The sequence below is a fragment of the Mobula birostris genome, chromosome 5 (assembly GCF_030028105.1).
Source record: "Mobula birostris isolate sMobBir1 chromosome 5, sMobBir1.hap1, whole genome shotgun sequence".
NCBI lineage: Eukaryota > Metazoa > Chordata > Chondrichthyes > Myliobatiformes > Myliobatidae > Mobula > Mobula birostris.
Window position 1 is genome coordinate 89,488,629 of NC_092374.1, and position 144,179 is coordinate 89,632,807.

A 144,179-nucleotide genomic window follows, 5' to 3' on the forward strand; every position below is an offset into this window, starting at 1 on the left:
ATCACTGGGTTCCGGCAAACAAGCAACAGAGGAGCTGAAGGCAGTGTGGACAGGGCCAACGAACTTAACCTGTTCTTTAACAGATTTGACATTGTGGCCCCTGCCCATCCCCCACATGATTCATCTGTTGTCAGTCCCCAACCAACACATATTCCACTCTCCCCTCCTACCCCTCCTCACAGTCCCCCACCCTGCTCTTATGACTATACCCCTTCCCCACATGAAACCACCACGGTGGGCTTTCACAGCTGAACGGGTGAGAAGACAGCTGAAACGTCTCAACTCAAGCAAGGCTGCAGGCCTGGATGGTGTCAGTACCAGGATGCTCAAAGCCTGTGCCCCTCAGCTATGTGGAGTACTTTGCTGTGTCTTCAACCTGAGCCTGAGTCTCCAGAGGGTTCCTGTGCTGTGAAAGACGTCCTGCCTCGTCCCTGTGCCGAAGATGCCGCGCCCCAGGCTCAATGACTGCAGACCGGTGGCATTGACCTCCCACATCATGAAGACCCTGAAGATACTTGCTCTGGAGCAGCTCTGGGCTATGGTTAGGCCACACTTAGATCCCCTCCAGTTCGCCTACCAGCCCCGACTAGGAGTTGAGGATGCCATCATCTACCTGCTGAACTGTGTCTACGCCCACCCTAGACAAGCCAGCGAGCACTGTGAGGGTCATGTTTTTTGACTTCTCCAGTGCGTTTCACACCATCCGCCCTGCTCTGCTGGGGGAGAAGCTGACAGCAATGCAGGTGGATGCTTTCCTGGTGTCATGGATTATTAATTGCCTGACTGGCAGACCACAGTACGTGTGCTTGCAACACTGTGTGTCCGACAGAGTGATCAGCAGCACTGGGGCCCCACAGGGGCCTGTATTGTCTCCCTTTCTCTTCACCATTTACACCTCGGACTTCAACTACTGCCAGAGTCTTGTCATCTTCAGAAGTTTTCGGATGACTCTGCCATAGTTGGATGCATCAGCAAGGGAGATGAGGCTGAGTACAGGGCTACGGTAGGAAACTTTGTCACATGGTGTGAGCAGAATTATCTGCAGCTTAATGTGAAAAAGACTAAGGAGCTGGTGGTAGACCTGAGGAGAGCTAAGGCACTGGTGACCCGTTTCCATCCAGGGGGTCAGTGTGGACATGGTGGAGGATTACAAATACCTGTGGATACAAATTGACAATAAACTGGACTGGTCAAAGAACACTGGCTGTCTACAAGAAGGGTCGGAGCCGTCTCTATTTCCTGAGGAGACTGAGGTCCTTTAACATCTGTCGGACGATGCTGAGGATGTTCTACGAGTCTGTGGTGGCCAGTGCTATCATGTTTGCTGTTGTGTGCAGGGGCAGCAGGCTGAGAATAGCAGACACCAACAGAATCAACAATCTCATTTGTAAGGCCAGTGATGTTGTGGGGATGGAACTGGACTCTCTCACGGTGGTGTCTGAAAAGAGGATGCTGTTCAAGTTGCATGCCATCTTGGACAATGTCTCCCATCCACTACATAATGGACTGGTTGGGCACAGGAGTACATTCAGCCAGAGACTCATTCCACCGAGATGCAACACAGAGCGTCATAAGAAGTCATTCCTGCCTGTGGCCATCAAACTTTACAACTCCTCCCTTGGAGGGTCAGACACCCTGAGCCAATAGTCTGGTCCTGGACTTATTTCATAATTTACTGGCATAATTTACATATTATTATTTAATTATTTATGGTTTTATTACTATTTATTTATGGTGCAACTGTAACGAAAACCAACATTCTGAGCCATATAACAAAACTGGATAAACGTAATATTTCAGTACTCTAAGGCAGGTTGTCATGCCTAATTTAGTATCTGTCAGTTATACTCTTCATTCTCATAAGGGTGTCTTTTGCCATCCCGATTCTTCTTTTAATGTCCAAGTTGCACCTGCCATCTGATGTCATCCAGCTTCCTAAGTAGCAGAAGTTCTGCACTTGTTTTATGTCTTCCCTGTTTATTCTCAGCCTGCAGATAGGATTCTCCTTTTTTTTAGATATCACCATACATTGTCTTTTTGCAATTGATAGATAGACCCATTTTTGCACTTTCTTCAACAATTATATCAATTAAGTTTTGTAGTTCTTCCTCCATACTTGCAATTAACAGTGTCATCTGCATATCTGAAATTATTGATGTTTTCACCACCAACTTTGATTCCCAAGATGTCTCTTATTTTTTGTAATATTGTTTCACTGTACACATTAAGTAAATCAGGGGAGAAAACACACCCTTGTCTAACGCCTCTTGATTTTCGTAAACTGACTCACTTCTCCATCTATTCTTACAGCGGCAGTTTGTTCCCAGAACAGATTTCTGATTAGGCGGAGGTCTTTCGAATCTAGATCTAGAGTTTCCTGTAATGTTTCAAATAACTTATTGTGTTTCACTTTATCAAATGCTTTTGTGTAGTTGATAAAACAAACAAATCTTTTTGCACTTGAATAGCTCGTTCTGATAGTATTCTTAACAGCAACATTGCGTTTCTTGTACCTTTGTCTTTCACAAAGGTACATACACATTGTTACATACTTTGATAATAAATGTACTTTGAACTTTGACATGAAGGTAGGGTAAGGAGAAGGGAGATATTCTCATTTTTCTGTCCATTCTTCTCCCCATCTTCACAGCAACTTGAAACTAACTCCTTTTGGAAATGGAATATTAACTGTCTTATGCATCTAGATAGAGTTTTAGAAAAAACTTCTTGTATGCCATCCCTACAGATCATTTCATTACAACTGTGTATTGAAGAAGCTCAAGGGCAAAGAATAACAATGCAGAATAAAGTGTTATAGAGAATGTGCAGTGAGGGCAGATAATAAGGTGCAGGATCATAACAAGGTAGATTGTGAGGTCAAGAATCCACCTTATCGTCCTACATAATCATCTTATGGGGTGGTGGGGGAGGGGTTGAAATAAGAAGTGTCTTTGAGCCTTGTGATACACATTTTCAGGTTTGTTTCTTCTACCTGATGAGAGAAGCATGTGGAAAGAGGGCAGGCCTTTGGGATGTAGTCCAATGTCCTTGTAGGACCAAAAATGATTAGATGGACCCTGTTTCAGAGCCATAATTATAATGGAGGGAGTGCTATGAGTTATCCACAGAGACCTCAAAGCCACTGAAACTTGGCACTGTAATAGAAGCGTGTGATCACTCGAGCTGGATATGATGTTCTCCTGAGGGGTTGTTTATTGGTGGGTTTTCTGGTGGCTGTAAAGGCCGATTATGGCTCCACATGACCCATGTCAAGGGCAGAGGAAGCCTTTGAATATGCAGGCTGTTTTACTAAGGCGGCGAGAAGTGTAGATAGAGTCATGGAGGGGAGCCTGGTTTCTGTGATGCACTGCGCTGAATCCCACAACTCTCTGGTTCCTTGCTGTGTTGGGTAGAGCAGATGCCGCAACAAGCTGCTTCTTCAGTTTTCCAGTTCTGACAAAAGGTCTTCGACCCAAATCATTGAAGGCTTCTATCTCCAGCGTTGCTGTCTCATCTGCTGTGTTTCCAACACTTTTTTTAAATCTCTGGATTTGGACTTCTAGTTAATCTTGGAGATAATGTAGTACCTACAGAGCCTGATTTGAGATCCAAGTCACTTATCGTCATCTGCACAAGTCCATCGGAATCAGAATCAGGGGTAATATCATTGGCACAGGTTGTGAAAATTTGTTAACTTTACAGCAGCAGTACAATGTAATACATGATAATATAAGAAAAAACTGAATTACAGTAAGTATATATACATACATATATTAAATAGTTAAAACAGGTAGTGCAAAACCAGAAATTTAAAAAAAAGTGGTGAGGTAGTGTTCATGGGGTCAATGTCCATTCAGGAATCTGATGACAGAAGGGAAGAAGCTGTTTCTGAATCACTGGGTGTGTGCCTTTAGGCTTCTGTACCTCCTCCATGATGATAACAATGAGAAGAGGGCATGTCCTGGCTGGTGGGGATCCTTATTGATGGACGTCAGTTTTCTGAAGCACCACTCCTTGAAGGTGTCTTGGATACTATGGAGACTAGTACCTGGCTGATTTTACAACTCTCTGCGGCTTATTGTGATGCTGTGCAGTAGCTCCGCCACCTCCATGCCCCCCCCCATATCAGATGATGATGCAGCCAGTGAGAATGCTCCCCAGGGTATATCTGTGGAAGTTTGAGTGTTTTAGGTGACAAACCACATCTTCTCAAACTCCTAATGAAATATAGCTGTTGTCTTGCCTTCTTCATATCTGCATCAATATATTGGGACCAGCTTAGATCCTCAGAGACATGTCCATGTATGCACAGGTGCAATGAAAAACTTACTTGCAGCAGCACCACAGGCAGATAGCAGCATTCACGAGAAAACAATTATTTTTTACAGGAAAGAACACAACTAGAACAAAATAAAGATTACCACATGTACATCAAAACATATAGTGAAATGCATTACTTGCATCAGCAACCAACATAGTGTGACAATATGCTGGGGGAAGCCTGGATGTTCTACCATGCTTAAGACACCAATATAGCATGCCTAAAACTCACAAACCCTTACTAACCTATATGTGTTTGGCATGTGGGAGGAGACCGGGGCACTAGGAGGAAACCCATGCAGTCACGAGGAGAACGTACAAACTCCTTACAGACAGTGGCGGGAATTGAACCCAAATTGCTGGTGCTGTAAAGTGTAACATTAACCACTGCGCTACCATGTCGTAAAAAAAGTGGTCATTGTTGCTAAACAGCAGTGATTGTCATTTGTCAGTTGGTTCAAGAACCAATTAGTTGAAGGGAAGTAGTTACCCTTCAGCCTGGTGTGGAACGTCAGACTTTTGTACCTCCCGCTCAACGTTACTGAAGATGGCATAGCCTGGATGGTATCATCCTCACACCTGAACCTGCCCTGCAATAGTCTGAGGGAATTTGATGGGGCAGTATTGGAGGAGCTTTACTTTCTTTGTCTAACCTGTTTGTGAAGTGTGTTTGGTGGGGCAATGGAGAGCCTAAGGCAATGTTGAGGATCCTTACCGCTCATCCCCCAACCTCATTGACACACTACCGTCAGGAAGGAGGTGCAGGAGCATCAGGACTAGGACTAGGTCTGCCAGACTAGTTTCTTCCTGCAGGCTCTGAGACTAGTGCATACTCGCCACCACCAAGGTCTCAACAGGACAGTGAGCTGTTTGCTGTTTACCTGTGCAGCACACTACATGCATTTTGGATATACATATATTATTTTGTTTTAAATTCTGTGTGAGATATATAACTGTGTGCTCACTGTGCTCTGCAGTATATTGTTGTGCTTCGTTGCATATACTGTACATACAGTCAGACGACTAGAAACTTGAACAAGTGGAAATACCATTAAGTTAGTTCAAGTTAAGTCAAGTTAACTAAGTTGTGAACTTAGCTCTATCATGGGCACTTACCTCTAAAGTATCCAGGATCTCTTCAAGGAGCGATGCCTCAAGAGGGTAGCATCCATCATGAAGGATTCCCCCCCCCCCCCATCAAGAGGACATGCCCTCTTCTCATTGTTACAATCAGGGAAGAAATACAGGAGCCTGAAGGCACACACTCATGATTGAAGGAGAGCTTCTTCCCCTCTACCGTCAGATTTCTGAATGGATATTGAAACCATGAACACTACCTCACTACTTTCTTATTTTCATTTTCGATGGCTCAACGGTTCTATTTAATTATCCGAGAATGTCTACAGCATTCAACCTAAAATTCTTACTCTTCGCAGACATCCACAAAACAGAAGAAAACCCCAAAAGAATGAACGACAGCAAACATTAGAACCCGAAAGCCCCCTTCCCTGCACAAGCAGCAGCAAAGCAACAACCCTTTCCCGGCCCCCTCCTCCTCATTCCAGCAGGAAGCATCAGTGCCCACCATCCTTCAAGCAAGCAACAGCAAAGCCCCAAAGAGAGACCATAATCTGCAGTCGAACTGTACACCCAACAGTTCAACATGCCACAGGCTCACTCTCTTCCACTTTTGCACTACCTACTTAATATGTATATATTTACTTACTGTAATTCAGTTTTTTCTCTCTTTTATTATGTATTGCATTGTACCTCTGCTGCAAAGACAAATTCATAACATATGCTGATGATATTAAACCCGATACTGAAGATGGCACCCAGCTGTGGTATCTGTCAAAGTGGTTTATTTATTTATTTTTAAAGGCTTTTTAGATTCATTGGGATAGTTATGGGGTCAGAGAGGGTGTTAGGTGTCTGATTCTGGTTTAGCGACAGTGATTTGGGGGAATCAGAGAATGGGCTGGAATCTAAGAGTCCATTCCGTGTTCGTAGATGTGGGACGCTGGGCTGACAGAACAGCGAGTTTAATGCTTGGTGCTCCCACCATCCCCACCCCACACAGGTGAGCGAGTTGTCAGCGTGTTCTGGGATGGGAACTCCTTCTGGATAGGGCTGGTGACCTCCTAGGTATGCGAGTTGGAGAGACAGGAGCTGAGGCCTAGTATCTTGGGTCCCATCATCGGGGAGTCGAGAGTTCAGGTCCTCATTCATCATCGTCGATGAGTCCTACAATGATACTGAAGCCTGAAGTTTGACTAGAAGGCAAAAAGTTGTGGCCTGATTGGCAGAGCCCTGATTCTGCAAATCTCTGCTGGGGAAGCCAATGGTGTAATGTCTGCATATCCACGAGTCAGTTGGAGCCTAAAGGCTGAACATGGCCTGTCCTGGGCTTAGAGACTGTGTACGATGGTGGGTGGGAGGCAGGAACAGGGCTTGTTTTGTTGGTTGAGATCTGTGTTATTCTGCTGAGTACCGTGGACATGGTATGTTGACGGCTCCTCCAAGAGGACCACAGCCTTGACTTGGTTTGGAGGTTTGTGTGCCTCAAATGGCCCAGAGAGCTAGCTTGGCTGGAGTCACGGCTTTACGTTTTGTCTCTTGGTAGGGTCACCCATGCCAAACAGATCAAAGGATTGAGGTCAGACTAAGAGTGGTCCACCGGTCCTCCAGGTTTGGGGGTTCAGCAGAGGGCTAACGACTCTGACTGGACAAACAGAATTGTTATGGAAACAGCAATGAAGAATCCTTATACATCTGAGTGCAATGGTATTCCTGAGTCTCCATGACTGACAGTAGTGAAAACCAAGAGGAAGCTACTGCCACGATGAAGAAAGCCCTGAACATCGCTAGAGATGGAGGACCTTCACTGCTGCCCTCAACACCAGTGGTGTAACGGGCAGTAAGGAGTAAGAGGATGTTGACGTCAGAATGTGGCAACACTTGTGGCCCGCCTCCAGCACATCCGTCGGTGTGCTGGTTGTTAACGCAAACAACGCATTTCACTGTATGTTTCGATGTACATGTGATAAATTTGCCAAACACATTTCATTAAAATAAGAAGACACGATGGTTAAATAGGAATAAGAACACTGATGCATGAGCTGTACCTGTTTAATGTTTAATAAATAAAACATCAAATTTCACAGATATACTGTACATGAATATTTTCACTCCACAATAGTCCAAAAATAAACATTCAAAATTCCAGATAGAAGAGAGGTATGGATTGATTAATCTGAAATCTGACATCAATCTGGATGCAAAGTCAGTGGTAGTTAAGTGTGCAACATGCAGTTGCCTGCACTGAGCTTTCATTAAGTCACTTCCAAGATCTGGCTACACTGGCTTCAGTGAAATTAACTGTCAGAAAGAGTGTACAAAATCATGACAAATTTCAAATCTAGTTACTCTCCTCTGCCTCAATTTCTTATTTAAGGCAGTCCACAGAACCTTTCCAGCACAGGAGGCATTCCTGTTAAGTTCTGTCCCCTCAGCATCCTCCCACCACCTCTGAAGTCTCACGATCCAGGGTAGCTAGTTCAAAGCCCACCACGGCATCTGGGTAGCTTAAACTTAGTTAATTAAACTACCAATCATTAAAACCTACATGATTTACCAATGTTGCTTAGGGAAGGGAATTTGCTCCCCTTACCTGATACAGGCTCTGAACCCACAGACGTATGGACACTGTTCCATCAGTCAATGAGATCATGGTTGTTTTGGCCTTTGTCCCAACTGCACTGTGCAGTTTGATCCTGACCAGCCCTGCAGCCCAAAAGCCCTTCTCTCCCTTGAATTAACCTGCTGCTGCTTGGGTGGAGAAAGTCCACAGGCTTTACAGTCCCTTGAAGAAATTCCCCACCCCTGTCTAAAATAGGCAACTCATCATCCTCAAATTACCTCCTCCCAAGGGGAATCAATCCTCTGGGATTTATCCTCCCATGCCTTTCATTCCCCTTAAAGTCCAATGAATGGGCTCTGCTAAGTAATGAACAAGCTCAGTCTTCTAGTTAATTTTGTTCACAAGTCAGACTCGACACAAAAATCTCTCAACATGGTAACTGGAACTCCCCTTGTATTGAACGGTACCAAAGCACACAAGACTGATAAGAAAGACCTAACAATGAAGACAGGCAAGAAACTAATTCAGCCATCGGGCTTTTGAATTTAATATAATGGGAGTTCATTTGGATGTCCATATTCATAGCCTGAAGATGGCCTATAATCAAGTTATTTCCTCCTCAGGCAACCCCTTTATTTCAACAATGCCCCTGATTCTTAGATGTCCCTTAAACAGAGCAGTAAGCTCAAAAGTCCTATGCCATTTAGGAAGGCACCCATCTCTCTCAAATGAATAAAAGGAGATGCAGTCACCAGAATGAGACACCAAACCAGCATAAGGTGGTCAACACAAAGGGATTTCGTCATATCCTAGACCGGAGGTTCCCAACATTTTTATGCCATCGACCCCTACTGTGAACTGAGGCATCTGTGGACCCCGGGTTGGAAACCCCCGTCCTGGACCTCAGTGATGTGGAATTTCAGGTAAAACAAAAAAAAAACAAAAACAAAAAAAAAAAATGCAAGCTCTCTTCTTAAATGGATGTGGCATCCGGTTTAGTATTTTTTCACAAAAACAGGAAACGTGAGTTGTACAAGATGTCAGTTTTCTTTAAAATGAAGGGACACCAGTTTTGAAAGGTCACATAGTGCTAGTCATGTGATTTCATAACTTCTTTTGCTGTTATTGTTGACTGGCTAATGTCAGGTTGGATGAAGAGAGGACAGGACAACCTTGTGGCGTGGGAAGGGACAATTCCTAAGTGTGTGCCTCTGGAGATATCCGAGAGGTCACGGAGGAAGTGGATTTTGCCTCTCTCGAATCCAAAGGGTGACTTGCAAAACATGCAAGATGGTTTGTCCTAAAGTGAGTTATGGGAAGTTTGAAAGGAGCAGATGCTCTCCGATGGGTGGGCAGGACTTAACCTTCTGATAGCTACACCCATGTGCTCTGTCCACTGATCTGTCTGTGGCTGAAGGTCAAAGGATGTACTCTGTGGTGTAACTGCAAGGACACTGTAAAAATGCTGGTAGGCTGTGCAAGCACACAGCTGGGAGAGCATACCTGCTGAGTTGGAGGCCTTTACCGATGTGTGATTACAAGCAAAACTAACAGAAAAAAATGCACTCTCTCATCTTAAGTGGACATGCCATCAGAAGTGTAGAATTTTTACAAAAAAGGAGCATCAGGTAATCTGGATCAAATTACTTTATACGCTGAGCAGCCAAGATGGTCCCAGCAAAGGACAAGATGTGGCTTCAATGGGTGGCAAATGCATGAGTTTGCAACAGTGTAGGGGAGACCCTGACTCAGTTTTAGACAAAAGATACAAGGTGAAAGCAGAGCTTGTGAAAGGAAACTTGATTGACACTGGCTAATGTAGGGCTTCAATAAAAGAACTGAGGAGATTGCTGAGGTATTCAATGGGCCAAGTGGTCTCTTCCTGTGTTTTTACCATTCTCAGACCATTCTATCCCTGCCAAATGTAGTGTTGTTGTAACCTACAAAACATGGTAGCCAGGTAGTGCTGGAACAGACAAATGTAACAATGAATGATCTAATGATAATGGTTCAAGCAGCTCCGCCCATGCAGTGGGAACAAAACCCCATCCAGCTCACTCAAAGTATTTAAGCAATCTTCAGATGATGTTACACTGTAGTCCCTCTCGCCCTCTCATACACACAAAGATAGACACAGACAGACACAGAGACACACAGGGAGAGGGAGAATGACACCCTCATCATTAAAAAACAGCAAAACCAAATCCCACATAAATCAACTGGAAGATCCCCAATTGAGCATCTCACCAACTGTTCAAACTACAGTAATTATTTGATCCTCGATTTTCTGTCTCCGTGAGCTTAAAGAGTAAATATTATGTCTCCCTTCCCCTTTCTGGTGATATAGATCCCAGCAAAAAGTTCTACCTAAAGGCTTGTCAAAAATATTTCGCATAGATATACAGTCCTGATTGGCACAGTGTTTGGCCAGACTCTTGTGAATTATTTTGCCATTAACATGCCGGTATACTGGTCAGTTCTGCTCAACAACAGGACTCCCCTCCCCATCCCATACAGCAACTCCATCATCTTCACCCCACCCACCCCGGATCAGTTCTCTCCATTAATACTAGTCAGAGAGAAACACAAGAAAATGGGCCCTTCAGCCCATCCAGTTTACACACTCAACCAATTCTACATTAATTTTAATATTTATTCTCCCCACATTCCAATCAATGCCCCCCACCCCAGACTCTACACCTCGTCTACACACTGTGGGAAATTTACCAAGGTGAATTAACCTTTCGACCTGCACGTCTCTGCGATGGGGGAAGCCCACATGCTTATGGGGAGAACGTGCAAACTCCACACAGACAGCAACAGAGGTCAGGATTGAACCCAAGGTCTCTGGCGCTGTGAGACATCATTCTATCTGCCACTGTGGAATGTAGCGGGTGGCTCCTGTATTACTGACAGACGGAGAAAGGGAATGGGAACGTCACTCCTCACACCTCCTGATTCCCATGCCCACAGGCAAACACTTCAGAAACACTGTTGAGGCTAGTCAGTGGAAGTGAAATCAAGGAAGTGTGAAAACCCCTTCCATTGTTTTTTTTTGTCACACTCTGGAAAATGTATACAAGAAAATAAATTGACTTTAGCATTAGCCTCTTCACTTATGGAGTACTTGAGCAAGGGTTGAAAATCCTGTGTATGGATCTGTAATAAAACCTTCCAGTCCTGGTTTTACATTCCCCAAATCATCTCTCCCACTGATCCAGTTCAGGATTTGCATCATTCCCCAATTAACTTCTCCCAGTGATGCATTTCTGGTTTTACATTATTCCCCAATTGACCTCTCCAACTGATTCAATTCAGATTGCACATCATTCCGCAATAAATCTCTCCCACTGATCCAGTTCTGGTTTTGCATCATTCCCCAAATCACCTCTCCCACTAAGGATCCAGTTCTCCTTTTGTGTCAGACTTGAAACAGCTTGACCTACTAGAGAATCCAGCTAGGTTTCAACACCTTCCCAAATGAAGGGCCTCGACCTGAAACACTGATTGTCCATTTCTCCCCATTGATGTTGCCTGACCTGCTGAGTTCCTCCAGCGTTTTACGTTTTGCTCCAGATTTCAGCATCTGTAGTCTCTAGTAACTCCAACACTTTCCCCACCTTCTTAATCCCACTACAGATCCGATCCTGGTTATGTGGCATCCCCCAAATACACCTCGTTAATAGCACCAACACCTTCTCCAACGTCCTCTGCTCCGGTCCTGGTTTTGTACTATCCCTTCCCACTAATGACAGTAACCCCAGTTTGCCCCCACCCCAGTCTTGGCTGCCCCATTTTCTCCAGCTGTGGATGCAGAGCAGATCGCTGGCTCCAGGTTCTCACCATCTGGAGAGCTGGATGAAACCAGAGGTTGGGCGAGAGGGTATTTGGGGGTGCAGATTTCGATCATTTATTTCAGACAGACAGCGACGCCAGACAGCCCAGATTACACAGCGTTTAGTGTTTTTTTCCCCTTTGCTTCCCCCCACCCTAACTGAGCAAGATGTCCCTTTTGAAGTCCGCAGCGAGCTAAGCCAAGCCCATCTCCTCCAGAACACTGCGAGGCGACTCATCGTCCTACAGACAGAAATAGAGATCAGATTAAAATCCAATTTAACACAACCAGTAAAGTGCCATTTGTAATTCAGATTCATTTATATACTATATCATGTATACACTGAAACATATAATGAAATGCATCATTTGCATTAACAGCCAGCACAATGTAAGGATATGCTGGCAGCAGCCCACATGTATCACAACCAATATAATAATTAGTATCATTATGTGATGTACTGTATGACGAGGGTGATCATGGTCTCATGACCATGATTGCTCTTGGCAAAGTTTTCTACAGGAGTGGTTTGCCATTGCCTTCTTCTGGTCTGTGCCTTTAAAAGCCAGGTGACTCCAGCCGTTATTAAAATCAGAACCTACTGAAGGGTCTTGGCCCAAAACATTCCTCCAGTATTTTGTGTGTGTTGCCACAACTTATGGTCCCACTTTCCAGAACTCTACAACACACACTAAGTGCGAGAGGAACTCAGCAGGTCAGGCAGCATCTATGGAGAGGAATAACACGTCGATGTTTCAGGCTGAGACCCTTCTTCAGGCTGAAATGTTGACTCTTTATTCCCTGGATCTCCAGCACCTGCAGAATCCCTTTTCTTTATCTCCTCAACTCTTGTTCTCAGTATGTTTTTTCACACAGTTTGTCAACTTTTACAGATTGATTGTCTGTCAGTCTTTGTTTATGTATAGTTTTTCATAAATTCTATTGTATTTCTTTATTTCCCTCTAAATGCCCGCAAGAAAATGAATCTCAGGCTAGTATATGGTGACTTACGTGTACTTGGGTAATAAATTTACCTTTGACTTTTGAAAACTTGTTTAATACTGAAACTACCTTGTTTTGATCTTGTACTTTATTGTTTACCTGCACTGCACTTTCTCTGTAGCTGTTACACTTTATTCTGCAATTGTTTAACCTTGTTCTATCTCAATGCACTGTCTATGAAGCAAATGCGATGTTAGCATCCATTTTGAGAGAACTAGAATATAAACGCAGGGATGTAACGCTGAGACTTTATAAGGCACTGGTGAGGCCTCACCTGGTATATTGTGCGTTCCTTATCTAAGAAAGGGTGTGCTGTCATTGGAGAGGGTTCAAAGGAGGCTCATGAAAATGATTCCAGGATTGAAAGGCTTATTATATGAGGAACATTTAATGGCTCTGGGTCTGTAGTCACTGGAATTCAGAAGAACGATGGGTGACCTCACTGAAACCTTTTGAATGTTGAGGTTAGCATTCATTTCGATATAGTGGATGTGGAAACGATGTTTCCTGAGGTGGGGGAGTCTAAGACTAGAGGACTCAGCCCCAGAATAGAAGGGCGTCCTTTTAGAATGGAGATGAGGAGGAATTTGATTATCCAGAGAGTGGTGAATCTGTAGAAATCGTTGCAACCAGCAGCTGTAGAGGCCAAGTCATTGGGTAAATTTAAGGTTGAGGTTGATTGATTCTTGATTGGTCAGGGCATGAAGGGATATGGGGAGAAGGCAGAAGATTGGGGATGAGAAGGAAAATGGATCAGCCATGAAGAATATGGCAGAGTCAATGGTCTAATTCTGCTCCTACTGTACATCTTATGGTCTCATAGTCTAATGACTTGATCTGTATGAACAGTATGCAAGACAATCTTTTTATTTCAGTACATGTGACAATTGTATAGGAAAATAAGCTATCTGTGATCTTATTGGTGTTCTGGATAAGAATGTATAAGGCAATGATAGCAAGTTTGCAGATAACACTAATTTAAGTGGTGTCAATGACAGTGAAGTTGGTTATCAGGATTCATGGAGGGATCTTGACTTGCTGGTTAAGTGGGCCAAGAAATGACAAATGGAGTTTAATTTGACCAAGTGTGAGGTGCTGCTTTTTGCCAAAGACAAATGACTGGAGAGCGTTCACAGTTAACGGTGGGGTTCTGCGATCTGTTTCTACAACAGAGGAACCTAGGACTACAGGTATATGGTTCCCTGAAGCTGCGTCATAGGTGGACAGGGTGGTGAAGAAGACCACTGGCACAATGGTCCTCAACACTGAGTATAAAAGTTGGGAGGTTATATTGAAGCAAGACGCTGGAGGAATACACCAGGTCAGGCAGCATCTATAGAAATTAATAAACAGTCAACGTTTCAGCACGAGACCCTTCTCTAGGACTGAGCAGGAAGGGGAAGGATGCCAGAGTAAAAAGGTTGGGGGGGGGGGGAAGGAGGATAGCTATAAGGTGATAGGTCAGGTGGGTGGGGAAGGTCAATGGCTGGAGAAGAAATCTGATAAGACAGGAGAGTGAAGGGAAGGAGGGGACTCAGGGAGAAGTAGTAGGTAGGAGAGAAGTAGTAGGTCAGAGTGGCGAATAGAGGAAGGGGTGGGGGGGGGGAGAGGTGATTTTTTTTTACCAGAAGGAGAAATCAATATTCATGCCATCAAGTTGGAGGCTACCCAGACAGAATATAAAGTGTTGCTCCTTTACCCTGAGGGTGGCCTCATCTTGGCACAAGAGGTGGCCATAGAGCAACATGTCAGAACTGGAATGGGAATGGGAATTAAAATGTTTGGCCACAGGGAAATTCCGCTTGTGACAGATAGAATGGAGGTGCTCGATGAAGTGGTCCCCCAATTTACGACAGGTCTCACCAACGTAGAAGAGTCTGCATCAGGAGCACCAGGCACGATAGATGACCCCAGCAGATTCGCAGGTGAAGTGTTGAATGGAAGTTGTACAAGATGGTAGTGAGGCCGCATTTGAAATGTTGCATTCAGTTTTGATCACCCTGCTGTTGGAAGAATGCCATTAAACTGGAAAGAGTTCAGAGAACATTTACAAGGATGTTGCTGGGACTTAATGGAGAGAGGTTAAGCTTCAGTAAACTTAGTTGGTAATTTAGTCAAAGAATTCCTATATAGATCTGCAAACCATACAAGACAGTGAGTGATCCTTCATTAAAACCCAAGGCAGGTATCTTCTCTATGGTGCTAACACACTGCTACATATCCCCACCATTCTGTTTACCATCACAATTATGATCAAGGTAAATGAACCATGAAAGAGCTGGTTTTGTAGAAAGGCATCATCCACATTCTCATTAAGACGAAGACTGTGTAGGCACTATAATTTAATTGGTGGTGATTGAATGTCTTGAACCCAATTTGTACTGTAATTCTATTGTAATAATATTTAACTTTTAACTGTCTCCTTGCCTTTAAAGAAAAAAGAAAAATAGTTTTTGTGTGTGAGAGAGAGAGAATAAGGGAGAGTGTGAGGATGAGAGTGTGGAAGGAGGGTGGGGGTTGGAGGGGTGGCGCAAGGGGTTTGAGAGACTTTTTTTTTCCAGTTGTTGTTGCCGTTAATTGTGTGGTGACACTTGCAGGCTGCCTCAGCACATCCTTGGGCTTGTTGATTACAACAATGAACAGCATAGCATAGTATAGGTCCTTTGGTCCACGATGTTATGCTGACCTTTTAACCTACTCTAAGATCAACCTAAACCTTTTCTCCCACACAGCCTTCCATTTTTCTTTCATCCATGTGCCTACCTAAGAGTTTCTTAAATGCTCCCAATCTATTTGCCTCTGCCAATAACCTTGGCAGAGCTGGTGGTGGTAGCCCTGTTTGTTGAAGCAAACAATGCAATTTACTATATGTTTCAATGTACAGGTAATAAATAAATCTGAATCTGAATCTGCTCTGAGGTGGACCACATGCCCAGAAGCAATGCCTCAGCAGTGCAAAATGGGCTTCACATCGTTCTGACAGTCTCCAACCTCTGGCAGCAGCCGGACTGACCAGCATTTCCAGTATCCCTGTTCCTTCACTTCCCCACTGGCACCACGACCACACTTACCTCCTGCATGAGATCAGCCTGCTCGATGGCCTTCAAGACATTCTTCTTCGAAGTATCCTGAATCTCTCCACCCATGATAAATTCATCCAGAATGAAGTAGGCCTTCTCAAAGTTGAAGATTATATCCAGTTCACACACCTGGAAAGTGACAAGTGTATGGCAGCAAGGTGAGACTAGTAATCCAGGTGAGGGGCATTACCCCTGCCATCAGGAGTTCAAATCCCACCACGACATCTAGGGCAACTAAGTAATTAAAAAAAAGCTTTATTTGTTCAATGGTTCATGGGTTCAATTCTTCAATTTATTATCAAAGTATGTCTGCAGAATACAACTCTGAGATTTCTCTTCTCCAGGTAGCCATAAAATATGGAAAACCATAGAAGTAGTTGAAAGAAAGACATCAAACCCGCCTGTATGAAAAGAAAAAGAAACAAAAACTTGCAAACTCCAACCCCGCCCCCCCCCACAACACTTCCCTCGCACAAAAACTAACAGATCACCCATATGGAGAAACAAGATCAAACCCCTAACCCCCCAGCCCGCTAATTGGCAGCACGAAAAAGAGCATTGAACTGAAAGAGGTCAATATGAACTACAGTCCAATCTACAAATCTCAGAATTTTGATAACATCTCCGAGAGCATCATGACATGGCGGCCTCTCCGAGGGCAGTGACTCGAATTAGTACCTCTCCAAGTGAAGCGACTAGAACCAGCAGCCCTTCATGTCACATGTACTTTGAAATATACAGTGAAATGTATTATTTGTGCCAATGACCACCAGATACTGAGGACGTGCTGTGGGCAGCCTGCATGTGTCACCTTGCTTCTGGCACCATTGTAGCACGCCCACAACATATTAATGCTAACCCAAACGTTTTTGGAATGTGGGAGGTAAATGAAGCACCTGGAGCCCATGCGGTCGCAGGGAGAATATACAAACTCCTTACAGACATCAGCAGGAATTGAACAAAATCACTGTCCTTTAAAGCATTACACTAAGCACTATGCTGATGTGCCACGCTTTCTGGGAAGGACCAATGACTCCAGACTCACAGCTGTGAAGTTTGGAGACCACCATAATCACCTTCTCCAAGTCACCATGGGAAGGGACAACACATACTGGCTTCACACAGGTCAGATACATTCAGTAAGTGAATACAGAAAACATACAAGTTAGGGGCGGTGAAATACTGGGGACCTCAGTTTCTCCACGCAACTAACCCCTGACAGCTACCAGACACAGCATGAGAAAGTACATGGAACTATGATGCTGTGGCTATTACTGAGGCTTAGCTGTTACACGGCCAAGTATGGCTTCTAGATGTTCTGGGGTTTAGATGTTTCAAAAAGGGACAGGGAGGGAGGTGAAAGATAAGGGGAGTAGGGTTGCTAACTCAGAAAGGAAGGATATTGTGGAGGGATTGCCTACTGAGTCAGTGTGGGTAAAAGTCAGAAATAGGAAGGGAGAAGTCACTCTATTGGGAGTGTTCTATAGACCCCACAACAGCAACAGAGGCACCTGAGAGCAGATCGAGAGGCAGATTTTGGAGAGGTGCTTAAATAATAGGGTTGTTGATATGGGGGGCTTCAACTTCCCTAATATTGATTTGCACCTCCTTTGTGCAAAGGTTTGGATGGGCAGAATTTGTTACGTGTGTCCAGGAAGGATTGCTATCACAATATGTAGACAGGCTGACAAAAGGAGAGGCCATTCTGGATCTGGTGCTAGGTATTGAACTAGGTTAGATGTCAGATCCCTTGGTGAGTGAGCATCTTGGAGACTGTAACCACAATTCTCTGACCCTTACTATAACCATGGAGAGGGATAGGAGCGGATGGTATGGGGAAGTTTTTAAATTGGAGGGAGGAGATTTATGATGTTGTTAGGTGTGAACTTGAGAGCATGAAATGGAAATTGATGCACTCAGGGAAGTTCACAACAGAAAACGTGGAGGTTGTTTAGGGAGCATTTGTATGGGTGCATTCAGATGTCCCACTGAGGCAGGGAAAAGATGGCAGGGTGGAGGAACCATGGTTGATAAGAGATGTGGGACCTCTAGTCAAGAGGAATAAAGAAGCTTACTTAAGGTTTAGAAAGCAAGGATTAGATGGGGTAGACTCTTGAGAGTTAAAAGGTAGCCAGGAGGGAGCTTAAGAATGGACTTAGGAGAGCTAGAAGGGAGCATGAAATGGCCTTGATGAGTTAGATTAGGGAAGAACAGGAGGATGACTACAGTGAGGGTAGGACTGATCAGGGATAGTAAAGGGACCATGTGCCTGGTGTTAGATGAGGTAGAAGAGGCCCTTAATGAAAACTTTGCTTCAGTATTCATCAGTGAGAAGGACCTTAACATTTGAGAGGACAGCATAAAGCAGTCTGATATGTTGGAACATACCGACATTAAGCAAGAGGATGTGCGAGAACTTTTAAAAAATATTAGGATAGACAAGTTCCCGGGGCTGGACAGGGTATACCCCAGGTTACTATGGGAAGCAAGGGAAAAGATTGCTGAGCTTTGGCAATGACCTTTGCATCCTCACTGGCCAAAGGAGCAGATTGGAGAGAGGCAAACGGTATTCCTTTCTTCAAGAAAAGAAGGATAACCCTGGGAATTATAGACCACCAAGTCAAACTTGAGTTGTGGGCAAACTATTGGAGAAGATTCAGAGATAGGATTATGAGAGGCAGGTCATGCCTAATGAGCTTGATTTAATTCTTTGAGGATGTGACAAAGCACATTGATGAAGGCAGAGCAATAGATGTGATGCATAAGGTGTTTGATAAGGTTCCCCATAGTAAGCTCATTCAGAAAGTTGTGAGGCATGGGATCTAGGTAAAGTTGGCAGTGTGGATACAGAACTGGCTTGTTCATAGAAGACAGAGTGTGGTAGTAGATGGAATGTATTCTGCCTGGATGTTGGTGACCAGTGGTGTCCTGCAGGGACCCCTGCTCTTTGTGACTTTTGCGAATGACTCAGATTACGAAGTGGAAGGGCGGGTTAATAAGTTTGCAGTTGACACGAAGGTTGTGGCATTGTGGATAATGTAGGAGTTTGTCGTTGGTTACAATAGGACATTGACAAGATGCAGAGCTGAGCTGAGAAGTGATAGGTGGAGTTCAAGCTGGAAAAGTGTGAAGTAATTCATTTTAGAAAGTCAAATTAGAAGGCAGAATACAGGGTTAATGGCAAGAGTCTTAGTGGTTTTGAGGAACAAAGGGATCCCTTAAAGTTTCTGTGCAAGTTGATAGGGTTGTGAAGAAGGCATATGGTGTATTGGCCTGCATTAGCCGAGGGATCAGGTCCAAGAGCTGCGAATAATCTGGCAGTTCAATCAACCCTGGTTAGACCACACTTGGAATTTTGTGTTCAGTTTTGGTCACCTTATTATAGGAAGGATGTGGAAGCTTCAGAGATGGTGAAGAGGATATTTACCAGGATGCTGCCCAGATGACAGAACATGGCTAATGAGGAAAAAATGAGTGTATTAGGGCTTTTCTCTTTGGAGTGAAGGAGGATGAGAGGTGACTTGATAGAGGTGTACAGGATGATAAGAGGCATAGACTGAGCGGATAGCCAGATATTTTCCTCAGGGTGGGAACAGCTAATACCAGAGGGCATAATTTTAAAGTGATTGGAGGAAAGTTCAGGGGAAGGAGTTCGTCAGAGGTAAGATTTTTTTACACTAGAAGTGGTAGGTACACCCGACAGTGTTCAAGATAGAGTCAGATATGTTAGAGCTGTTTAAGAAACTTTTAGATAGGCACAGGGGTGATACAAAAATAAAAGGGAGGGGTGGCTATGCAGGAAGGAACAGGTTAGATTGAGCTTAGAGTAGGTTAAAAGATTGGCATCATGTGCCGAAGGGCCTGTACTGTGCTGTAATGTTCTATATTCTATAAACCAGTACGTTGAAGCAGAGTACGTTACAGTATCGAGTTTTGTTGACTTTGAAGTCTCTCAGGACACCCCAATTCAGTCCCTCCATTATAATTATGGCTCTGAAACAGGTGATTTTGGTCCTACATAGTCACTGGACTACAACCCAATCACCTGCACTCTTTCTACATGATCGTCCCTCCCATCAGGCTGTTGCTGTTGTTCCTTTCCACACCTTGGGTGGCAGCCTTGCAGTTTCTTTAGCATTTTTATCTGTTTTTTATGAGGCCGAGTTGCCAGCTCAATGCTCAACCCAGTAGGGATGGAAAGTGTGCAAGAAGCCGGCTGGGTGCAAACCTGGGACCAATCGCCTAGAAGTCTGGTGGAGATGTCACTACACCACTGGCCATCAGGTAGAATGTATAAAAGCCTGAAAGCACGTACTGTCAGGCTCCAGACAGCTTCTGTCCTGCTGTTATAAGACTATTGAATAGTTCCCTAGTATGATAAAATGGACTCTTGATCTCAATCTATCTCATTATGGCCTTGTGCCTTATTGTCTGCTTGAATTGCATATTCTCTGTAACTAACACTTTATTCTGCATTCTGCTATTGTTTTTTCCCTTGTACTACTCAATGCATTGTTGTAATGAAATCATCATGTGCAAAACGTGGTGAACTGGTTTATTATTGCCACGTACCAACTTAGGGTGGCAAGGTGGAGATACATCTCTAACAAAGAAGGTGTAAGGCACCTTGTCAATGTCCCGTTGTAACCAACGACAAACTTCTACACTATCCACAATGCCACATACAATTCCACTGTATGTGTGTGTGTGTGTTTAGGAACGGGGCTTTTCTTGCTGGTGTAGTTTTGTGGCTTGTTGTATTCTGTGTTGTTCTGCTGAGCATTGTAGGTATACTATGCTGGCACTGGAATGTGTGGCAACACTTGCAGGCTGCCTCCATCACACCCTGGGGTGTGTTGGTTGTTAACGTAAACAACACATTTAATTGTATATTTCAATGTAAAGGTGAAACATAAAAATGAATCTGAAATAAGTACTCTACTTTCCTATGTTCTCTACTGAGTAACTGTGTTCCTTTGTACCGGCTCCTGTAGTACAGCTAACTGAGTCAGCAGCACCCACTCCAAGCGGTAGAACAACAGACACAGAACTACTTACACTGCCGAAATATTTGTCTAGAAGCTCCACGTAACGGTGGATGAGCTCCAAGGTCAGGAGTTCATTGTCTTGATCTTCAATTGCACAACAGAAGTACAGACTAGCATACCTGGACAAAAAATGTCAATATTTAGTCATAGTCATACTTTATTGATCCCGGGGGAAATTGTTTTTTGTTACAGTTGCACCATAAATAATAAATAATAATAAAACCATAAATAGTTAAATAGTAATATGTAAATTATGCCAGTAAATTATGAAATAAGTCCAGGACCAGACTATTGGCTCAGGGTGTCTGACCCTCCAAGGGAGGAGTTGTAAAGTTTGATGGCCACAGGCAGGAGTGACTTCCTATGACGCTCTGTGTTGCATCTCGGTGGAATGAGTCTCTGGCTGAATGTACTCCTGTGCCCAACCAGTACATTATGTAGTGGATGGGAGACATTGACCAAGATGGCATGCAACTTAGACAGCATCCTCTTTTCAGACACCACCGTCAGAGAGTCCAGTTCCATCCCCACAACATCACTGTCTTTACGAATGAGTTTGTTGATTCTGTTGGTGTCTGCTACCCCCAGCACACAACAGCAAACATGATCGCACTGGCCACCACAGACTCGTAGAACATCCTCAGCATCGTCCGGCAGATGTTAAAGGACCTCAGTCTCCTCAGGAAATAGAGACGGCTCTGACCCTTCTTGTAGACAGCCTCAGTGTTCTTTGACCAGTCATTTAATCATTTATGAAGCATTTCTAAAGAGAAATATCTTTATTGTCATTGTTGTGGAGCAATGAAACACAGTTTAGCGGCTCAACGTTTGCAGCATGACAAAGAATATATACATAAAATAAACTCTAAAACCTCAGGAGTGCAGTCCAAAATTAATAATATATGGATGGGGGGGGGGGGGGTAGGACTATTGCACACCTGTCATTCCTGGAAGTGTGATGCATTTAGCTGCCGCCGTCTTAGGAGGGGGGCAGGAGAAGGGAAGGGGGTGTTATACATTTCACTGCTTGTGGGTAGAAGCTGTTAAGGAGTCTCTTTGTTTTCATCCTTAATGCTCTGTATCTCTTCCCAGAAGGTAGAGGGGAAAATAGGTGATGTCCAGGATGAGTGGGATCCTTTGAAATACAAGAGGCCTTCTTTTGAAGTCTGCCAGTATAAATGTCTCTGAGGGAGGGTAATGTGCCAATAACCCGCTCTACTACCTTCACCACCCGCTGCAAGTCCTTCCTGTTCTGTTCTGTGCAGCTGGCAAACCACACTGCACAGCGATACGTCAGGAGGCTCTCTATAGTTGTCCGATAGAAGTTGATCAGCAGGTGATGAGAGAGGAGAGCGTGCTTTAGCTTCCTTAGGAAGTAGAGCCTCTGTTGGGCCTTCCTCACCTGATAAGAGACATGGGCAGTCCAGGTGAGGTCAGCCGAGATGTGGACGCCGAGGAACTTGAAACTCTCTACTCTCTCCACCTCTTTCCCGTATATGTGCAGAGCAGAGTGCTCGACGCGCTTTGATTTCCTGAAGTCTACTATCAGCTCCTTGGTTTTTGTGATGTTCAAGTCCAGGTTATTATGACAACACCATTCTGTCAAATGCTGTACGTCCTCCCTATAGGCTGTCTCATCACAGTCTGATATGATACCTATTAGGGTGGTATCGTCAGCAAATTTGACAATGGTGTTGGTGGAGTGAATGGTAGAGCAGTTATGGGTGAAAAGAGAATAGAGGATGGGGCTGAGAACACACCCCTGCTGTGTACCGGCGTTCCATCTCTTTTTTCCCCCACTTTCTTACATACAATCATTACAAATCTATGTGCCTATTTGTACGGACATATATATAAATGCATACACATACATTTTTTGGTTTTTGAGGAGGATGAAAAGAATATCATGGACATCTAACAAGGATGTCATAAACAGAACAAACACAAAAAGAGAAATAATGTATGAGATCATGAAAAGGCAACGTAACTTCATTGGACATGTGATTAGGAAAGAGGAGTTAGAATGCACGGTAATTATGGGAAAGATTGAAGGGAAGAAAGCATAAGGAAGACAAAGACAGATGATGATGGAGGCAGCAGCCAGAGAATTGAAAATGAATACCAATGAATTGATCCACTCGACCCGAAACAGGAGTGTGTGGGCCATGGCAGTCAAAGCTCAAACTGGGCATGGCACCTGATGATGATGATGATGATATACATGAAACTAGGTGTGCATAGATAGTCATACCTGCACATAACATACAGGAAAATATACACTTGCACATACATGTGCATTCTTATACTTTTGCCTCTGCATACACTTGTATTCCTCCAAGAGGACCACAACCTGTTGTTGGGTTTGAAGGCTTGCATGCCTCAATGATATGGAGAACTAAGCCGGCTGGAGTCAGGGCTTTATGCTTTGGCTCTTGGTAGCGTCACCACTGCCAAACAGGCCAGACTAAGAGTCGTCCTTTGGTCCGCCAGGTTCAGGGATTCAGCTCAGGGCTAAGAACCCCGAATAGCCAAAAAAAACTGTTATGGAACCAGCAGTAAAGAATCCTTCTATATTGATAGTGTAGACAGACAGAGAAGGAGGACCTTCACTGCTGCCCTAAACACCAGCGGTGTAACAGGCAGCAAGTTAGTTAAGTAAATACACTTGTGTTGTGGATTGTGGACTCTCACATTTCTGATGAGTTCTAGTTTTCTGGTCGCTCCTATTTTTGATGCTAGTTTGAGTGATTCTGAATCAGGGTGACTTGCTGAGCTGAACTCAAATATGCCTTTTGACTATGTCTTTCCTATTCTGTGTTTCCACTCATTTGTTTTGTTGCCATTTGCACAATTTGTGTTTCTTTTAGTGTGTGGGAGGTGGGGTTGATGCTTTTCTTTAAACTGGTTCCCTGTTTGTCCATGGGGAAGATGGGTCTCGGTTGTACACTGCATACACACTTTGATAATAAACGTACATTGAACTTGAATTGGACACTTTCTCCCCTTGGTTAGATTTCATATATATTTTTTTTGAACTTTGGAGATCAGTATAAACTGTGTAGTCTGAGTTGTGAGGTAGGAAACATCAATTAAAAAGGAGGAAGGGTACTTGCAAATGGCCGGCATGAAATGGTAACAATTGTAGATGGCCAGAATAAGACAAAAAGAAAACTCAAACCAATCCTCCTGAATTATACAGCAACAAATTGTCCTTGCAATTTATTCTTCAATAACTGGAATTACTCAGTGTTCAGAATAAGCCTTGCACAAAATAAAATTACTCAAAACATTGTAAACACAAGAAAATCTGCAGATGCTGGAAACCAAAGCAACTCACACAAAATGCTGGAAGAACTCAGCAGGTCAGGCTGCATCTATAGAAAGAGTAAAAAGTCAACATTTCAGGCTGAGACCTTTCTTCTCATCATGGATTGATGATTGGTTATCCATCGTATCTGATGACGACAGGAAACCCGTGTAGCAGTGTTTTGTTTAAAGTGGAAAAGCCATTGCACTGGGGCAGTTCCACTCTCTCGGCCATGGAAGTCTGGGTCCAATGCTACAAGTAGTCATCACATCTGGGGGCTTCAGTGGTTGACCATGACGTCTTCTGTGCCTTGCCATGCTCTTCACTTTCCATGATCCTTTGCAGAACTGCCTTCCTGGCCATTGAATCTCACTGTTAATAGCACTGGATGCCTAATGCCCTTGCTAACAAGAAATGTAACCAGACTTCCTAAGTAGGCAGAGACAGGAGTGCTGCAACTTAGAGCAACAAACAAAACGCTAAAGGAACTCAGTCAGGTCAGGTATTACCTATGGGCAGCAGGGAAAAAATGTGCCAATAAAGGGTCTCAACCTACATGTTGATTGCCCCCTTCCCTCCATAATAGTCCTGCTGAGTTCCTCCAGTGCTTTGTGCATTGGACCAGAATCTGACCTACTGAGCTCCTCCAGCATTTTGTGTGTGTTGCTCAAAAGTTTCTACTAACTTTATTGTGATCATTCAATTGCTCTACACTGCTGCACCAAGCTACTTGATCCCTGGCAGAGAAACCGATAGATTTCAGTGTTCCGGAGTTAAGCCTGGTTTATACTTCTGCGTTAACTGGACGCCATAACCTACGCAAGTGGCCTACGCACGTTGTGAGCATTTATACTTGTGCGTTGGTGTGTCTGCGTCGCTCTGCAATTCGTGCACGTCACGCATGCGGACACACCTGCCCGTGCAAGGCTTCATGGTCATGGTAGTCTTTCTCGGGGTAAACAAGAAGCGAGCATCTTTTTTCGTAAAAACGAAATGTGTCCTCCATAATTTCAGAGGTCTGTAAAGCTTTATGGAAAGCATCGCAGCCAGAGTTCCTTCCCTGCCCTTCAGTCGCCCAATGGGAAGCTATTGCAGTGTAGGAGGAAATGCGATGCTATCAAGTGGACCAATTACAGTTCTTATGGTCTGTGTTGCCACGACATGCGGTTACATTTTGGGAGGGGTGCGCGTTGCAGCAATGCAGGCTCTCCCATTGAGATATGCGTCGGCTTTGCGTAAGGTTTGCGGCAACGCAGTACCTACGGCGATGCGTTGATGCAGAAGTAAAAATCAGGCCTTAGTGAGGAAGAAAGTTAAAATCAGTCAGTATAATGGTTTTTCACTTTTTTGAGGCCCAACATGAAAATGAGTCAGTGCTGAATAGCTTTGGCAGTCAAGGTTACAGTGTTATAAGTTAAGATTAGCTTTATTTGTCACATGTACAGTACTTGTACAAAAGTCTTTAGCACATACATATACTATATAGCTAGGGCGCCTAAGACTTTTGCACAGTATCATACATGGAGCAGAGAGTGAATTTGTAAATCTGGTGGGAGCAAAGGATGTTGCGAATGGCAAGGGTGGAGCACTGTGGGACAGGTGTGGAACAGGTGCCAGGGGCAGGGAGGTGGTGGCACAGGTACAGGCACACCCAGCCCTAAGACACCAGGGAAGGTCATTTGAATCCAAAAATGGTTTATTGATCATTACAGAATGTCCCTCTGGTTCTTCCCATTCCCTCCCCCTTTTCCCAACTATGATTCTCCTCTCCCTGCTGCCTTCCCTCTCTCAGTCCACAACAGAGACCCATATCAGAATCAGATTTTTCATCACTCACATATGTCATGAAATTTGTTTGGCTTTTGGCAGCAGTACAGTGCAAAACATAAAATTATCACAGTAATAGCTAAATATATGTGCCTAAGACTTTTGCACAGCACATGTACATCAAAACATACAGCGAAATATGTTGTTTGCATCAAATCAAATCAGCTAGGATTGTGCTGGGCAGCTGCCAAGTGTTGCCATGCTTCCAGTACCAACACAGCATGCCCAGAAATTATTAACTCTAGCCGTCTTTTGGATATAGGAGAAAACTGAAGCACCCAGAGGAAGCCCACATGGTCACAGGGTAAACATACAAACTGGTACTGTAATAGCGTTACGCTAGCTGTTACTACCATGTTGCCTCACAATGTTGAGAGTGGATATCTGGTTTGTGCAGTATTGAGAGGGCATTCCATGGAGTTACAGAGGAAGAGATGAAGTCCTGGGATCAGAGGAAGAGAGATTAAAGATTTATTTATCACAGATATTGCAAAACTCTTCACAGCATTTAAATTGTTGTAGAACTTGCCATAGCCAAATAACTACCTGCCCTTCTTTGGTCTATCACTTGTCACCACTCCCTAGTGCACCAATCACCTCAGACCCCCAACTCACTACTACCCAATCTCCTCATTGTACTGGCCATTGCCCCTCTCCAGTCTTAGTCCTGATGCAGCGATCTGGAAAGAAAATACGCCAGCAAACAACATGACCAAGGGCGACATCCTCAAGACAGTTCACAGAACGCCTTCTTTCACTTCTTGTATGTCATGGTTCTGCTGCTGTTGGAATCTGTGATATCCATTTTCGTGGTGCGTTTTTGGGCTGATTGAGCGATCTGGCACTTTGCTGTCTCTGAGAGGGCTTTGAGCGGCCTGAAGCCAAGAAGCCTGGAAATGGGGCATGAGGCTTTGAGCAACTCCATTTTTTGCCAATCTTGCCCATTAGAGTGTCAAGGAACATTGAAATTACTGAGGTGAGTGCAGAAGGTGAGCAGGTGTTCAGCGCCATCTACCAGCCTCTCGCTTGCTGCTGCCCAAGGAAGGTGTCTGCGTATGATGTTCTCTCTCTCTTTCTCACTCACTGCTCCTGAAGGAAGGTCCCTGCGTTCAAGTGGTCTCTCTCCCTCAATGCAGTTGAAGGATGTGCCGGACCTCTGGGTCTTGGCTAAGGTTTAATTCACATGGTGTGTGGATTGGACTCTGTAGTTCACATTATGATGTGCCTCTGGTTGCCCCTTTTTTGTTGCTATTTTGGGGGGGATTTTGTTCATGGCAGCCTGCAGATAATGAACTGAGCTGAACTGAATATGCACTCTTTTGATTTTGTGTTTTATATTCTGTGTTCTTTGCTAATATTTTTTGTTGCCATTTTGTGCAATTTTTTGCGCATGGGGGGATCTGATACTTTTCTTTGAGCGGGTTTCATGGTTTTTCTTTGTTTCATTGCTGTCTGTGGGAAGGTGAATCTCGGGGTTGTATACTGCATACATACTTTGTATACTGCATACACTCCTGTCAACCAGGAGCAGTAGCAATTCCTTTTCTCCCATAGGTAATGCTTGACCCTTAGTCGATGCTTAGTAAGGGTGACAAAGGTTACGGGGAGAAGGCAGAAGAATGGAGTTGAGAGGGATAATAAATCAGCCATAATCGAATCGGTTGAATGGCCTAATTTTGCTCCTCTGTCTCCTGGTCTTATCAGATTGTGTCGATTCAGAATGCCGTTTGCTTGGATGAATCTCTCCAATATTCCTGCTGGAATCAGCCACCTTCTACCCAAGGGAAGGGGCAGAGCAGGGCTTCAGATTCCTGTTGCCCTAGAAAGACAGCACCTTGGACAGCGCAGTGCTTGCTCGATGCTGTTCTGAGAGCTCAGATTGGGCTGTGCAGTGGAGTGTTTGTACAGGGGCACAAACCCATGAACCTGAGGAGGAACAAGACCACAAAGGGGTGCAAAAGAAGACGAGGAGTGGTGGGTGGAGCACAGGGGTTCTGTGCTACAAGTTGAGCACACTGAATGCTCAGCCTGTGAAAGCTCTGCCAAAACACAACTTAAAATGAAATGCAGAAATCAATGCTAGTGGATCAATTAGGACGTACTTCCCATCTCTGTCAAGCTTTGCTGCTTCCCTTCAAATCCCCTGCTGGGACAGAAAAGCGCCACAGTCAGAGATAGATATCACTGTCTGATCAATAATTGCTGGAAAGATGTGGTTAGAATTTCCTAACTGCTGCACAGCAAAGCCAAACCTCCCATCTCGCTCTGACATAGATCCAGACCAAGGCTGTTGTCTCCTGGAGATGGGTACACAACCAGGCTGGGGCCGAACAGCCCCTCGAGGACCTGGCTGAATTGCATCTTAACTTCAGCTACCTACCTGCCAGTTTAATACCCCCCACTCCCCAGGTCTATTTGCTTGATTTCAGATTGTCACAACCCACTGGATGAAGAGCAGCTTCCTGACATCTGGTGTGACACAGTGGCAGTGTGGCTAAAACTACTGCCTCATAGCTCCAGTAATCTGGATTCAATCCAGACTTCTGAAGCTTTGTGTGGATGTGTGAGTGCATGGACCAACAGGTTCAAGAAGAGAGAGAGTGAGAGAGGATGAGTCAGTGAGAGAGTATTTTAGAGCGAGAGAGACGGGGGGGCGCAGAGAGCACATCCTCAAGAGAGAGACGGGGGGACGGACAGCAGTTTCAGAGTGTAAGAGAGAGAATTTGTTGAATGACTACGAGATGGCTTTTTATAGCAGCTTGTGCTCGAGCCTACTTGGGGAAAAGGCCATCTTAGATTGGGGGTTGTGTAATAACTCAGATCTTATTAGGGAGCTTAATGTAAAGGAACCCCTAGGAGGCAGTGATCATAATATGATTGAATTCATACTGCAATTTGAGAGGGAGAAGCGTAAGTCATATGTATCAGTTTTGCAATGGAATATAAGGAATTACAGAGGCATGAAAGAGGAGCTTGCCCAGGTGGATTGGAGGGGGATACTGGCAGGGATGAAGTTTCTGGGAATATTTCACAAAGTGCAGGATAGATATGTCCCATAGAAGTAGTTCTCAAATGGCATGGCTAAGCAACCGTGGCTGACACGGGAAGCTAAGAACTGCATAAAAGCCAAGGAAACAGCACATAATGTGGCAAAAGTGAGTGGGAAGTTCGATGACTGGGAAGTTTTTAAAATCCAACAAAAGGCAACTAAAAAAGCTATGAGAAGGGAAAAGATGAAATATGAGGGCAAACTAGCCGATAATATAAAGCAGGATACTAAAAATGTTCTAAAGTTATATAGAGAATAAAAGGGAGGCAAGAGCTGAAATTGGACCACTGGAAAATTATGTTGGCGAAGTAGTACTGGGGGACAAAGAAAATGCAGATGAACTTAGTAAGTACTTTGCTTCAGTCTTTACTGTAGAATACACTAGCTGCAAGCCAGAGGCCCGTGAGTGCCAGGGAGCAGGAGTGAGTGCCATTGTATTACAAAGGAAAACGTGCCAGGCAAACTGAAAGGTCTTAAGGTGGATAAGTCATCTGGACCAGGTGGACTGCATCCCAGAATCCTGCAAGAAGTTGCTGAAGAGATAACAGATGCATTGGTCATGATCTTTCAAGAATTTCTTAATCCTGGCATGGTCCCAGAGATATGGAAAATTGCAAATGTCACTCCACTCTTTAAGAAGGGAGGAAGACAAAAGAGAGGAAATTATAGGCCAGTTAGCCTAACCTCAGTAGTTGGGAAATTGTTGAAGTCCATTATTAAGGGGAATCTTGCCTGACAATCCATTGGAATTCTTCGAAGAAGTAACAAGCAGGGTGGACAAAGGAGAGGCAGTGGATATCATTTACTTAGATTGTCAGAAGGCATTTGATAAGGTGCCTCACATGAGGCTACTTAACAAGATAAAACCCTACAGTGTTACAGGCAATGGCTGATGCAGGACACAGAGAATGGAAATAAAGGGGGCCTTTTCTGGTTGGCTGCCAGTGACTAGTGGTGTTCCTTAGGGTTCAGTATTGGGACTGCTACTCTTCACATTTCTTGTCAATGAGTTAGATAATGAAATTGATGGCTTTGTGGCAATGTTTGCAGATGATACAAAGATAGGTGGAGGGGTAGGTTGTGCTGAGGAAACGATGTGATTGCAGCAGGACTTAAGACAAATTAGAAGACTGGGCAAAAAAGTACCAGATGGAATACAGTGTTGGGAAATGTATGATAATACATTTTGGTAAAAGGAAAAGTGTAGACTATTATCTAAATGGGGAGAAAATTCAAACATCAGAGGTGCAAAGGGACTTAGGGGTCCTTGTGCAAGACTTCCAGAAGGTTAATTTACTAGTTGAGTCTGTGGTAACAAAGGCAAATGCAATGTTGGCATTTATTTCAAGGGGAATAGAATATAAATGCAAGGACATAATGCTGAGTCCTTATAACACACTAGTCAGGCAGCAGTTGGAGTATCATCAACAGTTTTGGAATGTTTCCCCTGGGGGGGGGGCATGAAGAACTAGAGAGCACAGCCTCAAAATTGAGGGATGACCTTTTAGAACAGAATAAGGAGGAATTTTTTTTAGCCAAAGAGAGCTGACTCTGTGGAATGCTCTGCCACAGACTGTGGGTATATTTAAAGAAGGAGTTGATAGATTCCTGATTGGTTGGAGCATCAAGCGATATGGTGAGAGGGCAGGTGTATGGGGTTGAATGGAATGTGTGATCAGTCATGATGAAATGGCGGAGAGACTTGATGGACTGAATAGCTAATTCTGCTCCTATGCCTTATGGTCTATTACTCTGTTAAAGAAAACATACCTTTAACATCTCTCCTTCTGCCATTCACTTTTAAAAGCATGTCCTCTGGTATTAACCACTGCTGTCCTAGGAAAAAGGTGCTAGCTATCCATTCCACCTAAGTATGCTTCTTATAATCCAAGGCACCTCTATTCAGTCACTTCCCATGCTCCTTTGCTCCAAAGAGCAAAGCCTAAGCTTGTTCAACTTTTTCCTCATAAGATGTGCTCTCTAATCCAAGCAGCATCCCGAAGGAGGATCTTGGCCTGAAACGTCAACTGTTTACTCTTTTCCATATATGCTACCTGACCTGCAGATTGCCTCCAAAATTTTGTGTGTGCTGCTTTGGATTTCCAGCATCTACAGAATTCCTGTTTTTAAGCATCCTGGTAAATCTCCTCTGCACCCTCTCCAAAACTTCCACATCCTTCCTATAACACGGCAACCAGAACAGAACATAATATTCCAAGTGTGGCATAACAAGAATTTTAAAGACCTGCAACTTTCTTGTAAAGATTGTGTTTAATTTAAACATTATTAGATACACCTGTACACTCACTCACAATACAAATATCTAATCAGCCAATCATGTGGCAGCAACTCAATGCATAAAAGCATGCAGACATGGTCAAGAGGTTCAGTTGTTGTTCAGACCAAACATCAGAATGGGGAAAGAAAGTGATCTAAGTGACTTTGACTGTGGAACAATTTTGGTGCCAGAAAGGGTGGTTTGAGTATCTCAGAAATTGCTGATCATCTGGGATTTTCATGCTCAACCGTATCTGGAGTTTACAGCAACTGGTGCAAGAAACAAACAAAAAAAAAAAAAATTCCAATGAGCGGCAGTTCTGTGAGCAAAAATGCATTGTTAATGAAAGAGGTTAGAGGAGAACGGCCAAACTGGTTCAAGCTGACGGGAAGGCGACAGTAATTCAAATAACCCGCACGTTACAACAGCAGTATGCAGAAGAGCATCTCTGAATGCACAACACGTCAAATCTTGAAATGGATAGGCTACAGCAGGAGAAGACCATGAACATATACTCAGAGGCCACTGGATTTGGGGGGGGGGGGGGGAAGGGAGAGAAACCTCATCTAGTATTCATCTGTGCCTCCTTGTGGAACCTTCATACCTCTGACTGCTACACCGTCTTACTCATAAATTGGATGCTCCAAAAATGATCTCCGGGACTTGATGTTGGCCTCCCTTCACTGAAGCCTCTTCTGCCAAAACCTCCATTTCCCACTCCAATTCTGTCCAGTCACACAATGGCTGCTCTGCTTATACCTGACTTTACTGGCCTTTGCCAATTGACGAATCATTCAATCTGATCTCAAACTGAGCAGAAAGTTCTGACAGGCCCCATTTGCTTTTTAATTCTAGGGCTACTCATACAGGTAATGACACCTGTGATCTCAAACTGAGGAGGAAAGTCTGATCTCAAACTGAGTGAAAAATCTCTTTGTGAAATACAGTTGCTGCCTCTCCTCAGAGCCTGACGCTTCTCAACCAGTACAAGGAGTCTCTCGGCAGTTTCCTTTAATAATGGTACAAGTTTCAAATAAATCTGCTGTGTACATGTAACTCGGTTGAAAGCAGTACAGTTGTCCCTCGGTATCTGCGGGGGATTGGTTCCAGGACCTCCCGCGGATACCAAAACCTGCGGATGTTAAGTCCCTTATATAAAATGGCGCGTAGTATTTGCATATAACCTACACACATCCTCCCGTATACTTTAAATCATCTCTAGATGACTTATAATACCTAATACAATGTAAATGCTATGTAAATAGTTGTTATAATGTATTGTTTAGGGAATAATGACAAGAAAAAAAAGTCTGTACATGTTCAGTACAGACGCAACCATCGTAGCTCTTCTAGGAATCCTGATACTGCCTCAGCATCAGCCGATGCCAATTCTCCTGTGATCTTTAAGTTCTTTAGGCTGTAGCGCTTTACATAGCTAGCCAGCCATCCCTTACTAGCCCTAAACTCCTTCCTCTCGCTCACAACACAAGTAGCGAACGAACGAGTCGCGAGGCGAACAATGCTCAAACAATGAGTGCTGGAGAGAGACTGAGCATCTGTGAAATGGCGGGAGGCTACAGCAGGGTATGCCTACACATCACTTCATTTGTGTGGATTCAGCATAGTGCTCGGCACGCGGCAAATTCAAGTTTTGCTTTTTGGAACTTTCTGGAACTTCTTTTTTCCGAATATTTTCAACTTACCATTGGTTGAATCCGTGGATGTGGAACCCGCAGATACGCAGGGCTTACTGTACTGAAGTCACAGTCTTTAAGAGGAACATTAGGTGAGCTATTGGTTGTGTAAATATTGACTAATCATGCAGAGAAAGAAGTTGAAACCTAACATTGGGTGACGAGAAATTTCAATTTGGTTCATTAGTGCCTTTCAGGGTCTGAAATCCACCATCCCTATTTCGTCCAATCAATACAGGACTCCAGATCTATCAACTTGTTAACCCCACATTTGCAATGGACCATAATTGCTGTTACTGCCACTAAAATAGATCTGCTGAAAATAGGTTCCTTAAGGTTCTTATTGCCAAGGGTGATAATGGGGATAAGCTCCCACCACCTATTAAATGCTCCCAACAGCATGCACCTCAAATAGCCTCTGACAACCAAGTCCAGCTCCTGACCTTCATGTGTGGCTTAGCTGCTAAGCCCAGTGGAACTGTTTCTACTGACAGGAGAAGGGGCAAAGGTGGGTTACTGGCATCTTAAAACCAGTCGCTCCAGGCAGATGGGACTCATCAGCTGTGGTTGGCAGCTCACCTAGAAGGAAAACATTCAAAGAGAAAGCTTTGGGAGTAAAACCCAAGGGAAAAAGATCCAGAGCTGGAGTCCCTAAGGCTGAGTTCAACACCGAGTGGCAACTCCTGCGATGCTGTTGATGTCAAACCGTGTTGGTCTCTGCCATATCTTTGGGTTCACCATATGCAAGGAGAGCAGAAGCTTGCTACATGGGCAACAGTTTGCTCTCCATGTTGTACTACCCTGGCTTATGTACCTAGACAGCTAGGTCAGAACATCCAAGGTCGACATTGACCAACAGAGGCCTCTAAAATCAACATCCAACCCATGAATAAACTAGGAACTTTACAATACAGGAACAGGACTTTTGCCAATAACATCTGTGCCAAGCATGACACCAAATTGAACTAATCCCTTCTGCTTGCATACCCCTCCATTCCACTATATTAACATGCCCATTTAAAAATTCCTTGAACGCCACTGTTACAGCTGCTTCCACCGTCATGTCGATGGCCAATTCCAATGTAGTGCAACACTTATAGCTCCAGCGATAACTGATCTGAGCCCCGGGTGAGGTTCCTCCGGGTGCTCCAGTTTTCTTGCACATTCCAAATGACGTATGGTGAGGGTTCATAAACACGAGAAACTCTGAAGATGCTGGAAATCCAAAGCAACACACACAAAATGCTGAAAATCAGCAGGTCAGGTGGCATCTATGGAAATGAATGAACAGTCAATGTTTCGGACAATTTAAATCCCCGACCAGTTAGATTGAAAAGGCATGACCAGAGATGCGGGTCAGACCAATTCTGCTCGCTACTCCGCAACATTTACTGGGCCCTGTGCTGAACTGAGGCTGAGGCTGAGACCTGCTCCGGGCTCCACTATCTAAGCACTCCAGGCAGTTTACCGGGCTCTGTGCTGAACTGAGGTTGACACCGCTGTCTGCTCCGGATGCTCTGGGCTTCATGTCTGGAGACTCACTTTCACTGTGAATGCCATTTGCTTACTTTTATTGGATTTCTTCGTCTGCACATTGGGTGCTTGACGGTTTTTTAAAATGGGTTATTTTGGGTTTCTTTGCTTTGTAAGGAGATGAATATCAAGGCTGTATACTTTATACATTCTTTGATAGCAAATGCACTTCGAACTTTGAAATGACTGAACAGTTATCCAAGTGGTTCATTCACTAATATTCATTGGGGAGTACTGATGAAGGGTCTCAGCCTAAAACATTGACTGTTTTTTTCCCTTCCATAGATGCTACCTAACCCCGAGTTTCAAAAGCAGTTTTTCTGTGCGTTACTCTGGATTTCCAGTATCTGCAGAATCTTTGTACTTATACCTTGCTCTGATATTCTAGCTCCGTCAAAAAGAATGGGGATTAGGAGGTTAAAGTCGGGCGAGGGTCAGTGTTCCCTCTAAATTTTAGTAGTCAGTGTGCGCAAAAATCTTATGTTGTGCAAATTTTTTTCCTGTGACAGAAGTATGTGCACACTGAATGCACACGAGACAATTTATGTAGGTTTACAAAATATTTGACATAAAACTGCACAGAATAACAACAAAATAACATACATATTTAAGTCACACACACAAAATGTGCTGGTGAACACAGCAGGCCAGGCAGCATCTGTAGGAGGAGGTACAGTCGACGTTTCCGGCCGAGACCCTTCGTCAGGACTAACTGAAAGAAGAGATAGTAAGAGATTTGGGAGGGGGAGATCCGAAATGATAGGAGAAGACAGGAGGGGGAGGGATGGAGCTAAGAGCTGGAAAGTTGATTTGCAAAAGGAATATGAGGCTGGAGAAGTGAGAGGATCATGGGATGGGAGGCCTAGGGAGAAAGGAGGAGGGGGAAGCCCAGAGGATGGGTAAGGAGTTATAGTGAGAGGGACAGAGGGAGAAAAAAAGGAAAAAAAGGGGAAAGAAAAAAAATCTAAATAAATAAATAAGGGATGGGGTACGAAGGGGAGGAGGGGCATTAACGGAAGTTAGAGAAGTCGATGTTCATGCCATCAGGTTGGAGATAATTAATTTTTATCATATTTAAGTCAGTCCGTTATTTTTTCTCTCTCCTGTCTTTGGCATTTACCCATTCTTTGTAAACTCTATCTTGACTAATAGAACTTCTATCCTATTGATAGCTTTGATTCTCATTAACATATCCAAATGACATTCACCTAAACGGTTTCTCAGCTTGTTTTTGAGTTGATTTATTAGGCTAAAACCTCGTTCACAGTCCGCGCTAGATGCAAGAAAGGTTCCCCCAATGTCCATCAACTGTGCAAGGACGCAAAACTGTTCATTTTGAAGTACAAATGCCACCATTTGAGCAAAGTTTGAAATCGGTTTGGATTTAATTTTTTCTTGCACGGAAAATTTGAAATCATTAAACTGTCTAACTATTACAATATTTTCAGCTAGAAAATATTGATATTTTAGACATAAGGCATTAACTTGTTCATCACCAAATGTGAAGTCACAATCTACAATTGCGGAGAAATCAAAAGCTGGCAATTCTTGTACCTTAACTTTGATCTCTTCTGGGTTTGATAGTTTTCGCTCTCGCTCATCTGCACTCAACCGTAACATGTGTAGCACTCCTGTAACGGATAATGACGGGTTCTGTTGCCTGAGCTTTTGTACACCATCCAAATGCGATTTACTTGCCAAATGACGCTTCAAAAAGTCACGTTTCCAAATATCATCCCACTTCTTTCCACTAGCAAATTTTCCAGCAACTTTTGCATCACGACAATTCAAACAGATAACTCCAGTTTCCAAATCATACATAAATATTTCTCGTAGCTGAACGTTCATGACCTCATGAGCTTTTGGTATAACAGTTTCTACTATTTTGTTAAGCCATTCAACTTTAAACAAATTTGCAGTTCTTTTGAATTCGACATAGTGAATCAATATTTTTTCCTATAAAAACTTAGTAAGCTATCTACAGGATTTGAAACAGATCTTTGCAAACTTTATGATATGAACACTGTCCGCCAAACATGGCTGCTGCCGTGATGCAGCTGTACAAACCGGAACAGGATAGGTGAGGTGACGTAAATTAGTGACGTGCATTGTGGTATTTGAAAAACCGACTAACTAGTTAACAGAAACAGTTAGCTAAAAGATATTTTTAATAAGTATAATTATTAACTACTACATTATTTTAGGTAACTAACCTTTTGTGCACACATTAATTTCTTTTGTGCGCTGGTTGAAAAACGTGTGTACGCGCACAGCTTAGAGTGAACTATGGTGGGGGTTCAATCAGTTTTTAGCCTACTATCCAAAAATATGCTGCATGACTTGCTGAGTTCCTCCAGTATTCTTTGGATTTCCAGAGTCACTTGCGTTCATGAACCACTATCCCTAGCTTACCCGAACACAGCTTCTTACGTACAATTCAGGCATTGAACTCAAGATCCTCACCACCCAATCAGTGACTCCAGACCCAACAAGGTGGTCAATTTCCCACCTCCAAAATGCCCTACTAGGTTGCTGAGCACACGGACAAATAAACACTGGCAATAAATGCAACGACGCCCACTGCTCATGAATGAGTTATTGTAGCAATAAAAAAAATTCTGCCTAAATTTATTACCACTGACATACGTTGTGAAATTTGTTTTTTTGTAGCAGCAAATACATAAAACTATAAGCTACAAGAAGAAATAAACAAAAACAGTACAAAATCAGTGCAAAATAATGAGGTAGTGTTACTGGATCATTCAGAAATCTAATGCCGGAGGGGAAGAAGCTATTCCCAATATGCGCCTTCAGGCTCCTGTACCTCTTCCCGAATGGTAGTAATGAGAAGAGGTGGTGGGAGTCCTTAATGATGGATGTCACTCATTGAGGTATTGGCTTTTGAAGATTGTCCTCGATGGTGTAAGTTCAGCCAGCTCCATCATGAGTACTAGCCTTTACAGTGTCGAGGACATTTTCAAAAGGTGATGCCTCTAAAAGGCGGCATCCATCATTAAGGACCCTTACCACCCAGGACATGCCCTCTTCTGATTGGCACTGTCAGAGAGGAAGTACAAGAAACTGAAGACACTCATATAATTCTTTAGGAACATCTTCGTTCCCTCTGATCAGATGAAGAAACAGTCCATGAACACTATCTCACTACTTTTTCTCTCTACTTGCACTAGTTATTTAATATTGTAACATATTTCTTATTGTAATTTATAGATTTTCATGTATTACACTGTACTGCTGCTGCAAAACAACAAATTTCACGAAATATGTAGGTGATATTAAACCTGATTCTGCTGCTAACGGTGGGGAGGCCAGTGCCCATGAGGGAGCTGGATGAGCTTACAACCTTCGGCTTTTTCTGAGTGGCCCTTGCAATGCCCAGTGTTGCTTGGCAACCCAAATTTAACACCGCAAGACACAGGACCAGAATTAGACCATTTGCCCATTGAGTCTGCTCTGCCATTCCACCATGGCTGATCCATTTCCCTCTCAGCCTCAACCTCCTGCCTTCTCTCTGTATCCCTTCATGCTCTGACTAATCAAGAATCTATCAAACTCTGCCTTAAATATACCCAATACCTTGTCCTCCACAGCCACCTGTGGCAACGAATTCCTCAGATTCACCACTCTCAGATTAGAAAGAATTTCTTTAGCCAATGTTCTAAATGGATGTCCCTCTATCTGAGGCTGTGTCCTCTGGTCTTAAGACTCCCCTACTATGGAAAACATCCTCTCCACATCCACTCTATTGAGGCCTTTCAGCATTCGATAGGTTTCAATGAGGTCCCACCCTCTTTCTTTGGAATTCCAGTGAGTAGAGGCCCAGAGCTATCAAATGTTCCTCATATGAAAAGCCTTTCAACCCCGGAATCATTTCTGTGAGCCTCCTTTGAACATTCTCCTGTACTGTATCAGCACACCCTTTCTTAGGCAAGGGGCCCAAAAAGGAAGCGGGAGGAGAAGATGGCGGCGCGACGCAGCTCACAGCAGCCACTCCGGTGGTGATGTCTGTTATTTGTCAAGCAGGGTGCCGTGCACAATCCTGATTTGATGGAGACGGACGTGAGAGCACGGAGGAACATCTGGTGAAACTTCTGAAATGCCTGCTTCACTGCTGCTGCCACTGTGTGGTCCAGAATCTCTGGAGGAGAAGGCCCCAAGTCCTTGGCTTTGCTTGTTGCTCGGTGGCCGGGGCAGGGTCGAAGCGCTCGGCAGAGGATGGTGCTCGGAGAGGCTGTGTCGGAGGGGCTGGTTGGTGGCTCAGAGTTTTCGGACGGACTTAGAGTCCGCTGTGGTGGGTGCTTCCAATGGTGCTACATCGGCAAGTTGGCGGCGCTTGGAGGTTCGTGGCAGGGAGAGTTTCTCCCTTCTGCCGCCTGCGTGAGATGATGAGTCTATCGGGACTTTGAGACTTTTTTTTTTACAGTGCCCATGGTCCGTTCTTTATCAAATTATGGTATTGCTTTGCACTGTTATAACTATATGTTATAATTATGTGGTTTTGTCGGTTTTAGTCTTGGTTTGTCCTGTGTTTTCTTGTGATATCAATCTGGAGGAACGTTGTATGATTTTTTAATGCATGCATTTCTAAATGACAATAAATGAGGACTGAGTGTCCTCATAATCTAAAAAAAACTTCTCACAATACTCCAAGTGAGGCCTCAACAGTGCTTTAAAAAGCCTCAACATTACATCCTTGGTTTTATATTCTAGTCCTCTCAAAATGAATGCCAACATTGCATTTGCTTTCCTCACCACAGATTCAACCTGCAAATTAACCTTAAGGGAAACCTCCACAAGATCTCCCAAGTCCCTTTGCACCTCAGATTTTTGAATTTTCTCTCCATTTAGAAAATAGTCTACGCTTTTATTTCTTCTACCAAATGCACAACTGCCAAAGGCTAAATAAGTAATCTGAAGCTGAGATTGCAAATTAATTTACCGTGTCAGTTTACACTTTACTCCACATTGTGCCCAGGAAGCATTACAGAAAATCAAGAGGATTCACTAACAGAAAGCTTGCACAACTTAATCCATTTACCGAATGCATCCAAGCAAAGCCAAGCTTTCTTTCTGGCCATTAATATACGAGCTTACAAAGCAGTAACCTTACTACCGACATTCATATTGTGCTCAGTGTGAGGCAGGTTTTAATTTCAATTGCAGGAAGGATGCTGTAGGGGTGAGGGGGAAAGAATGGAACGTGAGTGAGAAAGGTAAGGAGTTTTACAGGGATGGTTCAGGGGCAGGTGGAAACAGAGGTCACAAGAGGAGCAGGGGGGTGGTAGATGAGGTAGAAATGTTTTGTGGGAAGGAAGAGAATTTTTTTTGAACTATGAGAAGCATAGATAGGATAGACAGATGGTATCTTTTCTCCCAAATTCGGGCATGCTTTTGAGATGAGACGAGGAAAGTTCAAAGTTGTGGGGCTTCGTGTCTGTGAGCTCCGTGACGTTTACTCCGCTATGCATTGAATTGAGGCCAAGGCTGTGGGCCTGCTCTGGCTGTTCTGGGCTTCGCGTCTGATGTCTCACTTTCGTTCTAAATGTTCTATGTTTACTTTCATTGTTTGCATAATTGCTTTTTTTCCTCTCTCTGCACATTGGGTGTTCATCGGTCCTTTTTTCAATGTTTTGTTTGGGTTTCTTGTTTTGTAGCTGCCTGTAAGGAGATGAATCTCAAGGTTGTATAATGTAAAAATATTTTGATAATAAATGTGCTTTGAACACATTTAAAATGTGTGGCAACTTTTTTTTTAAACAGAAAGTGCTAGGTTCCTCAAATGCAGGGATGGTAATGGAGGCAACCAAGACAGTGTCATGTTAATGGGAATTTTTTTTTCCCCTGGAGTGGTAAAGGCTAAGGGGAGACCAGATAGAGGTAGAAGAGTTATGGGGGAAAGAGGAGAAACATTTATAAAATTATGAAAGGCAAAGTAGAACACTGGCAAAGTGGTTTAGTGTAATGCTGTTACAGCACCAGTGACCCAGGTTCAATTTCACCACTGGCAGTAAGGAGTTTGCATGTTATACTCATGACTGTGTGGGTTTCCTCCAGTTTCTTCCCACATTCCCACAGATGGTTAATTGGGCACACGGGTGTAATTGGGCACTGCAGGCCCATTGGAAGGGACCAAGTGTCTAAATAAATAAAGATAAAGATAGCTCACATCTCTCCCCAACCCCCAGGGTTGAAATGTCTAATATTACATGGTATGCAAATAAGGAGAGGGGGTTAAGTTCAAAGGAGGTGTGTGGGACAAGGTTTGCTTTATGCAGAGAGTGGGGGCTGTATATAGAACGCATTGCCAGGGGTGTTGGTGAAGACAGATTATGATAGAGGTGTGTAAGAGGCTCTTAGATTTGGACAGGAATATGCAGAGCATTGAGGGATAGAGACCATGTGCAGCCAGAAAGGATTAGTGTGACTGCCTAAATACCTCTTAAATGCTGCTATTGTGTCTGCTTCCACTATTTCTCCTGACAGCACGTTCCATTCTCTGTGAAAAGACTTGTTTTGCAAATTTCTGTTAAAAATGTTCCCCCCTCACATTAAACCTCTGCCTTCTAGTATCTGATACTTCCATCCTGGGGTGGGGTGGGGGGGGGTGGGCAAACTCTTGACTACAGTCAGTGGTCACTGTATTAGGTATCTCCTGCACCTCATAGAGTGGCCACTGACTGCATGCTCATGGTCTCCTGCTGCTGTAGCCCATCCACTTCAAGATGCGATGTGCTGTGCATTAAGAGATGCTCTGCTGCACGCCAATTTCATAACCTGTTGTTATTTGAGTTATTGTCACCTTCCTGTCAGCTTGAACCAGTCTGACCTCTCTCATTAATAAGGCATTCTCGCCCACGGAACTGCCACTCACTGGATGCTTTTTTGCTTTCACACTACTCTCTGTAAACTCTAGAGACTGTTGTGTGTGAAAATCCCAGGAGATCAGCAGTTTCCGAGATACTCAAATCTACCCGTCTGGCACCAACAATCACTCCACGGTCAAAGACACTTTGATCACATTTCTTCCCCATTCTGATGTTTGCTCTGAACAACAACTGAACCTATTGACTATGTCCGCATGCTCTTATGCATTGATTTGCTGCCACGATTAGCTGATTAGATATTTGTATTAATGAGCAGGTATACAAGTGCACCTAATAAAGTGGCCGCTGAGTGTATCCACTTTGTCAATGCCTCGCAGAATTTTTAAAGAACTTCTTTCAGATCTCCCCCACCCTCTGATGCTCCAGAGCAAACAATCCAAGTTTGCGCAGCCTTTTAATAGTTAATTCTCTCTCCTCCAGGCATGTCCTGAGGTGAATGAGGCAATGGATACAGAAGCTTTAATCATTTAGCTGCCTACTTCCAGGCAAGCAGGGAGAATTTCATCAGACTTCCAACCTGTGGATGGAGTTAGGAAGTGAGTCACTCACCACAGGGTAACCCAGCCTCTCATTTCCTCTTGTAATCCAAGCAATAATGTACCTTGTATTCAATAGTGACTATCTCCTCCTCCGCAGAACACTAATCGATGTTGGCAGGCTGAGTGATTCAGATGATGCTGAGCTACATCCTAGGATGAGCTTGGACACATGAGCAGTGATACAACCTGGGATCATCAAGTGTTTTGGGTCTTTCAACATCAGACACCCACTCCCAGGTGACTCAGCCAGAGTTGATTAAGGCCTGGCTTGCGTCCCAGCAGCATTGGTTCACGAGTCACACCTCTTGATCCACAGCCATCTGGAGGCTTGTTCATCAGCTTCTGTGCTGGTCCTGATGGCTCTTCTCTTTGCAGCCCCTGTTATGCCAAGGTGAGAGTAGGTTCTGCAGTGCAAGCAACCAGCAAAACCCCTAGACCCCACCTCTATAGGCTCGTATCGTGCCCTCCACCCCTGCCTCTGGCACTGTTCTACAAGCTCCTGGTAAACGGCTTTCCTACACTCAAACACCTCCTCAATCAGACTTCCCAAAGAACTGTCAGTATTACCATGACCACCCGCTTCAAGGTTTCTGACAGAATCACCATGTCAGGCCTCAGGAATGATGATGTGATGAAGTCAGGGAACTTGAATAGAATGAAAGAGAAAGAGGGTCAAGGATGGAAAAGATCATTTTAAAGAAGGGAATTCAGCCTTTTGATCACTTGTATCTACTCCATCATTCAGAATTTGAATCATGTTTATAATCACTGACATACATCATGAAATTTGTTGTTTTGTGGCAGCACTACAGTGCAATACATTTAAAAAATGATGTTACAATAAGAAACACTAAAGAAATAAATAAATAAGTAGTGCGAAAAGAGGGCAAAATAGTGAGGTAGTGTTCATGGACCGTTCTGAACTCTGATGGCAGTGGGAAAAGTGCTGTTCCTAAAATGTGAGTGTGTGTCTTCAGGCTCCTGTACCTCCTCCCTGATTGTAGTAACTAGAAGGCATGTCCTGGGTGGTGCGATTCCTTAATGATGGATGTCGCCTTTTTGTGGCATCGCCTTTCTGAAGACGTCCTCAGTGGTAGGGTAAGCTGGTGCCAAGATGGAGCAGATTGAGCTTACAAACCTCCACAGCCTCTTTTAATCCCGTGCAGTGACCCATCCATAACATACAATGCAATCCGTCAGAACGATCTCCAAGGCACGTCTGAGAAATTTGCTGAAGTCATTGGTGACATACCAAATCTCCTCAAATCCTAACGAAGTATTGTCGCTGGTGTGCATTCTTCATAATTACATCAATGTGCTGGGTTCAGGACAGTGCCCACCATTTAATAGGATTGTGGTTCATTGTTAACTTTCATGTCTCTTCCCTGCACTACCCCTCTATTCCTTAAATATCTGAAAATCTATCAGTCTCTGTCTCGAACAGACTGACCCTGTGTATCCTCTTGGGTGAAGATTTCCAACGGCTCTGAATTGCCAATACTGTTTTTCGATTTGTTTTCAAAAGATCACTATTCGTTCTTGCCAATTCAAAAGTCATGTAGATTTCATTTACTTCATCTTCAGTATTGCCCTCAGCATTATCAAGCAACCTCCCATCCGTCCCACAATCTCTCTGACCTCCTACCATCAGGCAGAAGGTACTGCAGTATAAGATAAGGACTTTTATGCTAGGAAACAGCTTCTTCCCCCAGGCTGTGAGACTTCTGAACATCCAGCTATTGCTCGGTACACATTATTATGATAGCGCCAGTAGCATTATATGATCAGACATAATAAAACCTCCTATAGGAGGTAGAATTAAGCCATTCAGCCCATCGAGTCTGCTCCACCATTTCCTCATGGCTGATCCATAGCCCTCTGAATCCCGTTCTCATGTCTTTCCCCTTTCAAGCCCTGGTTAATCAAGAACCCATCAACCTTTGCCTTAAATGTACCCAGTGACCTGGCCTCCACAGCTGCCTGTGGCAACAAATTGCACGGATTTATCACCATCTGTCTGAGGAAATTCTTCCTCATATCCAAAAATGTGCTATTGTATATGGTATTATACACAAAAGTATATGATAGTAAACACAGTATTGTATATTTAACACGTACATATATACGCACTTTGTCAACTTGTACATCTACAATTTTTTTATTAACTGTTAATTTTATCTTATGTGCTGTATGTGCTATTTGTACTGTGCTTTGCACCTTGGCCCAGAGGAATGTTGTTTTGTTTAGCTATATACAAGTATACAGTTGAATGACAATAAACTTGAACTTGATCTTGCCCTGTACAACAAACCAAGGAATCAATCCAATGAAGATTCACTGTTTTCCCTCTATCCTTCCTTCGGTAGAGAGAACTGATATACAGGACACACCATATGCAGTTGCACCAGGCTTCTACAATAGCTACAGAAACTATTCTTAGAGTCAAACAGCAAAGAAATATGTTCGAAACATAGAAACCCTACAGCACAATACGGGCTCTTCGGCCCACAAAGCTGTGCTGAACATGTCCTTGTCTTAGAACTACCTAGGCTTATCCATAGCCCTCTATTTTTCCCAGCTCCATGTACCTATCCACAGTCTCTTAAAAGACCCTATTGTTTCCACCTCCACTGCCGCCGCCGGTAGCCCATTCCACGCACTCATCACTCTCTGCGTAAAAACTCTTATCCCTAACATCACCTCTGTACCTACTTCCAAGCACCTTAAAACTACACCCTTTCGTGCTAGCCATTTCAGCCCTGGGAAAAAGCCTCTGACTATCCGCACGATCAATGCCTCTCATTATCTTGTACACCTCAATCAGGTCACCTCTCATCCTCCATCACTCCAAGGAGAAAAGGCCGAGTTCACTCAACCCATTCTCATAAGGCATGCTCCCCAATCCAGGTAACATCCTTGTAAATCTCCCCTGCACCCTTTCCACATCCTTCTTGTAGTAAGGCGACCAGAATTGAGCACAATACTCAAGTGTGGTCTGACCGGGGTCCTATATAGCTGCAACATTACCTCTCGGCTCTTAACCTCAATCCCACGGTTGATGAAGGCCAATACACCATATGCCTTCGTAACCACAGAGTCAACCTGCGTAGCAGCTTTGAGTGTCCTATAGACTCAGACCCCAAGATCCCTCTGATCCTCCACACTGCTAAGAGTCTTATCATTAATACTATATTCTGCCATCATATTTAACCTAACTAAAATGAACCACCTCACACTTATCTGGGTTGAACTCCACCCCGTCACTCTCAGCCCAGTTTTGCATCCTATCAATGTCCCGCTGCAACCTCTGACAGCCCTCCACACTATTCACGACACCCCTAACCTTTGTGTCATCAGCAAATTTACTGACCCATCCCTCCTTTTCCTCATCCAGGTCATTTATAAAAATCGCGAAGAGTAGGGGTCCCAGAACAGCTTCCTGAGGCACACCACTGGTCACTGACCTCATGCAGAATATGATCCACCTACAACCACTCTTTGTCTTCTGTAGGCAAGCCAGTTCTGGATCCACAAAGCAATGTCCCCTTGGATCCCATGCCTCCTTACTTTCTCAATAAGCCTTGCATGGGGTACCTTATCAAATGCCTTGCTGAAATCCATATACACTACATCTACAGCTCTACCCTCATCAACGTGTTTAATCACATTCTCAAAAAATTCAGTCAGGCTCGTAAGGCATAACTTGCCTTTGACAAAGTCATACTGTCTATTCCTAATCATATTATGCCTCTCCAATGTTCATAAATCTTGCCTCTCAGAATCTTCTCCATCAACTTACCAACCACTGAAGTAAGACTCACTGGTCTATAATTTCCTGGGCTATCTCTACTCTTTTTCTTGAATAAGGGAACAACATCTGCAACCCTTCAATCCTCTGGAACCTCTCCCGTCTTCATTGATGATGCAAAGATCATCGCCAGAGGCTCAGCAATCTTCTCTCTCGCTTCCCACAATAGCCTGGGGTACATCCCGTCTGGTCCCAGTGACTTATCCAACTTGATGCATTCCAAAAGCTCCAGCACATCCTCTTCCTTAATATCTACATGCTCAAGCTTTTCAGTCCACTGCAAGTCATCCCTATAATCGCCAAGATCCTTTTCTGCAGTGAATACTGAAGCAAAGTATTCATTAAGAACCTCTGTTATCTCCTCCGGTTCCAGACACACTTTTCCACTGTCACACTTGATTGGTCCTATTCTCTCACTTCTTATCCTCTTGCTCTTCACATACTTGTAGATTGCCTTGGGATTTTTCTTAATCCTGTCTGCCAAGGCCTTCTCATGGCCCCTTCTGGCTCTCCCAATTTCATTCTTAAGGTCCTTCCTGCTAGCCTTATAATCTTCTAGATCTCTATCACTACCTAGTTTTTTTTGAACCTTTTGTAAGCTCTTCTTTTCTTCTTGATTAGATTTACAACTGCCTTTGTACACCATGGATCTTGTACCCTACCATCCTTTCCCTGTCTCAATGGAATGTACCTACACAGAACCCCACGCAAATATCCCCTGAACATTTGCCACATTTCTTCCATACGTTTCCCTGAGAACATCTGTTTCCTATTTGTGCTTCCAAGTTCCTACCTGATAGCGTCATATTTCTCCTTACTCCAATTAAACATTTCCCTAACTTGTCTGTTCCTATCCCTCTCCATGCTATGGTAAAGGAGATAGAATTGTGCTCACTGTCTCCAAAATGCTTTCCCACTGAGAGACCTGACACTTGACCAGGTTCATTTCCCAATACCAGCTCAAGCACAGCCTCTTCTCTTGTAGACATCTACATATTGTGTCAGGAAACCTTCCTGAACACACCAAACAAACTCCACCCCATCTAAACCCCTCGCTCTAGGGAGATGCCAATCAATATCTGGGAAATTAAAATCTCCCACCACAACAACCCTGTTATTATTACACCTTTGCAGAATCTGTCTCCTTTTCTGCTCCTCCTGTTACTAGTTACTATTAGGTGGTTTGTGAAAAACACACAGTAGAATTATTGACTGCTTCCTATTCCTAACTTCCACCCACAGAGACTCTGTAGACAACCCCTCCATAACTTTCTCCTTTTCTGCAACCGTGACACTATCCCTGATCAACAGTCCCACTCCTCCACCTGTTTTGCCTCCTTCCCTGTACTTTCTGAAACATCTTAACCCTGGCACTTGAAGTAGCCATTCTTACCCCTGCACCATCCAAGTCTCTGTAATGGCCACAGAGACTTCAGCAGAACTGATCCATGCTAGCCAAGATGCACAAAGCTAGTCCCATTTGCCCATATTTGGCCCTTTGCTATTCATGTACCTGCCCCACTGTCTGTTAAAAGTCATTATTGTACCTTCCTTAGCCACTTCTTCTAGCAGCTCTTTCCACACCCTTTCTCTTAAATGTTTCCCTTTCACCTTAAAGCTCTGCCTTATAGTTCCTGATTTCTTAACGCTGGGAAAATAGTCTGTGTTCCTTCTCCCTTGTTACCTGGGGGGGGGGGGGGGGGCATGGTACCAGAGCAGTTAGTGTAATGCACCGGCTACAAGTTTGTGGTTCGGTTCCCTCTGCTGTCTATAAGGAGTTTGTACTGCTCGTAATCATGAGGATTTCCTCTGGGTTCTCCAGTTTCCTCCCACATTCCCAAGACATATAGGTTTGGGGTAGTGAGTCATGGGCATGCTACGTTGGCGTGGATACCTGGTGACACTTGTGGGCTGCCGAGCACAACCCTCACCGATTTAATCTAATGCATGTACATGTGACAAATACAGCTAATCTCTCCATGCCCCTCATAGTTTCATACAGCTCGATAAAATCACCTCTCAGTTGCCTATGTTCCAAGTCCACACCTGGCCAATCTTTCCCTGGAACTCAGTCTCCCCCTCTCAATGAGACCATAAAATATAGGAGTAGAATGAGGCCATTTGGCTCATCAAGTCTGGTCCGCCATTTCATGATGGCTGATCCATTTTCCCTCGCAGTGTTAATCTCCTGTCTTGTCTTCTCCCCATAATCCCTTATGCGCTGACTAATCAAGAAACTATCAAACCCTGCCTTCAATGTAGCCAAAGACTTGGCCCCCACTGCTGCCTGTGGCAACAAATCGACAGATTTACCACTCTGTGGCTAAAGAAAATCCTTCTCATCTCCATTCTAAAAGGACTCTTCTCTGCTCTGAGGCTATGTCCTCTGGTCTTAGATTCTCTCACCCCAGGAAACATCCTCTCCACATCCACTCCATCGAGGCCTTTCAACATTTGATAGGTTTCCCCTCATTCTTCTGAATTCCAATGGGTGTAGACCCAGAGCCATCAAATGCTCTTCATATGACAAACCTTTCAATCCCTATGATTCAGTCTTGTACATACCCCTCTTGCAATAAAAGCCAGCTTTCAAACTGCGTGTTGAACTGGTGTATGAAATGATTCATGTGAAAGGACGCCCAGAACTCTCTGAACACTACACATCATTTAAAAAAAGAGTCTGTTTCTATTTTTTCATCTATGTTCGATGACCTCACATTTTTCCATATTATTTTTCACTTGTCACGTCCTTGTCTATTGAAGCAGATTTTCCTGGAATCTAAACATCTCTCTACACTTTCCCCATGGATCACACTGCCACCTAGCTTTGTATTTTCAGTAAAAATGAATCTAATACACTCAAATAAATCATCCGAATATTGATATAGATTGAGAAGAACTGGGGTCAATTGCAGTACCCCACTGAGTCTCCCAACAAATAGGACCCAGTAGTTACTATTCTCCATTTTAGTTATAGAGTCATAGAGGTACAGCATAGAAACAGGCCCTTCAGCCCACCTAGTCCATGCTGAAAAACCATTAAAACTGCCTACTCCCAATGAGCTGCACCGGATATAGCCCTCCATATCCCTACTATCCATGTAACTGTCCAAACATCTCTTAAACGTTGATATCGAGTTCACCTGGACCATTTGCGTTAGCAGTCCATTCCACACTCTCAGGACCCTCTAACTGAAGAAGATTCCCCTCATGTTCCCCTTAAAAATTTCACCTTTCACCCTTAAACCATGACCTCTGGTTGTAGTCCCACCCAATCTCAGTGGGAAAAACCTGCTCACACTTACCCTGTCTATACCCCTCATAATTTTATATACCACTATCAAATCTCCTCTCAATCTCCTACTTTTCAAAGAATACAGTCCTAAACTATTTAATCTTTACTAACAACTTACGTCCTCCAGACCTGGAAACATCCTTATATATTTTCTCTGCACTCTTTCCACCTTGCTCATATCCTTCCTGTAGATGACTAAAACTGCACACAATACTCTAAGTTAGGCATCACCAATGTCTTGTACATCCCATCTCCTGTACTCAATACTTTGATCTATGAAGGCCAATGTGTCAAAAGCCTTCTTTACAACCCTATCAACCTGTGTTACAACTTTCAATGAATTATTGATCTGTATTCCCAGATCCCTTTGTTCTATTGCATTTCTCAGGGCCCTACTGTTCATGTGTAAGACCAACTGAAGTGCAAAACCTCACACTTGTCTGCATTAAATTCCATCTGCCTAAATTGCTTTGAGATGTCCTGAAGAGCAAGCCCTTGCAGCCAAGACAACACCCACCAAATGCTGGAAAAACTCAGCAGGCCAAGCAGCATCTATGGAAAAGAGTAAACAGTTGACATTTTGGGCCGAGACCTTTCTTCAGGACTATAAAGGAAGCAGAGAAGTCAGAGTAAGAAGGTGGGGGAGGGAGAGAGGAGGAAGAAATATAAGGTGGCAGGTGATAGGTGAAACTGGGAGAGGGGAGAGGGTGGTGAAGTAAAGAGCTGAGAAGTTGATTGGTGAAAGAGGTAAAGGGCTGGAGGAGGGGAAACTGATACGAGAAGATAGAAGACCATGGAAGAAAGGGAAGGTGATGGGCAGGTAAGAAGAGAGAGAAACAGGAATGGGGAACGGTGAAGGCAATTACCGGAAGTACGAGAAATCGATGTTCATGCCACCAGATGGGAGGCTTCCCAGTCGAAATACAAGGTGTTGCTCCTCATCGCGGCAGTCGGGGAGGCCATGGGCTGCTATGTCGGAGTTGGAATGGGAAGTGGATTTGAAATTGGTGGCTATCAGGAGATCCAGTGGAAATGAAATGGCTGGCTACAGAGAGATCCTTACAGTCGAGCAGAATATGTGCAGGGCAATGCAGTGTGTTCTGTCATATACTATGTAGATACAAAAGGCTTCGGGAAATCAGAAGGGGACTCACTTGCCACAAGATACCCAGCTTCTGATCCACTCTGGTAGCTAACAGTATTTAAGTGACTGGTCCATTTCAGCTGCTACTTATAATAACCATCCATATCTGATAGTTCCTTACCACACCTTGACTGAAAGAGAGTGAGGAGGGGAGAACTTCAAGCCAGACTGAAACCCTGGGGAATGAAACTTCCTCTCCCCAGTATCTTGTTAACAAACGTACAGTCACTGAAGAATAAGACTGAGGACCCAAGGACCAAATTGCTATACCAGAGGCAAATGAGGAATTACTGTGTTCTGTGTTTCACGGAGACATGGCTCACTCTGGACTTGCCAGATATGGGCTTCACAACAGAGTAGATGGACCGGACTGCTAATTTGGAGAAGGCTGAAGGTGGAGGTCTGTGTTTCACGATAAACTCTTTGTAGTGCTCCAATGCAATGGCCCCTTGTCCCTTACCCCTGAGCTGAACCATCTAATGATTAAGTGCTAACTGCTCTCCTTACCAAGAGCAGTCTCTGTGATCCTGACCGCAGCTTACATACCACCAAAGGCAGATATTACGCACTTTCAAGATATATTAAGTGCAGCAATTAGCAAGCAAGAAACAGCCTACCCTGACACCTTTCAAATAATAGTCAGAGACTTCAATCAGGCCCGGTGGTTGAGGACCACTGTACTAGATCAGTCCTAACACAGTGCTTTGTCATGAAACATCAACAATTCTTTCCCTCCCATAGATGCTACTCGACCTGTTGAGATCTTCCAGCAGATTGCTTGTCAGTGATGGTGATGTGAAATACTTGTGGGACATTAACATAAGGAGCATTCATTAATAAATCCATTTGGGAATTCAGGAGAAGATTATTTGTTTTACCCCACCCACTGAGCAGATGTACATGAAACTCTGTTGCAGGAAAGTAGCGTCTATCATCAGAGACCCCCACTACCCAGGACAGGAGCCACAGGACTCACACCACCAGGTTCAGTAACAGTTATTACCCCTCAACCATCAGGCCCTTGACTCAAAGGAGATAACTCACACAACTTCACTTGCCCTGTCATTGAAATGCTCCCACAACCTCACTTTCAAGGACTTGTCATCCCCTGTTCTCGATATTTATTTATTTATTATTATTATTTCTTTTTGTATTTGCACAGTTTGTTGTCTTTTGTACACTGGTTGAATGCCCAAGTTGGTACAGTCTTTCATTGATTCTGTTATGGTTATTTTTTGAAATAATTGAGTATGCCTGCAAGAAAATGACTCTCACTGTTGTATATGGTAACATATATGTATTTTGATAATAAATTTACTTTGAACTTTCATAATGTATAGTTCACTCCCTCAGGAACTGATTTATTTATATGGAGGAAACAATAAACACAATGAAAATGCTGACAATACGCTGAGATGTAAAGGATTGGAGGAGTGAGGAGTTTAAACAATAGGACAGAGAGGCTGAGCCGGATGTTCTGTTCCTGAGGATGTGTGATGATTAGCATAATCGGGACCCACCTCTTGTAAACAATCTTCAGGTCCTTCCACTCTAGAAAGCTGCACATCTTGGGCTTGCGGCCAAGCACTATCTGCATCAGCTCTCGCCCGAGCTTCTTTTTCTCCTTCTCCGACATGGCAATGTACCACTTCTGCAGCCTCAGCTTGCCCTGCCGGCTGAACAGCAGCATGAAGCGCATCTGTGGATCCAGAGCAGAGAGAGAGAAGGTGAGCCAGCGGCGGACACAAAGGTTAAACAAGAATGGGTGGGTAGAGCTAGTTCTCATTTCAAGTTTGAGTTCTGTTTAAACACATATACGCACAGAGGCAATGAAAAACTTAGTTGCAGTAGTAGCATCACAGCGACATATGCCCTTGAATGGAAAATCCTACAAAAGTAGTGGATATGGCCCAGTCCATCACAAGTAAAGCCCTCCCAACCACTGAGCCATCTACATGAAATGCTGTCGAAGGAAAAGAGCATCCATCATGAGGACCTCCACCACCACCCAGACCATGATCTCTTCTCGCTGCTGCCATCAGGAAGGTGGTACAGGAGCCTCAGGACTCACACCACCACGTCCAGGAATAGTTACTATCCCCTCAACCATCAGGCTCTTGAACCAAAAGGGGACAACTTCACTTGCCCCATTATTGACATTCTCCCACAACCAATGGATTCACTTTCAAGGATTATTCATCTCATGTTCTCGATATTTATTGCTCATTTATTATCATTATTTCTTTGTTGTGTATTTGCACAATTTGTTGTCTTCTGCTCTCTGGTTGAACGTTGGGCGGTCTTTCATTGATGTTATGGTTAGTATTTTATGGTTTTACTGAGTATGCCCACAAGAAAATGAATCTCAGGTTTGTACTGGTGACATATATGTACTTAGATGATAAATTTACTTTGAACTTTGAACATAACTACGCTTCTTATAAGACCATGTGACAGTATTCAGAAGGAAAACATAAACAGTTTTTTTTTACAAAATGGATCACAATTAGAACAAAATAAATCCAGCTGAATCCAAAGAGATCAAAATGGTTATAGTCTTGCTAAGCTGTGGTGTTTAAGGTTGTGCTGGTTGGTTCAAGAACCTAGATTTATTTATTTGTTTAGAGATGCAGGCATAGAACAGGCCCTCCCAGCCTAGTGAGCCGCACTGCACAGCAACCCACTGATTTAACACTAGCCTAGTCACAAGACACTTTACAATGACCAATAAACCTGCAAACTGATACGTCTTTGGAGGGTGGGAAGAAACCAGAGCACTGAGAGGAAACCCATGCGATCATGAGGAAAACGTACAAATGTCTTGCAGAGAGCGCTTGAAATTAAACTCCAAACGTCGAGCTGTAATAGCGTCATGCTAACCGCTATGCTACTGTGGCAAATGGAAGTAGCTGTTCTTGAACCTGGTGGTGTGGGACTTCAGACTTTTGTACCTCTGCCCGATTGTCATAAGCCCCGCTGGCCTTGCACCTGTATTTGTTAATTGTCATCTTATTTAGAGTCATTAAGCCCTTGTGCTTTCTGTTTAAGGTTGTCAATTTTATTTTGACTGGCACAGGTTTTCCACGCCTGTGATTATTTAAAGCGGGCTCCCAATTAGCACTTATAGCTGTCTCTGTACGCACTTTTCAAGAATGATTTGTCTTGCAGTGTCACTCGATCAAACCACCAATGTTCAGTTGGAATTCTGATGAAGAAACTCTTGTTTCTGTCTCAACATGGGAGTTTGTTGTTCCTCTCCACTGTTCTGTCATCTGTCAGTGCACACCAAAGAGATCACATCGCCCAGCTGCTGGCGGTCTTTGATGATGGATATCAAGTGACTCTGGGCCAAAATTTATCCCTCATGCTGGGCTACTAAACACATGTAATGAGCTTTTTTAAAATTCAAAAATGAAACAAATATTTTATTGCATTGAAATACTGCGTGAAATAGGCCCTTTCAGCCCTTCGAGCCACGCTGCCCAGCAACTGCTGATTTAGTCAAGTGAATCACAGGACAATTTACAATGATCAATTAACCTAACAACCAGTATGTCTTTAACTTTGGGAGAAAATAGGAGCACCCAGAGGAAACCCATGCGGTCACAGGGAGAACATACAAACTCCTTACAGACAGCACAGGGAATTGAACCCAGATCGCTGATACTTTAAAGTGTTGTGCTAACCACTATGATGCCATGCCATCCCATTGGATAATTATACTGGATATTAATAAACACAAGAGACCCTGCAGATGATATTGGATAACCTGAAATAGGAACAGCAGGTTTAATACCTGAGGATAAGCCAAGCAATTTTACAGAAAATTACCAGGTTGCAATGCAAAAGGAAGAGACTGCAGATTCTGGAGGAAGGGAAAAAAATTAAGTTCAGGAAGAACCCAGTGTGTCGGGCAACATCTGTAAAGGGAAGTGAACATTCAACTAATCTGCATGAAGGGTCTCAACCTGAGACGTTGACTGTCAATTTCCCTCCAGAGATAATGCCTGATTTTGGTTCGGTACTCTCTGTTCCCTCAGAGTTCATCAGGAGACAGTATTGAAGGCAGCATGGTAGCATGGTGGTTAGTAAAAAGCTTTGCAGTAACCAGTTGTCAGAGCGGGGTTCGATTCCTTCCACTGTCTGTAAGGAGTTTGCACATGTGTTTCCTCTGGTTTCCAAAGACCTATGATAGAGTTAGTGAGTCTTGGGCATGCTATGCTAGCACTGGAAGCAATGGCAACACCTGTGGGCTGCCTAGCACAATCTTCACTGATTTGATTTCACACAAAATATCACATTTAAGATGTTACATCATAAGATATAGGAACAGAATTTGATCATCTGCCCATTTCATCGATTTTCCCTCTCAGTCCCAATCTCCTGCCTTCTCCCCATATTCGTTCATGCCCTGACTAATCAAGAATCCATCAATTCTTCAATATATCCAATGATTCGGCCTCCATAGCCGCCACCTGTGGCAACAAATTCCACAGATTCACCATTCTCTAGCAAAATAAATTCCTCCCTATCTCCGTTCTAAAAGGACGCCTCTCTACTCTAAGGCTGTGTCCTCTCGTCTTGGACTCCCCTCCACCATAGGAAACATCCTTGCCACACCTACTCTGTCGACTGTTTTTGGCTGTATGTTTAGATGCACATGTGACAAATAAAGCTAATCTTCCTCTTTAGGCGTGTTACCTTTGTCTCCCTTCCCTGGGAGTGTTTACAAAACACCGCATGAAATACTGTTTACAGCTCTGGTCACAGGATGGAAGTGAGTGCATTGGGGAGGGGGCAGAGGGATTCCCCAGGAGAGGATTTAGAGGACTTCAGTTAGGGGGAGATATTTCATAGACTGTGCTTGTTTTTCCTGAAGCAAAAGAAGCCATGGGACAGGGATTTTTTTATGCCATGAACCAATACCATTAAGCAAGGTTGGGCCCCCTGCCATGTAGTGACCTTGATGGAAGCATATATAATTATGAGAAGCGTAGATAGGATCATTATCATTATGAGCCGTGTCATATGACGTGGGCAATCATGACTGTTCTTGGCAAATTTTTCTACAGAAGTGGTTTGCCATTGCCATCTTCTGGGAGTCTTTACAAGACGGGCGACCCCAGCCATTATCAATACTCTTCAGAGATTGCCTGGTGTCAGCTGTCACGTAACCAGGGCTTGTGATCTGCACCAGCTGCTCATACGACCATCCACCACCTGCTCCCATGGCTTCACATGACCCTGACTGGTGGGGGGCAGGGAGAGCAGGCTACACCTTACCCAAGGGTGACCTACACACTCGTGGAGGGAAAGAGCGCCTTACACCACAACCACATTTGGTAGAAGCATAGCTCCACTCTTCTTATTTTCTAAATTTGGCACAAACTAGATGGGACAAAGGGGCTGTTTATGTGCTGTAGTGCTCTACGACCCTATGGCAAAGAGGTCAGTAGGTACACTGTGGACCAAAGGGACTGTGACACTTTGATCAGGATGTACTCCATGCTAAACATGTCCTGTCAGTGCTGACAGGACGGTGGAGAGCGAGCTTCATATTTTTGACGTTAATAACAACACAAGGTACCTTACGTTAAAGACAGGACAATCTCAAAGGTCCTTAACAGAGTCAAATTCATGTCTATTCGCAAGGCTCATTACAAGGGAAATATTAACTCGCTGTCTGATCATTTTTTGTTGCAGTCAAGTCTTAAAAGTTGTGCTGGGTACAGATAATCAGAAAATCATCCCTGCCCTCCAGGATTTACTGAATCAGTAATGGAATCTGTTCTGTGAAGCTAATATGTAACTCGCTCTGATTGCCATATTTATAAGCTGCAGCAAGTGGAAAACAATTGGACCACAGGAGGTGGTTATTCAGCCCATCAAGTCTATGCCAGCCCCTAGCAGAGAAATACGTCCTATTTTACATCCCAGTTTCTCACATCAACCCGCCCCCTTTCCCCACACCCCTCATCTGGTTTCAACCATCACCCACCAGCTTCTCAGAGCAACCCTCCCTTCCCCACCCACTCACCTAGTCTCTCCCATCACCCACCAGCTTCTCACAGCAACCCCTCCCTTCCCCAACCGCTCACCTATCACCCACCAGCTTCCCAACCCCTCACCTATCACCCACCAGCTTCTCACAGCAAACCCTCCCTTCCCCAACCCCTCACCTATCACCCACCAGCTTCTCACAGCAAACCCTCCCTTCCCCAACCCCTCACCTATCACCCAGCAGCTTCTCACAGCAAACCTCCCTTCCCAACCCCTCACCTATCACCCACCAGCTTCTCACAGCAACCCCTCCCTTCCCCAACCCCTCACCTATCACCCACCAGCTTCTCACAGCAACCCCTCCCTTCCCCAACCCCTCACCTATTACCCACCAGCTTCTCACAGCAAACCCCCCTTCCCCAACCCCTCACCTATCGCCTACCAGCTTCTCACAGCAATCCCTCCCTTCCCCACCCACTCACCTTCCCCCTCACGTGGTCTCATCTATCACCCACCAGCTTCTCACAGCAACGCCCCCTTTCCCACCCACTCACCTGGTCTTACCACCAACTTATCACCTACCAGTTTCTCACATGAAGACCGCTCCTCCCCTCCCTACTAGTCTCACCCATCACCGGGCAGCTTCTCCTCTCCTCCCACCTTCTTGCTCTGGCTTCTGCTCCCTTCCCTTCCAGTCTTGATGAAAGCTCTCAGCCCAGAACTGTTTATTCCCCTCCATAGATGCTGCCTGACCTGCTGATTTTCTCCAGCATGTTTGCGCGCGCTGCCCTCTAAATTATTCTCTTTTTAAGATTCTGTCTAATTTGCTTTCAAGTCTCCCATTCCATTTCCCTCCCTCCTACAGGCTGTGAATTCCAGTTCATATCATGCCTTGATATAGAACAAAGTTTTCCTCACATCCTCTTGTATTTTTTGCACTGAATTTTAAATCTGTGCCTCTGGGCTCTCTAACCATCTGCTAATGGGAACGACTGCAAACCAATCAAATGCACCTCCAGTTTTATTTTACAAAAATACATTACAAATACAAACCACCACAGTATTCTTTTGCTTCAAAGAGATTAGTCAGTTGCTGTGTACAGAAGAGTGAGGTAATTGGAAACACAAGTCCGATTTAAGATGGCACTGGTGAATCTCAGTGGTTTCTGGCTGATGAGCAATGAAACAAGGAAAACAACCAAATACTTTGTTAATCACTCTTTTTCTGGCAAATGATCATCACAAACAATAAGCCTGTAACTTCCCTTTCGACTTAGAGGCAATTTGATGTGGCAGAACCGTGGCGAGGTGAGCTTGTTGCCGAAAGCGAGGAAGACCCCTCCCACTGACCTTCCCCCTCACCTGGTTTCACTTATCGCCCACCAGCTTCTCACAGCAACCTCCCACCTCCCTTTCCCACCTACTCACCCGATTGATTTAAACGCCAGGCCAAATCAGAAAGGTTGGTTACAGGCCGAGTCTAAGCAGCAGGGTCCAGGCATCAGAGTGCATTGAAGCGACTGAACCCAATGTTTGGATGATGATGTAAGCACCGGGTCAGATTGAAAAGGTCAAGGTGTTGGGCCCAAGGCGAGGGATGGGCTGGTTCAGTACACTGCTCCACTCTGCGCTGAACTAAGGGCCTGGGCACGGACTCTTTCTGGATTTCAGTTCAGAATGATATTTGCTTATGCTTATTGTTTTTTTCTCTCTGCACATCAGGCGTATTGACGGACTTTCTTTTTAATGGGTTCTTTTTGGGTTTCTTTGTTTGGTGACTGCCTGTTAGGAGACAAATCTCAAGGTTGTATTATGTATACATACTTCGATAATAAATGTACTTTGAACCCGCCACATCATTGATAATGCAACTTATTTCATCATATCACTGTCAGGTTTCTGTCTCTGGTTGGGGAGGGAGGGAGAGAAATAATAAAAAAAAAGATCAAGCTTCATGGCACATCTTACTAATGATGTCACATTGTAGTGAAATTTAAACTACCTGTAACACCATATTCAAAGATTTACGGACCTCCGTTCTACACTTTTTACTGCACTACCTCAGTACCCCACCATTCACTGTGTAAGACCTACCCTGATTTGCCCACCTAAAGTGCAAAACCTTACACTTGTCTGCATTAAATTCCACCTACCATTTTTTTCAGCCAGTCCAGATCCTGCTGCACGCTTTCATAGCCTTCTTTGCTGTCCACTATACCCCTGATCTTGGTGTCACCTGCAAATTTGCTGATCAGGTTTACCACATTAAGTACTACAGCACAGAGCCAGGCCTGTTGCTAGGCCAAACTGCTATTCTTCCTAGTCCCATTGAACCATAGCTAGACTGCAGCCCATCATGTAATTACTCTTATACATGTAATTACTCAAAATTCTCTTAAACAAATTGATCCTGCGTCCACCATTTTGCTTGCAGCTCGTTCCACACTCACACCACCTTCTGATTAAAGTCCCCCCTCAGGATCTTCTTAAGTATTTCACCTTTCACCCTAAACTTATGACCTCTAGTTCTAGACTCACCAACCTGAGGGGAAGAAGTCTGCATACATTCACCCTGTCAAAACTCTTCATAATTTTGTATACTTCTATCAAATCTCCCTTCATTCTCTTACACTCCAAGGAATAAACTCCTAACATATTCAACCTTACAACTCACATCCTCAAGTCCCAGCAACATCCATGTGAATTTTCTCTGTACTCTTTCCATCTTTTTGATATCTTTTCTGCAGGTAGGTGACCAGAATTACACAAATACTCCAAATTTGGCCTCACCAACATCTTATACTACTTCAACACAACATCCCAACTCCATTACTCAATATTTTGGATTTATGAAGGCAAATATGCCAAAAGTTCTCTTTATGACACTATCTACTTGTCACATCACTTTCAAAGAATTATGGATCTTTATTCACTGTGCAAATCCTACCCTGGATTTTCCTCCCAAAATGCAACACCTCGCACTTGTCTGCATTAAATTCGAACTGCCATTTTTCAGCTCAGTTTTGCAGCTGGGCCAGATCCTGCTTAAGCTTTGACAGCCTTCCTCATTGTCCACTACTCCCCCAATCTTGAGGTCATCTGCAAATTTGCTGATTCACTTTACCAGATCATCACCTAAATCATTGATACAGAAAACAAAAAAAAAACAATGGAACAACATTAGCTATTGTTCAGTCTTCCGGCACCTCTCCAAATGACTAAGGATGTTGTAAATAGCTCTGCCAGGGCCTCTGCAATTTCTGCACTAGCCTCCTACAAAGCTCGAGGAAACACTGTCAGTCTCTGTGGTCTTATCCACCTTAATTTCAAAGTTTAAAGCAAATTTATTATCGAAGTACATATATGTCAACATATACAACACTGAGCAACACACATCAAAGTTGCTGGTGAACGCAGCAGGCCAGGCAGCATCTCTAGGAAGAGGTACAGTCGACATTTCCGGCCGAGACCCTTCATCAGGTTTACGTGTTTACGTGTTTACGTATACAACACTGAGATTCATTTTCTTGTGGTCATTCACAGTAAATACAAGAAACACAGTAGAATCAATGAAAGACCAATCCCAACAGGATGGACAAACAACCAATATAGAAAAGACAACAATCTGTGCAAATCCAAAATCAAAGAAAAATAATAAATAATAAAAAATAAATAAATAAGCAATAAATATCAAGAACATGAGATGAAAAGACGTTGAAAGTGAATCCATAGGTTCTGGGAACTGCTCAGTAATGGGGCAAGTGAATTTATCTCCTCTCGTTCAAAAGCAAGATGATTGAGGTGTAGTAACTGTTCCTGAACCTGGTGGTGCAAGTCTTGTACCTTCTTCCCAATGGCAGTAGCGAGAAGAGTGCATAGTTTGGATGGTGGGGGTCCTTGATGATGAATGCTGCTCTCCTGGTACACTCTCTGTGTAGATGTGCTTAATGGTGGGAAGGGTCTTACCTGTGATCGACTGGGCTGTATCCACTACTTTATTTGAAAGATTTTTCACTCAGCAACTTTGGGGTTTCCAAACCAGGCCGTGATACAACCAGCCAATATACCACACATCTATAGAAGTTTGTCAAAGTTCTTAATGATATACCGAATTTTCGCAAATTTTGAAGAAAGTAGAGGCACTCCTGCGCTTTCTTCGTAATGGCACTTACTGCATGTGCTGGACCCAGGGCAGATCCTCTGAAATTATAACATTGAGGAAATTAAAGTTGCTGACCCTCTCCACCTCTGATTCCCCAATGAAGACTGGTTCATGGACCTTTTGTTTCCTCCTCCTGAAATCAATATTCAGCTCCTTGGGCTTGTTGACATTGACTGAAAGGTTGCTTATTTTGGCACCACTCAGCCAGATTTTCAACTCCTTCCCATATGCTGATTCATCGCCACCTTTGATTCAGCCAATGACAGTGGTGTCGACTGCAAACTTAAATATGGCATTGGAGCTGTGCTTCGCCTCACTATCATAAGTACAAAGAAGTACAAAGTAAACAGAGCAGGGGGTGAATCACACAGTCAGGTGGTGTACCTGTGCTGAGGAAGATTGTGGAGGAGATGCTGATTGAGGTCTGTAAGTAAGGAAATTGAGGATCCAGTTGCTTAAGAAGGTATTGAAGCTTATTGATTTGAGGGGATGATAGTACTGAATACCAAGCTGTAGTCGATAAAGAACATCCTATCCAGATGTTCCAGGGTTGAGTGAAGAGCCTATGAAACTGCATCTCCTGAGGACCTGTTGTGTTGCTAGCCAAATTAGAGCAGATTCAAGTTGCTTCTCATGCAGGAGTTGATATGTTTCATCACTAACCTTTCAAAGCACTTCATTACAGTGGATGTAAGTGCTACTGGATGATAGTCATTGAGGGAGCCTACCACATTCTTCTGCTTGAAGCATGCTTGATGCAGGTGGGTATCTCAGACTGCCAAAGCAAGAGGTTAAAGATCTCAGTAAACACTCCAGCCAATTGATCGGCACAGGTCATGGTACTTGGCCAGGTATCCCATCTGGGACCAGATGCTTTCCGTGGGTTCACCACAGAAAGATGCTCTCACATGGACCTCAGAGACTGGAATTGGGGTCATTGGAGGCTGTGGCCCTTGATTTTATCTACGCATGTCATTTTGTTTCACTTTGTAGCAGGAGATAGCGTTCATACTCTGCCACATGCTCTGTCACTGTCGGGCATCAGTGATTCAAGTTTGATCTGGAATTGTCACTTTGCATATGATATGGCCCTCCGAGATTATACCTGGACCTCTTGTATTTTACTTGGTTGCCAAGACAGAAACTACTCATCTGGTCCTCAGTAGATTGTGGATCTCATGATTCACCCATGGATTTTGGTTGGGAACGACTATGAATGATTTTGTGGGGACACACTTGACAACAACTGATTTTCTGAAGTCTTTATATATATATATATATATATATATATGTCTTTATATGATATATTCATTCAGATTCTCTGAGTCCTGAACACAGCCCATTCCACTAACTCAAAGCAATCCATTACCTTCTCCTCTGCCTGTCACAACCACTCTTTGTTGTCCTTACCTCTACAGTCTTGCTCTTTAATCTCTGCTTGTAGGTGGAGGATCATATTTCCCAAAATGCAGTCTTGGCATTTCTAATCATAGTGTAACAGTGGTTGAGCGTGTTTGGACCTTGGTGCTGCTGGTGATATGTTGATGATTATTTGGTAGAGTTTTCTCCAAACAAACCTGATTGAAGTCCTCGATCATGATTTGAAAGGTGTTGGTCTAGGCTGTTTCTAATTTGCTAATCACTGTATTCAATATATCAAGTACTTGCATTACATTTGCCTTTGGCAGTAGTAAACTGTGGTCAGGATCATGAAGGAGAATTCTTTTGGTAAGTATAACGGTCAGCACTTAATCATTAGATGGCTGGGCTGAGTTGTTCGGCAATCCTGGCAATCCATTTGCAAATGATTCATCACCATGCAAGAAGACATTATCAGTTCGCTGTTAATTTGTGGTGTGTCATCTGAATGCTTAGCCTTTATATTTGTATAAATCAGCTGATTGGTCATCATTATGGAAACTCAACTGTGATGTAGGGAAGAGATCTCATCGCTGATTGGTTGCATGGCAAACTCTGTGCCTTGTGGTCTGGAATTTTGCCTGCATTGGCTCATAAATAGGACCGAGGTCTACACGTCTGTTTACAGAATTGTTCATGAAAACCATGCTTCTAAGAGTTCTCCTGCATGTCGCATGTTTGCTTGCACCATAACATTCACCAATGCCCAGTCAAATTTGTGCCCCTTTCAATCTTCAAGCATAGAGACATGCCACTTTATAGCCAGTTGATGTTCATGGAACCCTCGATGTTCCAGGTTGGGAGAACAAGAGTGCGACAAGACCACTGTGTCTCAGCACCACAAACAGTTTATCATGAAACCTTTTGGCTTCTCCAAATCAGCAGTCCAGTCCATCCTGTGTATCGATAAGTCCTTGGGTCTGATCAATGAATCTAGTGTGTCTGGAATGAACTATGCTTCCACAAAACTCAGATCACAGCAATGCCTCATTCCCCTCCAATAAAGTAATTTTGCCTTCAGGTCCCCAGTCTTGGTCTCCAGAGAGTGTACATTTGTTAACAAGGTACTAGGTAGGGTAAGTTTCAAATCCTGGCGTTTTAGTCTGTCTTGGAGTCCTTCCCTCCTCTCTCTCTTTCTACCTTTGTCCACTAAAATATGCCATACCTGCATACATGAGAGTTAAGCCTGCCAAGTCCTTCAAAAGATCATGAAATCATTAGTTTATTAAGGCTGTTTAGAAGTATGTTACTTAAAGGGAAATTACAGGCTGCACAATGCAGTGAGAGTAATTCAGAAGTACATTTAGATGTTACAATTTGCCTCAAGATAGCAAGCACCTCCTCTTTTGTAATCCAGATATGATCCATGACCTCACAATTGCTTTGCCTTAGTTCTATAGACTATGTGTCCATCTCCCAAGTAAATACAGATGCAAAAAAATCCATTTAACATCTCTGCTGTCTCTTTTGACTCCATATGTAAATGAGCACACTGATCTTCAAGTGGACCAATGTAGTCTCTTGCTATCCTCTTGCTCTTAATATATCTGTAGAAGCCCTTGGATTCTCCATCTTGTCCGCCAGTGCAGTCTCAAGCCTTCCTTTAGTTCTCCTGATTTCCTTATTAAGTGCTCTCTTGCACTTCTCATGCTCAAGTACCTGATTTGTTCCTGCCTGCCTACACCTTGTATGCACCTCCTTCTTAACCAAGGCCTCAATATCCCCTGAAAACCAAGATTTCCTAGGCTATTACCTTTTATTCCAACAGAAGCATACAAACCCTGTACTCTCAATATTTCATTTTTGAAGGCCTCCCATGCACCAAGCATCCCTTTGAATCTCTACACATCTACTCTATCCAGACTTTTTAGTATCCAGTAGGTTTCAGTGAGATCTGCCCACTTTCTTTGAACTCCAGTGAGTACAGGCCCAAAATCATCAAGTGCTCCCTATACATTAAACCTTTCATCCCCAGGATCATTCTTGCAAACCTCCACCAGGCCCACTCCAACATCAGTATAACCTACCTTAGACAAGGGGCCCAAAACTGCTCATAATATTCCAAACGTGGTCTGACAGTAGACAATGCTTATAGAGTCAGCATTACATCTTGCTCCACACACACAAAATACTGGAGGAAACAGCAGGTTAGGCAGCATCTATGGAAATGAATAAACAGTTGACCGATGAAGGATCTTGGCCCAAAACGTTGTCTGCTTCTTCATGTCCATTGATGCTGCCTGACCTGCTGAGTTCATACAACATTTTGTGTGTGTTGCTCTGGATTTCCAGCATTAGTGGACTTTCTCGTGTTTATTTCTTGCTCTGATATTCTAGTTCTGTCAAAATGAATGGGGATAGGGAGGCTGAAGGATGGAAGCTTCATTCAACTCCTAGCTGACTATCCAAAATAAGCTAAGCCATTTCAAATTTGCTTTGCAACACACACAAAAAATGCTGGTGATAGCAGCAGGCCAGGCAGCATCTATAGGAAGAGGTACAGTCGACGTTTCGGGCCGAGACCCTTCGTCAGGACTAACTGAAAGAAGAGATAGTAAGAGATTTGAGAGGGGGAGGGAGAGATCTGAAATGATAGGAGAAGACAGGAGGGGGAGGGATGGAGCCAAGAGCTGGAAAGTAGTTGATTGGCAAAAGGGATATGAGGGTGGAGAAGGGAGAGGATCATGGGACGGGAAGCCTAGGGAGAAAGAAAGGGAGAGAGGGGAAGCCCAGAGGATGGGCAAGAAGTATAGTGAGAGAGACAGAGGGAGAAAAAGGAGAGAGAGAGAGAGAGAGTTAATAAATAATAATAATAATAATAATAGAAATAAATAAATAAATAACGGATGGGGAGGTGGGGCATCAACAGAGGTTAGTGAAGTCAATGTTCATGCAATCAGGTTGGAGGCTACCCAGACGGAATATAAGGTGTTGTTCCTCCAACCTGAGTGTGGCTTCATCTTGATAGTAGAGAAGGCCGTGGATAGACATATCGTAATGGGAATGGGACATGGAATTAAAATGTGTGGCTGCTGGGTGATCCTGCTTTCTCTGGCAGACAGAGCGTAGGTGTTCAGTGAAATGGTCTCCCAGCCTGCATTGGGTCTCGCCAATATATAGAAGGCCGCATCAGGAGCACCGGACGCAGTATGTCACCCCAGCCGACTCACAGGTGAAGTGTCGCCTCACCTGGAAGGACTGTCTGGGGCCCTGAATGGCGGTAAGGGAGGAGGTGTAAGGACATGTGTAGCACTTGTTCTACTTACAAGGATAAGTGCCGGGAGAGAGATTGGTGGGAAGGGATGGGGGGGGACAAATAGACAAGGGAGTCGCGTTATAGAGCGATCCCTGCGGAAAGTGGGGTGGGGGTTGGGAGGGAAAGATGTGCTTAGTGGTGGGATCCAGTTGGAGGTGGCTGAAGTTACAGAGAATTATATGTTGGACCCAGAGGCTGGTGGGGTGGTAGGTGAAGACAAGGGAAATCCTATTCCTAGTGGAGTGGCGGGAGGATGGGGTGACAGCAAGAGTGCGTAAAATGGGAGGGATGCGTTTGAGAGCAGAGTTGATGGTGGAGGAAGGGAAGCCCCTTTCTTTAAAAAAGGAGGACATCTCCTTCGTCCTGGAACGAAAAGCCTCATCCTGAGAGCAGATGCGGCGGAGATGGAGGAATTGCGACAAGGGGATGGCATTTTTGCAAGAAACAGGGTGGGAAGAGGAATAGTCCAGGTAGCTGTGAGAGTCCATAGGCTTATAGTAAGCATCAGTAGATAAGCTGTCTCCAGAGATAGAGACAGAAAGATCAAGACAGGGGAGGGAGGTGTCAGAAATGGACCAGGTAAACTTGAGGGCAGGGTGAAAGTTGGAGGCAAAGTTAATGAAGTCAATGAGCTCAGCATGCGTGCAGGAAGCAGCGCCAATGCAGTCATCGATGTAGCGAAGGAAAAGTAGGGGACAGATACCAGTATAGGCTTGGAACGTGGATTGTTCCACAAAGCCAACAAAAAGGCAGGCATAGCTGGGACCCATATGGGTGCCCATGGCTACACCTTTAGTTTGGAGGAAATGGGAGGAGACAAAGGAGAAATTATTAAGAGCACCAGCCTCTGGGTCTAACATGTAATTCTCCGTAACTTCCGCCACCTCTAACGAGATCCCACCACCAAGCACATCTTTCCCTCCGCCTCCTCTCTGCTTTCCACAGGTATCGCTCCCTACGCGACTCCCTTGTCCATTCGTCCCCCCCCCCCATCTCTTCCCACCGATCTCCCTCCCGGTACTTATCCTTGTAAGCAGAACAAGTGCTACACATGCCCTTACATTTCCTCCCTTACCACCATTCACGGCCCCAGACAGTCCTTCCAGGTGAGGCAACACTTCACCTGTGAGTCGGCTGGGGTGATATACTGCGTCCGGTGCTCCCGATGTGGCCTTTTATATACTGGCGAGACCTGATGCAGGCTGGGAGACTGTTTCGCTGAACAGCTACACTCTGTCCTCCAGAGAAAGCAGGATCTCCCAGTGACCACACATTTTAATTCCACGCCCCATTCCCATTCTGATATGTCTATTCACGGCCTCCTCTACTGTCAAGATGAAGCCACACTTAGGTTGGAGGAACAACACCTTATATTCCGTCTGGGTAGCCTCCAACCTGATGGCATGAACATTGACTTCTCTAACTTCCGTTAATGCCCAACCTTCCCTTCGTACCCCATCCATTATTTATTTATTTTATTATTATTAATTTTCTTTCTCTCTCTCTCTCTCCTTTTTCTCCCTCTATCCCTCTCACTATACCTCTTGCCCATCCTCTTGTTTTTCACCCCCTCCCCCTTTCTTTCTCCCTAGGCCTCCTGTCCCATGATCCTCTCATATCCCTTTTGCCAATCAACTGTCCAGCTCTTGGCTCCATTCCTCCCCTTCCTGTCTTCTCCTAGCATTTCGGATCTCCCCCTCCCCCTCTCGAATCTCTTACTATCTCTTCTTTCAGTTAATCCTGACGAAGGGTCTCGGCCCGAAACGTCAACTGTACCCCTTCCTATAGTTGCTGCCTGGCCTGCTGCACGCACCAGTATTTTTTGTGTGTATTGCTTGGAATTCCAGCATCTGCAGATTTCCTCGTGTTTGCATTTTCAAGTTTGCTTTGCTTTACTCCATTGCTTTGCAAGTGGAGGTACCGATTGTACTGTTTCTGAGAACTGGCAAACGCTCAGTGATCACCTTATTAGATACAGGAGTGGTCTTCTGTTGTTGTAGCCCACCCACTTCAAGGTTCAAAGTGTTGTGTGTTCAGAGACATGCTACTGCACATTACTGTTGTAACGCATGGTTATTTAAGTCACTGTCGCCTTCCTGTCAGCTTAAACAGTCTGGCTATTCTTTCATGACCTCTCTAATTAACAAGGTGTTTTCGCTCACAGGACTGCCACCCTCTAGCTGTCTTTTGTTTCTTGCACCATTCTCTGTGAACACTAGAGCAGGGGTTTTATTGACCATTCTCTGTGAACACTAGAGCAGGGGTTTTATGCCATGGACCCTTACCATTAACCGAGTAGTCCGTGGACCCCAGATTGGGAATCCCTGCTCTAAAGACTGTTATGCATGAAAATCCCAGGAGATCAGCACTTTCTGAGATACTCAAACCACCGTGTCTGGCAAAAACATTCATTCAAAATAACAGATCACATTCCTTCCCCATCCTGATGCTTGATCTGAATAACATCTGAACCTTTTGACCATTTCTGCATGCTTTTATGCATTGAGTTGCTGCCACATCATTAGCTGACAAAATATTTGCATTAACCGGCAGGTGTACAGGTGTACCTAATAAAATGGCCTCTGAGTTTATACTGATTTGGTCTTAACTGGCAGATTTCTTGAACTAACTAGTACAACTCTAATCTCTACCTCAATATAATAACACAGACCACTTGGCACTTCAAGGGGCCTTTTGTTTTTGTTCTAATTATAAATTGGGGCAGCACGGTGGTGTAGCAGTTCGCACAATCATTTTACAAAGACAGCAATCATTCATTGCGGTTCAATTCCCACTGCTGTCTGTAAGGAGTTGTATATTCTCTCCATGATTGTGTGGGTTTCCTCTGGAAGCTCTGGGTTGCTCCCACATTCCAAAGACAACGTTACAGTTAGAGATAGTGCGTTGTGGACGTGCTATGTTGGCGCCAGAAGCATGGAGACACTTGCAGGCTGCCCTCAGCACAGTTGCTGATTTGATTTGATGCAAACGATGCATTCCATTGTATGTTTCAATGTACACATCAAAAATAACGCTGATTAGAGCCAGGTTTATCATCACTGACACGTCATGAAATGTGTTGGTTTGCACAGTAGTACAATGCAATACATGAAGCACACTGCATTATAATAAGAAACATATATAAAAGAAATTAAATAAATCTGGAGTATTGCATACAGTTCTTGTCACCCCACTATAGGAAGGATGTTGAGGTTTTAGAGAGGGTGCAGAAGAGGTTTACCAGGATGCTGCCTGGTTTAGAGGGCATGTGCTGTCATGAGATGCTGGACAAGACTGGGTTGTTTTCTCGGGAGTGGAGGAAGCTGAAGGAAGATCTAATAGAGGTTTATAAGATTTTTTTTAGCGTGTCGCACTGGACAGTCAGCCATTCTTTCTGGCGCATGGTGTCAGGATGGGTCTCCTTTCGGATTAACTGGGTCACGATAGGAACGTTCCTGACTCGACCCTTTTTTTTTCACGAGGCCGAGTGGCTAGCTCGACACTCAACCCGACACGGATGGAAAGCGTGTTCGGGGGGGGGGGGGTTGCCCGACTTGGATTCGAACTCGGGAGCCTTCACTCCGGAGTCTGGCGCTGATGCCATTGCGCCACCAGCAGGCTTTATAAGATCATGAAGTAGACAGGAAGTATCCATTCCCAGGTAGAAATGTCTAATATCAGAGGGCATGCATTGAAGGTGAGAGGGGGTAGGTTCAAAGATGTGAGGCATACATGTTTTTTACTCAGAGAACGGTGGATGCCTGGAATGCACTGCCTGCTACACTGGCAAAGGCAAATACATTAGAGGCTTTTAAGAGATGTTTGGATAGGCACAAGGATGTAAGGAAAGTGGGGGATTATGGACATGGTCTAGATAGGAGGGATTAGTGTTTGGAGTTTTTAAAACTTAACTTTTTAGCTGATTCGGCACAAACCTGTGGGCCAAAGGGCCTGTTCCTGTGCTGTAGCTCATCTGATGCTATGTGCCTGTGAGGCTGATGTAAGTAAATTTTTCATTGCACTTGTACATACATGGACTTATGCAGATGGCAATAAACTCAACTTTGATTTTGATATTATTGAACATTATGTAGTTACTAGGCTACAACAAGTCAAAGGTATATTGTATTTGAGTGAAAATCTAGTTCTGGTTTGGACAAATTAATTTCATGACCTCAATATCCTAGCGTTAATCAGTAACATTTAGTCATTTACCATTGGCAGGAGTTCACTGAACTTGACATTTTTCCTCATAGAGGGATTAGAAGTGGAGAGAGTGAGCAATTTCAAGTTCCTGGGTGACAATATGTTTGAGGATCTAAGCAGGATCAATACCAATACAAAGAAGATTAACCAGCGGCTATATTTTATTGAGAGTTTGAGGAGATTTGCAAATGGAGAGCATTCTAACTGGCTGCATCACAGTCTGGTATGGAGGGGGCGGGGTGGTTGCTACTGCACAGGATTGTAGTAAGCTGCAGAGAGTTGTGAGCTTAGCCAGCTCCATCATGGGCACTAGTATCCAGGTAATCTTCAAGGAACGATGCCTCAGAAGGAACCCCCATTATTAAGAACCATCAACCAGGACATGCCCTCTTCTCATTACTACCATCAGGAAGAAGGTACAGGAGCCTGAAGCCACATACTCCATGATTCAGGAAAAGCTTCTTCCATCCGATTCCTGAATGGACATTGAATCCATGAACACTACCCCACAGCTTTCTTTTTGCACTACTTAATCCAACTATTTAATATACACTGCATGTACTTACTATAATTCACAGTTTTCTTTGTTCTATATTACTGCCGCAAAGTTAACAAATCTCACAACATATGCCATTGATATTAACTCTGATACTGACAATCAAAACATTGGTAACAAGATGGAGAACTCTGAACTTTAAGTGCCATATACTCCACAGAGACAATCACCTCCAAGGTAACCTGATTCTTACACTGACCTTCCAAGGTGAAAGGAACATGGTCAAGGACTCTTGATTTTGTAACATCCATCCATCCCCTAGGTCAGTTGAAAATTTGGTCATTAACAGAATCATGAACAAGGGTACCAACATTAACAAGCAGATGCACTGGCAGTCCTGTGTATTTACAAAGTAATTGTAATTACTGCTTGATTATTGTCCCCACAGGTCTACACAGTACAGTGCAAAAGTTTTTGGCACATATATAAAGCTAGGGTGCCTAAGACTTCTGCACCGTACTGTACTTGTCAACTTGGAGCAGAAACCGAGTTTGTAAATTTGGTGGGAGCAAAGGATGTGGGAATGGTGAGACTGAAGTGCTGCGGGAGGTGTATGGGACAGGTGACAGAGAAAGTGTGCTGGGGCGGGTAGCATGGATGCAGTCAAGATCAGTTTATTGATCAATACCAGAAGTCTCTATGGTGTTTCCCACTTCCTCCCCACTCCCTTCCCCTTTTATCAACAATGATTCCCCTCACCCTGCCCCCTGCCCACTCTCAGTCCACAATAGCTATATATGTGCCTAAGACTTTTGCATAGTACCATACATCGAAACATGCTGCCAATCTATGCTGACTTTTAAAAGTTTTGCAATCCTCCAGCTTCTCACTTTGTTTTAAAACAATATTGTATGCCCTCCTTTTTGTTTTTATGCTTTCTTTGAATTCCCCTGTCAGCCACTGTTGCCTCAACCTCTCTTTAGAATGCTTCTTCTTCTGTTTTGGGATGAACCAATCCCGAGTCTTCCAAAGTGATCCCAGAATACACCAGCCATTGCTAATCTGCTGTCATCCCTGCTAGTGTCCCCTTCCAATTAGCTTTGACCAGCTCCTCCCTCATGTATCTATTGTTATATTTACTGGACTGTACTACCAAAACATCTTATTTTGTCTTCTCTCTCAAATGTCAGGGTAAATTCTATCATATTATTTTCTAAATGGACAGAAAATTAAAAAATCTGAAGTGTGAAGGGACTTGGGAGCCCTTGTGCAGTATTCCCTAAAAGTTATTTTGCAGGTTAAATCAGTGGTGAGGAAGGCAGCTACATCTGATTCTGCATTTGCAAGTTCCACTCAGATTCTTCTTAAATATTTCACCTTTCACCCTGAACCTAAGCTCACAAACCTGAGGAGAGAAAGCTTACATACATTCATCCTACCCATCATCATCATGTGCTGTGTCATAAGGCATTGGCGATCATGATTGTTCTCAGAAATTTATTTTTTCCAGAAGTGGTTTGTGATTGCCTTCTTCTGAGCAGTGACTTTACAACATGGGTGAACCCAGCCATTATCAATACTCTTCAGAGATTGTCTGCCTGGCGTCAGATGTCACATAACCAGGACTTGTGATATGCACCAGCTGCTCCTACAACCATCCACCACCTGCTCCCATGGATTCATGTGACCCTGACTGAGGGGCTAAGCAGGTGTTACACCTTGCCCAAGGGCAACCTGCAGGCTAGCGGAGGGAAGAGAACCTTACACCTCCTTTGGTGAAGATATATCTCCACCTAGACACCCAATCTTATTAATTAACTACTTTTTTAAAAACCTTACATATTCTTACTTGTTAGTCACCTGTGCCTTCTTGCCCAAACCTCTGAAGCAAAAGCCTCAATGTACTTATGTAGTGAAATTATCAATATGGATTTCAGTATTTTGGTACATCCGACAATAATAAGCTAACTCCAATTCAAACGTTCTTGTTTTTCTTTTTTGCAGTTGAAGATTTAAGTGTTTGAAAGTTATATCCAATTAAATGAAGCATTGTCAACTCAAAGTATTGAAGTAAATGATGTCATTGGGACCACTGAAACTGTATTGAGTTACCATTGATCTTAAGGGGATAAATTGTGACAAACACAAAATGCTGGAGGAACTCAGCAGGCCAGGCAACATCTATGGAGAAGAGTAAACAGTCAATGTTTTGGGCCAAGACACTTCATCAGGCCTGGAAAGGAAGGGGTGAAGTCAGAGTAAGAAGGTGAGGGAGGGGAGGAAGAAGAACAAGGTGGCTGGTGAGAGATGAAACTGGAAGAGGAGGAGGGGGTGAAGTTATGAGCTGAGAAATTGATTAGTGAAAGAGATAAACAGCTGAGGGGGGGGGAGGTAGGCCATACAGAAGGTGTTGCTCCTCTAACCTGAGTGTAGCCTCATCACAACATTAGAAGAGGCCATGGACAGGCATGTCAAAATGGGAATGGGAAGTGGAATTGAAATAGGTGGCCACAGAGAGATCCTGCTTTTTCCTGGTGGAAATGTGATGTACTTTGAGTTTTGGAGGCCTCTTCTCCCAAGAGTGTCTTGAATACGATGTTGGCTTGGGTGCTGAATAAAGACTTGTATATCACCAACTTCAGAGTCTCCTGGTGACTTTGTTCAGTCACAACACATCGGGACCACATTCCTCCATGTTTTTTCCAATTCATTCTCTATTCAAATGCCTCCTAAACCCACTAATTATACCTGACTCTACCACCTCCACTGGCAACGTGTTCCAGATATCAACCCTTCACCGTGCAAAAGAACTTATATCTTCAAATCTCCAATAAAGCTCTCTTCTCTTTCCTTAAACTGATATGGAAACACCAATGCCCAGGAATGGAAAAGGCTGCAGAAAGTGGTGGATCGAGCCCAGTCTATCACAGGCAAAGTCCTCTCGGCCATTGAATCCACTTACATGGAGCACCGTCACAAGAAAGCAGTATTCACCACCAGACCCCCACCATCCAGGCCATACCCTCTTCTTTCTGTTACAATAGGGCAGGAGGTGTAAAAACCTGAGGTCCCACACACCAAGTTCAGGAGCAGTTATTCCCCAAAAGCCATCAGACTCCTGAACTGTGTGAATAACTTCAATTTGGTTCAGATTGCTGTTGCTTGCTTTCTTTGTTTGTGTGACTTGTGTTTTTTTCCTCATCCTCTGCACATTGGGTGTTGGTCAATCTTTTATAAATTGGATTCTTTGGGGTTTATTGTTTTGGGGCTGACTGTAGCAGACAAATCTCAAGGTTATGTAAAGTATACATACTCTGATAATATAAGTGCTTTGAACCTTTCAAAGATGTAGGAATAGAATTAGGCCAATTGGCACATTGAGTCTGCTCCACCATTTCATCATGGCTGATCCAATTTTCGTCTCAGCCCCAATCTCCTGCCTTCTCCTCATATCCCTTCAGGCCCTGACCAATCTATCAACCTCTGCCTTAAATATACAGAAAGACAGCTTCCACAGCTGCCTGTGGCAAAGAATTCCAGAGATTCATCACTCTCTAGTGAAAGAAATTGTCCCACATCTCCATTTTTTTCTTACTATCGGGGTATTTATTGTAGTTTAAATGGCTGTTGTGTGTTCTTCATGCTGGATGGTGGAGTCCTGGGAACCCCAGAGTCTCCTGGGGAACTACATCTGTGTGAAGTACATCCAGCTGCAACTCCTTGAAGACGATTTTAGGGATCTGGAGCAGCAGCTGGATGACCTATGGCTTCTACAGGAGTGTGAGGAGATCATCAATCAGAGATACAGGGAAATAATCACCCTTCAGTTGCAGGAGATGGGTAGCTGGGTGACTGTCAGAAGGAAAGGGAAGGTGAATAAGCAGTTAGAGCAGAGCATCCCTGTGACCATTCTCCTCAATAATAACTATACCATTTTAGTTACTGTTGTGGGGGATGATCTCCCAGAGGAATGCCACAGACTTCAAGTTACTGGCACTGAGCATGGGTCTGTGTTGCAGAGGGAAAGAGGGAGAAGACGGGAGCAGTAGAGATAGGGAACTCAATACTCAGGGGAGCAGACAGGAGATTTTGCGGACGTGAATGGGACATGCAGATGATATGTTGCCTCCCAGGTGCCAGGGTCAGGGATGTCTTGGATCGCGTCCACAACATTTTATAGCAGCCAGATGTCTTGGTACACATTGGTACCAATGACATAGGAAGGAAAACCAAAGAGGTCCTGACGAGAGAATTTAGGGAGCTAGGCAGAAAACTGAGAAGCAGAACTTCCAGAGTAGTAATTTCTGGACTGCTACCTGTGCCACATGCTAGTAAGGGTAGAAACAGGACGGTTTGGCAGATAAGTACATGGCTGAGAAGCTGATGCAAGGGGCAGGACTTCAGGCTCTTGGATCATTGGGATCTCTTCTGGGGGAGGTATGACCCGCAGAAAAGGGACGAGTTGCACCTGAACCCGAGGGCGGCCTTTATTTTCATGGGCAAGTTTGTTAGAGCTGTTGGGGAGGGTTTAAACTAATTTGGCAAAGGGATGGGAACCAGAGTGAAGGGACACAGGATAGGATATATGATTTTAAAAAGCAAAGATAGCAGGCAGTCAGACGGTCAGAATGGGCACGTAGATGATAGGACAAAATTGCAGCTAGTAGGTGAATATCAGGGTATTAGGGATGCAGAATCAAAAAGGGTAGCAAATACAAAACTCAAAGTGTTATATCTCAATGCATGGAGTAAAAGAAATAAGGTGGATGATCTTGTTGCACTTTTACAGATTGTTGGGTATAATGTTGCCATCACTGAATTGTGGCTGAAGAATGGTTGTAGTTGGGAGCTGAATGTTCAAGTTTACACATTGTATCAGAAGGATAGGAAGGTAGGCAAAAGGGATGCCGTAGCTCTGCTGGTAAAGAATGGCATCAAATCATCAGAAATATGTGACATAAGATCAGAAGATGTTGAATCCCTGTGGGTTGAGTTAAGAAACTACAAAGGTAAAAGGACGCTGATAGCAGTCATATACAGGCCTCCAAACAGTAGCTGGGATGCAGACAACAGAATACAACTGGAAATAGAAAAGGCATGTCAAAAGGGAATATTATGATAATCATGGGAGACTTTAACGTGCAGGTAGATTGGGAAAATCAGGATGGTAATGGATATCAAGAGAGTGAATTTGTAGAATGCCTATGAGATGCCTTTTTATAGCAGCCTGTCATTGACCCTACTAGAGGAATACTGGACTGCGTGTTATATAATGAACCAGAGGCGATTAGGAAGCTTAAGGTAAAGGAAACCTTAGGAGACAGTGATCACAATATGATTGAGTTCAACTTGAAATTTGATAGGGAGAAAGTCTCATGTAGCAGTAAGTGGATTAAAGGAAATTACAGTGGTATGAGAGAGGAGTTGGCCAAAGTAAATTGTAAAGAGATGCTGGCAGGGAAGACAGCAGGGCAGCAATGGCCTGAGTTTCAGGGGAAAAAATGAGGAAGACAAGACGTAGGAGCAGAATTAGCCCATCTGGCCCATTGAGTCTGCTCCGCCATTCAATCATGATGATCCTTTTTTTTCTTCTCCTCAACCCCCAGGAACTTCTCCTCATAACCTTTGATGCCATGATGAATCAAAAATCAATCTCTACCTTAAATACACCCAACGACCTGGCCTTCACAGCTGCATGTGGCAACAAATTCCACAAATTCACCACCCTTTGGCTAAAGAAATTTCTCAACATCTCTGTTTTGAAAGGGCACCCCTCTATCCTGAGGCTGTGCCCTCTTGTCCTAGACTCTCTCATCATGGGAAACATTCTTTCCACATCTGCTCTGTCCAGGCCTTTCAACATTCGAAAGGTTTCAATGAGATCCCCTATCATCCTTCTGAATTCCAGCGAGTACAGGCCCAGAGCCATCAAACATTCCTCATATGATAGCCCTTTCATTCCTGGAATCATCCTTGTGAACTTCTTCTGGACCCTCTCCAATGCCAGCACATCTTTTCTAAGATGAGGGGTTCAAAATTGTTCACGATACTCAAGGTGAGGCCTCGCCATTGTCTTATAAAGCCTCAGCATCACATCCTTGCTCTTGTATTCTAGACCTCTTGAATTGAATGCTAACATGGCATTTGTCTTCATCACCAACTCGACCTACAAGTTAGCCTTTAGGGTATTTTGCACAAGGACTCCCAAATTCCTTTACATCTCGGATTTTTGGATTTTCCTCCGCGTTTAGAAAACAGTCTGCACATTTATTTCTACTACTAAAGTGCATTTTCCATGCATTTTCCAACATTGTATTTCATTTGCCACTTTCTTGCCCATTCTTCTAAACTGTTTTAAGTCCTTCTGTGTCCTACCTGTTTCCTCAACACTACCTGCCTCTTCAAGTGCAGGATAGATATATTCCAAAAACAAAGAAATACTGACATGTCAAAGCAGTACAACCATGGCTGCCAAGAGAAGCCAAAACTAGTGTAAAAGCAAAAGGGAGCATACAAGAAAGCAAAAATTAGCAGGGAGTTAGAGGATGGGGAACCTTTTAAAAAACCTGCAGAAAACAACTAAAAGAATAATTAGGAGGGAAAATATGAAATATGAAAGCAAGCTAGTAAACAATATCAAGATGGACAGAAAAAGGCTTTTCAAGTATAAAAAATAAAAGAGATGAGAGTGGATATGGGACTGTTAGAAACTGAGGCCGGAGAAACAAATAATGGGGACAAGGAGATAATAGGTATCCATTAGTCTCACGAGACCACGGATTTGCACCTTGGAAAGTTTCCAGGGCGCAGGCCTGGGCAACATTGTATGGAAGACCAGCAGTTGCCCATGCTGCAAGTCTCCCCTCTCCACGCCACCGATGTTGTCCAAGGGAAGAGCATTAGAATTCATACAGCTTGGCACCGGTGTCATCGCAGAGCAATGCTCAAGGACACACACACTGCCTCAGCCAAGGGTCGAACTAGCGACCTTCAAATCACTAGACGAACGCCTTAACCACTTGGCCACGCAACAACACACAAGGAGATAGCAGACAAACTAAATGAGTATTTTGCATCAGTCTTCACTGTGGAAGACACTAGCAGTGTGCCAGGTGTTGAAGTATGTGGGAAAGAGAAGTGAGTGCAAGGAAGAAGGTGCTCAAAAAGCTGAAAGACCTAAAGGTGCATAAGTCACCTGGATCAGATGAATGCACCCTAGGGTTCTGAAAGAGGTAGTAGGAGAGATCGTGGAAGCATTAGTAATGATCTTTCAAGAATCACTGGACAATGGTTCCAGAGACTGGAAAATTGCAAATGTCACTCCACTCTTTAAGAAAGGAGGGAGGCAGTAGAAAGAAAATTATAGACCTGTTAGCCTGACCTCAGTGATTGGGAAGATGTTGGAGTCAATTGTTAACGATGAGGTTATGGAGTACTTGGTGACACAGGACAAGATAGGACAAAGTCAGCACGGGTTCCTTAAGGGAAAATCTTGCCTGATGAACCTGTTGGAATTCTTTGAGGAGATTACAAGTAGGATAGATGAAGGGGACATAGTGGATGTTATATATTTGGACTTTCAGAAGGCCTTTGACAAGGTGCCACACATGAGGCTGCTTACCAAGTTAAGAGCCCATAGTATTCCAGGAAAGTTCCTAGCATGGTTAGAGCATTGGCTGATTAGTAGGAGGCAGTGATTGGTGGAGGAGCAGGTCATGTTGAGGAAATAGGAAGGCTGCATAAGGGCTTAGACAGATTAGGAGCATGGGCAAGACACCCAAAACTGCTCACAGTACTCCAAGTGAGGCCTTACCAGTGCTTTATAAAGTCTCAACATTACATCCTGCCTTTTATATTCTGGTCCTCTTGAAATGAATGCTAACATTGCATTTGCCTTCCTCACTACTGACTCAATCTGCAAATTAACCTTTAGGGAATCCTGCACAAGCACTCTCAAGTCCTTTTGTGCCTCAGTTTTTTGTATTTTCTATCCATTTAGAAAATTGTCAACCCTTTCATTTCTTCTACTAAAGTGCATGACCATACACTTCCTGACACTGTATTGCATTTTTTGGCCATTCGTCTAATCTGACCCAAGTCCTTCTGTAGCCTCTCTACTTCCTCAAAACTACCTGCCCCTCCATCTATCTTCATATCATCTGCAAACTTTGCAACAAAGCCATCAATTCCATCATCCAAATCATCGCCATATAACGTAAAAAGAATTGGTCCTAACACAGACACCTGTGGAACACCACTAGTCACCGGCTGCCAACGGGAAAAGAATCCGTTTATTCCCACTCTTTGTCAATCAGTCACTACTATATCTTTGCTAGAATCATTCCTGTAATACCAGGGACTCATAGCTTGTTAAGCAGCCTCATGTGTGGCATTTCTGAAAATCCAGGTACACAACATCTTTTGTTTATCCTGCTTGTTATTTCCTCAAAGAATTCTAACAGATTTGTCAGGCAAGATTTTCTCTTGAGGAAACCATACTGACTTCTGCCTATTTTATCATTTGCCTCCAAAGCTGCTACGCAGGTTGACTCTGTGGTTAAGAAGGCATACGGTGCACTGGCCTTCATCAATCGTGGGATTGAGTTTAGGAGCTGAGAGGTAATGTTGCAGCTATATAGGACCCTGGTCAGACTCTACTTGGAGTACTGTGCTCAATCCTGGTCGCCTCACTACAGGAAAGATGTGGAAACCATAGCAAGGGTGCAGAGGAGATTTACAAGGATGTTGCCTGAATTGGGGAGCATGCCTTATGAGAACAGGTTGAGTGAATTCGGCCTTTTCTCCTTGGAGCGACAGAGGATGAGAGGTGACTTGATAGAGGTATACAAGATAATGAGAGGCATTGATCGTGTGGATAGTCAGAGGATTTTCCCCAGGGCTGAATTGGCTAGCACGAGAGGGCATAGTTTTAAGGTGTTTGGAAGTAGGTACAGAGGAGGTGTCAGGGGTAAGTTTTTTTTTTGCACAGAGAGTGGTGAGTGCGTGGAATAGGCTGCCGGCAGCGGTGGTGGAGGTGGAACCGATAGGGTATTTTAAGAGACTCCTGGATGGCTACATGGAGCTTCGAAAAATAGAGGGCTATGGGTAAAGCCTAGGTCGTTCTAAGGTAGGGACATGTTTGGCACATCTTTGTTGTTTTTATGTTTGCTGTGAGATCTTATCCTTAATAATCAACTCCAACATCTTCCCAACCACTGAGCTCAGATTAGCAGGCCTATAGTTTCCTTTCTTCTGCCTCTCTCCCTTCTTGAAGACTAGCGGGACATTTGCTATTTTCCAGTCTTCCAGAACCATTACAGAATATAGTGCCTTTTGAAAAATTATTATTAATCCCTCCACAATCTCTTTAGCCACCTCTTTCAGAACCATAGGGTGTACACCATTTGGTCCAGCTGACTTATCTACTTTCAGACTTTTCAGTTTCCCAAGAACCTTCTCTCTAGTTATGGTACCTTCACGACCTGACACCTGGAACTTCCACCATATTGCCAGTGTCTTCCAGAGTGAAGAATTTTGCAAAATACTTAGTTAGTCCGTCCACTATTTTGTGGTTCCCCCATTACTACCTCTCCAGCATTGCTTTTCAGTGGTCCAATATCCACTCTCGCCTCTCTTTTACACTTTATGTATCTGAAAATACTTTTGGTAAAATGTACAGGTTAGTTGGTTGATTCGTCACACAGGTGTAATTGGACGGTGGAGGTTCATTGGGTCACAGGACCAGTTATCATGCTGTATCTAAAGAAAATAAAAACGTAAAAGCACAGTAGTGGAAAGTTTGTGGCCCTAGAGCTCTGTGATTGGAGGTGGTCCACAGGGACCCCTACTGTTTGTGATGTATATAAATGACCTTGATGAAACTGTAAAAGGATGGGTTAGTAAGTTTGTAGATACCACCAAAATTTGTGGAGCTGTGAGTAGTGTAGAAGACAGGCAAATAATACAGCACAATATAGATCAGTTGCAGATACCGGCAGAGAAATGGCAGATGATGTTTAACCCAGATAAATGTGAGGTTTTACACCTTGGTAGGGCAAATGCAAAGAGAAAATACACCGTTAAGTGCAAGATCCTTAACAGTGTTGCTGAGCAAAGAGATCTTGGGATCCAAATTCACAGCTCCTTGAAAGTGGCTACACAGGTCAATAAGGTCGTTAAGGCTTATGGAATGCTTTTATTAGTCGAGGCATTGAATTCAAAAGTCAAGAGGTTATGTTGCAACTTTATAAAACTCTGTTTAGGCCACAAATGGGAGTATAGCGTACAGTTCTGGTCACCCTACTGTAAGAAGAATGCTGAGGTTTTTGAGAGGATGCAGAAGAGGTTTACCAGGATGCTGCCTGGTTTAGAGTGCATGTGCTATCATGAGTGGCTGGATAAACTTGAGTTATTTTCTTTGGAGCACTGGAAGCTGAGGGGAGACTTGATAGAGGTTTATTAAATAATGAGAGGCATAGACAGAATGAACAGAGTTTCTGTCTTTTCCAGGATTGAAATATCTAATACCAGGGTATATGCATTGAAGGTGAAAAAGACTAAGGAGCTGGTGGTGGACCTGAGGAGGGCTAAGGCACCGGTAACCCCCGTTTCCATCCAGGGGGTCAGTGCGGACATGGTGGAGGATTACAAATACCTGGGGATACGAATTGACAATAAACTGGACTGGTCAAAGAACACTGAGGCTGTCTACAGGAAGGGTCAGAGCCGTCTCTATTTCCTGAGGAGACTGAGGTCCTTTAACATCTGCCGGACGATGCTGAGGATGTTCTACGAGTCTGTGGTGGCCAGTGCGATCATGTTTGCTGTTGTGTGCTGGGGCAGCAGGCTGAGGGTAGCAGACACCAACAGAATCAACAAACTCATTCGTAAAGCCAGTGATGTTGTGGGGATGGAAATGGACTCTCTGACGGTGGTATCTGAAAAGAGGATGCTGTCCAAGTTGCATGCCATCTTGGACAATGTCTCCCATCCACTACATAATGGACTGGTTGCGCACAGGAGTACATTCAGCCAGAGACTCATTCCACCGAGATGCAGCACAGAGGGTCATAGGAAGTCATTCCTGCCTGTCGCCATCAAACTTTACAACTCCTCCCTTGGAGGGTTAGACACCCTGAGCCAATAGGCTGGTCCTGGACTTATTTCCTGGCATAATTTACATATTATTATTTAATTATTTATGGTTTTTATATTGCTATATCTATACTCTATTCTTGGTTGGTGCAACTGTAACGAAACCCAATTTCCCTTGGGATCAATAAAGTATGACTATGGTGAGAGAGGGTAGGTTCAAAGAGGATGTGAGGGGTAAGTTTTTTTTTACTCAGAATGGTGAATGCCTGGAATGCACTGCCCTGTATGGTGGTAGAGACAAACGCACTGGAAGCTTTTTAAAGATGTTCGGATAGGCTCATGGACGCAAGGACATAGACATGGCATAGGTAAGAAGGATTAGTGTTTGGGTGTTTTTGATTTGCTTCTTAGCTGGTTCAGCACAATACTGTGGGCTGATTGCCTGTTTCTGTACTGTACTGTTCTATGTTCTATCGTCACTAACGACATCAAAGTTACTCCCTGTCATAACACTTCAGGAAGGACATGAAGACTTTGAAGGGATACGAGAAAACTATTCACTAGAATTGTTCCAGAGAAGGAGAATTTCACTCATAGGTTTACCACATCTGCAAGCTCTCTAATACTTTCCTATTGACCAGTAACCAAAACCATGCACATTATTCCAGCTGTGGTTAGCATTTCAGAACATCCTTGCCAATAAAAACAAGAATTCCATGTGTCTCATTAAATGCTTTACTTCTTGCTTTGCTTGCTATGGTTTGGATTTATTTTGCTTATTCAATTAACTGGAGAGAGAGGCAAAGGGGTTTAGAGTGGGAATCTCAGAGCTCGGGGCCTGTGCATCTGAAGAACACCCACTGACTGTGAACGAATGCATATGGTAATGATCCAGAGGACAGAACTGGAGTTAGAGATATTTTTATTTGCAAGATTAAGGAGACTGGAAATGATTAAAAGTTGGGGGGGGGTGCCTTGTTGGGTTTGAAAATGAAAAAATGCAAATTTAAAAATCGAAGTTTGGAGGAAATCAGAGACAGCACCAGTCAGCATGTATAAGGGTGGAGGAGAGGAGATTAAATATGTCATAAACACAGTGTGCAAGACTGGAAAAGACAGCAGAAATTTGGATGAGCTCAGGTCCATGGAGGATGGAATTGAGGAGTCTGACCAAGAGTACTTCGGAATAGCCAGACTGCAGAAGGTCTTGAACAAAAAATTTTTAAAGTGTTAAATGTGACTAGGCATGAATATGCAAAGCAGTGCTGGAAATAGTCAGGCTTCCGTCTGTCACATTCTCAACCTTGAAAGTGAACTCGCAGAGTGGTCCGAATAGTGTTAAACAGCCTGACTGCATCACAAGCGCCTCGAGGAACAAGGAACTGGGACAAAGAAACTATTTTTGGTCTCCATCTCACAGGATGCAAGGCTATTTGATTTATTGCTGATGTCACTTATAACCGGAGGAATTCAGCAAATCAGGCAGCATCTATATAAAGGAATGTCTTATGAAAAGTCGATATTTTGGACTGTGAAGTGTCTTGGCCTGAAATATCGACAGCTTATTCATTTCCATAGATGCTGCCTGACCTGCTCAGTTCCTCCAGCGTTTTGTGTGCATTATTCTGGATTTCCAATATCTACAGAATCTCTTGTGTTTGTCACTTATAGCTCACTAGTGGGCTCTTTCACTAGAGGAGTCCAATTCATTTGCCCAGTGGCCCAGAGAGTAGACATGACAACCTTGTACTGGCTGAAGCCTCAGGGAGGGAGAATGCCTTTGATTTCAGCCTGTTCTTACAGAGAAGTTCAGGGGAGGGTGGTAGGATGAATGGTTTGCCTATAACATAGGGGAAAGTTTAAACCAGCTCGATATGGGATCCGGAACCTCAAAAGGAATTCGGGAAAAGGAGAAGCAGAAAGGAAAGTTAGAATGGTAGTTGGTGAAATAAACACAATACATACATAAAACTTTGGAGGAACTCAGCAGGTCAGGCAGCATCTATGGAGAGGAATAAAGATCGAAGTTCTGGTCTGAGACCCTTCACCAGGACTGGAAAGGAAGGGGGCAGAAGCCAGAATAATTTGAGGGGGAGGAGTACAAGTAGCCAGATGATAGGTGAGACCAGGTGAGGGGGAAGGTTGGTGGATGGAGGGAGGCAGGATGAAGTATGAAACTGGGAGGTGATAGGTGGAAGAGCTGAAGGACTAAAGTAGAATTAATCTGATAGAAAAGGACATTGGACCATGGGAGAAAAGGAATGAGGGGAACGAGAGGGAGGTGACGAGATGGAAAAGGGAAGGGTTAGAGGGGAACCAGAATGGGGAATGGAAAAAGAGAGAAGGAGAAGGAGAAAGTTAGTGAAACTGACAGTTTGAGAGGTGTTGGCTCTCCATCCTGAGTTTGCCTACAACATAACAATAGAGGAGGGCGTAGGAATGCGAATGGAAAGCCAAATTGAAATGGCAGCCACCGAGAGATCCTGCCTTTTTGCAAAGATTGAAAGTGCTCGAGATAAATGGCAAAAATCAAAATCAAGCAAGGAGATGTCAATGAGGGATACAGCAGAGAAACAGGGCCTTCAGCCCGAGTCTCTGGTGACCTTCAATCACCCATTTACTTTCATCCCATCTTACTCCCCTCCTCCCCCATATTCCCATCAACTCTCACCAGGTTCTATTCCTCATGCAAACACCAAGGGACACCTTACAGCGACAAGTGAACCCATCGACCCCAAAAATCTTTAGGATGCGGCAGGAAACCAGAGTATCTGGCGGAAACCCACCTGGTCGGATTCAGAATCAGAGTCAGGTTTAACATCACTGGCATGTCATGAAATTTGTTGTCTTTGCAGCAATACAATGCAATACATGCTAAAAACAGAAAAAATATATAAAATTACAGTAAGTATATATTAAATAGTTAAATTAAATAAGTAGTGCAAAAAATGTAATGAGGTGGTGTTCATGGGTTCAATGTCCATTCAGAAATCGATGGCAGAGGGGAAGAAGCTGTTCCTGAATCGTCGAGTGTGTGCCTTCAGGCTTCTGTACCTCCTACCTGATGGTAACAATGAGAAGAGGGCATGCCCTGGGTGATGGGGATTCTTACTGATGAATTTTAATGCCACCCTTTTTGAAGCACCGCTCCTTGAAGGTGTCCTGGATACTACAGAGGCTAGTACCCATGGTAGAGCTGACTAAGTTTACGGTACAACTCTCAGCACCTTACTTATCCTGTGCAGTAGCCCCTTCCCCTCCATCCCAGAGTGTGATGCAGCCAGTTAGAATGCTCTTCATAGTACATCGATAGAAATTTGCAGTCTCTTTTGGTGACATACCAAATCTCAAACTCCTAATGAAATGTTGTGCCTTCTTTGTAGCTGCATCCAGATTAGATCTTCAGAGATATTGACACCCAGGAACCTGAAATTGATCACTTTTTTCCGCTCCTAATCCCCCTATGAGGACTGGTGTGTATTCCGTCGTCTTCCCCTTTCTGCAGTCCCCAATTCAGTTCATTGGTTTTACTTATACTGTGTGCAAGGTTATTACTGCGACACCACTCTACTAGCTGATATAGCTCACTCCTGTATGTCCTCTGTCACCATCTGAAATTCTGCCAACAATAGTTCATCAACAGTAAATTTTTAGATGGCATTTGAGCTCTATGTAGACTCACAATTATGGGCATAGAGAGAGAATATGAACAGGGAGAATGTGCAAACTCCACACACAGACAGAAGTCAGGACTGAACACAGATCACTGGAGCTTTGAGGCAATGGTTCTATTGGCTGTGTTGCACAAGTGGGTTAAGATACAGAAAAACATTTAAAGTGACAGAATTCAAGGAGCAACCATCTAGGCCAGAAATGGTTTGTTAGACTTTATTACAAATGGGACTATTTCCATGAGTTGACACAACTTACTGCAATTGATCCAGACCTTGGTGACATCACCATTGTGGAACTAAGTACAGTTCTGTTCTCTTAACCCAAGAAAGGATGTACTTGCGACAGAGGAAGTACAGTAGAGAAGCTGTCACCACTGTAGTCAGTAGCAACAAGGAAAATGCTCAGCAACACACAGAAAATGCTGGAGGAACTCTGCAAGTCAGGCAGCATCGATGGAGAAAATTGAACAGTGAACTTTCTGGGCCAAGACCCTTCATCAGGACTGAAAGGGGCCCATGATGAAGAGTCTCAGCTGGAAATCCCAACTGTTCATTTTCCTCCATAGATGCTGTCTGACCCAATGAATTCCTCCAGAATTTTAAATGCACTGATTACAAATGACAATGTTACTTAAAACCAACTTAAGCTCTCTTTTGCCAATTCAGACGAAGGACTTTCAAACTGAAACAGTGACTGTTTCTTCTTTCACAGATATTGGCTAACCTGTTGAGCGTTTCTCGTACCTTCCATTTTAATTTCCGGTTTCTGGTATTGGCAGTTTCGATGGAAGTGAATAAACAGTTCTGTTTAATGCCCTTGAATGGAAAATCCTACAAATGCAGTGGATACGTTCCAGTTTACCAAGGGTAAAGCCCACCCCAACATTGAGCTCATCTACATGAAGCGTTGTTGCAGGAAGGCAGCATCCATCATCGGGGACCCCCACCACCTAGGTCCTGCTCTCTTCTCGTTGCTGTCATCAGGAAGAAGGTCCAGGAGCCCCAGGTTCACCAAGTTCAGGAACAGTTATTATCCCTGAACCATCAGGCTCTTGAACCAGTGAGGATAACTTCAATCATCTTCACTTGCCCCATCATTGAAATGTTCCCAGAACCTATGGACTCACTTTCAAGCAGACTTCATCTCATATTCTCAATATTTATTGCTTATTTATTTATCGATTTATTATTATTTCTTTCTTACTGTATTTGCAGTTTGTTGTCTTTTGCAGACTGGCTGAATGCCCAAGGTGGTACAGTTTTTCATTCATTCTATTATGGTTATTATTTTATTATGGAATTATTGAGTATGCCGGAAAGAAAATGAATCTCAGCGTTGTATATGGTGACATACTTGTACTTTAATAAATTTACTTTGAACATTAAACAGTCAAAGATCAAGATCCTTAATCAGGACTGGAAAGGAAGGAGGAAGAAGCAAAAATAAGAAGGGGGGTGGAGTGGTCCTTTTCATCCATCAGCTCCCAGCTTCTTACTTCATCCCCCCTCCCCCACCAACATGACTTCACCCATCACCTTTTAGCTTGTACTCTTTCTCCTTCCCTCACCTTATTCTGCCTTCTTCACAGCCACCACTCACTTTTGCCCACACTGGGCCAGGATATGTGGATCCCGTGTCAGCATCTACAGCTATCTGAGGTCTGCACTATGACTAACATTTTTATAAGAGAACACAGACTGAAGGAAGGCAGCTTTGGTGAGGGTGGGTGGATATGACAGCTGGAAACAGAATCTCTTCAGAAGGCATGAGAAATAAACTAGGGCGTAACAGTAATTCCCACGGCCCTGTCTTAACACAGACAAAGCAACATAATGTGCTTCTGATAACCACAGATTCTTATTTGGTCTCAGCCTACCATAAATACTTCCTTTGTTCTACCCATTCCCTTCTGCAACTCTTAATGAAAACTGATTTTTTCTTTTTTTAAAAACAATTTGGACCCAAAACACACACACACACACACACACACACACACACACACACTCTCTCTCTCTCTCTCCCCCCCCCCCCCCCCTCAGATGCTACCTGATCTCCTGTGTTCTTCATTCAACCTTGGAATAACTGGACAGCGAAGATGCAAACATCAGGATGCTCTCCAATCATTAAAGCTCAGCAAATAATACTATTATCCCCACAAAACTAATCAATAAACTTCAAGACCTTTGCCTTAACACCTCCTTTTGCTATTGGATCTTCAATTTCCTCACTTGCAGACAGTGAATTTATATTGGCAGCAACATTTCCTCCACAATCTCCATCAGCACAGGTGCACCACAAGGCTGTGTGCTTATTCCCCCCACCCCCTGCTCTACCCACTTTCTACTTATGACTGTGAGGCTATGCACAGCCCCAACACCATATTTAAGTTTGCTAATGACACCACTGTTGTTGGCAGAATGAAAGGTGGTGACAAATCAGCATATAGGAGGGAATGAAAATCTGGCTGAGTGATGCCATAACAACCACCTCTTAATGCCAGTAAGACCAAGGAGATGATTATTGACTTTAGGAAATCGGAGGCTCATAGGGCAGTCCTCATCACTGGATCAGAGTTGAAGAGGGTCAGCAATTTTAAATTTCTCGATGTTATCTTTTCAGAGGTTCTGTCCTGCTTCCAGTATGTAATTTCCATCATGAAGTAAGTATATTGTCTGGTGGCATCACAGCTTGGTATGCAAATAAAAATGCGTTTGAATGGAAAATCCTACAAAAAGTAGTGGGCACCTCCCAGTCCAACACGTAAAGGCCTCATCACCACTGTGTATATCTACATGGAGTGCTATTGTAGGAAAACAGCATCTAGGACCACACTGTCCAGGCCATGCACTCTTCTCACTGCTGCCATCAGGGAGGTGAGCCTCAGGTCTCATACCACCAGGTTCAGGGACAGTTATTACCCCTCAACTATTAGGCTCTTGAATCAGTGGGGATAACTTCAATCAACTTCACTTGCCCTATCATTGAAATGTTCTCAGAACCTATGGACTCATTTTCAAGGACTCTTCATCTCATCTTTTCGATATTTATTGCTTTTTTTTATTATTATTATTTCTTTCTTATTGTATTTGCAGTTTCTTGTCTTCTGCACACTGGTTGAACACCCATGGTGGTGCAGTCTGTCACTGATTCTATTATGGTTATAATTCTATTATAGATTTATTGAGTAGAGCATAGAAATCTACAGCACAATACAGGCTCTTCGGCCCACAATGTTGTGCCGACCGTGTAACCTACTCTAGAAACTGCCTAGAATTATCCTACCGCATAGCCCTCTATTTTTCTCAGCTCCATTTACCCATTTAAGAGTCTCTTAACAGACCCTGTTGCATCCGCCTCCACCAGCGTCGGCAGCAGTGCATTCTGCACACCCACTACTCTCTGTGTGAAAATCTTACCCGACATCCCCTCTGTACCTACTTCCAGCACCTTAAAACAACACCTCCTCATGTAAGTTACTTCAGCCCAGGGGAAAAAGTCTCTGGCTACCCACAAGAATAATACCCCTAATCATCTTATACACCCATCAGGTCACCTCTCATCCTCCATCACTCCAAGGAGAAAAGGCCAAGTTTATTCAACCTATTCTCATAAGGCACACTTTTGGGTATCTCAGGGTTGTATATGGTGATATACTTGCACTTTAATAAATTTACTTTGAACTTTAAACAGTCAACATTTCCAATCACGATCCTTAATCAAGGCTGGAAAGGACGGAGAAAAACGACAGAATAAGGAGGTGGTGAGGTTCTTCAACTTATCACCTCCCAGCTTCTTACTTCATCCCCCCTCCCCCACACACCTGACTTCACCAATCAGCTTTTGGCTTGTACTCCTTCTCCTCCCCTCACCTTATTCTACCTTCTTCACAGCCACCACTCACTCTTACCCTCACTGCACCAGAACATGTGGGTCCCGTGTTGGCCTCTACAACTACCTGAGGTCTGCACTATGACTAATATCTTTATAAGAGAACACAGACTGAAGGAAGGCAGCTGTGGTGAGTGTGGGCAGATATGGCAGCTGGAAACAGAATCTCTTCAGAAGGGATGAGAAATAAACTAGGGCACAACAGTAGTTCCCACGCCCGTCTTAACACAGACAAAGCAACATAATGCGCTTCTAATGACCACAGTGTCTCGACTGGTCTCAGCCTACCATAAATACTTCCTTTGTTCTACCCCATCTCTTCCCCAATTCTGTTAATGAAAATTAATTTTCTTTTCTTTCTTAAAAACCATCTGGACTCAAATGCAACCATGATCTCCTGAGTTCTTCACTCAAACCTGGAACATCTGGATAGTGTAGATGCAAACATCAGGATGCTCTCCACTCAATGAAGCTTGGCAAACAATACTATCATCCCTCAAAACTAATCAATAAGCTTCAAGACCTTTGCCTTAATACCTCCTTGTGCAACTGGATTCTCGATTCTCTCACTTGCAGACAAGCAGTGAGTTGGATTGACAACATCTCCTCCACAAGGCCATGTGCTTATCCTCCTGCTCTACTCACTTTCTACTTATGATGGTGAGTCCAAGCACAGCTGCAATACACACATCTACATGGAGTGCTGTCGCAGGAAAACAGCGTCTAGGACTACACTATCCAGGCCATGCTCTCTTCTCACTGCTGCCATCAGGGAGGTGATACAGGAGCCCAGGATTTACAACACCTATTACCCCTCAAACACCAGGTTCTTGAACCTGAGTGGATAACTTCACTCAGCTTTACTCAGCCGCTCACGAAACGTTCCCACAACCTATGGATTTACTTTCAATGACTCTTCATCTCATGTTCTCAATATTTATTGTTTATTTACTTACTTATTATTATTACTTTTTCTTTCCTTTTTGCACTTGCATAGCTTGTTCTCATGTACATTAGTCGTTAGTCCTGTTGGGTGCAGTTTTTTCATTAATTCCAGTGTGTTTCTTGTAATTACTGAGTATGCCCACAAGGAAATGAATATCAGCGTAGTATTTGGTGACTTATATGTACTTTGATAATAAATTTACTTTGAAGTTTGAACTCTGACTCTAACATTTTCCGTTTTCAATTCCTGTCCCTCTTCACCTGGACTATGTCAAGAACCCATTTTTATTAACACAGTTACAATGACAGCTTTTATTAATTAGAGCCAAGAGCACTACATCACAGAAACAGGCCCTTCAGCCCAAATAGCTCATGCCAAACTGTTATTCTGCCTAGTCCCATCAAATCGTATAGGCCTTCATACCCCTCCCATCTGTGTACTTAAGTGTTGAAATTGAACCTGCATCTCCTCCTTCTGCTGGCAGCTCATTCTATACTCGCACCACCCACTGAGTGAAGAAGATCCCTCTTACATCTCCCTTAAATATTTCAGCTTTGAGCCTTAACATATGACCTCGTGTTCTAGTCTCACCCAACCTCAGCGGGTAAACTTGCTTGCATTTACCCTGCATAATTTTGTATACCTATATCAAATTACCCCACATCCCCCTTGGGTTACCAGGTGTCAAAGACAGGACTGGCATTTACTGCCCATCTTTAATGGCCTCTTGAGAAGGTGGCACTGAGCCAACTTCTTGAATTACTGCATGTATTTGTAGAAAAGACAACAGGGTATTGTAATGTAAATTTATAACAATTTGACTATATTATTGTGTCAAATGGGTCATGTTATACAAAGATCTGAGGAAGCATAGGGTTCAATACATACATATATACAAATGTACACATACATGTGCAGACACATATGCATATGTACATGTGCATGCACATGTATACATACACACACACTCAGATGGACATATACATATACACAAATATAAATATGATGTATATTGTAGCAGCTACTGGAACAAACCAACACTGCTTAGAGACTAAGTGAGGGGCAGAATTAATCCTGTATGACACTTTCCAATCCAATAACAAGGCTCCAAAGTCAAAGAATACTTCTATCTTTTATTCGGATACTACCAAAACAAACAATCTTGAAGCAATAAAAACTAATGAAACTAAAACTAGCCACATAAGAAAATAACGCAGACACGAGAAAACTGCAGGTGCTGGAAATTCAAGCAACACACACAAAAAGTGCTGGTGGAACACAGTCCTGATGAAGGGTCCCAGCCCGAATCGTCGACTGTACCTCTTCCTATAGATGCTGCCTGGCCTGCTGCGTTCACCAGCATTTTTTGTGTGTGCTACATAACAAAATAAACAGTTTCAGCATATTAAACGTACTTAAAGCTTTCTTCAACATAATTAAACTAACTTGAGATTTTAAATGTAATTAAGTTGTCAACAAAAAAAACATCACCCATAGCTCACAGAACTAAAGACAAAAGCATGAATACCTAACTAAAACTAGCTGCATCTATCACATCTCCACCCATGTGACTATCATAATAAACTTGCAACACAAAACAAATAGAAAATAGATAGCTCCTAAATATATACAGACATACACACATACACGCACACATACACATGCATATTCAAATATTATATATTTTTTTAAAATTTATTGAGATACAGTGCCGAATCGGCCCTTCCAGCCCTTTGAGGCACACCGCCCAGCAATCCCCAATTTAATCCCAGCCTAATCAGAACAATTTACAATGACCAGTTAGCCTACCTTGCTGTAGGTCTTCAGATTGTGGGTGGAAACTGGAGCACCCAGAGCAAAACCCCCACACAGTCACAGGGAGAACATACAAACTCCTTATAGGCAGCAGCGGGATATGAACCCGGGTCACCTGCACTGTAAAGTGTTGTGCTAAGCACTACACTACGAGCTGCCCACACGGTGGATGCCATCTCCCTGGCTCTACATTCAGGAGGATGCCATTTGACCGCTCTTTAGGATTTCAGCCCTCCATCTCTGGAGACTGTTAATATCCCTCTGGAATACCTGCTTGCATCTAATTCTGGCTTCCTGATCATCAGCCATATTTAATTCTCTCACTGAATGCCTGGGTGGAAGGTCGGCTTGGCAGGAATACACTGGTGGGAGAACTTCATCAGGCACTACTTACAAGAATGTGAGCTGCGTGCATGAAAATGGGATTGGCCTGAATAGCCTGAGTCACAGCTTTCTTTCGCTGTCTCCAGTGCTCAAGTGAGTCAAGACAAAAGGACATGGATTAGTAGAAAGAAAGCTCCTTTATTTATGTTCATCAAGCTGTGGGTGTGTGGGTGGGAGGGAGGAACACTGCTTTTTTTTTTGCAGCTGTTTAGTTGCATGCTGTGTTCCATGTTGTCCTGCCAAGCATTGTAGGCCTGTTGTGTTGGTCCCAGAATGCGTGGCCCCCAGCACGCACTCTATGGTTCTATGTACATGTGATAAATAAATTTGAACCTTGACATGTTTATTGAAAGAATTTAAAATATTCCTGGGGAGTAAAATTAACTACCTTCTCTTTATGGTAATGCTAAATTGGGAAGTTCTCTCCCAAAACATTCCCTAAAACCTCGCCCTTTTACCAAGGTTTCAGCCACTTGTCCCAATATCTCTCTGTGCAGCTGTGTCGAAGCAATTTGCTCAATAATACTCCTGAGAAACACTGGAGTTTTCTGCTACATTGAAGATCTGGATTTTTTTGAAAAACAGTCAACAGTGCATGACATTCATGAGTTACATCAAGGGAATGACAGGCAAAAGTTCTGAAGAGCTTATTAGAACACAGATTAAAGTCAGTTGGAAGACCATGATCGCCCACAACATGTAATGATAATGATGATTTCACCATCATTATTCCAAGGAGAACCTCAGATATATTTTTAATGCATTTGACAAGTCCAGGCCAGACCCAAGTTTCAAGGCCTGTCTGTGTGTTTGGGTGGGTTGTCGGGAAGGAGGAATGGGTTTGATTTGCTATTGCTGTCTTTTTGCTTTCCCTTTGCTACTCCTTTTCGTTCTGCTTATTTAATTTATTTTTATGTATATTCCATTTTTTTATTACAACTGATAGTGTGATATATAAAAAAATAATCTAGGGTATCCAAGACTTTTACTGTACTATATTTGTCAACATTCAACAGAAAGCATTATTGTAAATGTGGTGGGAGTAAAGGATATTGGGAATAGCGAGGGTGGAAGGGTGGAGATCCAGTGGAGAGGTGTGGGACAGGCGGCAGAGAATCGCTGAGCATGGGTGGGGCTGACGCGAGTACAGACATCAGGGAAGGTCATTTGATTCCAAACAATTAGCTTATTGACCATTACAGAATATATCTCTGGTGCTTCCCACTCCATCCTTTCAACCTTCCCTTTTCCCTTTCCCTGTCCCCTTCTGACTCCTAGTCCACAACAGGGACCCACATCAAAATCAGGTTTATCATCAATCACATACATAATGAAACTCGTTTTGTTTTGCAGCAGTACCGCAGTGCAATACATAAAACTACTACAGTACTCTGTAAATGTTTTCGGCACCCTAGCTATACGAGACCTTTCGTACGAGCAGAATTAGGCAATTCAGCCCATCAAATGTGCCGAAGATTTTTGTGCAGTACTGTATGTCAGTGAAAATAAACCTGCTTCTGATTCTGTTTTGTTGCTGTTGTGTTGATCTTGCTGCTGCCGGTGTAATCCCGCTGAACACTGAGAGCACGTTCTGTTTACGCTGGAACGTGTGGCGCCACTTGCGCCTCCTTAGGTTGTGTTGGTTGTGTACACAAACGATACACTTCACTGTATATTTTTATGTTCATTCGTTATGTGCCTTTGTCATGTTTTGATGTACATGTGACAAATAAATAGATCAGCAAAAGGCATTGATGGTGCATGTCAGAGAGCACCACAGATCAAACTGTGGAAGGCAAAGGGGGAGGGGGTTCAAATTTGTTTTAGATCAAGAAATGATTATCAGATCAAATCCAGCATAAAACAGTTGTGATGAATGATCCTTTTCTGTTCAACAGGCACAATTTAATTCGATGTTACTCAAGAGGAACTAGCATTTAATTCAATTCTGAAGTAAACTGTTTTAATTGTGTTGGGTAATTACTGTAATTAAGCAATTGGTATGTTGCTACTGGTACCTTCTTTTGTAAACAATGCCAAACCAACTAGCACAAGGATATTTTCATGAATTTTTTGCCAATCTACCTTCAAGAGAACCACAAACTTTTCATAGTGTTTGAAGGCCTGTGTGCCTCAATGACCCTGGAGAGCTATGTCGGGCTTTATGCTTTGGCTCTTGGTAGGTTCACCCATGCCAAACGTCAAGGGGTAGAGGACAGACCAAGACTGGTCCACTGGTCTTCCAGGCTCGGGGGTTCAGCTCACAGCTAACAACTCTGACTGGTAAAACAAAACTGTTACAGTCTGTGGGAGAATGCTGCTGACTGGCACATTCTGGCTGCAGGAGTACGTGCTGAGGGACGCGCTGAAACTTGGTGCAGCCACCGCAAGGGCCCGGTGGAGAAGGACCACAGTTTAGGGTTCTTCTCCTGCTGGAGTGGGAGGGATCAGGTAGCGGAGAGTATACCCCTCAACAGTGGTGTGGGAAGGTGAACCAACAGATTGCCACGTGAGTGGCTAAAAGTATGGATATGTAGAGACCATAAGGGAAACGTATGTAAAGGATTGAGAGTCATTGAATGGTTTATTGTATATAATTTTATTTTTGAATAAAGTATATTTTGAGAGGATGCCAGATGGAAGTGTGTTAATAATGCTAAGGGCCCTTAGAAGTTATCCACTTTGGTTCAAGGGCCTGATGGTTGATGGTTAATAACTGTTCCTGAACCTGGGTGTGAGCCCTGAGGCGCCAGTAGCTTCTTCCTGATGGCAGTAGTAAGAAGCGAGCATGTCCTGGGTGGCGGGAGGGACCCTGATGATGGATGCTGCTTTCCATCAGCATTTCATGTGGATGTGCTCATTAACAACCATCACAGTCCGTAGATATGCTGAGGGCAGCCCACAATTGTTGTTGTGCTTTGGGCCTGAACAAAGCAAGCCCAGGTCTTTGGAGCATGGGGGGAAAGCAAAGCACCTGGAGGAAACCAGAGCAGTTATGGAGAGAATGTACAAACCTCTTGCAGTCAGCAGGTGGGAACAGTAGCCCAATCACTGTTTTAGATGTTATTGTCAAATCTATCTCAGTACATGTGACAATGGGTGTATGGGGTGACCAGAGAGGGATAGCACCTCCTGTGTAGGGGCTTGTATGGGTAGCTCGTTCAGCTTTGGTCCTCACCGGACTCTCAACCCTCACCTGCGACAGCAACTACACCCTGAAACACCGCTTCGCCAGGTGAGGGTAGCTGGCGGCCTCATACCCCAGTGAGTTAGGGACATGCCCGTCCAAATGTGTGAAATCAGCTCCGGCAGACTGGGTGGATGAGATTTACAGTGAGACCCAATGGCCAGGGAGGCAGTACTGCAACGCCACATGGAGTGTGAAGGGCAGGACAAAGCACAGAAGACATCATGGTCATCCACTGCGACCAAGGAAGACCCCAGTTTGTGACGCTTGCTCATCCAAACATCTGACTTCAGCGGTCAAAAGAGTGGAACTGATCCAGTGCAACAGTATTTCCACTTTAAAAACTCTTCCACACAGGAATGGAGAGTGATGTGGATGTGAAAACTGATGGATCTGGAAGTGGAGCCACTGCTATTGCTTTCCTTCGTTGTAAGGCAACGATTACTGCTGTTCGGCATCTCTCCTCCAGGTTGTTGTGAGCAGTTCTAACCTACACTATACTCTTCCTCTATACTACATTGGGTTACATATACCAGATTCAAGAACAGCTACTTCCCTTCAACCATTCTGTTCTCGAGCCAACCAGTAAACTCTACTTAGCAAAACCATGAGTACTTGGATCACTTTGCACTAAAATACACTTTTTTTTGTTTTAGTCATGTTCGTTCTTGTTAAAAAGGTGTATAATTTATGTTTAAAACATATGCTGGAGGAGCTCAGGAGATCAGGCACCATCCATGGAAATGAATAAAAAGTCGATGTTTTGGGTCAAAACCCTTCATCAGGGCTGGAAAGGAAGGGGAACTCTATTATTTTCCATAGATGCTTCCTGAATTGCTGAGTTCCTCCAGCATTTTGTACGTCAGTCTGGATTTCAAGCAGCTGCAGAATCTCATGTTTATAATTAACGTTTAACATGCTTGTTAGGTTTCTTAAGGTTATTATAGCCGAGGGGTGGTAATGTGGACAAGCTCCTACAACCAATTAAAACTCCCATTGGCGTACATCTCAGATAGCCTCTGACACCAAAGTCCAGCCCTTGGCCTTCACATTTGGCTTAGCTACCAAGCCGGGCAGAACAGTTTCTTCTGACAGGAAAAGGGGCAAAGGCAGGTTACTGGCACCTTAAAACCCATTGCTTAGGGCAGATCGGGTGTATCGGCCATGGTTGGCAGCTCATCTAGGAGAAAGTAAACTCTGATCTCAAAACTCTGCTCCTTGCAACTCTACTCACTCATGGGGAAGGCTTTGTGAGTAAGCCCCAATGGAAAAATCCAGAGCTGGAGTCCCTAAGGCAGTCCTACGTTGAGTTCAATGCTGACTGGCAACTCCTGCGATGCTGTTGGTCTCTGCAGTTCTTTTGGGTTCATCAGATGTAGGGCAACAGTTTGTTCTCCATATTGTACAGCCCAGGCCTGCATATCTACTTATCTAGAATACAACGTCCATGGTTGACCCTGACCAACAGCAGCCTCAATTTGTGTTTGTTTCCCTTGTGAATGCTGCTTATCCGATGTTACATGTCTGTGATGCTGCTGCAAGCAAGTTTCTCACCGCACCTGTATATACATGGACTTGTGCAGATGACAATAAACTTGACTTTGACAATACCTAGTGGTAAGCCCAGGGCTAATGTGCTTCCTGTATTTTGAAAGCATCTCATCTAATTAAGAGTTGATGTAGATACAAAACAAATCAAGTGTTTTGGGGCAAAAATCTGCAAGAACCTGTTTGTACAGAAGATTGGGAAGCTGCCAGCATTACTTGAAATCAGGTTGGATGGGTTTTTTTTTTGGTTGGGGGGGGAAGAGGGGAAAGTAGAAGAGAAAAGATTGAGGTGGTGCAGAGATTGATCAAGTGTAATGGAAACAAATGTACTGTGAGCATTTCTGGGCCCCTTGCCTAAGAAAGGATGTGCCTCATTGGATAGGGTCCAAAGAAGGTTCATAAGAATGATTTTGGGAATTCCTTGGTTAATGACAAGGGTCCCTGTCATAAAAAAGGTTGGGAACCCCTGGGTTAGATGAGGAGTGTTTGTTGCATCTGGGCCTGTACTCGCTGGAAATTAGAAGAATGCTGGGAGGAATCTTATTGAAACCTATTGAATATTGAAAGCAACACACACAAAATGCTGGAGAAACTCAGCAGGTAGACAGCATCTATGGAAATGAATAAACAGTCAACTTTTCAGGCCGAGGCCCTTCTTCAGGACTAGAAAGGCCTGCATAGAGTGAACGTGGAGTGGATGGATCCTATAGTGGGGAGACTAGAACCAGAGGGCACAGCCTCGGAATACAAGAATGTCCCTTTAGAACAGAGACAGGAAAGAATTTCTTTAGCCAGAGGGTGGTGAATCTGTGGAATTCATTGCCACAGACTGGCTGTGGAGGCCAAGTATATTGGATCGATTTAAAGCACAAGTTGATAGGTTCTTGATTAGTAAGGGCATCAAAGATTATAGAATGAAGGCAGGAGAATGACATTGTGAGGGGAAAACAAATCAGTCACAATCAAATGCAGAGTAGACTCTGAAGGCGGAATGGCCTATTCTTCCCCTTTGTCTCATGGTGTTAATTCCAAGGCAAGAATATCTTGAAGGAAGGAGACCAAAAAGCTGTCCAGAACTCCAAGAGTGGCTTTGAGCACCTGTGTGAGCTGCACTGACATGATGGCAAGGCAGGTATTTTACCTGAGGGGAAGGGCAGAATCTGATAACACCGTAACTTAAAAAAATGTAATCCAGCGAAAGACGAGAGGTGCCATTTCCTAATTCAATGTGACACAAAAAAAATCCCCAAAGAATTCAGACGGTTCCCTAAATTCAACTGGACCACTAACTGTTCCCTTCAAGTGGCCATTAATCAGATATAAGTGGAAGGGACCATTGTACCTTTGCCAGCTCTGTGATAGGGCTGTGTCCATACAACCTTGCTCTATTGTTCCCTATCAATGCAGGTCGGTGATAAGATGCTGACAATCTCCTCAGCACATCACTGACAATCAACACAGGTGCACATCAGGGAAGCATGCTTCGCCCACAGCTCTACTCTCTCTCTTTCTCTCTACACTATTGATTCCCCTCCACAGAGCCTGCCTGACCTGCTGAATTCCTCCAGCATTCTTACAGCAGAAGATACAGAGTTGAATAGGCCTTCTGGCCCTTCGGGCGGTGCCACCCAGCAACTTTCAATTTAACCCTAGCCTAATCACAGGCATTGACCTACCAACTGGTGTATCTTTGAACAGTGGGAGGAAACCAGAGCACCTAGCGGAAACCCACAGTCCCAGGGCGGGCGTACAAACTTCTGACAGAATTGAACTCCGAATTCTGACTCCCCAAGCCGTAACAGTGTCGCGCTAACCACTACACTACTGTGGCGCTCCGCTTTGTGTGTGTTGCCCTGGATTTCCAGCACCTACAGAATCTCTTATGTTTATGAGTTGACATATCAAGGCGCTATCCATTCAGACAGAATACCTTCTATGCTGCATCGATAAAAATTGGTAAAAGTCAACGGGGACATGGCAAATTTCTTTAGCCTCCTGAGGAAGTCGAGGCAATATTGCTTTCTCAGGAGTGTGGAGACTGAGGGGACATCTGATAGAAGTTTATAAGATTATGAAATGCAAAAATAGAAGAGAGAGAGAGAGAGTTCAAATAGGGCATGTATTTAAGATGAGAAAGAGTAATTTCAAAGGAGACATGGGGGCATTTTTTTTAAACACAGAGTGGCAGGTACCTGGAATGCGCTGCTTGTGGTGGTAGTAGAGGCAGACATTAGAAATTTTTAAGAGACATTTAGAACAGCACATGAATGGGGGGGGGAGGTTGGAATTAAAGGATATGAGCATCATGCAGGCAGAAGAGATTAGTTTAGTTGGCCATTTGATTACTAATTTAATTGCTTCAGCACAACATTGTCGGTCTGAGGCCCTGTTCCTCTGCTGTACTTGTCAATGTTCCATGATTCAATTGTATTTCTTTACTCTAATGTAAATGCTTGCAAGAAAATCATGACATACACAGTATATTATGTGCAAAAGTCTTAAGCAGATTTTTTTAAAAAATCGGTGAAGATGCTTTCAAAAATAATGAAAATGTTCTAAGCGTCAAAAAATTTACTATAAAGAACAGTAAACATTACAAAAACTAAATCAAATCAATATTTGGTGTCACTAGCCTTCGCCTTTAAAACCACATCAATTTTCTTAGGTGCTCTGTCACTCCATTTTATAAGGAAATTGGCTGGTAGGTTCTTTGAAATTTCTTGGAGAACTTGACAGATTTTGACTATCTGACTTGCAGGGGTCCCCAACCTGGGGTTCTCAGACACCTCAATTAACGGTAGGGGTCCATGGCATAAAATGGTTGCAAACGTCTGCTCGCTTGCTTCTGTCTCTCCAGGTAATCCCAGATGGCCGAGATAATGTTGGGATCAGAGCTCTGTGTAGGGCATACTATCTGAAACCATATATAAAAAAATCCTAGGTGCCCAAGAATTATGCAGACTGTACGTACTTTGAGAATAAATTTACTTCGTACTTAGAAGTTAATAAAGGGAAGGAACTGTTGAATAAGAAGCAAATACCAGTAAGGTTTTCTAAACTGAGTGCACATAACATGCTCAGACTACAGACTTTAGCAGTAAGAGCTTGCATTGCAAAACTTAAGAGAAACAAATTGCAATAATGGAAACATGGGACTGTAGCAAGATGACCACAACATTGGAAGTGTTTTTGCACAAGTTAGCAGCTTACATTTAGTGGCCACTTTATTAGGTACACCTGTTCGTTAATACAAATATCTAATCTGCCAATCATGTGGCAGCAACTCAGTGCATAAAAGGATGAAGACAGGGTCAAAAGATTCAGTTGCTGTTCAGACCAAATATCAGAATGGGGAGGAAATGTGATCCAAGTGAATTTGACCTTTGAATGGTTGTTGGTGCCAGACCGGTTGGTTTGAGTATCTCAGAAACTAATGATCTCCTGGAATTTGTATGCACAACCGACTTGGGAGTTTACAGTGAAAAACAAAAAGATATCTAGTGAGTGCAGTTGTATGTGTGAAAATACCTTGTCAGAGAGACGTCACAGGAGAACGGCCAGACTGGTTCAAGCTAACAGAAAGGCAGCAGCAACTCAAATAATCACACGTTACAACAGTGATGTGCAGAAGAGCATCTTCGAATGCACAACATATTGAACCTTTAAGTAGATGGGCTACAGCAGCAGCAGATCAAGGGCATACACTCAGTGGCCATTTTATTAGATACAGGAGGTATCTAATAAAGTGGCTATTGAGTGTAATCCAAGGGATAGAAATAATCTAGAACTCCTGCTTGCAAGAGTCAAATGCAGCCTTCATGAGGTAACTGGATAAGCACTTTATGATAAATATTATAGGGCTGCAAGGAATGAGTAGAAGAATGGGATTTTTCAGGTGCTTGGAAATCTTGAGCAGCATACATAAAATGCTGGAAGAACTGATCAAGTCAAGCAACATCCGAGGAGTCGGTGTTTTGGGCCGAGATCCTTTACTGGGACTTAAAGTGGGAAGAATGAAGAAGCCAGAATAAGGTGGGGGAGAGGATGGGATGTAGTACAAAAATGAAACTGTTTGATTGTCTGCTTGAAAATCAGCAAGGACTCAGTGGGCTGAGTGGCCTCCAGCTTGGCTAAATTCCACAGAGGGAAGTAAAGGAAAAAGTATCTGGCTACTCTCTCTTTTTCTTGCTTCCTCAGTCTCCCTCTCAAAATCCTGGTGTCTCCTTTCTGTCTTCCTTCTCCATTCCCTGAGTCTTCCATACATGACCCTGGGTCATTTTCTCTCCTTTCCCTTTGCCTCCTATCATGTCTCTCCATCTCTGCAATCAGATGATTCCAAAAAGAGGAATCTTTTATTGAGGAGATAGAAAGCTTAAGACAGAACATCCTTGTCTTCAGGGATTGAGAGCACAAGAGTGACAATGAGACCAAATTTGAGACAGATAATTTACATATAAATTTTTATCTGAATTTCAGATAAAATTCAGATACTGGAATCTGGAGCAATAATCAGAATGCTGGAAGAATCCAACAGTTCAAGCAGCAACTGTGGGAGGGAAGAGTTTCAACCTAAAACATTGATAATTCCATTTTTCTTCACAGATGTTGCTCAAACCAGAGTTCCTCCAGCATTTCATTTATTGCTCTAAATTTAATCAACATACTTTGGTTATCCCCTGTGTTCCCACTCTTTCCTTATTTGACTGCTTACATTGTTCTGATGAAGAACAACAGAAACTCAAACAGGATCTTATTCTCCATCTAGGCATAGTACAGTGCTTTGAATGCAACAATGCGCTCAGCAACAACTTGCCGTTTCAAGCTGCATCAAACCCGGATGGTTCTTCATGGAACGTGACCAATCTGGAATGTTAACATATGAGGAATGTTTACGTCTCTGAGTCTTTACTCGATCAAGTTCAGAAGGATGAAGGGGAACCTCATTCAAACAGACTGTTGGGGGGTGTTCTGAAGTTAGGGTATACAGTATAGCAAATACTAACTTCAGCAACACACATAAAAGTTGCTGGTGAATGCAGCAGGCCAGGCAGCATCTCTAGGAAGAGGTGCTGCCTGGCCTGCTGCATTCACCAGCGACTTTTATGTGTGTTGCTTGAATTTCCAGCATCTGCAGAATTCCTGTTGTTTGCGTTTTTAAACTAACTTCAGCAACCAATTTTGAGACCTGAATCTGGATTGTGGATTGAATTCAAAATACAGCTCATAACAATAAATTGCAAACCAGGGAGTATACACTTACTGACATATGTCTGCATGTGCATGAATGCAATCAACATCCCATTGTATGAATGGGACTCGAGACCACAGTAATAAACACTCATTTTGGGTGTGTTGGTGGGAAGATCCAGGGATTTGAAAACTATGTGCAACTCAAAAGAAGGATACAACAGGAATTCTGCAGATGCTGGAAATTCAAGCAACACACATCAAAGTTGCTGGTGAACGCAGCAGGCCAGGCAGAATCTGTAGGAAGAGGTGCAGTCGACATTTCAGGCCGAGACCCTTCCTCAGGACTAACTGAAGGAAGAGTGAGTAAGGGATTTGAAAGTTGGAGGGGGAGGGGGAGATACAAAATGATAGGAGAAGACAGGAGAGGGAGGGATAGAGCCAAGAGCTGGACAGGTGACAGGCAAAAGGGGATACGAGAGGATCATGGCACAGGAGGTCTGGGAAGAAAGATAAGGGGGGGGGGGAGACCCAGAGAATGGGCAAGAGGTATATTCAGAGGGATAGAGGGAGAAAAAGGAGAGTGAGAGAAAGAATGTGTACATAAAAATAAGTAACAGATGGGGTACGAGGGGGAGGTGGGGCCTTAGCGGAAGTTAGAGAAGTTGATGTTCATGCCATCAGGTTGGAGGCTACCCAGACGGAATATAAGGTGTTGTTCCTCCAACCTGAGTGTGGCTTCATCTTTACAGTAGAGGAGGCCGTGGATAGACATGTCAGAATGGGAATGGGATGTGGAATTAAAATGTGTGGCCACTGGGAGATCCTGCTTTCTCTGGCGGACATCCCACCACTAAGCACATCTTTCCCTCCCCCCCTCTCTCTGCATTCCGCAGGGATCACTCCCTACGCGACTCCCTTGTCCATTCGTCCCCCCCATCCCTCCCCACTGATCTCCCTCCTGGCACTTATCCGTGTAAGCGGAACAAGTGCTACACATGCCCTTACACTTCCTCCCTTACCACCATTCAGGGCCCAAAACAGTCCTTCCAGGTGAGGCAACACTTCACCTGTGAGTCGACTGGGGTGACATACTGCGTCCGGTGCTCCCGATGTGGCCTTTTATATATTGGCGAGACCCGACACAGACTGGGAGACCGCTTTGCTGAACATTTACACTCTGTCCGCCAGAGATAGCAGGATCTCCCAGTGGCCACACATTTTAATTCCACATCCCATTCCCATTCTGACATGTCTATCCACGGCCTCCTCTACTGTAAAGATGAAGCCACACTCAGGTTGGAGGAACAACACCTTATATTCCGTCTGGGTAGCCTCCAACCTGATGGCATGAACATCGACTTCTCTAACTTCCGCTAAGGCCCCACCTCCCCCTCGTACCCCATCTGTTACTTATTTTTATGTACACATTCTTTCTCTCACTCTCCTTTTTCTCCCTCTATCCCTCTGAATATACCTCTTGCCCATTCTCTGGGTCCCCCCACTTATCTTTCTTCCCGGACCTCCTGTGCCATGATCCTCTCGTATCCCCTTTTGCCTATCACCTGTCCAGCTCTTGGCTCTATCCCTCCCCCTCCTTCTCCTATCATTTTGGATCTCCCCCTCCCCCTCCAACTTTCAAACCCTTACTCACTCTTCCTTCAGTTAGTCCTGACGAAGGGTCTCGGCCTGAAAAGTCGACTGCACCTCTTCCTGCAGATGCTGCCTGGCCTGCTGCGTTCACCAGCAACTTTGATGTGTGTTGCTCAAAAGAGGCATAATGAGGGCACTGTAACTATAGAACTTGCCTCGTTACCTTTGTTCATTAATGTAAAAACGTGCTGTAATGTTGCATCAGATAGTCCCTCCCACTCTCTCTGTCTTGTAACTCCAAAGTTTACGTGTGTGTCCTGACTACTTTATATCTACCAGCTGCATCTCTCCTGTGATTTTATTCACGTTACAACACCCACTGAATAGTGAGAAGCCTGGATAGAATGGCCAATGCCCCCTCCAGCATTGGTAGTACCTTTAGCAACTCTGGGCAGTGTGTACGTGGACAGAACGTTTCCATTAGTAGGAGAGTCTAGCATCTGAGGACAGTCAGAATAAAGGGCGTTCCTTAAGAACTGAGATGGGGAGGAATTTCTTCAGCCAGAGGATGGTGAATCTGTGGGACTTGTTGCCACAGAGGACTGTGGAGGCCAGGTCATTGGGAGTATTTAAGGCAGAGACTGATTGTTAAGGGGTGAGGAGTTATGGGGAGAAGCTGGGAGATAAATATCAGCCATGAAAGAATGGTGGAGCAGACTCAATGGGTTGAATGGCCAAATACTGCTCCTGTACTTTGTCTTATGGTTAAATTTGTTTTTCTATCTTTACAGATGCTGTCTGATCTGAGGAGTATTTCCAGCATTTCCTTTTTCTTGTGGTACCAAGCAACTGCTGTGTTTCACAAACAAGAGAAAGTCTGCAGATGCTGGACATCCAGACCAACAAAATGCTGCAGGGACTCAGCAGGTCAGACAACATCTAGGGAAATGAATAAACAGTCAATGTTCTGGGCCAAGGCCCTTCTTCAGGACCAAAAAGGAAGGGGGAAGATGCCAGAATAAAAAGGTAGGGGAGGGGATGAAGGCTAGCTAGAAGGTGATAAGTAAAGCCAGTTGGGTAGAAAAGGTAAAAGGCTGGAGAGAAGGGTGGACCAGAGGAAAAAGGAAAGGAGGAGAGGACCTAGAAAGAAGTGACAGACAAATAAGTAGTAAAAGGTCAGAGTGAGGAATAAAAGAGGGGAGGGAGAGGATTTTGTTTTTAAATCAGAAGGAGAAATCGAACTTCATGCCATCAGGTTGGAGGCTACAACGACAGAATACGAGGTATTGCTCCTCTACCCTGGCTTCACCTTGGCACAAGAGGCAGCCATGGATTGGCATGTTAGAATGGGAACGGAAATCAGAAATAAAATGTTTGATCACTGGGAAGTTCTGCTTTTGGTGCATGGAGCGGAAGTGCTTAACAAAGCAGTCCCCCAACATACAATGGGTCTCACCAACATAGAAGGAGGCTGCATTGGGAGCACTGGACACAATGGATGATCCCAACAGACTCATAGGTGAAATGTTGCCTCACCTGCAAGGACTGTTTGAAGTCTTGAATGGAGCTGAGGGAGGAGGTAAATGTGAACTGCAGTGCTTTGAATCTTACAGTTCTGACTCCATTATTTTCTTTTCTCCCTTTCCTGTTCTCATTTTGTTTCCTTCTTGCATTTCTTCAAGACGGATTAGTTGTCATTAACAACATTCCCCACTTGTGTTATTTATTCTGTGTCAAAACCCCACCCTTTCGCAGATAATTCCTTTGTTCCCAATCCACACTTCTCCCTTCTTTACAATTTAAAACATGTTTGCTTTCTAATCTGATCGAGATGGAGCAATATTTGTTTCCCTTTCCACAGGTGCTGCCTAACCTGCCCAGTAGTTCCTGTTTTCTTCATTTTGATTTTAAAGCTATTCCACACAGCATTTCAGCAGTAGGTCAGCACAGTGCACCAAACAGCGGGTAGTGCCACCACCTCACAGTCCCAGCAACCCGGGTATAACCCTAACCTCCGCAGCTGTCTGCGCCGAATTTGCACGCTCTCCCTATGATCACATAGGTTTCCTTCCAGGTCCTTTGGTTTCCTCCAACATCCTGAGGATAACTGTATGGTGCCCCAGGTTTGCAGGTGCATGGAAGAAGCAGGCAGGAAATTACTTATTTATTGGGATACAGCGTGGAAGTGGCCCTTCCAGCCACACCACCCAGCAATTGCCCAGTTTAATCTTAGCCTAATCATGGGACAACTTATAATGACCAATTAACCAGCTCACCGGTATGCCTTTGAACTGTGAGACGAAAGTGGAGCACCTGGAGGAAACCCACACAGTAGCGGGTAGATTGTACCCGTTACAGGCAGCGGCGGGAATTGAACCTGGGTCACCTGTACTATAAAGTGTTGTGCACTACACTACTGTGCCACCCCATGAGAAGGTGGCCATAAGACACAGGAGCAGAATGACGACATTTGGCCTGTCAAGTCTGCTCCGCCATGCTATCATGTTGGAGAGGATAATGATTAAAAAATTACGTAAATGGGTGTTGGATGGTCAGCACTGATTCAGTGGGCTCAAGGGCTAGTTTCTGTGCTGAGAATATAGAACAGTACAGCAGAGGAACAGACCATTTGGCTCACAATGTTATGCTGAACCAATTAAATTAGTGCTCGAATGGCCAGCTAAATTAATCCCTTCTGTCTACACAAATGTCCAAAACCTTCTAGTTCACTCACATTTATTTGCCCATCTGAAAGTCTGTTAAAAATCCCTAATGCAGCTGCCTCTACCACTACCCCAGGCAGCACATTCCAGGCACCCACCACTCTGTAAAAAAACACATGAATCTATAAATAGATTAGACTTCACGTGGTTCAATATCAGAGTACATTACAATCACTTACTATCCCTTCATGCAAATCCAATTTAATTTGCAAGGCCAGTTTTTCCTTTTGTAAGCTCTGTGCACCCTGAAGCAACTTACAAAACAATTTTCATTTAGCAGTTACATTTAACATTTTTTTAAAAATGTTAAATTATCAAGCAAAGTAGGATACGAGGCCATTTAAGAAAAGCTTGGCAGAAGAGGAATCTATTATTGAGTTATAAATTCGATGATGAAGGGCTTAAGTGGGTTTCTTTGGCTTCAGGGATTGTCAACAAGACAACAATTGAGTTCAGTTGTTACTAAAAGGCTGGAATTCGAGGTGTGTTGAAACCAGGATCAAAAGTAGGTTTAATACCACTGACATACATCATGTAATTTATTTTGTAAACTATAAGTTACAATAAACAATATATATCTTTATTAAAACACACACAAAGGAACAACTAACTATATGTGGTGCATCGGGTGGCAACCTTACCATTTCTTTAGCATTTGTATGTTTACAGTATTACATAGAACATAGAATAGTACAGCAACAGTACAGGCCCTTTGGCCCACAATGTTGTGCCAACCCTCAAACCCTGCCTCCCATATAAGCCCCCACCTTAAATTCCTCCATATACCTGTCTAGTAGTCTCTTAAACTTCACGAGTGTATCTGCCTCCACCACTGACTCAGGCAGTGCATTCCACGCACCAACCACTCTCTGAGTAAAAAACCTTCTTCTAATATCCCCCATTGAACTTCCCATCCCTTACCTTAAAGCCATGTCCTCTTGTATTGAGCAGTGGTGCCCTGGGGAAGAGGCGCTGGCTATCCACTCTATCTATTACTCTTATTATCTTGTACACCTCTATCATGTCTCCTCTCATCCTCCTTCTCTCCAAAGAGTGAAGCCCTAGCTCCCTTAATCTCTGATCTTAATGCATACTCTCTAAACCAGGCAGCATCCTGGTAAATCTCTTCTGTACCCTTTCCAATGCTTCCACATCCTTCCTATAGTGAGGTGACCAGAACTGGACACAGTATCCCAAGTGTGGCCTAACCAGAGTTTTATAGAGCTGCATCATTACATTGCGACTCTTAAAGTCTATCCCTCGACTTATGAAAGCTAACACCCCGTAAACTTTCTTAACTACCCTATCCACCTGTGAGGCAACTTTCAGGGATCTGTGGACATGTACCCCGAGATCCCTCTGCTCCTCCACACTACCAAGTATCCTGCCATTTACTTTGTACTCTGCCTTGGAGTTTGTCCTTCCAAAGTGTACCACCTCACACTTCTCCCGGTTGAACTCCATCTGCCACTTCTCAGCCCACTCCTGCATCCTATCAATGTCTCTCTGCAACCTTTGACAATCCTTTACACTATCTAAACACCACCAACCTTTGTGTCATCTGCAAACTTGCCAACCCACCCTTCTACCCCCACATCCAGGTCGTTAAGAAAAAAGAGATATATATATTATATTTATATAATATGTTTTTATATATTATATATAATATATTATATTTTAATATATATATATTAGCAACTTGGCCTCGTAATATATACGTATCTATTAGACCAAAACTCTTGGTTCTGTGCCACAATCAACTTTCTTCAGCTATACACCAGTGAGGAATACTGTCTCTTGAGTAAGAGGTTGTGGCTTAAAGTCCCACTCTTGACCATGCCTGCATGCTTTTTTTGCATTGAGCTGCTGCCACATGATTGGCTGATTAGATACTTGCATTAACATGGTGTACAAGTGTACTCAACAAAGTGACCACTGATTGTGGGTATACTTGTGCATGTGGCAATAAACTTAACTTTAACCCAAACATTCCTCAGACCCCATGACAATAAACTTGAATTTTTATTTTATCTTCCAGTCATCCATCAGTCAATGCTTTGAATGCAATCAATAACTGAGGTAGAGAATTCTGAAGGTTTACCACCTTCAATGAAGAAACAACTCATTTCAGCCTTGGTCCTCATCTTTATTTTGAAACAAAACTTTTTACTCCTCAGCCCAAGGAGAACAATATCCTTACATCTGCCCTGTCAAGCTCTCTTAAGAACTCTCAAAGTACAGTCAAAAATGACTTCCCTTTCATGACCACAAACACAAGAGATTATGCAGATGCCGGAAGTCCACAGCAACACACACACACAAAATACTGGAGGAACTCAGCAGGTCAGTCAGCATCAATGGCAGAGTTTAGGGCCAAAGGGGACAGCCTCAGAATAGAAGAATGTCTGTTTAGAACTGGGATGAGGAGGAATTCTTCAGCAAGAGAGTGGTGAATCTGAAGTCATTACCACAGACACCTATAGAGGCCAAATCTTTGGGTATATTTACAGCAGAAGCTCATAGGTTCTAGATTAGTCAAAGGTTAGAGAAAGATAGCAGGAGAATGGAGATACAAGGGATAATAGATCAGCCATAAAGGAATGGAGTAGACCTGACTGGCCAAATGGCCTAATTCTGCTCCTATGTATTATGGTCTATTTTCTTGAGTAATGCCTCCAAGAGGACCACAACCTTGTTGTAGGTTTGCATACCTCGGTGACCCAGAGAGGTATGTTGGCTGGAGCCAGGGCTTTATGCTTTGGCTTTTGGTGGGGTCACCCACGGCACACAAGTCAAAGGATAGAGGCCAGACTAAGAGTGGTCCTCCAGGTTTAGGGGTTCAGCTCAGGGCTAGTAATCCTGACCAGTAAAACAAAATTGTTGCAGAAACAACAATGAAGAACCCTTCTACATCTGTATGCAATGGTATAGATAGACAGATATGGAGGACCTTCACTGCTGCCCTGAACGCAACAGCATAATGGGCAGCAAATAAGTCTTGAGCAATGCACAATAAGTGCTGGAGGAACTCAGCACATCAGGAGACATCCATCCCCTATTTTTTCTCCATTTCTGAAACACTGAAGCCACATTTGCTACACTGTAATCCACAGGAAGCATTCCAGAACCATTAGAATTTTTAAAGAATTTACACTCTAAAAATATCTGTCAAAGAAGTCCTATTTCTTTGAAATAGGTCATCAAATAGGCCACCTCTTTCAAAACGCTGGAATAAAAAGCACCTTAATAAAGGATGACATTAATATAGCAACTAGGACTGATCTTGATTTGGGATATTGTGGTCAGATGCAGTTGCTTTCCTAATTTGTTACCTTGGCCTTACAATCTATCTTGTTATGGTCTAGCAACCTGCAAAGCACTTTCTCTGTCACTGTAACACTATTCTGCATTACAGTATTTTCCCTTCCTTTCCAGTTCTGATGAAGGGTGTAAGTCCGAAACGTTGACTGTTTATGCACTTCCATAGACGCAGACTGACCTGCTGAGTTCCTCCAGCATTTTGGGTGTATTGCTTTGGATTTCTAGCACCTGCAGACTTTCTCATGTTTACACAGTTTTGAATCAACGACTAACACAGTCTGACACTTGAATCTATCTGCACAGCCCCAACTCTACTACAGCACCGAAACATCAGAGATCACCTCTTCCACTACCATGGATTTCTCTTTGAATGTGTCTTTGTACTTTTTGCACAAAGGTCTTCCTTTGGAATGATATTTGCTGTGATGCTGCTGCAAGCAATGTTTTATCGCACAATACTTTGCCATAGTTGAAGTATTGTGCAATAAACTCAAAAAACTTAATTGGTATAGAATTAGAAGCAAATTGGGTGGATTGGAGCAGCAAGATGGAGAGAAAATATTGGTACAAGTTTTGTATAGTTCTACGCAATCTGTGGAATAGAGTCAACAGTTGACACGTTTTGAACTAAGAACCTTCTTCAGGACTGAGAGGGAAGTGGGGGGTGGGGTGGCTGCCCAAACTAAAAGGAGTGGGGGGGGATGGGAAAGAGGCTAACTGAAAGGTGATAGGTGAAGCCAGATAGGTGGGAAAGGTCAAGGGCTGGAGAAGAAAGAATCTGATAGGAGAGGAGAATGGACAATAAGAGAAAGGGAAGGAGGAGGGAACCCAGGGGAAGTAATAGGTAGATGAGAAGTAGTAAAAGGTCAAAGTGGGGAGTACAGTAAGGGGTGGAGGAAATTTTGTTCACCAAAAGGAGAAATCAATATTTATACCATCAGGTTAGAGGGTACCCAGACAGAATATGTGTTGCTCCTCCACCCTGAGGGTGGCCTCATCTTGGCACAGGAGGCCAAGGATCAACAGTTCAGAACAGAAATGGGAATCCTGAGTCCCACTTGGGACAGATGGTGAGGAGGTGCTCAACGAAGCAGTCCCCAATTTACGTGACGGGTCTCACCGATGGAGAGGCCACTGCTTCAGGAGCACCAGACACGATAGACAACCCAGCAGCTTCACAGATGTAATGTCCTCTCACCTGGGAAGACTGTTTGCAGCCCTGAATGGAGGTGAGAGAGGTGGTGTATGGGCAGGTGTAGTACCTAGGCCGCTTGCAGGGATAAGGCTTGGAGAGAGGTTAGTGGGGAGAGGCAAATGGACAAGGGAATCATGGAGAGAGTGATCCCTGCGGAAAGCTGGGGGTGGGGGGGGGGGAGGTAAAAGTATGCTTAGTGGTAGAGTTCCTTTGGAGATTGTGGAAGTTACGGAGAATAATGCATTCTTCTGGTTATTATAATGTATGACAAGGAAAAGGAAGCAAATTTAAGTATATTGTAACAGGGGTAACACTGTGGTCATTTGAAGATTACAATAAACATTACAAAGTAAATTAGTATCTGAAGCGGAGAGGAAAATTTCTGGAATGTATAAGAGTTATGTGGGTGACGGAGTGGAGATAAATCTCTACCAAAGGTTTAAGGCGCTACTTCCCTCCTCCAGCCTACAGGTCACACCTGGGCAAGGTATAGCACCTGCTTAGTACCCCCCTCCCCTCTTCTGATCAGAGTCACATGAAGCCATGGGAGCAGATGGTGGATGGTCATACGAGCAGCTGGTGCATATCACAAGTCCTGGTTATGTGACCACTCACTGACGACAGGCAGACAATCTCTGAAGAGTATTGATAATAATTCAGAAAACGTATAGCTTGGGTTCTTCACTGTTGGGTTGAGTTGTTCTGCCATTTCAGCATACGTGCAAATGTTTCATCACCATACAAGCAGACACCATCAGTGTGTTGTTAATTGTGGTATGTCCTTCAAATACGTGGCCTTTATATACTTATCAATCAGCTGATCGGTAATCCTTTCGGAAACTGAGCCGTGATGTGGGGAGGAAATCTTATTGCTGATTGGTTGTGTGCCAAATTTAATGCCAAGATCGGAGAACAACTCAACCCAGAATTGATAATGGCTGGGGTCACCCGTCTTGTAAAGACATAGAAACATAGAAAATAGGTGCAGGAGTAGGCCATTCGGCCCTTCGAAACTGCACCGCCATTTATTATGATCATGGCTGATCATCCAACTCAGAACACCGCCCCAGCCTTCCCTCCATACCCCCTGACCCCCGTAGCCACAAGGGCCATATCTAACTCCCTCTTAAATATAGCCAATGAACTGGCCTCAACTGTTTCCTGTGGCAGAGAATTCCACAGATTCACCACTCTCTGTGTGAAGAAGTTTTTCCTAATCTCGGTCCTAAAAGGCTTCCCCTCTATCCTCAAACTGTGACCCCTCGTTCTGGACTTCCCCAACGTCGGGAACAATCTTCCTGCATCTAGCCTGTCCAATCCCTTTAGGATCTTATACGTTTCAATCAGATCCCCCCTCAATCTTCTAAATTCCAACGAGTACAAGCCCAGTTCATCCATTCTTTCTTCATATGAAAGACCTGCCATCCCAGGAATCAATCTGGTGAACCTTCTCTGTACTCCCTCTATGGCAAGGATGTCTTTCCTCAGATTAGGGGACCAAAACTGCACACAATACTCCAGGTGCGGTCTCACCAAGGCCTTGTACAACTGCAGTAGTACCTCCCTGCTCCTGTACTCAAATCCTCTCGCTATAAATGCCAGCATACCATTCGCCTTTTTCACCGCCTGCTGTACCTGCATGCCCACTTTCAATGACTGGTGTATAATGACACCCAGGTCACGTTGCACCTCCCCTTTTCCTAATCGGCCACCATTCAGATAATAATCTGTTTTCCTATTTTTGCCACCAAAGTGGATAACTTCACATTTATCCACATTAAATTGCATCTGCCATGAATTTGCCCACTCACCCAACCTATCTAAGTCACCCTGCATCCTCTTAGCAACCTCCTCACAGCTAACACTGCCACCCAGCTTCGTGTCATCCGCAAACTTGGAGATGCTGCATTTAATTCCCTCATCCAAGTCATTAATATATATTGTAAACAACTGGGGTCCCAGCACTGAGCCTTGCGGTACCCCACTAGTCACCGCCTGCCATTCTGAAAAGGTCCCGTTTATTCCCACTCTTTGCTTCCTGTCTGCTAACCAACTCTCCACCCACACCAATACCTTACCCCCAATACCGTGTGCTTTAAGTTTGCACACTAATCTCCTGTGTGGGACCTTGTCAAAAGCCTTCTGAAAATCCAAATATACCACATCCACTGGTTCTCCCCTATCCACTCTACTAGTTACATCCTCAAAAAATTCTATGAGATTCGTCAGACATGATTTTCTTTTCACAAATCCATGCTGACTTTGTCCCATCATTTCACCACTTTCCAAATGTGCTGTTATCACATCCTTGATAACTGACTCCAGCAGTTTCCCCACCACCGACATTAGGCTAACCGGTCTATAATTCCCCGGTTTCTCTCTCCCTCCTTTTTTAAAAAGTGGAGTTACATTAGCCACCCTCCAATCCTCAGGAACTAGTCCAGAATCTAACGAGTTTTGAAAAATTATCACTAATGCATCCACTATTTCTTGGGATACTTCCTTAAGCACCCTGGGATGCAGACCATCTGGCCCTGGGGATTTATCTGCCTTCAATCCCTTCAATTTACCTAACACCACTTCCCTACTAACATGTATTTCGCTCAGTTCCTCCATCTCACTGGACCCTCTGTCCCCTACTATTTCTGGAAGATTATTTATGTCCTCCTTAGTGAAGACAGAACCAAAGTAATTATTCAATTGGTCTGCCATGTCCTTGCTCCCCATAATCAACTCACCTGTTTCTGCCTGCAGGGGACCTACATTTGTCTTAACCAGTCTTTTCCTTTTTACATATCTATAAAAGCTTTTACAGTCCGTTTTTATGTTGCCTGCCGGTCTTCTCTCATAATCTTTTTTCCCCTTCCTAATTAAGCCCTTTGTCCTCCTCTGCTGAACTCTGAATTTCTCCCAGTCCTCAGGTGAGCCACTTTCTCTGGCAATTTTGTATGCTGTTTCTTTGGAATTGATACTATCCCTAACTTCTCTTGTCAGCCACTGGTGCACTACCTTCCTTGATTTATTCTTTTGCCAAACTGGGATGAACATTTGTTGCAGTTCATCCATGCAATCTTTAAATGCTTGCCATTGCATATCCACCGTCAATCCTTTAAGTGTCATTTGCCAGTCTATCTTAGCTAATTCACGTGTCATACCTTCAAAGTTACCCCTCTTTAAGTTCAGAACCTTTGTTTCTGAATTAACTATGTCACTCTCCATCTTAATGAAGAATTCCACCATATTATGGTCACTCTTACCCAAGGGGCCTCTCACGACAAGATTGCTAATTAACCCTTCCTCATTGCTCAAAACCCAGTCCAGAATAGCCTGCTCTCTAGTCGGTTCCTCGACATGTTGGTTCAAAAAACCATCCCTCATACATTCCAAGAAATCCTCTTCCTCAGCACCTTTACCAATTTGGTTCACCCAATCTACATGTAGATTGAAGTCACCCATTATAACTGCTGTTCCTTTATTGCACACATTTCTAATTTCCTGTTTAATACCATCTCCGACCTCACTACTACTGTTAGGTGGCCTGTACACAACTCCCACCAGTGTCTTCTGCCCCTTAGTGTTACGCAGCTCTACCCATATCGATTCCACATCTTCCCGGCTTTTGTCCTTCCTTTCTATTGCGTTAATCTCTTCTTTAACCAGCAACGCCACCGCACCTCCCCTTCCTTCATGTCTATCCCTCCTGAATATTGAATATCCCTGAACGTTGAGCTCCCATCCCTGGTCAGCCTGGAGCCGTGTCTCTGTGATCCCAACTATATCATAATCATTAATAACAATCTGCACTTTCAATTCATCCACCTTATTACGAATGCTCCTTGCATTGACACACAAAGCCTTCAGGCGCTCTTTTACAACTCTCTTAGCCCTTATACAATTATGCTGAAAAGTGGCCCTTTTTAATGCTTGCCCTGGATTTGTCGGCCTGCCACTTTTACTTTTCTCCATAGTACTTTTTGTTTCTACCCTCACTTTACACCCCTCTGCCTCTCTACACTGGTTCCCATCCCCCTGTAGTGAACTAACCTCCTCACGCCTAGCCTCTTTAATTTGATTCCCACCCCCCAACCATTCTAGTTTAAAGTCACCTCAGTAGCCCCCGCTAATCTCCCTGCCAGGATATTGGTCCCCCTGGGATTCAAGTGCAACCCGTCCTTTTTGTACAGACACTGCACAGAAGAAGGCAACGGCAAACACTTCTGTAGAAAAATTTACCAAGAGCAATCATGATCATAGACTACAATCACTCACCTTATACTACATGGCACGTAATGACGATGATAATTGTTAATAAACCTCATACATAACATAAGGAATATGTATGTAAAATTATAAATTTGGTGCATCTTTTTTTTAAAAATCAAGAAAATAACACACTACTGTCAATGAGATCTTTGTTGCTGCACTAACAATGACAACTAGTTTACATCCGGCTTGTATTTGGGTGTTTTGAAAGCTATCACGTAGCAGTACTTCCATCAGTCAGTGTACTCCAATAATGCTGGACAACAAAGATTTGGATTTTGGGCTGCTGATCATGAAAATCACTATTAAATTTCTCCATCACACATCATTTTTATGAAATCGTCTCTATTGGTTATTCCAGTTCATAATTCAAGTCAGGATAACTGATGCCAAGATTAAGGCAGGCATTTTTGTTAGCCCACAAATCAAACAAATGACAGGCAATTCAAAGGTTGAAAAATCACATGGAAGGCATTCAAGGATGTTGTTGAAAACGTTCTTGCCAACTACAGAGCACCAAATTATGTGCAGCTAGTTGACAACATACTTCAAGCATACAAAACCATGAAGTGCAATATGTCACTAAAGATTCATTTTCTGCATTCCCATTTAGTCTTCCTCCCTGCAAATATTGGCAGTGTCAGTGACAACCATGGTGAAAGGTTTCACCAGGATATTGTGGTCAAGGAAAAACGGTATCAAGGCAACTGAGTACAAACGAAAATCATTGCCAGAACATTTTCAGTTTGGTTGAAGCAAAGAATCAGCACCATTATACAATTAAACACATTATATTCAATAAGAGTTAACTTCTTGTTTCTCCACTTTCCAACATGATACAAACCATCTGAAATTATATTTGTGTCCAGCCTCAAGCAATCCATCATAGACAAAAGAAATTTCTGAGGAAGCAACAGATTTTAAAAAAAGTTGCCAAATATAATCTTGGAAAGGGACCTACTGAAAAAAGTGGCAATAACATGATAGATTTTTATAATATGTTGAAAAGTGGTGTGTCTAGATCAGAAAACAGGATGTTCAACCTGAATAAAGGAAACCATGAGGGTACAAAGGGCAGAGTGGCCATAGCAGACTGTGAACTTGCATTAAAAAGCTGATGTGGATAGAAAATGGCCAGCACTTAAATTGAAAGTACTTCAATTGCAACAAATATGGGTACATATTCCTTTGAAATACAGAAACACAGCAGGTGAAGTGGTTCAAACATAGATTGCAGGACAAGTTAAAGAAATATCCAACTAAAAGGAAGTTATAACCAAAAACAAGCTTGTGAATTTGGAGCACCTTAGAATTCAGCAAAAAACAACCTAGTATAAAGAAAATTTACTAGGATGTTGCTGGGTCCGAAGGACTTGAGTTATAATAAGATTGAATAGGTTAGGACTGTATTCCTTGGAATGTAGAAGATTAAGAGGATATTTGATCGAGGTCTACAAAATTATGAGGGTATAGCATTAATGAATGCAGGATTTTCCTAATGAGGTTGGGTAGGACTACAACCAGAGGTCATGGGTTAAGGGTAAGAGGTGAAAAGTTTAAGGAGAACATGAGAGGAAATTTCCTCACTCACTATTGAGAATGTGGAATGAGCTACCAGCACAAGTGGTGTAGGTAAGCTCAATTTCAAAATTTAATTGAAGTTTGGATAGGTACATGGATGGCAGGGGTATGGGATATGGTCCTAGTGCAGGTCAATGGAAGAAAGCAGTTTAAATGATTTTGGCATAGATTAGAAGGGCCAAAGGGCCTGTTTCTGTGCTGTAACCATATAACCATATAATTACAGCACTGAAACAGGCCATCCCGGACCTTCTAGTCCATGCTGAACTCTTACTCTCACCTAGTCCCACCAACCTGCACTCAGCCCATAACCCTCCATTCCTTTCCTGTCCATATATCTATCCAATTTAACTTTAAACGACAACATCGAACCTGCCTCAACCACTTCTGCTGGAAGCTCGTTCCACACAGCTACTACTCTCCGAGTAAAGAAGTTCCCCCTCATGTTGCCCCTAAACTTTTGCCCTTTCACTCTCAACTCATGTCCTCTTGTTTGAATCTCCCCCATTCTCAATGGAAAAAGCCTATCCACGTCAACTCTATCAATCCACCTCATAATTTTACTTCTACCAAGTCCCCCCTCAACCTTCTACGCTCCAAAGAATAAAGACCTAAGTTGTTCAATCTTTCTCTGTAACTTAGGAGATGAAACCCAGGCAATATTTTCGTAAACCTCCTCTGTACTCTCTCAATTTTATTGACATCTTTCCTATAATTCGGTGACCAGAACTGCACACAATACTCCAAATTTGGCCTTACCAATGTCATATACAATTTCAACATTACATCTCACTTCTCTATGAATCTAAAGATGGATAAGGGGAGAAAAACTAAAATACTGGGAAATACAATCATTATACAAAACAGGAAATAATATGAAATAAATAACAATTGTGGGTCTCTTAAAGACAGAGACCAGATAATTTATAGCAGGAAATAAAGTGATAGAAGAATTAAATAAATACTCTGTACCTGTCTTCACAAAGGGCATTAAAAAACTGCCATAAGGGAATAAAAGCTCCAGAGCAGGTGAGGAGATAGATTAGTGAAAACAAAGTGTCTGCAGCACATGCCCACCATAAAATTCACAGCGTGATCCATCTGGACAACTCTGACAGTATCTTCAACAACCACGATCTCTTGTCATTAGAAAAAAAACACAGGCAGCAGATGCACGAGCACATCATCGCCTACAGATTCGCCTCGCAAATGTCACTACACTGCCTTTTGCCTTTCCTTTATGGCCAGTGAAATCCGGAATCTCCTTCGCCAACAGCGCCGTGGGGGCTTACCACAGGTCGGATCGGGACGGCAAACACCTTCTCAAGGGGTATTTAGAGCTCAGAACCAAAAAGCTAACTTTACAGCCCACAAATTAATAGTCAAAATAAAACAAAAATGGGATTAAAAGGTAAAGGAGATGTTCCGGTCTTAAAACTGGCATCTTCCACTTTCTGACTTCTGCCTTTGAAGCCCAAATTGTCAAAAACAGAGAAATAATTGTAAATAACGCGAAAGCAGGGGCATAGCCAATGCACTGGGTCCAGGTAGTGAGGCACCTGGTGACGTCACGTGCCCTCACCTGGGTTCAGGTGAGCAGAAGCCGGAAAGAGACGGCTGCTCTCTCGCACATTCTCCTTTTTCCCCCTCATCACGCCCTCACGGTTTAAGGGTTCTTACCATAGTGGCGATGTGCGAACTACTATCTCGACCCTCTGCCTAGCGTTGTCCGTTAAAACCGACCCTAAAACTTGCCCGGTTCTCCGCCGCTCCCGCCGCCTCCTCTCTGGTGTCACTCAGCCATCCTCAGCCGCGCATGCGTTGCGCCATCCTGCCCTCGCCCGGGCTCGGCTCTCTCCGGAAACTGTCGTCAGCTCCGAATGCTGGACACGAAGAAGCGAAGCTGCAGCTCGGTTCTTTCCGGAGCGTTCGCAAACGTCAGCCGCACGGCAAGGAGCGCAGCGCATACGCGCATCACGCCTTTAGACTGTTTCCGAACGCCCCAGCGCGCTTCGACTCGTGGCCTCAGCCGATTGCACGAACCGCTCCTAACAAGGCAGTCACGGCCTTGTTCCTCTGCTCTCCGAGAACGTTTCGGGCTTTTTCGGTTACCTTCGGCTCTTTCCGATCCTCTGGTCCACGGCGTTGGGACGTCGCATGCTGCAGTTCACCGGGAATGGTTGCCGTGGCAACAGCGGCCTACGCTAACAATGAGCACCGCTTTATCTCAAAAAGAAACACAAATATATTTTTCCTGCTTTTGAATAGGTTCCTTCTCTTACCTGACTTTAGCTACATACCTTATGATTGGATGTGTCCAATCTAGTGCAAAGTTGATCCCAATCGAGACTGCCTCTACTGCTCATTGTTTGACCAATACTCATTGGATTTTTCGAGAAAATATCTATTTTTAGGACCTTAGGGTCACCGGGATTTAATTTCTTTATTGCTCCTGAGAAGATGGTGGTGAGATACCTTGTGCTGTTGGGAAGAAAGTGCCAGTTTTTCAGTTCAGTGACAGAGAACATGGAACAGTACCAACCCTTCAGCTGACAATGTTATATCAACCTTTTAACTAACTCAAGATCAATTTAATGCTTCCCTAACAATTAAACGCTTTCCTAACTTATCTGTTCCTATCCCTCTGCGATGCTATGGTAAAGGAGGTAGAATTGTGATCACTATCTCCAAAATGCTCTCCCACTGAGAGATCTGACACCTGACCAGGTTCATTTCCCAATACCAGATCAAGTACTGCCTCTCCTCTTGTAGGCTTATCTACTATTGTGTCAAGAAACCTTCCTGAACACACCTAACAAACTTCACTCCATCTAAACCCCTTGCTCTAGGGAGATGCCAATCAATATTTGGGAAATTAAAATCTCCCACCATGACAACCCTATTATTATTACACCTTTCCAGAATCTGTCTCCCCATCCGCTCCTCTATGTCCCTGTTACTATTGGGTGGTCTATAAAAAACAGCCTGTAGAGTTATTGACCCCTTCCTGTTTCTAACTTCCATGCACAGAGATTCAGTAGGCAATCCCTCCATGACTTCCTCCTTTTGTCTCGGATCGGGTCCTGAATATTCTAAAGGGGGAGGGTGAGCAGCCAGTTGTCGTGGTACATGTTGGTACCACTGACACAGATAGGACAAAGGAGGAAGTCCTGAAGAGAGATTTCTAGGAATTAGGAAGGAAGCTGAGAAGCAGGACCTCCAGGGTAGTAATCTCGGGATTGCTACCTGTGCCACGTGCTAGTGAGGGCAAGAGTAGTAGGATCAGGCAGATGAACGCCTGGCTGAGGGACTGGTGTAGGGGGCAGGGCTTCAGATTCTTGGATAATTGGGATCTCTTCTGGGGGAAGTATGACCTGTTCAAAAAGGACAGGTTACACCTGAACCCAAAGGGGACCAATATCTTGGCGGGAAAGTTTAATAGAGCTGTTAGGGAGGGTTTAAACTAATTTGGCAGGGGGATGGGAACCGGAATGATAGAGCAGAGGAAGGGGAAAACAGAAATAAATCTAAGATAGTGAGCAGTAAAGATGTCAGGAAAGACAGGCAGGTGATGGGGCAAATGTGTAGCCATTGGGATGAGTTGCAGTGCAATAAAGTTGCAGTGAAATCAAAGCAAAAAGTATCAAATACTGGTCTTAAGGTGTTGTACTTAAATGCACGCAGCATAAGAAATAAGGTGGATGATCTTGTTGTACAGCTACAGGTTGGCAGGTATGATATTGTGGCCATCACTGAGACCTGGCTAAAGTATGCATGTCTCTGGGAGCTGAACGTCCAAGGATACATGGTGTATCTGAAGGATAGGAAGGTAGGCAGAAGGGGAGGAATGGCTTTATTGGTAAGAAATGATATTAAATCATTAGAAAGAGGTGATATAGGATCGGAAGGTGCAGAATCTTTATGGGTTGAGCTAAGGAATAGCAGGGGTAAAAGGACCCTGATGGCAGTTATTTATAGGCCTCCAAACAGCTGCAGGGATGTGGACTACAAATTACAACTGGAAATAGAAAAGGCTTGTCAGAAGGGCAGTGTTATGATAATTGTGGGGGATTTTAACATGCCAGTAGATTGGAAAAATCAGGTCGGCACTGGATCTCAAGAGAGAGAATTTGTAGAATGTCTGCGAGATGGCTTTTTAGAACAGCTTGTTGTTGAGCCCACTAGGGGATCGGCTGTACTGGATTGGGTATTGTGTAATGAACCGGAGGTGATTGGAGAGATTGAGGTGAAGGAACCCTTAGGAGACAGTGATCATAACATGATTGAGTTCACTGTGAAATTTGAAAAAGAGAAGCCAAAATCTGATGTGTCGGTGTTTCAGTGGAGTAAAGGAAACTACAGTGGCATGAGAGAGGAACTGGCCAAAGTTGACTGGAAAGAGACACTGGCGGGAAAGACGGCAGAGCAGCAGTGGCTGGAGTTTTTGCGAGAAATGAGGAATGTGCAAGACAGGTATATTCCAAAAAAGAAGAAATTTTCGAGTGGAAAAAGGATGCAACCGTGGTTGACAAGAGAAGTCAAAGCCAAGGTTAAAGCTAAGGAGAGGGCATACAAGGAAGCAAAAATTAGTGGGAAGACAGAGGACTGGGAAGTCTTTAAAACCTTACAAAAGGAAACCAAGAAGGTCATTAAGAGAGAAAAGATTAACTATGAAAGGAAACTAGCAAATAATATCAAAGAGGATACTAAAAGCTTTTTCAAGTATATAAAGAGTAAAAGACAGGTGAGAGTAGATATAGGACCGATAGAAAATGATACTGGAGAAATTGTAATGGGAGATGAGGAGATGGCAGAGGAACTGAACAAGTATTTTGCATTAGTCTTCACTGAGGAAGACAGCAGGATACCGGACACTCAAGGGTGGCAGGGAAGAGAAATGTGCGCAGTCACAATTACGACAGAGAAAGTACTCAGGAAGCTGAATAGGCTAAAGGTCAATAAATCTCCTGGACCAGATGGAATGCACCCTCGTGTTCTGAAGGAAGTAGCTGTGGAGATTGAGGAGGCATTAGCGATGATCTTTCAAAAGTCGATAGATTCTGGCATGGTTCCGGAAGACTGGAAGATTGCAAATGTCACTCCGCTATTTAAGAAGGGGGCAAGGAAGCAAAAAGGAAATTATAGACCTGTTAGCTTGACGTCGGTGGTTGGGAAGTTGTTGGAGTCGATTGTCAAGGATGAGGTTACAGAGTACCTGGAGGCATATGACAAGATAGGCAGAACTCAGCATGGATTCCTTAAAGGAAAATCCTGCCTGACAAACATATTACAATTTTTTGAGGAAATTACCAGTAGGCTAGACAAGGGAGATGCAGTGGACGTTGTATATTTGGATTTTCAGAAGGCCTTTGACAAGGTGCCACACATGAGGCTGGTTAACAAGATAAGAGCCCATGGAATTACAGGAAGGTTACATACGTGGATAGAGCGTTGGCTGATTGGCAGGAAACAGAGAGTGGGAATAAAGGGATCCTATTCTGGTTGGCTGCCGGTTACCAGTGGTGTTCCACAGGGATCAGTGTTGGGGCCGCTTCTTTTCACATTGTACATCAACGATTTGGATTATGGAATAGGTGGCTTTGTGGCTAAGTTTGCTGACGATACGAAGATAGGTGGAGGGGCCGGTAGTGCTGAGGAAACGGAGAGTCTGCAGACAGACTTGGATAGATTGGAAGAATGGGCACATGAAGTACAATGTTGGAAAGTGTATGGTTATGCACTTTGGCAGAAAAAATAAACGGGCAGACTATTATTTAAGTGGGGAAAGAATTCAAAGTTCTGAGATGCAACGGGACTTGGGAGTCTTTGTACAGGATTCCCTTAAAGTTAACCTCCAGGTTGAGTCGGTAGTGAAGAAGGCGAATGCAATGTTGGCATTCATTTCTAGAGGAATAGAGTATAGGAGCAGGGATGTGATGTTGAGGCTCTATAAGGCGCTGGTGAGACCTCACTTGGAGTACTGTGGGCAGTTTTGGTCTCCTTATTTAAGAAAGGATGTGCTGACGTTGGAGAGGGTACAGAGAAGATTCACTAGAATGATTCCGGGAATGAGAGGGTTAACATATGAGGAACGTTTGTCCGCTCTTGGACTGTATTCCTTGGAGTTTAGAAGAATGAGGGGAGACCTCATAGAAACATTTCGAGTGTTAAAAGGCATGGACAGAGTGGATGTGGCAAAGTTGTTTCCCATGATGGGGGAGTCTAGTACGAGAGGGCATGACTTCAGGATTGAAGGGCACCCTTTCAGAACAGAAATGCGAAAAAATTTTTTTAGTCAGAGGGTGGTGAATCTATGGAATTTGTTGCCACGGGCAGCAGTGGAGGCCAAGTCATTGGGTGTATTTAAGGCAGAGATTGATAGGTATCTGAGTAGCCAGGGCATCAAAGGTTATGGTGAGAAGGCGGGGCAGTGGGACTAAATAGGATAAAATGGATCAGCTCATGATAAAATGGCGGAGCAGATTCGATGGGCCGAATGGCCTACTTCTGCTCCTTTGTCTTATGGTCTTATGGTCTTATGGTCTTTTCTACAGCTGTGACACTATCTCTGATCAGCAGTGCCATGCCCTCACCTCTTTTGCCTCCCTCCCTGCCCTTTCTGAATCTTCCATAGCCTGGCACTCTAAGTAACCATATAACAATTACAGCACGGAAACAGGCCATCTCGGCCCTTCTAGTCCGTGCCAAACTCTTACTCTCACCTAGTCCCACCGACCTGCACTCAGTCCATAACCCTCCATTCCTTTCCTGTCCATATAGCTGTCCAATTTAACTTTAAATTACAACATCAAACCTGCCTCAACCACTTCTGCTGGAAGCTTGTTCCACACAGCTACCATTCTCTTGAGTAAAGAAGTTCCCCCTCATGTTACCCCTAAACTTTTGCCCTTTAACTCTCAACTCATGTCCTCTTGTTTGAATCTCTCCTACTCTCAAAGGAAAAAGCTTATCCACATCAACTCTATCTATCCCCCTCATAATTTTAAATACCTCTATCAAGTCCCCCCTCAACCTCCTACGCTCTGAAGAATAAAGACCTAACTTGCTCAACCTTTCTCTGTAACTTAGGTGATGAAACCTACATTCCTGCCCCTGAACTATCCAAGTCTCTGAAATGACCACAACATCATAGTTCCAAGTACTGATCCACGCCCTAAGCTCATCCACTTTGTTCATGATTCTTCTTGCATTAAAATAAACACATCTCAAACCATGGGTCTGAGCACATCCCTTTTCTATCACCTACCTCCCTCTCGCATTGTCTCCAAGCTTTCTCTGTTTGTGAGCCAACAGCCCCTTCCTCCATCTCTTCAGTTCGGTTCCGACACCCAGGCAATTCAAGTTTAAACTCTCCCTATCTCCCCAATAGCCTTAGCAAACCTCGCTGCCCAGGATACTCGTCCCCCTTGGATTCAAGTGCATCCAATCCTTGTTGTACAGGTCATGCCTGCCCCAAAAGAGGTCCCAGTGATCCAGAAATCTGAATCCCTACTCCCTGCACCAATCCCTCAGCCACACATTTATGCTCCACCTGACTCTATTCCTATACTCAGTTTCGCGTGGCACAGGCAGTAATCCCAAGATTCCTACTTTTGAGGTCCTGCTTCTCAACTTCCAAAGTGTATTACTTCAGATTTTTATGAACTGAACTCCATCTGCCACTTCTCAGCCTAGTCCTGCGTCCTTATCAATGTCTTGTTGTAACTTATGTCAACCTTCTACCTATCCACAAAACTGGCAACCTTTGTGTCACTTGCAAACATAATGACCCACCCTTCCACTTCTTCATCCAAGTTATTAACTGGTCACTGACCTCCAGGCAGAATACACTCAAAGTTCAGAGTAAATTTAAGCAGCCCGCAACATGTTGCCGTGGTTCATCAGTGCCATCTTGGAAGAGATCGGCATCTGTTTCCAACTCTGCCTTCTGTGAGCAAGCCATTTCTGATTCCAAGCAGTTTAGTTTCCCTGAATCCCATGCTTCCTGACTTCAAAATTTCAAAGGTTCATTTTAATACCAGAGAATGTATACAGCATACAACCTGAAATTCTTACTCTTCACAGACATCTATAAAACAAGAACCCCAGAGAATGAATGTTAGAAAGATTGAAGCCCTCATCCCCTCCCTTCACACAAGCAGCAGCATTTCTCCACTATCTTACCAACTAAAGCATCGAGCAAGATTGAATAAGAACAAGAGTGGAAGATGAGTGGGTGAGCAGCACCATCTGCCTACGTTTGATTGGTCTATCCCTCATTCTCACTGGCTGCTGCCAGAGGAAGATGCCTGCGTTTGACCAGTGTCTCTCTCTCTCTCTCTCCCTCTGTCTCGCTCTCACTCGATGGTGCCGGATTCTTGGGTCTTGGACAAGGTTTAATTGATGTGGTTTGTAGTTTGCACTCTCTAGTTCATGTTGTGATGTGTTTCTGCTTTCTGCTTACACCTTTTTTTATTGCTATTTTGTGCAACTTTGGGGAAGATTGCCTCTGCAGCCTGTGAGGGTGTTAAATGAACTAAACAAAAAATGTGGTTTGATGTTTTACATTCTGTGTTTTTCGCTCATTTTTGCCGTTTGTGCCATTTGTATGCACGTTGGGTGTACTGTCTGTGGAGAAGACAAATCTCAGGGTTGTATACTGCATACGTACTTTGATGAAAAGTGTACTTTGAACTTTTGAACTGTTGATGTTGTGGGCTGAAACCCTGCATTAGGACTGAGATTGGAGAGGGGAATGGCCAATAAAAGGAGGGAAGGAGAGGGGTGAGGCAAGGGGCAGAAGTGATTGGTGGGATGAAAACTGATGGGTAGGTTACACTTGATAGGGAGGGGATGAAATGGTAGTGGGGGAGAGGGGAAGAAGGGGGACAGTGGTAGGTGGATGACAGATGGAGGCAAAGAGAAAAATATGATAGGAAGATGGAGTGAGGTGGGAGGAGGAGAGAAGTAAATGTTGGAGCTAGCTACTGCAGGGAGATAAGCAAAAGCACTAAGGGTTAAACCAGTGTTTCCCAATGCCTCTCTTAGGCATAATATACTTCTCAGCATCCCCATAGTATAAAAACAGGTCTACCATATGCTGACATGAGAAAAATGATTCTGCTTTAAACTTTTATTTGTCTTTTACTCAGCACCTATGCACTGTACAGCAGCTTCAATATCAATGTGATCCTTGAGCTTGATGGTTTTTAGCAAGAGTTGAAATATCTGGTTCAACTTGTGACAGCAAAAGCCTTAAGTCCCCACACATAACAATGTCAAGCCGTTTCTGTTTTTTCAGAGTATGTGGTTCACCGAAGCCCCTTTCAACAAGGTAGGAGGATGGAAATGCAATGAAGAGCAGTTTGGCTCTTCTCCAAAGACCAGGACATTTTGTACGACAGTGTAACCACATACCACAAAAGCTGACATTTTTGAGAAGCATTTTTGCTTCTTCATCATTCTGAATTTTGATCATTTCTTCTTGCAAGCTTCCTTCCTGTTCTTCCACCTTACAAAGAAATGGGTTAACTACCCAGGCCAGATTTTCCAGATCATTGAAATCTCTTCAGTGACTGCAGGTGTAAGCAGTACTCTTGCAAATCACTGTCTGTGAAAGAGAGTGCCATACTTTCCATGCAGGGAAGCTGTGAGGACATTCTTCTCCCACTGTCTTGCTTATATATTTTCAATTTTCTGATAAAAGTGGACACTGCACTTTTTGCCTGGATTAAATTGAAATTATCACCCTGCGGTTTCATATTTAGTATGTTTATTTTGTCATATAAGACTTCAAACCTCCTAGTACTGTGCCCCCTTCCAGCTCTGCTTCCCTCCCTGATGAGCTCAATTACTTCTATGCTCACTTTGACCAAGAGAACAAGGAGGTCACCCTCAAAGTGGATCTCCTGCCTGGTGAACTGCCTCTCTTACTTTCCACCTCTGATGTTTACGCCACCCTGAACAGGGTGAATGTACAGAAGGCAGCTGGTCCGGGTGGAATACCTGGCTGTGTGCTCAGAGTCTGTGCAGGGCAATTGAGTGGGGTCTTCACGGACATTTGTAATCTGTCCCTGGCCCAGGCAGTTGTCCCCACAAGCTTCAAGATCGCCACCATCATGCCAGTGCCGAAGCATTCCACTGCCACGGGCCTGAATGAATTCTGTCCAGTTGCACTCACCCCCATCATTGCAAAGTGCTTTGAGAGACTGGTTCTATCACATCTGAAATCCTGTCTGCCCTCTACCCTGGACCCCCATCAATTTGCCTATCGCACCAACAGGTCAACAGAGGATGCCATCTCCACGGCACTTCACTCTGCCCTGACCCACCTGGACAGCCCCAACTCTTACTTGTTCATTAACCTTAGTTCGGCATTCAATACTGTGATCCCCTCCAAGCTGATCGCCAAACTTCGCCAGCTTGGTATCAGCTCATCCCTCTGCAATTGGACCTTGGACTTTCTGACTAACAGAGCCCAATCAGTTAAGTTAAACAACCTCTCCTCCTCCACTCTCCCCCTGAACACCGGCGTGCCTCAAGGCTGTGTGCTGAGCCCTCTTCTGTACACCTTTTTCACCTATGACTGCGTTCCTGTACATGGTTCTAACTTCATAATCAAGTTCGCAGACGACACCACGGTGGTTGGTCTGATCAGAGGGGATGAGGTTCAGCACCTGGCTGCGTGGTGTGCTGACAACAATCTGGCCCTTAACACCCAGAAGACCAAGGAGATCATTGTGGACTTCAGGCATGCCAGGAGTCACACTCACGTCCCCATCTACATCAACGGAACAGTAGTGGAGCATGTATCAAGCTTCAAATTCCTTGGTGTCCACATTTCCGAGGATCTCACCTGGTCCCTGAACTCCTCCATCCTGATCAAAAAGGTGCAACAGCGCCTTTATTTCCTGTGGAGCATGAAGAAAGCTCACCTCTGTCCCAGGACACTGGCGGACCTTTACAGCTGTACCATTGAGAGCGTACTCACCAACTGCATTTCAGTGTGGTATGGCAATTGTTCCGTATTGGACTGCAAAGCACTCCAGCGTGTGGTGAAAACTGCCCAGCGGATTATTGGCACCCAATTGCCCACCATTGAGAACATCTACCATAAATGCTGCCTGGGCAGGGTGAAAAGCATTATCAAGGATGCATCTCACCCTAACCATGGACTTTTTATTCTCCTCCCATCCAGTAGGTGCTACAGGAGCCTCTGCTCCCGCATCAGCAGGCACAGGAAGAGCTTCTTCCCTGAGGCTGTGACACTGCTGAACATCTCATCACAGCGCTAAGCAGTATTGCATCTGTATTGTACTGTCTCAGTACTTCTATATTTGTGTGCTGTAGCACTTTTTTTATTCACAGTTATTTTGTAAATAACACTATTCTTTGCATTTCTGGTCAGATGCTGACTGCATTTCATTGGCTTTTTATCTGTACTTGGCACAATGACAATGAAGTTGAATCTAATCTAATCTAAATTGGCTAGGTATGCCACATCTCCATGTAAAAGTTCAATCTTATTTCCCAAGCACTTGTCAACTTTGAGCAAAAATTCGACCACAGTGTCAAAAAGATCAAAGAAACATTTTAAGCAGCAGCCTTTTCTCGGCCAACGCACTTCAGTGTGAAGAAGCAAGCATTCAAACTCTTCATCATTACCTTGGCATAATTCGATTTAATAGATGAGTTTTGATTTTGTTGATAGCAGATATTACAGGAATCATGCTTGAAAAATGTCATTGGCTGAGGGTTTTGGCTGTGAGATGTTGACGATCTACAATGGATTGCAAACAGGCTTGGAATTTCTTTTTTCATAAATGCCACTAAACCAGCATGGCAACCCGTCATGTATGGTGTTCCATCTGTTGCACAAGAAGCCATGTTCCCAATCAGAATAACTTTACCCTCAATACACATTTTGAACTTGTCATAGATTTTCTGTTGATAATTGTTTTTACTTTTTACAAAGGAGAATCTCTTCATAAACTTCCATTTTTGGTAAACCATAGAAATGTTAGTAGCAATGCCTCATTGTCTCGCACAGTTGACTCATCCAGTTGTATCCCAAACTCTATTTTTTGTAGCTCTGTGCATAGTTAATACTCAATGTCTTCACTCATTTCATCAATATGATGAGCTACAGAGTTATTACTCAGAGGAATTGATTTTAAAATGCTGGTATCCATTTTGAGAACAGTGATGAGCTCTTCTGATACAGCAGGCTTTACTAATCTTTCACCAATTGTATGAGACTTTGCTATCATTTTGGAAATGTTATAAAAAGCAATGGGACCACTATCAAGGTTATTTTTAGCCTTCTTGGCAAATGTCTGGAGTGTGTAACGCTTTTCAAAATACTTCTTTCATCTTCTGGAACTAAATATACCATAAGTAGCCTTTTCAGAGTGTCTTTTACAGAAACGTTCCTGTAATCTTGCTGGTTTCATGGCTTCATTAGACAGTACAGTATTTCAAATAAGACACATGGGGCATTGCTGATCTGATGGGAACAGAATAAATCCACACTCCAGGTGTGTAACATTGTATTGATACACTTTCTGTAGTTTCTGTTTCCTAGCAGGATTAGAATTCAGGGCTCCACCACTGTCAGACTCACAGAGATCATGTTGTATGTATTTATCCATCATTAACGGGACTAAATTAAAAATTAACACCAACTAGGAATGCCTATCGGATGTTGATGATGACAGAGAGTTGATATGGTTGAAACAAAGGAACGGCGAGGCGAAGATAAAGATGATGATAACAGCGAAAATCATGTTGACAAGGATTCAGCCTGAAATAAATATATATATATACTGTATATATTTAAAAGGTTATATTAAATAAAAAGATTTTAAAAAGTAGTGAGGTAGTATTCATGGGTTTAATGTCCATTCAGAAATTGGATGACAGAGGGGAAGAAACTATTCCTGAATTGTTAGGTGTGTGCTTTCAGGTTCCTGTACCTCCTCCCTGATGGTAGCAATGAGTATCAGGTATGCCCTGGGTAATGCAGGTTCTTAGTGATTGATGCCACCTCCTTGAAGATGTCATGGATACTAGGGAGGCTGATGGAGCTGACTGAGTTCAAATGGTTCTAATTTAATATCAGAGAATATGTACAGTATACAACTTGAAATTCTTACTCTTCACAGACATCCACAAAAAACAGAGGAGAGCCCCAAAAGAATGAGCAACAGAAAAACCCCAAAGCCCCCTCTCTCCCCTCCCCTGCACAAGAAACAGCACAGCATCAACTTAACTCCCCCAACTCATTTCAACGGAAAGCATCAGCGCCCACCACCAGCAAGCAACATCAAAGCTCTCAAAGAGAGGTCATGATCTGCTGTCAACAAAAACTATTGTTTACTTGACAGTTTGACATGCCACAGGCTCTGCCTCTCACTAACAAAGGACAGAGAGATGTCATCCATTTCACTGTGAAAGGGGATACCAACAGACAGATGCTGTTATGGTGTTACAACCTATCACATCACTTTTTATTCCTAGATTCTGCAACTCAAGAATCAGCAGCAAATTCTCCCACCATCTAGGGAAAAAGAAAGAGAGAGCAATCGCTCAACTACAGAGACTTCCGTCCGCAGCATCTGCTACTGTGAAATTCTCCTGTTCCTTCTCCGTCACGCTCCTTCTTTAGTCAGTGGCACTGGCCTGGAACCAGTCACCCACAGGGCCGCCCCTCTGAGGCGTGCGTCTTCCAGCCGCTCCTGGAGAATGTCGGGAAACGGCCAGTCATTGAGCTCCAGGAGCAGGAACTCATCTGCCATGGAAAACCACAGTTTGAATACAGTTGCAGATCATGGACTTTGATGGAATCCCAGCCACATTGAAAAGGGAAAAAGAGACTTTACAGGGAGGAATTTAAGCTGTTTCCATAGATGAGCTCAAAAAGGCATGGTACATCTGTGAAAATTTGCGAGTGTCTTTGGTGCCAGACCAAATCCGCTCAAACTACTAATGAAATATAGCCACTGTTGTGCCTCTTTGTAACTGCATCGCTATGCTGTATCTTTAGAGATATTGGAACTTCCACCAGCATTGTGTGTGTATGTGTGTTGTTCTGGATTTTAAGGCATTTTCAGAAACTCCTGTGTTTAGACAAAGTACTGGAATCTGATAAGTAAGGGAGGTGATAATAGGAACCACTAAGGGAGAGGTGAATAGCAGATAGAGCCAGAATCAGAAATGGGAGGGGGGTGCCTGGGTGTAAATTACATGCATGTTTGAGTTTATCTATTTATTTATTTATTTGTTTGTTTGTTTGTTTACTGTGATACAACATGGAATAGGCTCTTCTGACCCTTCAAGCCTTGCCACCCAGCAATCCCCAAATTAATCCTAGCCTAATCACGGGACAATCTACAATGACCATCTAACCTACTAACCAGTATGTCTTTGGACCGTAGGAAGAAACCAGAGAACCCGGAGGATACCTACGTGGTCACGGGAGAACATACAAACTCCTTACAGACAGCAGTGGGAATTGAACCTGGGTTGTGTTGCACTATCTACTATGTAGTGGATGGACAGAGCCATGAGGAGGATGGGAAGTAGATGGGTGATGGGGTGGACTATATCAGGGGGTTTGGAAAGGAGTCATAAACAAAAAGATTGGAAAGAAGGTTGGGGGAATATCTCACCGGAGGGGAGGGTTACCTAACACTGGAAAACTTAATATTCAGGCCATTGGGGTGTAGATAACAAATCCATTCCTACTGTCTCCCTAACATTTGCTCACATGCAGAGACTGTTCGGAAATCGGGCATTCATAGCCCAGGGAGGACCTCTATTGCCATTCCAATAATAAGAATAGAAATTGCTGAAAATACTCAGCTGGTCAAGCAGCGTCTGTGGAGAGAGGGGCTGTTAACATTTCAAGCTGAAGGTCACTTAATCAGTAAGGGTTAGTGTAACACAATTACAGCTCCAGTTCAGATCCAGCTGGCTCCTTGCATGCTTTCCATCCGGGTTGGGTTGAAATGGCAAGGTTGCTGCCTGATGCCCCACAAGTTGTGGAAGGGAATAAAAATAGCTGTAAGGAGTTGACACGTTCTTCCTGTGGTACAGATCCTACCCTCTGTATCGCCCTCCAAAATGCCTGATTTCTCTCGGAATTCTCAGAATTTCTACCCCTTTTCTATTGAACTATGACAGGATAGTCATCACTAGTGACTTCAATGTTCATACCTGATCTGTCAAATTCAAATTCTGTGGGTTTACTCTGATTTCCTCCCACATTCCAAAGACACATGGGTTAGTAGGTTAATTGGTCACATGGGTGTAATTGGGCAGCAAGCAGTGATTTGGTCAGAAGGGTCTGTTACTACTTTCGCCTTACTGTCCACCAGTTCTGTAAATGTTACCCATCCTTTTCAGACCATTGTCACTGGAAGAGCCCCCAGATTGAACTATCCTATCAAAGATAACAGAAATAACCTTCTACTCTTAAAATCTATCTCTCTTGTTAAGACCATAAGACATAGGAGCAGAATTAGGCCATTCAGCCCATCGGATCAGCTCCGCCATTCCATCATGGATGAACCCAGACCTCACTCAACCCCATACACCTGCCTTCTCACCATATCCTTTGATGCCCTGACCAATTAGGAAATGATCAACTTCTGCCTTAAATATACACATGGACTTGACATCCACCACAGTCTGTAGCAGAGCATTCCACAGATTTACTATTCTCTGTGGGTTTCAATGAGATCCCCCTGCATGCTTCTAAATTCCAGTGAGTGCAGCCTCAAAGCTGCCAAACTCTCCTCATATGTTAACCCCTTCATTCCCAAAATCTTCTGGACTGTCTTCAATGACAACACATCCTTTCTGAGATATGGGGCCCAAAACATCTGACAATACTCTAATTACAACCTGACTAGTGTCTTATAAAGCCACAGCATTATCTCCTTGCTTTTATATTTTATTTTCCTTGAAATGAATGCCAATGTTGCATTTGCCTTCTTTACCACAGACTCACCCAGTAAATTAACCTTCTGGGAGTGTTGCATGAAGTCTCCTAAGTCCCTCTGCACCTCTGATGTTTGAATCTTCTCTCCATTTAGATAATAGGCTGCACTATCGTTCCTTTTACCAAAACGTATTATCATACATTTCCCAACACTATTCCATCTGCCACTTTTTTGCCCACTTTTCCTATCTATCTAAGTCTTGCTTCAATCACATTGCTTCCTCAGCTCTACCTACCCCTCCACATATCTTCAAATCATCCGCAAACTTTGCCACAAAGCCATCAATTCTATTATCTAAATTATTTATAAGCAATATGAAAAGCAATGGTCCTAATACTGACCCCTGAGAAACACCATTAGTCACTGGAAGCCAACCAAAAAGGCTCCTTTTATTCCCACTCGCTGCCTCCTGCCTGTCAGCCATTCCTCTATCCATGCCAGTATCTTTCCGTAACGCTACAGGATTTTATCTTGTTTAGCAGCCTCATGTGTGCACCTTATCAAACACCTTCTGAAAATCCAAGTAAATGATATCTACGCCTCCCCTTTGTCCACCCTGCTTGTTACTTCCTTGAAGAACTCTAATAGATTTGTCAGGCAATATTCCCCTTTGCAGAAACCATGCTCACTCTGACTTATATATCATTAGTCTCCAAGTACCTCGAAACCTCGTCCTTAGCCACTGAGGTTAGGCTAACTGGCCTATAATTTCCTACCTTTTGCCTCCCTCTCTTCTTAGAGTGGAGTGACATTTACAATCCTCCAGTCCACCAGGACCATGCCAGAATCAAATGATTCTTGAAAGATCATGACCAATGCATCCGTTATCTCTTCAGCAAACTCTCTCAGGACTCTGGGATGTAGTCCATCTGGTCCAGATGACTTATCCACCTTTAAGTCCTTTGAGTTTGCCTAGCACATTTTCCTTTGTAATAGCATTGGCACTCACTCCTGTCCCCAACACTCACAGACCTCTGGCACACTACTAGTGTCTTCTACAGTGAAGACAAATGCAAAGTACCCATTAAGTTCATCTGTCATTTCTTTGTCCCCCATTACTACCTCACCAGCATCATTGTCCAAAATCAACACTCACCTCCCTTTTACTCTTTATATAACTGAAAAAAACTTATTGTATTCTGCTTTATATTTCTGGCTAGTATACTCTCATAATTCATCTTTTCTCTTCTTATAGTGTTTTTAGTTGCCTTTTCTTGGATTTTAAAAGCTTCCCAATCATCCAACTTCCCACTCACTCTTGCTACCTATATGCCGTTTCCTTGGCTTTTATGTAGTCCTTAACTTCCCTTGTCAGCCACGATTGACTACCCCTGCCATTTCAAAACTCCTTCCTCTTTGGATCGTATCTATTGAACTACTCTCAGAAACTTCAGCCACCTGTGCAATACATAATAATAGAAAATAACCTGTGAGTTACACTAAAAAAATATACAAACCCCATTTCCAGAAAAGTTGGGATATTTTCCAAAATGCAATAAAAACAAAAATCTCTGATATGTTAATTCATGTGAACCTTTATTTAACTGACAAAAGTGCAAAGAAAAGATTTTCAATAGTTTTACTGACCAACTTAATTGTATTTTGTAAATATACACAAATTTAGAATTTGATGGCTGCAACACACTCAACAAAAGTTGGGACAGAGTTAAAATAAGATTGAAAAGTGCACAGAATATTCAAGTAACACCGGTTTGGAAGACTCCACGTTAAGCAGGCTAATTGGTAGCAGGTGAAGTATCATGACTGGTGTTACATGCTCAAGGAGATCTGTTTTTTTTTGTGAGAATGATGTAATGGTCTTTTGGAGGTCACCTGATGTGATTTTCCCGCCGATGTGAGGTCACGTGATGACATGTGCCCCGTGACTATATAAGGGTCGACCCAGGTGACACAGTTAGTTTTGGAGTTTGTAGATTTCCAGGTAGAACTGGTTGTGCCTCCGTTTCTGTTGTGTGTTTGTTTTTGTGACGCAGTTTCATTTTTAAAATGGAAGGTGCGTTCTCTTACAAGATATTGTATTATTGAACTGGAAATTTGTAGCTGTAAGTGCCAATTTACTCAATTCCAAGAGTTTTGAAGGGAGAGTGAAGAATTCATTGAAGTGAAGGATCGAGAGAAGTCAGCATCGTTTGGCAGTTTAATAAAGAATCAACCTTATTGAGTCTTCGTTGGGGAAGTACCTGCATCGAGATAACTCTTGCCAGAAAGAGCGAAGAGTTCATGCAAAAAGGTGCTCTCTCTCTCATAAAGGAATTTAAGGTCAGTCGATTTAAACTGTTTATTTTCAGCATCGGGAATCCTGTGGACAGAACCAGCATTAAAGGTGCATCTGTGAAGAAATCCTTCCCCAGAGAAGTCTCTCCCAATTGAATGTGTAAATCTGTTGGACTTTCGAAGTTATCGCTTTAAGAACTATATCTGACTGTATCGCTTTAAGAACTGTTTCTGCATTTAATGCTTTAAGAACCAGAGCCGAGTGGAGTTGATGAATGGCTGCATACCTGTTTAACCTCCGGTTAAAGTTTTCCTTTGTTTTTTTTTTCCCTTATCGTTTATACGTGTTTAATAAATATTTGGTTGTTTTTATAAAGCCTGTCTCGATTAATATTCATTGTTGCCGGTTACGTAACACTGGGTATAAAAGTAGCGTCCATCAAAGGCTCAGTCTTTGCAAGCAAGGATGGGTTGTGGCTCACCTCTTTGTGCCAAAATTCGTGAGAGAGTTGTTAGTTCAAAAGGAACATTTCTCAACGCAAGATTGCAGGGAATTTAGGTCTTTCAACATTTATAGTACATAATATTGTGAAAAGATTCAGAGAATTCAGAGACATCTCAGTGCATAAAAGGCAAAGTCGGAAACCACTGTTGAATGCGCATGATCTTCGAGCCCTCAGGCGGCACTGCCTAAGAAACCATCATGCTACTGTGACAATTATAGCCACCTGGGCTCGGAAGTACTTCGGAAAACCATTGTCACTTAACACAGTCCGTCGCTGCATCCAGAAATGCAACTTCAAGCTGTATTACGCCGGGAGGAAGCCATACATCAACTCTATGCAGAAACGCCGGTGAGCTCATCTCAGATGGACCAAAAGACTGTGGAACCATGTGCTGTGGTCAGATGAGTCCACATTTCAGCTAGGAAAAAATGGGCGTCGAGTTCCCCGTGCCAAAGATGAAAACGACCATCCAGATTGTTATCAGCGAAAGGTGCAAAAGCCAGCATCTGTGATGGTATGGGGATGCATCAGTGCCCATGGCATGGGTGAGTTGCATGTATGTGAAGGTACCATTGACTCTGAGGTGCATATTAGGATTTTAGAGAGACATATGTTGCCATCAAGGCGATGTCTCTTCTCGGGACGTCCATGCTTATTTCAGCAGGACAATGCCAGACCACATTCTGCATGGGCTACAACAGCGTGGCTTTGTAGACACAGAGTGCGTGTGCTTGACTGGCCTGCTGCCAGTCCAGATCTATCTCCTATTGAGAATGTATGGCGCATCATGAAGAGGAGAATCAGACAACGGAGACCACGGACTGTTGAGCAGCTGAATTCTTTTATCAAGCAAGAATGGATAAAATTTTCAATTGCAAATCTACTACAATTAGTATCCTCAGTTCCAAAACGATTAAAAAGTGTTATTAAAAGGAAAGGTGATGTAACACAATGGTAAACATGCCTCTGCCCCAACTTTTGTTGAGTGTGTTGCAGCCCTCAAATTCTAAATTTGTGTATGTTTACAAAATACAATTAAGTTGGTCAGTAAAACTATTGAAAAACTTTTCTTTGTACTTTTGTCAGTTAAATAAAGGTTCACGTGAATTAACATATCACAGATTTTTGTTTTTATTGCATTTTGGAAAATATCCCAACTTTTCTGGAAATGGGGCTTGTATATTAAATAGTTAAATTAAATAAGTAGTGCAAAAATAGAAATAAAAAGGTGGTGAGGTGGTGTTCATGGGTTCAATGTCCATTCAGAAATTTGATGGCAGAGGGGAAGAATCTGTTCCTGAATTGTTGATTATGTGTCTTCCGGCTTCTTTGCCTCCTTCCCGATGGTAGATGAGAACGCAGTTTGACCTTGTGATCGCTGGTGATTTCAATGTTTATATTAATGATCTGTCAAATGCCACCTTTATGGCAGCTGAATCCATGAACTTTATCTTACCCAGCATGTCACTGAGCTCAACAATCGATTTGGAAATACACTTGACTTAGTAATGACAGTAATGACAAAAAGGTTAAATATTATTATTAGCTGTCTGATACCACTATATCTGATTGTTTATGATGCCCTCCTGCCTGTAACCAAGACCACAAAAGAAATTACAGTTAAAAAATGGTTTCTTGATGCTGCAACACAACTTAAATTCTCTGAGTTGTCTAATTTATCTTAAATTATGAGAACACTCAGTCCTCTTTTATTGTGATTTAGAAATGCATACATGCATTAAGAAATGATACAATGTTCCTCCAGAGTGGTATCTCAGAAAACAGGACAAACCAAAGACTAACACTGACAGAACCACATAATTATAACATATAGTTACAGCAGTGCAAAGCAATAGCATAATTTGATAAAGAACAGACCATGGGCACAGTAAAAAAAAGTCTCAAGTCCCGATCGACTCCCGAGTCCCCGATAGGAGGCGGCAAAAGGGAGAAGCTCCCTGCCATGAACCTCCAAGGCACCGACAACTGCCGATGCCTTGGAAGCAGCCGACACCAAGTCCGTCCATCCGAAAACTTCAAGCCTTCGACCAGCCCCTCCAATACAGCCTCCTGAGCGCCATCCTCTGCTGAGCACCTTCGACCTAGCCTCGGCCACCAAAACAAGCAGAGCCGAGGATTCGTGGCCTTCTGCTCCGGAGATTCCGGTTACCACACAGTAGCCGTGGCAGCGAAGCCGGTATTTCAGAAGTTTCTCCAGATGTTCCTCCGTACTCTCACATCTGTCTCAATCAAATCAGAACTGTGCACAGTCCCCTACTTGACAGATTACAGATATCATTCACCGGAGAGGCAGCGTGCGCCGCCATCTTCTCCTCCTCCTCCCTTACAATCCGTGATCTATACAATCTAAATTACTCAGTAAGTGAAATGGTTGATTCTTTCAACAATAACTTGACATATCTATTAAACTCAGTGGCCCCAGTTAGGGTAAAAGAAATCAATTAGTAAAATGTCACCATGGTGAAACGATTCCATTCACGAACTCAAGAGGTAATGCAGAATAGTCGAGAGAAAATGGAGGAAAACGGGGCTAGAAGTCCACCATAACATTTTCAAGGAAAATCTAGCCTCCTTTAATGCTGCTATAGGCTCTGCAAAAAGAGCTCAGTCTTCCAAGATTATTACAGAGAATAGCGTCGATTCAAGAATATTGTTCTCATCTATAAACCGATGGTTGAACCCTGCCCCAAATTATAATGTCAAGCATCTATCACAAAATGTGAGGAATTCACAATTTGTTTTAACAACAGTATTACTTCTTTTAGTGACAGTATAGTTACAGGTAACCCCGATAGCCAACTTCATAAAAAGACAGCAACCATGTCAAAATTACAAGCATTTCTGATTCCGAACTCTATAAGATTGTAACAAAGGGTAAACCATCTACTTGCTCATCCCTACACATAGAGGTGTTTTTGGGAATGAGCACTTTGATTGTTTGGCCAAAAAAGCTGTTAAAATCCATCTGCGAATATAGACCTACCACTTAGCAAATCCGAAACTAAGGGATTGGTGGACCTAAGAATTTGGGGATTATGGCAAGTCTAGTGGAATAATGGGCGTAAGGGGAGACACCTTTACAGAATACATAAAACTGTTGGATTGATGGGAGGAGGTAAGACAAGAGGGAGGAAATTCCATTGACTCAACTATGCTTAATTATTCCTTATATCTTGTGGAAAACATCCCCCTGGGGTGTGTAGGTTTTGTCATTATTATGAAACAGTTGAACACATTCTTTTACAATATGAAGCATCTAAGGTTGAAAGAAAGCAAATACAGGCTGCATGACTAGCTTCGGGGCTGACAGTTTTCATTTAAAAATCTTACTAAGTTATGGAAGTGACTTTAATTTAATTCACAATATTGTCTTTTGTTATTTAAAATCTATAGGGCTTTTGGGGTAATTTAGTTTTCAGTTGATAAAGAACTAGTAGGGGTTTTATCTCCCAACTCACTACACCACACTCCAGTCCAGTTGGTGATGGTACTGCACCTTTAAGTTGAACTGCCAACTGCTGTTAAAAATCAGAAGAAGAAGATCTACTTGCTGTCTCAACCCTGTTCTTACCACATTTTTAAGGACCCCTTTAAAAGTGTTTTCAATTCAGTTAGAAAAATTACTAACACATCCCTTGAAACAGAAGTTTTTTCAGGTGCCTTCAAAATTGCAACTGTTAAATCCCTACTTTAAAAAGCCAAATATTGATAGTGAGATACTAGTTAACTATAGGCCTATATCAAATATTCCCCTCCTGGGCAAGGTTCTTGAGAAAGTAATTTTCAACCAACTCAATAACTTTCTAAATGAGAACAACAGTCTAGAAAAGTTTCATTTAGGTTTAAGAGGAAACCACAGCACAGAAATGGCTCTTACCAGAATTGTCAGAGGCCTTAGGCTCAGGACTGATGCGAACAGGGTCTCAGTTCTAACTCTCCAAATGTAGTGCTGCCTTCAACACAACTTACCACAATATTCTCCTAGATCACCTTGACAACTGGGTTTCACTCATATATCTTAGAGAGAACTTTTATTGTCTGTCTGGGAGACCAGTTTTCTAAAAGATACGATGTACCTTTTGATGTTGCTCAGGGAAGCTGTTCTTAGTCCCCCCCCCCTTCCCCTTACATGTGCTTCCCTTAGGAGATATCATTAGAGAGCAGGAACTTGATATCCACAGTTATGCAACTGACACACAATTGTATATGCAATTACGGGGAAATCTGCAGATCCTGGAAATTCAAGCAACACACATAAAAGTTGCTGGTGAACGCAGCAGGCCAGGCAGCATCTCTAGGAAGAGGTACAGTTGACGTTTTGGGCCTAAGTCCTGACGAAGGGTCTCAGCCTGAAACATCAACTGTACCTCTTCCTAGAGATGCTGGCTGGCCTGCTGCGTTCACCAGCTACTTTTATGTGTGTTGCCACAATTGTATATCTTGGTTGAGCCTGATAATGATAACACCCTATCTTCTCTGCCTTCCAATATGGCGGCAATAAACTATTGTATAAGTAATACTTTTCTAGAACTAAATGAAGATAAAATTGAAATACTTTGGTTAGTCTAAAGCCAAAAGAGATAAGTTCTTGGGCAGTTGGCTCCCCTTGAAAATTCAGAAGTAACCAGCCTGAGTGTTATCCTTGATGCAAATTTGAATTTTAAATCCCAGATAAACAAAGTGACCAGAGAAGCATATCTACACTTCAGAAATATTGCAAAGGTACATCTGTTTCTGTCACATAATGATGCTGAGAAACTAATTCACGTCCTTATATAGAATACACCAGATTACTGCGATACACTTTTTACTGGCCTTCCAAACTAGTCTATTGTCAAAATTCAACTCATTCAGAATTCAGCTGCTAGTCTTTTAACTAAAACCAGGGTAAGGGAGCACTCTGCATTGGAAATGATTGAGAAATTATTTTAAAGTTCTCTTACTTCTTTTTAAAGCTTTCAGTGGTCTGGGACCAGAGCATATCACAGAATTGTTTTCGTTTTATAATCCTGCTCGACAGAGGGAGAAAAAGGAGAGGGAGGAAAAGAATGTGTGTATATAAATAAATAAATACAGAATGGGGTACGAGGGGGAGGTGGGACATTAGCGGAAGTTTGAGAAGTCAATGTTCATGCCATCAGGTTGGAGGCTACCCAGATGGAATATAAGGTGTTGTTCCTCCAACCTGAGTGTGGCTTCATCTTGACAGTAGAGGAGGCCGTGGATAGACATGTCACTTTCCTTTTTCTTTTTCTCCCTCTGTCCCTCTCACTATACTCCTTGCCCATCCTCTGGGCTTCCCCCCTCCCCCTTTCTTTCTCCCTAGGCCTCCTGTCCCATGATCCTCTCATACCCCTTTTGCCAATCAACTGTCCAGCTCTTGGCTCCATCCCTCCCCATCCTGTCTTCTCCTATCATTTCGAATATCCCCCTCCCCCTCCCACTTTCAAATCTCTTACTAGCTCTTCTTTCAGTTAGTCCCGATGAAGGGTCTCGGCCCGAAACGTCGACTGTACCTCTTCCTAGAGATGCTGCCTGGCCTGCTGCATTCACCAGCACCTTTTATGTGTGCTGCTTGAAATTCCAGCATCTGCAGATTTCCTCATATACATACATATTTTCAAGATTTTCTATTCTTATTTCCTATCTGCAGCACCTGCAATTGTTTTGCTCTTCAATTAGTTTCACCAGGATTCCAAGGATTTTTGAGGTGGTTAGTGAAGTCAAAGGGTGACTTGAAGTTTCTGCCACAGATGGGACAAGATGTGTTTGACAAGACAAGTAGCTGAGGTAAAGGACTAAGGTTCTCACCATCTTCCTGAAAGAGCTTCTGAGGAATTATCATTAGTGAGGAAGGTTTTGCAATACCCTTGTGAAAACCTCAGAGTTCAAAGTTCAAAATAAGTATATTATCAAAGTAAGTAAATGACACCATGGCTCCTTAACGTATACCCGGGGCGGGTGGGGGGGCGGTGGGAAAGGGTCGAGTGGTAATGACCGTAAGCTCCCATTACCTAATTAATGCTCCCAATATCAAGTACTTCAAATAGCCTCTGACAACTAAGTCCAGCTCCTGCTCTTCATATGTGGCTTAGCTACTAAGCCCTGTGGAACCATTTCTACTGCTAGAAAAAAAAGCAAAGGCAGGTTACTAGCATCTTAAAGCCAGTCACGTTGGGCAGGTGAGGCTCGTCAGCTGTGGTTGCTGTCTCATCTAGGAGAAGGAAAACTCTGATCTTAAACCTTTACTGCCTTGTGGCTATACCACTCGTGGGAAGGCTTTGGGTGTAAACCCCAAGCGAAAAATCTGGAGCTGGAGTCTGTAAGGCAGTCCTACATTGAGATTGGCATTGACTGGCAACTCCTGCAATGTTGCTGGTGCTAAACTGTATTGGTCTCTGTTATTCCTTGGGGTTCATCAGATGCATGGAGAGGGTAGGTTTGCTACATGGCAACAGCTTGCTCTCCATATTGTACTGCCCTGGCTTGCGTATCTAGACAGCTAGGGTGCAATATCCATGGTCGACACTGACCAACTGAGGCCTCATATGACACACATGTTACCTGAGATTCGTTTTCTTGAAGACATTCACAGTAGAACAAAGAAATACAAAAGAACCAATGAAAAATTAGACCCCAACAATGACTTAAAAACAACCAATGTGTAAAAGAAGACGAACTGTGCAATATTAAAAATACAAATAATAATAATAATTAGATAATACCAAGAACATGAGTTGAAGAGTCCTTGAAAACAAGCCCATAGTTCATGTTTGATGGTTGGTTTAGTGTCGCAGTGAGCGAAGTTGTCCGCACTGGTTCAGCAGGCTGAAGGTTGAAGGGCAATAACTATTCCTGAGCCTGGTGATATTGGACCTAAGGCTCCTGTACCTCCTTCCCAATGGACGCAGTGAGAAGACAGCATGGCCTGAATGAACATAGAACATAGAAATCTACAGCACATTACAGGCCCTTCAGCCCACACTGTTGTGCCAACCATGTAATCACCTAGAATTTTCCTAGGGCATAGCCCTCTATTTTTCTAAGCTTCATGTACCAATCTAAGAGGCTTTTAAAAGACCCCATTATATCCGCTTCCACCACTGCCGCTGGCAGTGCATTCCATGAACCCACTACTCCCTGTGTGAGAAACTTACCCCTGACATCCCATCGGTACCTATTTCCAAGCACCTCACGTTAGCCATGTCAGCCTTGGGAAAAACCCTCTGGCTACCCACATGATCAATGCCTCTCATCATCTTATACACCTCTATCAGGTCACCTCTCATCCTCCGTCGCTCCAAGGAGAAAAGGCTAAGTACATTCAACCTATTCTCATAAGGTATGCCCTCCAATCCAGGCAACATCCTTTTAAATCTCCTCTGCCTTCTCTCTATAGAATGGTAGGGTCCTTGATGATGGATGCTTCAATGATGGTGTGGGGGAGGGGGCTTTTCCTGTGATGATTTGGGTTGTATCCACCACTTTTTGTAAGCTTTTCTGTTCAAGAGCATTAGTGTTTCCATACCAGGCAAAGATGCAACAAGTCAGGATATTCTCCACCAAATATCTATGGAAGTTTGTCAAAGTTTTAGATGATATCTTGAATCTGCACGGACTCAGAAGAAAGTAGAGACCTTGCCGTGGTTTCTTTGAAATGGCAGTTACATGCTGGTCCCTAGTACACATGGTCCACAGCAACCTATTACATCAACGCCCGGTATGGAAACAACTGTGCTCAGGAATGGATACAGAAAGTGCTGGATACAGCTCATTCCATCACAGCAAAAGCCTTCTCCGCCATTGAGCACATTTACAAGAAGTGCTGCCACTGGAAAGCAGCGTCCATCATCAAAGACCCCCACCATCCAGGCCATCTCCCTTCTTGCTCCTACCATCGGGCAGGAGGTATAGAAGCCTTTAGTTCCACACAGCCAGGTTCAGGAACAGTTATTACCCTATACAACCAACAAGCTCCTGAACTGAAATATTTTAAAGAATTAGCTTCATAAAGGTAAGCTTAATTTGTCGAAACAAACAGTAAAATGCACGTGTCAAGACAAATCGGTGATGATTGTGCTGGACTGACCGCAAGTGTCACCATACATGCGACACCAACATAGCATGCCCTAACTCACAGGGCCTTAGAAGGTGGGAGGAAACTGGAGCACGTGGAAGAAACTTGCGTGGTAATAGGGAGAATGTAAAAAAATTCTCACAGACAGCGGTGGGAATCGAACAATGATCCTTTAGCTGGAGCACCATAAAGCATTGTCCTGAGCAAAACACTACCCAGCCACACTAAGGAGGTGGGGAATGAGAAATTTCTGATATCAGCAACTTTCAGGGTTCTCCCCAACATTTCTCCATTGACAGAGCTCAGAGCAGAGTGCCTAGTTTAGGAGTTTTACATTTATCCTGCAGGTGATGTGGTTCTCCCATTGGGAACTGGGTGAGTGTGATTAGAGCCTCAGTGCTTGGGAATTTGCCACAGAATTGGATAATGCCTGTGATTCACAATGCCATTAGTTCTCCTCTCCAGTTTAAGATGATGTTACAGAAGGTGAGCGACTGCTTACTGATAGTTTAAAAGGCAAGAAATTTGACTAAAAACATCATTAATAACACCTTTGCTGAAGTAAATTGTGGTAAATTGCCACTGCAAACAACAAAGAGGCAAGCAAATGTGAAACTAATTGAAGGGATGAGCTGTGCTGGTGTGTTGCAAAACCGAAGCAAAACATGTTCAAGACGGGGTCATGGAAAGAGTTGGAATGAGCAGTTAGAGGATGAATTGAGATGGAGGAGTTCCTATGCCCATCTAACTAACACAGGTGCGAGGTTGGATTGCTCTAAGCACTGAGATGATGGAATGGTTGAGAATGGCTTCAGGTTAGGTGGTGAGGCCTAGGCCCAGAGCATATTGCTGGGCAGTGATGTATAGGCCTGCAGTGGGGCCCTGGTCCTAATGCAAGGCACAATCTGCTGTTTGGACAATTTAAACACCAGCCCAGATAGACCGGAAAGGCAGGGTGTTGGAACTGGAGGTAAGGGTTGGGCCAGTTTTATGCTGAGGCTGTGAGACTGCCCCAGCTTCAAGTCTGTGAGCTTCGTGACAATTTGCCACACTAATATGATGAACTCAGACTGAGGCTTTGGGCCTACTCTGGGCT

The 144,179-nt window shown here is 43.6% G+C and overlaps 1 protein-coding gene across 2 annotated transcripts; it reads right to left on the reverse strand.

Annotated features, from left to right (window-relative positions):
- Nucleotides 1-7,440: 7,440 nt before the first annotated feature.
- On the reverse strand, nt 7,441-118,046 carry LOC140197856 (AP-1 complex subunit sigma-1A). Of its 2 annotated transcripts, none has more exons than XM_072258378.1 (5): nt 117,921-118,046; nt 51,822-52,000; nt 20,936-21,044; nt 15,869-16,006; nt 7,441-12,037 (listed from the first exon to the last, which is right to left on the reverse strand). In XM_072258378.1, exons 1-5 carry the CDS (start codon nt 117,921-117,923, stop codon nt 11,990-11,992), a joined length of 477 nt encoding a protein of 158 aa, XP_072114479.1. In that variant the 5' UTR covers nt 117,924-118,046; the 3' UTR covers nt 7,441-11,989. The 2 variants fall into 2 exon arrangements, with proteins under 2 accessions (XP_072114479.1, XP_072114480.1); XM_072258379.1 differs by lacking the exon at nt 117,921-118,046 and adding an exon at nt 57,730-57,771.
- Nucleotides 118,047-144,179: the final 26,133 nt, after the last annotated feature.

Bases quoted from the DNA above. Each gene is read 5' to 3' on its own strand.
- LOC140197856 (XM_072258378.1), bottom strand. The intron at 16,007-20,935 runs GTAAGTAGTTCT...GTCACTTTCCAG, and splicing joins TAGACAAATATTTCGGCAGT to GTGTGTGAACTGGATATAAT. The intron at 12,038-15,868 runs GTAAGTGTGGTC...TTCTGTCTGTAG, and splicing joins AGGCTGATCTCATGCAGGAG to GACGATGAGTCGCCTCGCAG.